The following is a 143785-nucleotide window of genomic DNA, read 5'->3' as shown; positions in this document are numbered from 1 at the left end:
GCACACACCCAGGAGGGCCGGGGGTGGGTCAGGAGCCGCGAGAGAGCCCAGAGAGAGCGCCTGTGCCTGCAGGCTGGGGTGCTGCCCGGGAGCCTTTGGGGCAGCAGATCTTCGGCCTTGCAGGAAGGCACACGCTGTCTCCCTCCACTGGTGCTGGTGCCCTGCCCGTATATTTTGAAAGAAATCAAATGGTGCGGTGGAAATAACGTCTGCAGTGCCGTCCCCTCCAGGGGAAGCCGGGCCAGGAAGCTGCCCTTGGGAGGTGCCACCATGTCAGGCCTGGGCTTGCACTGGTTGCCTGGACTCGGGACCTTCTTTGGGACATCATGTTGCTGTTGTTGTGCTTCAGTCCTGTGCCTTCATCATCATGGAAGTCTGGCCACATACCTTCATTTTAAAAAATAAATTAACACGGCACTTCTGGGAATAATGGAAGGAGTTTGCACTTACCACAGGTGTGTGTTCAGTGATGGTGGCACCAGGAAAATATTCACGGGACAAAGGAAGTGTAAAGATGTCCCTGAGAGGGGAAATCTCTGGCCTGCATGCACAAGTTGTGAGGGAAGTGGCAAAATGGCCGGCGCAGGGTGAGGCACAGAGCACAGGAGGGCCAGGAATTAGTTGGTGGTGTTACCATGAAAGCAAAGATGTCAAGTCCCTGCCCTGAGAGGCTTACAGTGTGTTGGGACCATGGAGGAGCTCTTGACCTGTCCCGTCACCCACTGGCGGTGCCACTTGCACAGAGGGCAAATGTGGCTCATGTTACCCCCCACGGCACACCCCACCCCGGCCCCTGTTTTTGCTCCCAAAGGAAGGCAGCATCCAGGGGGGAGACTGGAAACCTCCAGGCAGATGAGTGGAGCGGCTCCTGCAGGCCACTCCAAGGGAGCTCTTCTCTGGGACGCAGCATGTGCACAAAGCAATCGCATGCACATGCATGGCGCGGGGGGGGGAGGGGCTGGCTTGGCGGTGGCTCTGTCCTGTCAGGGGTGTTTTACGGCTCCATATAAAGCCATGTGGATGTAACTAAGAGCAGCAGCAGCAGCAGCAGCAGCAGCAAGGCATGTGGCTTGTAAGTGAGACCACGCTTCCTCCCCTCACCGTCTCTCCCCCCCCCCCCCCCCGCCAGCCCCGGTTGAGCTTAATACCGTTAATGGATCACGCAGCATTTTCACAGCAGCAAACACTCTCTGCTTTTCTTGAAGCCATGGATGAAGCTGCCCTCCTCCAGCCCAGCCCTCCTGCAGGGCCGGCTCTGGTGAGGTTCAGTTTCACAACTGGGAAAAAGGCAGCCCAGGCAAAGAGAGAGGAAATTGGGGGATGCTGTGGGTGGCCAGGAGGCTGCAAGCAGCAATCTGTGGATTTATCACCCGGCAAGGGAGGTGGTGGGAAGGCGGCTGCTCATTGGCTGGAATGCCAGGAAGGAGGAGAGCAGCAGCAGCAGCAGCAGCAGCAGTTGGGTCCTTTGCTCTGCTGATTGCAGGGCCCTCCACAAGGAAGCAAAAGAGGCAGGTCTCTTTGCCCCCAAGGATGTCCCAGGCTAAGCTGGAGGAGGCACCCGGGAAAGGAGAGGAGACGCCTGGGAAGGGCAAATGGGAGAGCTGTGCCGGGCTTCGTGGGCTGGGAATGAGGGCAAAGGGGCTAATCCAACCGCTTCACAGAAAAGGGGGGCTTGGGGGCAACAGGAGAGCTGCTCGTGGCCAGACAAGCCCTTGCGGATGGACTATGGACACCACTGAGCCTTACGGCTTGTCCAGCTGCTGCGTTGCACGTGGTCCCTCCAGCCCCCCCCCCCCGGTTGGGGTGGCACCACAGCCCCATTGCCAGGCCTGCTGCGAAGGGCCTGCACGGTGGCCCCCTCCTCCTCCTCTCTGCCTCTTGCCAGCCAGCCTCCCTTTCCCCGAGGGGCAGCGGAGCCCTCTGCCGTTGCAATGGAGCTGACCACTCTCAGTGGAAGAGTTCTGGCTTGGATTTGGGAGGGGGCCACTGGAGGGCCCCAAGCAGGCCACAGACTCTCTTTCTGGCTGCACTTGGGCCAGCTTGACGGGATGGGCAGCAGCCACCATCGGACCTCCTGTTTGGAGCAAGAGTTCGTCCCGGGGGGCAGGCTGAAGAGGCGAGAGGGGGAGTGCAGTCCCCATAGCTCAGCCCCACGCAAGGGGCCACCCCCATTTTCTGAGTCAAACTGCTGGACGAGGGTAAGGATGCGTCTCTCAAGCGCCCCATTGTGCCCTTCTCCCCAGCCTCTGGCTTCGCTCTTCGTATGCAGGGCCGGTCTCCTCAGAAGCTGGCGGATCTGATTTATGCCATGCCAACCCTTCCACGGCTGAAAATCGGCACTGAAGCCCCCCGTACCTGCCTTGCCAACGCTGGTTTCAAAAGGCCTGAATCAAAGGAGACTTTTTGCTTACCTCCCCATTCCCTAGAACGAATTGCAAACTGTTTCCATTTGTCCGTAGCCAGCACGCTGTTCCTCTTAATGCGCTAAGCTTCCCGACATGATGTTTAGCACATGTTCTTTTGCACTCGCCCCCTCCTTGGCTCAAAGGCAGCCTTATAGTTTGCAAATGGGATGAAACCACGGTGCGTCCTCCTGGTGCCTTGGCTGCAGTCCTGCTCCACTCCAGCCGCTGCCAGAACCTCGGCGGCGGCTGCACCTTCCAAGTCCTTATGTCTGTTCAGAGCCACGCCAGGAAAGCTGGGAGGATAAAAGTGAGCCGAGAACTAAAGCACACAAAGGAGGAACGCCTGGAACTGAGGCATATCCTCGGCAGGAGAGTGTGATCTGCCGGGCCCTCGCCTCCTGCCTGTGGCGCACGGTGACGCAGCCCTCTTCAGGTGGGTCTCCTCCTTGTCGAGCTCCCCTGCTGAACAAAAGGCAGGCAGCTTTGACGGGCTTTGTCTGGGACCGATGCGTGTGGAGGAGAGCCTGGAACTGAGCCGCGGGGAGGAACCTAGGCAGGGGGAGGCTGGTCCTCTTTTCGGGCAGAGGAGCGTGGAATGTGGCCTCTGCCGTGGAGACAAGCCAGCACTGCTGGGCCCAGACTGCCTGTGAAAGGCCGTGAGAACCCGTCTTGCACGGCAGGGCCATGCCAGCAGGAGCCCCGTGGAAACGCCAGCGCTGGCGCCTAGAGGCCAGCACGTGTGGGGCCAAGCTAGCCGCCGAGAGGGAGTTTCCTGACTCCCAATGGCGGTTTGCTTTTTGAACAGCAGCCCCAGAGGGCCCAACTTGGAGGGAGGTCATCATGGTGCAAGTCAAGAGGCTTAGCTCTTCTTCACCCCCAGCCCATGCCGCCTCTTGCATTCTCTCCAACGAGTCCTCTCCCATGGAAGGAGACTTCCCCACCCCCATCCTCACAGCCCCAAACCAACCATTCCTCTGTGGCTGGTTTTTGGAAGAAGGCACAGACGCCCCCACCTCTAGACTAGCTTGGTCCGGAGAGCTCCCAGGGCTAACGGATGCCTAAGGAGGCATCCTTCTCACTCAAAGCCCTCCGTCCGGCCCTAATGGCAAAAGTCCGAACAAGTGCAGCTGTCTTCTGGCGGGTCAGGCCACGGATCCCTCTAGCCCAGCATCCTCCACAGCGCTGGCTGACTGCAGCAGCCCCAAACAGCCATAGGAAGCAGACGGCTCTTTCCCAGCTGAGATGCTTTGATCCAAAGATGGCAGGGGGTGCATTTAGGGGTGAGGAAAAGGCACACACGGGGCTTGCGCAAACTGGCCTCCGGCAGGGCTGCAGGTCCTAGCCCTTGACAACAGCTTCCTGATGGAGCTCTGGCTAGTACTGAACCCCAGCCCAACCACCGGCAAAAGGGCATCCAGGCTTCCTGCCAGCAGCTGGCATAATCAGGCAACTGCGGGGGGCCCTACCCAGCAAGGAGCCCCCACCAACCCCAGACCTGACTGCATCAGGGAAGACTCGACTGTGAGAATGCACAAGCGCTGAGAAGCACCTACTGGTTCGGGGAGTGCAATTAAGGCAATGGTGGATAGTAAGGTGTGCCGGCAAGTCGATTCCAACTCCTGGCGCCCACAGAGCCCTGTGGTAGTCTTGGGTAGAATACAGGAGGGGTTGGCCATTGCCTCCTCCCGCGCAGTCTGAGATGATGCCTTTCAGCATCTTCCTCTATGGCTGCTGCCCAATATAGTACCAGTGGAGATTTGAACCAGCAACCTTCTGCTTGTTAATCAATCATTTTCCCGCTGCGCCACTTAAGGAGACCATGGTGGATAGTAACACTCATGAAATGTGCACCAGCAGTGTCCCTGGCCCGCTCCTCCCTCCCCTGGGAAAGCCAACTGGGCACCATTAGGGGAGGAGGCACCATGAACCCTGGACGGGGTGTGTATGTGTGCAGTGCACCATCGAGGGGGCCAGCAGAATGCCTGGCTTGAAGCCCACTTCTCCATGGGGGCCCCAAGCCTGTGTAGATGCACAAGATGGATCAGGATTGCTCCCTCTTCTTAAATTGCTTCTGTATCTCTAAATGCTTGTTTTTTAGTTGGCTCACGTGTCAATGCCCCTCAGCTCATTCTGCAAGGCAAGGAGTCCCGCCAGCCCTAATTCTGCAGTCAGTGGCTCGCTGTGATGGGAGAGTCTGCCTCTGCCAGATGTCTTTATGCCCTGCCAGTCGGAGTCTGTCTGGGCCGCAGGTAGATGAGCTGGGGGGTGGGGATGGCGGAGGAAGCCCTGCCACTGGACGGGCCATAGCTGGATGGAGCCCTGGGGCAGATCCACACAATGGCCCACCTGAGTGCAGCAGGAGGGGAGCTGGGAAGACCCGCAGGAGGGGAGCTGGAATGACGCTGAAGGCAGCAGTGCCCCGGCTCACCAGGCCAAGAGGCCCCTTTCCAAGTGGGGATCCTCTTGTATGTGGCAGGGGGAGAGCCACTGGGCCAGCTCAGCCCCTGCACAGCATCCCTCCAGTGGCTGTTGCTGGGGTCTCTCTGGTGCTTCTTCAGAGACTGGGAGCCTTTTGGAGGACAGGGAGCCACTTGCTCATGATGGTCCTTCTTCTTCTATGTAAACTGCTTTGAGAACTTTTCCCATCAGACAGTAGAAGTAGCAGCAGTAGTCGGAGAAGGAGGTCCAGCAGGTGTGTGAGGAAGCGGAAGCCTAAGTGGGGAGCAGGAAATCTGGAGTCGGGGGAGTTGCTGGTGAGCAGAGCACACTGCAGGAGGGAGGGAGGGAGGCAGAGGAGAGGTGGTCTCCTCCTCATAGAGAAGCTCCCACAGGATGGAAGTGAGGCCTAGAAGAGGAAGGAAGGAACATAGGAACACAGGAAGCTGCCGTATATGGAGTCAGACCCTTGGTCCATCTAGCTCAGTATTGTCTTCACAGACTGGCAGCGGCTTCTCCAAGGTTGCAGGCAGGAATCTCTCTCAGCCCTATCTTGGAGATGCAGCCAGGGAGGGAACTGGGAACCTTCTGTTCTTCCCAGAGTGGCTCCATCCCCATAAGGGGAAGAGAAGATCTTACAGGGGAATGCAGGCTAGCATGGCAGATGCTGCATCTTTGTTCAATAAAGTTGTGTTGGGGTTTGAAACACCGGACTGTCTGAAAAGCCCTTCATAAGCACCAATATAAATTGGTTTTATATTGTTTTTAGCACTGTGTTTTGAATTGTGTGTTTTTATGTCTTTTTAAAAGTTGTTGTGCACCGCCCAGAGCCCCTGGATGGGGCGGTTTATAAATGTAAGAAATAATAATAACAATAACTGGGGGAGACGACCCCAGCCTGCAATGCAGGAGAATTCCGCTGCCCCTTCTTCTCCGCTTTGTGGCACATGGGGCTCTCCCGAATGAGCACTCGGGCACTGCACAGGCCAGGAGAACCCCAGCGAATAGTCACAGCTCCTGAGAGGTCTGCCCTTCCGATGGCCCTGAGATCTCCTCTGGAGCAGGACTTGGCAGCGTAAAGTATCCAGTAGCCTTTGGATGGGAACCTCTTCTGGCCAGTCTCGGCTGATGTTATAGCCCATGACTAGAGCCCTGGGGTTGGTTTGCACGATGGTGGGTCCAGAGCAAAAGCCTGGTGCCAACAGAGCAGCTGTTTTAAGGTTTCATGATGCTTTTGTGAGGAGTTTCATTGTTCTGGATAAGCCTCTCCTCACCGTAAGCACCCATCATAATACCTCCCCCCCCCCCTCAATATAACATAACTTTATTAGCTTTAAAGAATTATTAGCTTTAAAGCTCTAAAGATTTTATGATAATTTTCAACAGATGTTTGAAGACAGCTTCAGTCTTCTGTCTGCTTAGCTTTAGCCCATCTTGGAGCCGCTCCCGATGTAACATATTGAGCTCAGGGGTTGGCTTTCTAAAAGGATCGTCCGAGTGCCTACACATGGATTGGACCAATATTTCCATTTTCCAGAGATGAGCCCATAAATAGGGGCCAGCAGAAATCTGGCATCGTCTTTGATCATCTCTTTGTGCTCTGCTGGATATTTGTCCACTTTCAGTCTTGAGGGCAATATACTAGCAAGCTTCAGCAGGCTGAAATTTCTCCCAATAATCCTTTTCACCTGTGTGAATCTTGACCTTTACACAATCTTGCCCATGCTACTGTTTTCCCTGGCTGCTCCTTACAACATCATTTCCTTCCCTCCGCCCTGCTGCTGCTTCTTCCTGGATTAGTCCTGTGGATGATCCCACCCAATCAGAGATCATGTAGTGAATGGATGGGATGCCGACGTCACAGTGCTATGTAACCAAGCATGTAATGTGGCTGCCTGATGCCATCACAGGAGCGGGGGGTGGGGGCTGAAATAAAAAAATAAATATATTTTCTCTACGGAATTCTAAACAATAATTGAAATGAGGACATGCTTGCAGGGAGGCAGCGGGGAGGAGACTGTGAATTGCTTTGGCTCATCCAGGAAATGTTAGAGGCCACACTTAACTTTTCCACATGGTGCTATACATGTGACTCCTTCAAAAGCCAATGAGCGTGCACAGAAGGTTACTGCAGAAGCAGCTTTTTGAATCTTACCCAAAATATCTTCCCTACTTCCTTGTGTCAGCAGAAACTTCCCCAACCAGATCCTCTCCAATTTGCAATGGCTAACTTTATGGGTAGCCAGCTTTCTCATAATGCACAATAAATGTTGTTTTGTTTTTCACTCTTCAAAACATGCAACCAATCATTCTGATCTAGACTATGAATAAATGATCTGAGCAGACTCCCCACCCTGCCATTTAAAGCAGCGTTAACTGTGTTTGGAAGTCTTGGCTCCCAGAGTAACTAATCCAACATAACGTTAATAATCCTCTCTGTCCTCAACCCTTCAGGCAAAGCTCCAGTGTGGAGCTGTGCTATCGGTCTGAAAAGTCAATAAAGTCTTGGATTCTGCTATACGAATAGGGATATTAACTCTGCCATCATGTTAGGTTTAGGAAGCCACCCTCTCTCAACTGTTAAACATAAGGGGGTACAACTACATTGTTCAATAATAAACCAGCCCCCGCCCCGAATCCCTGGGAATTATAGTTGGGCAGAGGGTCATCCCAAAAATGCTCTCTTGGAAGTCATCCTTAGGCTCTGATTTCTGACATCCTTTATGATGCCAACTTCCCCAAGGAATTAGGCTCATTTTATGCTCATCAGTTGGAGCGGAGGACCATTGGAGTAATCTGTGCTGCAGCTTTGCTTAGCCTGGGGATGGCCGCATGCAGCTATGAAGAAGCAGTCCAGGCGTAGCACTTCAGAGGGGGCATAACCCAGGTTGGAGGACGTACAGGGAGAGCACAGCCCGGGCCAAAGGAAAGACCTTGCTCCCAGCGAGAAGAAGTGAGTCCCCCTCCGCCCTGCATACCATGTCCTCCAAAGTGAACTCATACACACATGCTCAGCCCACTTAGGAGCCACCAAGGGCTGTCCCCAAGGTTGTGAACCTGTTCAGCCCGCTGACCCCATCCACTCAGCATCACTTGACAAACAGACCTCAAGATTTTTAATCAAAGCTAATCCCTCCACCCTAAGACTTTCTGTGACAGGAAAGTAGCTGATCGAATCACAGGATGGAGCACTCCAGCTCCAGCTCTCTTATGAGCCTTGTCAAAGCCCAGTGTGCTAGCAGAGGGTCTGCTGGAGGCCCTAGAGATCACCGGCCAGAGCTCAGGCCCCCCACACCACCAGGCTGTCTCCATCACAAGGCAGAAGCCTTAGACTGTTTCTCCAGCAATCCTCTGGAGCCAGCTGAGAGCTTAAAGTAGTCCTTCCTTGCAATTAGGTGGGCGGCATCCCAAATTTCACCCCATCTGGGCTTAAAGGACCATGAAAGTTCCTCTAGGATTGGCTTCTGCAGAGCTGGGAAGCCCCTCCTGCCCCTGGACATGTAGCAGATTCTGGGGACAGGTTCCTTGAGTCCAAGAAGCAGGGAGAGAGGATGGGGAATACTGGGGGCTGGTGTGGGAGACACCCCAGGAGAGAGCCTCTGAAGCAACCCCCCTGGCAAGGACTCACACTAGATGGGAGGGGAGCTCCAGGGGCTACCACCCCTGGACCTCCACCCTCTCTGCCATCCTGAGGAGGTAGCCCTGTGCTCTCCTCTGATTTGGAGGCTCCTCTCCAGAACCAGCATCTGTTGCATGGGAGGGCACCCTTCCACTTCCACACCATGCCCAGGAAAACAGGTGGCTCCCTAGCTCAGCCAGAGCTGATGCCTAGGAAGTAAGGCACTAACCACCCTTGTAAGACCCAGCAGATCCCCTCTGAGTGTGTGGAGCTTGAGACATGGTCATGATCCACCTAGGTTTCTCTGATGGAGACTCAGGATCAGAGCTGGATGTAGACGCAGCTCCATCTGAGGATCCCCCCAATGAGGAAGGTCCTCATTACCCACAGGAAGACATCCCACTGGAGGTATGCCCTAGCCCAGAGTTGCTGCCATGTCCCAGAAGCTAAGCGAGGACTCAGGGGACTCCTGGGTGCAGGCCCTCAAACAGAAGTCCAGGGAGACGTCTCAGAGGCAGAGGCAAGGCCCTTCAGCCCCCACCAGTGACTCAGATCCTGAGGAAGGTCCCAGCTGGCATACTTGCCACACCACAAGATTTGGAGGGGGCTCCAAGAACAACAGAGGAGGGCACACTTGGCAGCCCAGCCAAAGTTCTCACAGAAAAGCCTCCTTGAGAGTAGGGAGCCTCCTCAGGAGTAAAGTGGAGGCCAGGCACAGCTGCTGCCGGTAATGATGAAACAGCACTCTGCTTCATAGCCGGAACCTGTTTCCCAGAGGCAGCTGTGTTGCAGAGTCATTACCTATCCTTTCTAAGTAACTTACTGAACCAGAAGCCAACTTTAACTGGGAAACAAGAGTTCAAGGCAAGATATTAAGCAAAAGTCCAATTTTTGTAGCTTCAGGCATATTTATCCCCTGTAGTTCTAACTCTCCGTATTGCCCAAAATGAGCATATGTGCTCTGGCAAACCCTCTTCCTCTTTGAATCTTTTATTACACAACAGTAGCATAAGAGAAACTTGACTCTTCATGGCTCTTTGTTGAAAACCCTCCTTCGGTCTTTCCTACATCTCTCTCGCTGTCTTTCTGTCTGATAGACTCACTGATCACTTACAATCAGAGCTATGTGTCCCCTGGCTGGCTGGCTGGCAGAATCACATTCTCACTTTCTCTTCATTCTCTGTTGGTCTTTGTTCCTCCAGAACATAAGATCGTCCAAGAGTAATCAGCAACATCTTCACTCTGAAGGACCATCTTCTGTAGTTGGTTCCATTGAGCAGTTCAACAGTGGGATGCCTCCCCACAGATGCAAAAGTAGTCCTCTTGTCCAGCTTTCTTGCCTACAAACTCTGTTATCTCACAATTAATTGCTTCACAACTGGGCTCATGACCCCACGTTGGAGAGTCATTATTTATCCGCTCAGTGCCAGGATGCCTCTGAGTACCAGTTGCAGGGGAGTAGCAGCAGGAGAGAGGGCATGCCTTCGTCTCTTGCCTGTGGGCTTCCAGCAGCATCTGGTGGGCCATTGTGTGAAACAGGACGCTGGACTAGATGGGCTTTTTGGGGCCTGGGCTGTTCTTATCCTCCATAAGTAACTGAACAAGAAGCTGATTTTGATATTGATTAGTAACTAAACATAGGCTAAGAAAACAATAAACAGACTAACAGTCTCTTATGCTGCAGAGAGAGGGAGAACCTCTCAGTTTGAATTCAAGGCAACAAGTGAAGAGGAAACAAACAAACACACAGTGACTCCACCCACAAGCCAGTACAAACATATTCAAACATAGACAAGCATGCCCCATTCAAAGAACTGAGACAATGTCTGTGGACAAAGCCCAACAAGCTCCTCCCTGCTGTAATAACAGCTCCACTTGCTGCTATTTCCGGTTCCCAGGGCTTGTTCTTGTTCTTCAGTCCTCAACCTTGTGTGCACCTTGCTACAGATCTCCTGACTTGCCTCCAGAGTTCTTCCAGTACCTGCTGGACTCCTGTCACTCTGCTCCAAGGGTGGTTACCAACGCCAGTCTGGGGAGTTAAAGGCCTGCAACCAGACCCTGCTCCTAGTAAGAAGCAGAACAGACACCCACCTTACTACAGGACTACTTAAGCTCTCTGCCATTGCTGGGGCACCATTCCAGGATTTCTGCACCTTAGCTTGCCTTGTGACCAACCTGCCAATGGCTTGTCTTTTTGCTTCTGACTACCTGTAGTCTGGATTTGGGCTGTTCTTGGCTAGTACTGCTTGGCCCAAGCCTGGGATAAGACATTAGGGGCCATGAGATTGGTTTGGCATTGGGTTTTGACTGATGAGTCCTTATTGACTTTTGGAGCACCTAGAAGTAAATAAAGGAAAGTAGTGTAGCTTCTTCAGAGACCATTAACAGCTTAAGGCGGCTCCTAGCCTGCTTAGACACTCTAGATCAACTCTCATAGTAGAGGAGTGATGGATTGAACACCTTGGAAGAAAGCTGCCCCATGCACACAAGGTCCCCAATGCATGCTAGTTGAAGTGTTGTGTGGCTCATTCTTTTTTTAATGAACTGAGATTCCATCAGCAACTGGGCCCTGTTCACCAGGGGACAGAACCATTTTTCTCGTGCCTGGCAAATCATAGCTCCTGTTTTGGCCTATGGGGGAAATGTTGTGTGCACTTGTTAATTCTGTCTATCTATCTATCTATCTATCTATCTATCTATCTATCTATCTATCTATCTATCACATTTGTACACCACCCCAAACTTTAGTCTCTGGGTGATTAACAATAGCATAAAACAAGTTTAAAATATATACAAAAACGTAAAACAGTTTAACATTTTAAAAACCACCCACAAATTAAAATCTTAAAGATTTTAAAGAACGGAAAAAGCTTGGGTGAAGAGGTGGGTTTTCAAATGCTTTATAAAAATTGTCAGAGATGGGGAGGATCGTATCTCAGTAGGGAGCACATTCCACAGTCTCGGGGCAGCAACCGAGAAAGCCCGTCCCCGTATGGCCACCAGCCGAGCTGGCAGCAACTGGAGACAGATTTCTCCAGGCGATCTCAGTGGGCAATGGGGCTCATAATGAAGAAGACATTCTCTTAAATACCCAGGGCCCAAGCTGTTTAGGGCTTTATAAGTTATGACTAGCACTTTGTATTTTGCCCAGAAACCTATTGGCAGCCAGTTATTATCAGCCAGTAAATAATAGGGGAGGAAAGGGTTCTCCCCTCCCAGTATGGATCTGGGCCCCTCATGGCTGCTTTTGGAAAGAAATGGGTCAGGCACAGGATTCAGCCACATGATTGAACTCATTCCACTTTCATCTGTGATTTGTTGGAAGGAATGAGACCATCGGCCATTCCCATTCTGTGTGGAATCCTGTCCACGGCTCTGCATCCGAGCAATCATGGAAGACAAATGGTCTTGTGAGCTTTGCACTGAGCCCCATAAAGCCTGCCTGAATGAAACAAATCCTCCATTTCAAAACCAGTCAGGCAGCTGTTGCTGAGGCCTCCCCTATACCTAGAAGCAGTGAGCTGTGCTTGGGTTATGGAGGGAGCCTGTAGGCTGCAGCATCAGCAAGCTGTTCCCACAGCCTCCATCTGCTCCTCTTCTCCTGACTTCCACGTGGTGTGAAGGAGGCGCATGGTAGCTGGGTATCTATTCCAGCATGCATCCCTCATTACCACGCCCCAAATACATTTGGCTGCATTGTGATGGAAGTGCCATTGTCAAGAGGCTCAGTGTGAAAGGGCAAGGAGATGCTGAATCATCGGAGTTCCCATCAGGACAGTTTGCTCTTCCTGGGCAGTCCTCTCCCTTTCCTCACTGCCTAGTGCATCTCCCTGTATGTTCTCTGTGTTTAAGCCTGCTGTGGGCAAGTAGTTGGTTGGTGGGGGGAACGGAGAAGGTGTTTCTTTGGTGACATTGTTAAGACACTCTGGAGAGTCCAGTGGATGTTCTTAAAAATCAGCCAGGAATGAATGCCCTCAGGAGGCCACCAAGGAGCAAATCCCATCAGTGTCAGGCATAAAACCAGAGAGGAAAAGAGAGACAGGTGCAGCCTGAATGGGCAAGATCTGTATCGGTAGCATCAGGGATGCTGAAACGTGTCTGTTATATGAAATTCCATTGCCAGAATGATTTTACATTGTAGTCTAGCTGATGTCTATGAGCGAGTGAGTACATCTGTTTCCTGCCACCGCCGCCTCCTCCTCCTCCCCACCCCACCAAATACTCGGCACTGAACAGCAGGAAGGAACAGGGCCATGCGGGGCTGGGGCTCTCCATTCACTCACTGGCCGCCCAACTCTGCAGGCAGCATTTCACGCAGAGGACCATCTTTTGGAAGGCGCCTGACTCCTCCTCATAATGGGATCATCATACCTGCTGGTACCAAACTTTGCCAAAAATCACATCTAAGTAATTGTGGAGAGTCCGGCTCAGAGGAACCATCTGTAGGATTTTTTATTTTTAAATTTCTTTTTATTATAAACCACCACAAAAATACATACAGCATCTGTCAATATTAAAACAATTAACTAATGTTACACAAAATATCACTGAGAATAAATTATAAGGATACACACAATCTTGTACCATTCCATTCCAATATTGAATAAATGGAATCCAATTAGGTAGAAATCTATCTATGGTATCAGTCTCATTTGAATTTTTGTAATTGGTCAGTTTAACCATAAAAACTATTTCCCAGACACTGAGGCTATTCTCTCAACTAGCCGAAACTGGGCTAAGGGAGCCCGGCCGGAGCAGCTCCTGGCAGCAAGCCCGCTTAAATGCCCCCCCCCCAAAAAACGAGGTGAGTGGAGCATGCAATCCGCTAACCCTGCTCTTCTGACTGTGCGTCTTCCTCTGTTGTATTTTGAACAACTTCTCAATATGTAGCAATCTTGGGACACAAACAAAAGATATTTGTTTATTCGATAAATCTGCCCACACTGCTTGAGATCTCCTACAAAAGGTCATCTTTTAAATGACAGATATGTATTAACTGATGAGGTGTCGGATTCCATCTGTATTGGAGTTTATATAAACTTTCCATTCGGGAGAACATTTAAAATTCATGTTAGATTATTCTCCGAAATTCATTTCTATATGTCCTCCTCCAATGGTCAGTTCCCTTCCCCATTTAATCATGCAACCAGGACTACTTCAGTCCCACTGAGCCACCATTCCTTTTCTTCTCCTTTAATTAATATATTTTCAGCTGCTGTTTTCTCCCTGATCTCAACATACTTTCAGATTAAAGTTACTACTATGTCTAGAGGTGTGTTCAAAATCAGATCAGAAAAATCAGAAATGGTCCCAATTTTATCTAGATTGGAGGGATTTGGAGCGAGGGGTGGCGAGAATCTGCTCTCTCTCTCTCTTAAGTGATTGTGACTGGGAAAAATAAATCCATTTTCTGCCCTCTGTCTACATGTCTGGCCATGCATATCTCCTCTTTAAAAGGTTTTATGAACTTTTCAAGCCGATTTTTTACTCACAAGCGGCAGATTTCCAGGTTTCTTCTGAGATTCTTTGATGTTGCATTACTTCCTCTGTGATTCTTTGCTGTTAGGTTACTTTTCCTCTGGGTTAACAGTGAGTATCTTGGTTACTTTTAAGAATTGTTTTAGGGTTGGTCTGATTCTGACTCCAAGATTCAGAAGGGTCCAAAGGACCCCAAACTGAAATTTGCGGTGACGAATTAGATCGGAGCATACCTGATTCCGACATTTGCCTTTGTGCACAGCCCTAATTATGTCACGAAATTGTAAATGTTGATAAAAATACATTTTCTTCTCCTGCAGTGCTCTTATTTCTTGATATGACAACATTCTCGTTTCCGTCCATAACTGCAATTGTTGATAAACCTGATGCTTAACCTACTTAACATCTGTAGCAATTTTGAGAAATGTTAAAACATTCTCTATAGGAGACATGGAAAATCTCAGTTTTGCTCATCTTTTGTTTGTTTTTAAAAATCTCTGGTTGCCACCAAATGCCAGATACAGTGGAATATGAGTCCACTCAAGAAGATGTTGCTTGTGGGCTCCCCAGAGGCATCTGGTGGGCCACTGTGTGAAACAGGCTGCTGGGCTAGATAGACCTTGGGCCTGATCCAGCAGCAAGGCTGTCCTTATAGCCTTATGAGCCTGCCCAGGCTAAAATGGCTTCAGCAAGATTAGCATAAACATCCCATGTGGATCTTTTAAAATACAGGTTGAAACTTTCTCCAAGTTTGACCCATTTGTGCCCTTAACCTGCTGCCTTGTTTTGCTTCTGCTCAGCTAGGAGATGGTTGGCGTCCCTGGCAGCCCTTCACTGGAATCTCTCCATTCCGTCTCCATTCAGAACAGCCTGTGAATCATTTGACACATGGTGTGTGTGTGTGTGTGTGTGTGTGTGTGTGTGTGTGTGTGTAGGAGGGGGAAAGGGAGAGAACAGAGAAATAGCCACATGATGAGAGATGGGGGGAAAGACGCCCAAGTCAAGAAATCCTCTCTCTCTCTCTCTCTCTCTCTCTCTCTCTCTCTCTCTCCTTAAATTTAAAAAAGATCTGAGTGGCAGCCAGCCTAAAAAGTCCCAAACTGCAGATTTCAGGGAGATCATTCTCTGTAATGCAAAAAGGAGGGAGGCAGGAAGGGAGGGAGGGAGGGAGGGGGGGTTATGTACAGAGAATGCATGGAAATCCCTCCCCCTCCTCTGACAAAGAACATTCCCCATAACCTCAGATTCCAGGCTTCATTCCTTCCCCTTCTGTTCCCGCCTCTTGTGGCGATTTGTGCGGGAGAGGAGGTGGCGGGGGTGGGGGGAGCTTGGAGCAAGCTAGCTACTGAAGTCCTTTCCAACACCACCACAAACTTTTGTGGCTTTTGAAAAATGCTCAAATTGAATTTCATGGATTTGCCTGCCCTGGATCCAGGGGGAGCAGAGGAAGATCCCTCGCTCAAATGCGCAGCACATGGCAGAACCGGAGCGTCGGGCTTTGTGGCAGAAAGAACCACTCAGCATCTGGGTGCTGCCAGGAGCCACTTGGGACTGACTGTTCCATCCTTCATGTGCAAATTCCCCCCATGCAGGGTGGGGAGTCATTTCTTGCCTTCAAGAATATCCCTGGAATCCTTATTATCCATCTATGCTTCACGAGAGCCTTGCCTCAGTTCAAGGTGACTACCTTTTCAGAGAGACGCACGACATACCTGCTTCCTTCAATGAGGCTGTAGCCGGGGATCAGCATCTCCATCCACAACATCCATTGAATCCAGGGGGGTCGTGTGAGCATCTCAATGCACATGCACTTCAACCATGAGCATGTGGGTCTCCCTTGCTGGATGGCGACCGCCCGGCAGGCCTCTGCAGATCTCTCTGGGTAAATGTCCAAAACTGTGTGAACGTTGAGATTTACTGGTCATTCCGAGGATGCGAGAGGATCCCAGTAGAAAATATCCAAAATGCCTGCCCCATGACTCTGCTCCTAATTGGTATAATGAATTGCATCTGGTAGATGATGGTAATAGAGACATTTGGATGTGTATTCACATTACTTAGATGGCTTTGGTATTTACCAAGAAATGTCAGACTTTTCTCACATTTCTCTTAACGTTTCAAAAATCACTGGTAAACATTCAGAAAATGTCTGACATTTACCATACTGTATCCATAGCTAATATTAACCTCATTAATTGCAACTATTAGTATTGGCAAGCAATAAGAACAACAATTATCTGCATTATCATCAGCAAGATGCAGCTCTCCCTTGGTGCAAGCTGCCAAGGTAAGTTCCCCTCTCTGGGGGGAGCTGGGTTCACTATGGGGTTCCTCTGGAGTCTTACGTGGCATTCATTTTCCTACATCAAATTGCCTTGATCTCCTCACATCCAGTTGTATTTGCTGTAAGAGGCCAAACTAGATGACCCGTTGATCCGATTCTCTGTGGCTCATGCTGAAAATTTCCCCAGCCATTCTCCATACCACTAGATAGATACTTGTTCTAATTTTATTCCCCAACATTTGCAGCTTCTAGGGCAAGGTGGAGGCTTGTAAAGCAGACATGTTTATTGCTATGCAAAAACAATTCTGCAGTTACTTTGGAATGGGGTGTATCAGACAACATAACCCTCTAGGGACTTCGACCCTGCTAAAGTCTTCCTTAGTGCTTTGGAATATCTTCTAGTGAAGTTGGATGTTAACTCTGTGTTGTCAAGGTGTGCACTCACTTGTAAGAACTGTCAAGCATAAAGAAGAGTGATTATATGCTGTCTGGCTGCTGGGTCTCCTTTTCCTCACCCAGTTGTGCATGGATCCTTCTCCAGTTATTTCCAATCAAGGGCACTTTTCTCAGATCTCAGCTTTTTATCACTGCTGTGTTCGCACACACACTCACACATGTCTCTCCCCTTGCTGCTAAGAAAGGCAGAGGAGAGCACACCTAACTACCTGTGTGAGTTTCCCATGAGGCCTCTTCTCCAAGACTCACTGCAGTGGAGGAATGGCGAAGGATGCTCAGCCCAGAGGGCACCATCCTGCTGGGGCATTAATTAGGTGGAGGTCTCAAGAATGCCTTATTTTGCCTGTGGGAGGGAGGACAGGGCTGGGGAGAAACTCCTCTCCATGTGGCTCTTACTCACTGCTGCAACAATACCATCCCTACAATCTGCTAGCACTTTATTAACATACCAGGAATAGCTCATTTAGCTGGTCATTAATTTCTAAAAGTGCATTCTGTTTGCACTGGCTGAGATGGGCACTGGGATAATGATCAGTGATGGTGCTGAGGAACTGCTGTCTCTCTCAGCATGCATCAAAGCAGCTCCTACAGACAGGCGCGCCCCACAGGCATAGGGAAGGCCCAGCTCTCTGGTTGGAATTGCTTGTGTTCCACATCCTGCATCTGGCTGGCTTCCTGCCATCTCCACCCCATGCTCCTGTCATGAAGCTGGAGAGAAACACCTAGGCAGCATTTGGGTAAAGGGAGCATATCCTAAATAAGTTGAAGGTGACATCTTCCTTTTTCTCAGAAATGCTTCTTCACTTGATTAACATTAATCTTGTGCCTACAATTGCTACCTTCAAATATGGTGTTTTAAAATATTCAGTGACCTTTGAAGCATTTAAAGATGTGTGAATCTTCCTGAGAAATGCCTCCAGTCTCACTGAAAGACTCTTCTTCTTGCTTCTCATAAAATTCCTCAGTTTGTTTGCAGTAAGGTGTGTTGTCAGGTCGACTTCGACTCTGCAAACTTGGGATTGTCTTAATGAAAGGCAGGGTATAAATTTAACAACAAATAAATAAAAATTAAAAATAAAAACTTTTGTTAGCAGAGAACCCTCTGAAAGATGCTTTCATTTGTTTGGAAACTGGCAGTGATTGACAATAAATATAATAAAACTTTGTTAGCCGCCCCATAGCAAATTGTTCTCTGGGCAGCTCACAACAACCCAACTGCCAAAGGTTGTGCCACCAAGTAGACTCCATGCGACCACAGAGCCCTGTGGTTTTCTTTGGTAGAATACAGGAGGGGTTTATCATTGCCATCTCCTATGCAGTATGAGATGAGGCCTTTCAGCATCTTCCCATATCGCTGCTGCCCGATACAGGTGTTTCCCGTAGTCTGGGAAACATACCAAAGGGGATTCGAACCAGCAACCTCTTGCTGCCTTGGCAAGTTACTTCCCCGCTGTGCCATTAGGTGGCTCCTGCTTGCATAACCACTCAACAAAAGTGTTGCAGCCCCCATGACTGTTGGTTAGAAAAGGCTAACAATACAACACATAAAATGCATCAAACTACCACACACACACACCCAAAATACAGTACAAAACAGTTTTAAAAAAATTAAAGTCAATTAAAAAAAATAAAATTTAAATAGCCCAAATGAACAGAAAAGTCTTTACCAGGCATCTAAAAGAACGAAGTGATGGTGCCAGGTGAACCTCACTGGGGAGGCTGTTCCATAAATGTGGTGCAACCACAAAAGGCCCTCTTTTTTAGACCTTTTTTTTTTTAAAAAGACACCCACCTCATTTGAGAGAAGTGCAAGGCCTGCCAAAGAAATGTTGCTAGCCTCATAGACATGAAGAGCTGCGTTCATGGTCTGGGAGCAGGTCAAGGGGGCAGCAGCAAGATCTGCCTGCAGCAAACTGTTGCTACCAGTAATGGCCCTGGGGCAGGATGGAAGGAGCATATATTGGCCACAGGTGGACCATGCCACCATGGCATGGTGGACCATGCACCACATCAATAGATTCTCTCCAGGATTATCTGTCTTCCACTTGGCCTTTCAGGTCTCTCCGTGGTGCATTCATTGCTGTTGTCATTGAGTCATTGACGACCTTGCTGCTGGTCGTCCTCTTCTTCTCTTGCCTTCAACTTCCCCCAGCATTATGGAAGTGTGGAAGCACACTTCCAAGATTCGTCCTGCCCCATTGTAGGGTCTAGTCTGGAAAGCGCCCTGAATATCCTTTCCAAGGCTTTCATAACATTGCAACATATAAATATGCTTAATGGTTACTATGCATATTTACCATCTAGAAGCACCTATAGTCTTTCAGTATGAGGCAATTTCACATGTCCCAAAGCCCCGAAAGCACCTTGGAAAACATGCAGGGAAACAGAGAGGTACACACACGACTTGTCTCTGGAGCTGCTGCACGCACTTCCAACAGGGGTGGGAGGGTCGCATAATGTTTGCATTTGTGTAATGAATGCTACGACACGATGGCATGTGGGCCCACATGTTGTTTTTGGCACACTGGAGAGGCTGACAAGTCCCCCTGGAGTCTTTTTGCCATCTTGGGTAAATAAGAACCAGAAGTTTGCACAATGCTTACGGGAAAACAATGGCAAGATATAAAGCATGATGGATTCACAAGCTGAACATTCCCTCAGTATCAGCCTGGTACAGTGGACAGACAGAATCCTGTACAAGGAGAGGGGAGTCGTGGAGTCAAATTGCTGCTGAGCCTCAACAACACTCCCTGGGTGGTTTGGGGGCTCTCCTCCCCCCTCTCTCGTGTGGGACTGGATGGAGAACCAGTGCCTGAATTGCTTTCCTTTCCTCTTCTCTCCCCTTCTCCATTGGTACTTGGTCTATTAGATGGTCAACCAGTGGGCAGGTACTGTTTCATTTCTTAATCGATGGACAGCAGCTGGAAATGTTGTTTAGACACTTGACACATCATAATGGTGCTGAAAATCTGAAATCAGAATTAGCCAGAGTTGAAAGCCAAAAAAAAAGCATCAGGATTCAAATGTATGTGAAAAATGTACCTGCATCTTAAAAGTAATGCCACTCTTGCTATACAATAAGCAGCACCCCCCCCAGCTGCCGGCTGTCCTTCCCACTTTTCATGTGTCTGTCTCACTGAGATGTATCTCTTGGGAAAACACAACAGATCAAATGCCTGATGTGATGGGGTAACAGCAGCGTGAGTATGAACGGGCAGGTCACGGCACGGGGAGATGTGATGTGATTATCAACCCAAACAACAGAAACTTAATTGACCATGAACAGAATTGCCTCCTGCAAACATGAGTTACATCTGATGGGCCACAACTGATGGGTAATGTTTAAATCATAGGAGGCAACCGTCAGAGACAGAATTAGAAACCGAGCAAGCAACTGGCAGGCTGGCCTGCTCCCCTGATATATTCCTAGCACACCCTCCTCCTCCTCCTCTTCCTCCTCCCCCCACTAATGTTCTGCGGCATTCTTCGAGGCCCAGAGCTGTGCAAATTAACACAGGAGACAATGCCCCCCTCTGCAAACTGCTGCCCTGATTAACAGCCCTGCGATGCTGAGAGATGGGTTCATTTTAATAACTCAGTGCTAAATGGATTACAGCAACGAGAGCAGCTCCCAAAGGGAGGCAACTTCACACATTTGTATGCACTGATAGAGTCATCAAAAAAGAAAGTAGTACATTTTGGGTTATAACAAACTCACCCGCACACAGAAACCGACTCCTCTCATCCTGCTTCAGCTATAGATGGAAGTTAATGAGACCCCAGGAAGGAAGAGAGGGGGTATTTAATCCATATTTAAACGGACCGGATTTCAGAATTCCCCTCCAACCAGCAAACACACACATAGTTAATAATTTCTGTTAACACTTTTTCAGAGTCCAAATGCGATCTCATTCTGATCTCTTTCAGCCTCACAATGATCCTGTGAAAAGAGAGTGACAGGCAGGGCTGGATTAATCATCCTTCCAAGTACCAGGGGTGTCGGTGATGAGCGGATGGGTTCAAACTAGAACCTGGGCCCCCCAGCTCCACCCCTCCCTATTTTCTTCATGATCTCCTCCACTCCAACATGGGCACTCTCTCCCCTTGCGATGCCCTTGCCAAGTACCCTGCAAGAGAGAGACCATCAACAGAGGGCCCTCTTGGAGGTTTTCCATTATGAGAAATGCACTCATTTTCTTTGCTAATCTGTTTTTACAACCCTTCAAAATTACCTGCTGCATTTTTTTTAAGGGTGAGGCATACTCTAGAATGAGGTCCGCAGGGTGCTTTCCAGATGAGACCCTACAACGGGTCACGGCGTACCTGCTTGTACTTCCAGTGTTGTGACACCACAGTCCCTAGGCTGTCAGTGGGGTGCCGCTCACATTTTGGATGCCTTGTTTGGGATGTAATTGCTGCAGTTTAGTGCTATAATGTTGTAATGGCATTGCCAAAAGGTTGCTGTATTTCCCCGTTGTAGGATTTTTTTGATTCTGGGGATGGCTGTGAATGCGATCCTGCTGAGCCGAAGCATTTTACCGCAGCTGTCGCGAGTAATCTGGAAAGTGCCCAGGTGCATGTGGGGAGATCTAGCAGAGCCATGGAACTGATCTAATGTGAGGACTGATCCACTTAATTATTAGTCAGATGATGCCTGTAAACCACGTTGGGGTTGGACACTTCAGATTCTCAGCTTATTATGGATATTTGTTTGATAGCTGCTTGCCTCATCCATACATACAGCGTGATCTTATGTCTGTATAAGTAAGACTTTATTCCAGGAACCAGCCCATCCCCTCCTCCTCCTTTCCCTCCCCTTTTCTTTCTGACTCCACCTGCCAGACTCTCTACAGGATCGCCACAGGGACAAACTTCTAATCAATAACCCATGAAGGATTACTAGGCAGAATACAACGATAGTGTTATTAATGTGCAGAGCAGAAGGAGGCGAAATAAACTCTTCGTCCCTGCACTGATTTCCCGACTTTAATTGCCTCCTGTCCTGAAGTTTCTGTCAGCTACAGACCAGAAGTTTCTCTGGATAAAGAAAAGCACAGAGAGTTCCAAGCATGGGACCTTCTCATAAACTGCTGTAAAGCAGGGAGGGAAGGTTCTGCCCTAAAGCATGACTGCTGCAAAAGACCTTCTTGCCATCTTGCATCCAGGTGCAGAAAAAGCTCTTGTCTGTCAATGACCGCCAAGAGCGGGTGTCCGTTTGCCCTGAAGTCCTACAGGTTACGCAGGCTCAAAGGACACCTGGAGTGGAGTTTCACAATGCTCTCCTCGGTGTTTCGTTTCTGTTTCTTTAACCCTGAGCAGTGCCCAGGCATCATTTTTTCTCTGCACTTGGAACAAACTTGCCAGGAAGCCTCCCCACCCTTGATCCTTGCTCTTTTTGAAAGAATGATTGAGTGGTATCCTTGCACTTCTTTAACTCCTGCCGTGGTCTCATCTGGCTGTCTGCTTTGGCAACCGGACATGTCTGCAGATTTATGACACGTCAGTGATGGTGCCCTTGGAGCCCCCTCCCCTGGCCCTGGGGGGGTCACCTGACGTCAGGCCATACAGGCCACCCCCAAGCTCAGGCAAAGCGTCCCTGGCTGCTGCCTGAAGACTGGGTGGGGAGAGGCTGCTTCCCTCTTTCCCCTCTGTGGCTCTTCAGGGCAATTTCTACCCTCCCCAAGAGAGAGAGAGAAGCTGCAAAGGGACAGGCAGGAGTCAGGCAGCCTCTCCACAGGCATGCTGCCTTGGGCAGGTCTTAAAGCAGGCAAAGGAAAGGGGGAGGATGGAACTCCTGCTGGGACCTGTGGGTGGAGCTCCCCTGCTTCGGAGGTTGCCTGTGTGGAAAGGTACTTGGCCCACCCTCCTCCTCATCAGCATGGCAGTAGTCAAGAGGAGCCCGACTGGCTGGGATGCAAGCCAGTGCAGATTATATGGGTGTTTGTAAGAAACGGGGAAGAGATGCTCTGCTGTGCCCCGGCCCCCCTGCTTTGGAGGGGGTGGGTGGCTGCTGATGCCACGGGGTGGAGCCCTCGATTGGGTCTCCTGCTCCATCCGTGTTGCCTGGACCATTCTGCTTGCCCCCTCAGCGCTTTCCAGATTAGACCCTGCAATGGGGTCAGGACATATCTTGGAAGTGTCCTTCCACACTTCCCGTGTTGTGACACTGCAGTCCCTACGTGGACAGCAGGGTACCGTTCACATTTCAAGTGCCTTGTTTTGCATTTAATCGCTGCAATATAGTGTTATGAGGTCGTGTATCCAGTGTAAAAAGGTTGCTCCCCCCGCCGCCCAGGTTGTTAGTTTCCGCGAGATGGCTCCCCCTGCTGCTTACATTTCAAATGTGACTTGCCTGACTGGAGGCATTTTGCTGCTGTTGAGCAGCTAGTCTGGAAAGCGCCCAGCTGTTCGGGTTCGAGAGCAAGCCCGTGGGGGGCAGGTGCTGCCACCTGTGGGGGCCCCCCACTCCTCCCCGCCCTCCACTACATCTCCAGATGGCTTCTGGGAAGGGCTGGCCTGCTGGATGTTCCCCAAAGGCGAGGGGCAAAGCGAGTGTCAAGGCTGCTCCTCCCCTTTGGAGAAACCTCAGGAAACCCCCCAGAGAGGCAAGTTTGGGGTGGGTGATCTACACATTGGATGCATGAAGGTTCAAGAGGAGAAGCAGCTGTGTGAGTTTTCGTGTGCCAGAAGGGCCATTTCTCAGGGGCAGCGGTGGGGGGCGGCTGTCCTAACAAGCTGGGGGTGCCAAAGGAGTCAGCTCGAGACTCGAGTTCTTCCTCCTCTCTCTCTTCCTGCTGCCCCTCCTGAGAGTTGCTGCCTGCACCAGGCCATTCATCAGGTAGAGCTCTGCAGTCACTGAATTTACCAGAATCCAAGACTAGGGGTTTTCCAGGTTCTTTGAAGTTAGAAATGGAGGCTCGTCTTAAATGCAGGGTCTTCTTTTGGGGTAAATAGTATAACCTATATTTAACCCTTCTTTTTAAAGGTCATCCTAAATTCCAGATCATCTTCTATTCGGGTAAATATGGGTAACTGTGCAGCTCTACCTGACAAATGGCTTTTAATTAATATATTAAATAATATTAAAATATTAAATAATATGAATGAAAAGCCCAGGCTTTTAATTAATATTGTTTTAATGGTTTTAATGCTGTTTTAAAATAGTCTTTTAAAATTTTTAAATTGTTGTAATGTTTTAAATTTTTCATGTTTGTTTTAACTAATGTTTTACTTTCTCTTTTTGTTTTGTTGTAAACCGCCCAGAGACATAAGATTTGGGCGGTATAAAATTATGTTTTTGTTGTTTGTTTTTGAAAAGAAAAGAACTAAAAAGGGTCATATAAAAATATGTTAATAAATAAATAAATAAATAAATAAGAACTGCTGGGGGGGGGGAGAGAGAGGATAACCACCTGAGCAGCCTCCTTTGGTGCCCCCTCCCGCTTGCTGGGATGAAGAGCTGCTGCTCATGTGGGGAGGGGGACTTCTGCACCTCCTTCCTAGCATTGCAAGCATGAGACCCCCCCACCCTTCCTCTCTCCCCTCCACTCATTTGCCATGGCAGATCCTTCAAGAGATCTCAAATATGCTGAGCATGTGTAGGAACTTCTGGAGAAATGTTGCTAATCACTCTGAAGCCTCTTTGGAGATTCCTCCAATCCATCACCTCTGACTTTGTCTCACCCTTTCACGGGTGGTGGTGGGTCTCACACTGACAAAGCCAGCTGCAGAGCTCAGGCTCCTGGACCGGTGTCTCTTCTGCACTCTAGAAGCAATGAAAGAGTGTATTCTGTGATATCAATCAATCATCGAGGGTTTCCAATCTGGGCAGAAACATACTTGGCGGCAACCACATACGCTGTTACCAGCAAATTAAAAGGACATATTTTTAAACAGCTCACTTGAGTGACCTCATTAACACACCATGTAGGGTTCTTCCACATGGGTCAATAAAATGTCTGACTGTCACCCAAGGCTCTAATTCCAGCTCTTCAACTGGTGAAACGGCTTTGGGGCTTATATCTTGTCTATTCTGACATTTTCCAGTGAGTTTTTCAGTAATAAAACAAGAGAAAATTCAGTAAATGCTTGGCATGTTTCCCCTCCAGAGTATAAAACCGTCAGAAAGCAGATATTGACTGAAATATATTTTTTGCTGGATTGACCCAACCGTTTAGGATCTGAAATATCTGCCAGATGGCTTTCTCAGCCGGGCAGCTGTTTTCTTCTTGAATTCACAACCTGGCCATGACCCTAGATAACCTGAAACAAATCAGCCAAAGGCGAGAGAGAGTGAGAGAGAGAGAGATGCAGACCGGCAGATTATAAGGTGTTTATGCTTTCTCAAAATTAAAGTCTTGGAAGTCAGACAGGTTTACACTGGCAAAATAAATTAATGGGTACCCCCTTTGCAGAGGGGGCATGAAGAAGCCCCATCTATCAGCACACACAGCAATGGCACAAAGGAGGGAGATGACAGATGAGGCCATCAGTCAGGAGGGTGGAGGGGAGCAAGCAGAATAAACGGCACAGAAGAGCTGGTCACTGGCTAAAAAGCCACGCTGGCCAGGAAAATGTGGCCTGTGGATTCTGAGCCTGGACACGCCACAAAGCAAATCTGCCGGGTAGAAGCCGCTGCCTTTGCACCTAGAGCCCTGCTTCTGCCAAAGTAGCTCCCCCCCCGCCGCCGCCCCGCCCCTGGGGTTGTCAAGCCCAGGCTCCTGGGAGGAAGGGCACCCACTTGGGGACCATTCCTGATGTTGCCTGCAGTGGTGCAGGAATTGCTGCATCATGGCTCTTTCCAAACTCTCAGCATGGCTGGAGGTCATGTGGGAGGAGGACTCCGTTTCATGGCTGTTTCTCATGCCACTGTCATCCATTGGAGAACGGAAACTGCATTGGCAAGGGAAGGACTCCTCCCAAGCGATTCTGGACTTGCGGTGTTACCAAGCACCGTGAAAGATCCCTGCAGGATGGACCTCCTCCTCCTCCTCCTCCTCCTCCTCCTCTTCCTTGAATCTCCCTGGCTCATAAGATCTTTTGGGGAGCCCAGTTTGCATTCCCCCTCCCTAGAGGCAAGGCTGTCATCAGTGTGAGAAAGTAGCCTTCTCGGTAGCCTCCTCCGGTACTGGGCAAGTCCCTTCCTTCTGCCTATGTGCAGATGGAAATGGAAAGTCTTCCTCTTGACCTATCCTTCCAAAAATATGGGCTGCTTGTGACTAGGGCTGTTGGGCTGCTTTTCCCTCCATGGTTTTGCAATGAGTGTTGATTGCCTTGATTTAGGAACATAGGAAACTGCCATACACTGAGTCAGACGATTGGTCTATCTAGCTCAGTATTGTCTTCACAGACTGGCAGCAGCTTCTCCAAGGTTGCAGGCTAGAATCTCTTTCAGCCCTTTCTTGGAGATGCTGCCTGGGAGGGAACTGGGCACCTTCTGCTCTCCCCAGAGCAGCTCCATTCCCTGAAGGGAATATCTTGCAGTGCTCACACTTCTGGTCTCCCATTCATATGCAACTGGGGCAGACCCTGCTTAGCTATGGGGACAAGTCATGCCTGCTACCACAAGACCAGCTCTCCTTTCCTGTGTTTATTGTTTTCAACTTGCTGCTAGCCACTTTGAATTCCTTTTGGAACATACAATAGGATGGTTGTGATTTTCAAAATGAACAAATGTAGATTCAAAGGAGGCCCTAAGAGCAGCAGATGGGGAAATGCCATCAGGAGTAGGGGGTGGTGGTGGGGTGTATGTGGAATGAGAGACCTTCTCTTTCCAGGCAACTCTCAACAGAAGCCTTCTCAGGGTCTGGAACTGTCACTCCCATCTGTAGTGAGTCTCTTAACACAAACGGTGCTTCCTCACCCACTCCAAAGCAGGATGTCTTGTTTGTGACCAGACAGTAGCCATATTCACAGGTTATGCTGTGCACTCCTACAACCAGTGTGGTTTTGCTGCAGGCAGGCACGGCAGTGCACCTCCGATCTGCACTGCACACTGGAAGGGCCCATACAAGGTTCACCTTAAAACAAACACAGGTACAATCATTCACACAAAAACTGTGCAGACATCCGAACACAGGTACAACTTAGTGTCTGAACAGGGTTAGTGTGCAAGTAGACTTTTCACTTCAGAGACAAGCAGCCCAAAATGCTTTTCAGTCACCCTTTGGACAGAGCATGGCTCCTGACTCCCTGGAGGACCATCTCCTCCTCCTCCTCCTCCAGTCACCAGTGGTCCTTTTGCCTTTGGGATGTGTGTGTGGGGGTGACAGTTGGGCCTTCTATTCAGCGGCCCCCCACTTATGGGACTCTGTATGCCAAGAGCCTCTTGGCACATTCTGGCAGATGATAAGGACTCATTGGTTTCAACACACTTTTTAAAATAATGCGTTGTGTGTGCGATGCTACATTCCTGCTGTGCTGAGTTTGATTCCATCCCTCTGTTGCTGCTGCTGCTGTGAGAGTTTTGCTTGTTTTTCAACTTCCTTTGTTGTGTGCATTTTGCAGGGCTTCTGGCCACTCTGGGGACTCCTGGTGGGGGAAGGTGCCAGACAGAAATGGCAAAGGAAATGATGGATTCTTTTGCCTGGGTCAACAAAGACAGTGGCCACCCGGGAGGAGGGGACTCCCTGCAGTGGCCCTTTGCCTGAGGGCCCGCACGGAGCTGGCTCTGGCCGTGTGCCCACAGCAGCTGTGCCTGAGCCCTCCAGCTCACGGGCCTATCCAGCCCATGGCGCCTTGCACTGTGGCTCTGTCCTTCCACCGGAAATGAGACTTAACAGATTTAATTGTAGCCAATTTCCTCCATGTAGTCAGGTTAGCAGGAGGGATTAGCAGGAGCCGTGCCCCCGTCCTCAGGAGACAGGCCAGCATTTCAACACGTTCAGCTGCCTGGAGTTGATGCAGAGGAGGATCAGTGGCGAGGGGAGGACAGACCAGCAGCCTCTCGGGAACATCTATTTCCCCGAAACCACCAAGGGCTGCTGTCCCCCTCTTCCTTCGACTCTGCTTTCCAGTGAAATGTGAAGTAATTGAATTTCCTTTCATCAAAGCTTCTACTTCCTGCCTCGTTTCTCTTCCATGGCCAGTGATCTCAGAAGGAGACAGAAAGAAGAGCTGGGCGCAGGGTGGGATCTCTGGCAGAGTTGGACTGGGGTGTTGGACTGGGGTCTGCAGCAAATAAAGGCCCTGGCCTGGCCTGGGAAATGGCTGGCCCTTGACGGCAGGGCTGCTGCTCCCCAAATCCACATGCTCTGAATTGGTCCCTGGATTTTGGACCTTTGGGATGTGTGTTGTGCCCACAGGACACTCTTGTTGTGCCCACAGGACACTCTTTCCCCTTACCACTTTTATCTGCACCACAACCCAGTGAGGGAGGTTGGAGCGAACGAGAGCACAGCTGCCCCGGGCTCTCCCAGTGGGCATTATCACTGAGCAACCATTTGAATTTGGGTCTGACTCTGGCCCACTCCCCTTTGCATATAGCGGTGCTTTCAAAACTGTCCTCATCCACATTTCTAGAAGTTTGGCCAGCTGTTCTGGTGCATTGGGAATCTTGTAGGGTTTCCCCCCTTTTCTTTCCATTCCCAGACATCACATCAAATCCTGTTCATGGAGTGTGTTTGCTTTTGGTATGTGCATATTGATACAACACCACACAAAAGCATCCCGTATGTCACAGCACAAGCCGCTGTCAAAGCTCCCCTCATATCAAGAGCAGTTGCCATGTTGCAAGGGAAGGGGGGGGGCGCTGATGGAGTAGGGAAAATCCAAAGCCGTCCCCCGGGGCCCCCCACATCCTGGGTACACAGAATTAGTTGCAGGCGTCTTGTACTTTGCCCGCCTTGATGAGGGAAAGATGCCGTTCTGCTAGCATCACCCTCCTCCTGCAAATCTCACTGTGAGGTTATAATGCGTCCTGACCATCTCCTTTTATCTCGCAACAAGCTCTTGAGGTCCTTAGGTGGAGTGATGGGACTGGGCCAAGCCCCCCACCCCACCCCACCCCCTGGCCCCACAGAGAAGGAGCTGTGCTGCTCTTCAGTTGTTGTCCAGATGCTCAACCACAGCCTTGTCAACATCGCCCCTCTTGCTCTTTGACAATGATGAGCATCGCCTCCCCCCCGATCGGCAGGAGGGCTGAATTAGCACCCTGCAGCTGGTGGGGCCCCTTCTGCACTCCCTTGAAAGCAGACTTCGTGACAAACTGCAACCATTTTTGAGGCAGAAGCATCGGCAATATTTTGCCCCCAGGTTCATTTGCTTAAGTCTTCTTGCAAAGGGGCACCCGCCTTGAGTAGGTTAGCCTTGTTTTAGTGGGTCGTGGCAGCTTATGTGTCCCTTTGAGCATTTTGGAGCCCCATGGACAGTTGAGACAGATTTGTTTGGCAGCAGAACAAAAGGCAAGTTCCTGTCAACCCCGACTGGGGGGTCCAAGAGGAGGCTCTGTTTCCCCTGGTCTCCTCCCTGCTCAGGAGGTTTCTGGGCTGGAATCCTCTTCGGGACTCCACTTCACTCCACCATTCGAAGGGTCAATTTATTTATTTAACCTATTTGGATACCTACCCAAAACTTGCATCTCTTGGCAATTCACACAACCATTCTGGGCGGTGGTGAAACAGACACTAGGGGGCAGTTTTCTCCTTCAGTAACCACAGGGTGATGCAGGCATGTGGTATTGTACTGTTGCAGGGCAGGGGTGGCCCATTCTGTAAATCTTTTGTCTCCTGCAAAATGAGCATCCCATTTCCAGTGGGGGTTTCCACCCTCTTTGCAAGGTGTGGGTGTCAGGGAAGTAGGGTTGCCATGCCCCCCGGAAATCTGGGTATAACCCGGTTTTCAGGCATCTCACTCAGATTGCTTAGGCTGCCTGGATTCACCCGGATTTCAGCTTCCTTCCTTCCTTCCTTTTTAAAAAACCTTACCTCTAGCCCTTGTAGAAGTGGAGTTATGGAGCAAAACGTGCAGTCACTCTTCTGCTCAACTGCTGGACATGGATTAAGAGGGGAAGAGCACAGGAGGCTAGCTGGGAGGGTTTGGTTTCACTTTCACAAGTACAGTAATCGCCTGAGGAATGTTGCCTTGGTTGTTATCAGACAACAAGCCCTCTCTCTTTTGGGCAGGAAATTGGGATCTCTTTCGGGCAGTTGAAAGGATAGCTTGCTTTTGATGTGAATCACTGCCTGCCTACCAAACCGTGTATTGTACTGTTTAAGGACTTGCTTGGCTTTACGTTCAATGCATGCCTACTTAGAAGTAAGCACCTATGGTGTCAATCAGATCTTCTCTCAAATAAGTGTGTGCAGAATTGCAGCCTTAATTAAAAAGCTGTGGTGGTGGTTTTTTTTGGTTGTTCTATTGCTACTGTTAATATGTCGAGGAAAGTGGTCAGGCAAAGATATCTTCCCAAACTGTGTGGGTAGATATCCAGAGCAAATACAAGTCAACTGGAAAGTGCAGGTTCTAATTTGCATATCCAAATTATTTGCTAGACAATTTACATAATATGCAAATTAGGCACCCGGATTTGGAGAGCCAGAATCTGGCAGCCCTACAGGGAAGAGGCAATTGAGCTGACATACTCCCTTACTTTGATTTATGCAGAGCTGCTGAAGTGGTAGTGGTGGTGGTGGTGGTGGTGGTGGTGTGGAAACAGGCATGGGAATGAAAACTTTTGAGTGAGTTTCCAAACACCCATTTCCTCATAGGATCAGATCTGGTTCTGCTTAATCACACAGCTGCTTTTATTTATTTATTTATCAGTAGATTTTTATACCACCTTTCATTTAAACACTCTCAAGGCAGTTTATGGAATATTAAAAACAATATAAGACTATAAAGCAATTACACAATACAAATATTAAATTCGAATAGAAAAATAGACAGCTAATTAGAAGTTTAAAAAAACATACGCAGTAGGACCACAAAATATCAGCAGCAACAGAAGCACTCATAGAAAAGCCTGGGTTAAAAGCCAAGATTTCACTGGCTTTCTAGAAACTGTGATGGAGACTGAGGAGCAGATGCCCACCAGGGCGCTTTCCAGACTACAACGGGGTCACCTCGTATCGCGGAAGGGTGCTTCCACACTTCCTGTGTCGTGACACCGCAGTCCCTACCTGGACAGCAGGGGGCCGTTCACATTGCCAATGCCTGGTTGTGAATTTAACCACTGCAATATAGAGCTAGGACGTCGTATATCCAGCGTAAGGAAGTTGCTGTTTTGGGGGGTTGTTAGTTTCCGCGAGACTCTGCTCCCCCTGCTGTTTATGTTCCAAATGCGACCTGCCCAAACGGAGGCATTTTGCTGCTGCTGACCAGCTAGTCTGGAAAGCACCCAGGAGAGCATTCCCAAGCCTGGGGGGCAATGACCGAGAAGGCCCTGTCCCACGTGCACGGCAGCTGAGCCCACAGCAGTTCTCCCAAGTACATGTGACTGGCACACAGTCGGAAGCTCTTCTCCGGGCTAGTCAATAAGATGGTCCCTCCCATCCGATCTTCTCAGCTTCCCACCCCACCAACTGTAACTGTTGGTTATGTTTATTACAGTTGATATCTGATCCTTCTTTATTCATATTTAATCAAAGACACGTCTCGCTCCTATGATGTGACAGAAAATGTATGCGGGAGACAAGAGAATAAACTTTGCAGTGGAGTGGAGTTTTGTGCTGCTGGGGGTAGCTGTGTGTCCCACTTTGGGGCTTCTCTCTTTCTGCTTTTGTTGTTGACTATCCTCCCAGGACAGACACTCAAGGACATCCGTTGCTTGTCCTTCATGCAAAGCCCAAATTTTCTGCGATGAACCCTCCCTCTTGGATTCTGGACCGACGTTTGCATTTAAAATGTTGATTGCTCGATCATTAGAATGAAGCTAGTCCCCCACCCCACCCCTACTCCACTTATGACAAGAAAGTAATTTGAAAAGATATTTTAAAAACCATTCAGGGAAAACACGGGATATGAAAATTTAATTGCCACCCTCCAAAATGAGGTCCTCCCAAAGTTAGTGAAGTGAGAGTTTTCGGCTGGAAAAAACAAGGTTGTTTGCCCTTCCTCTGCACGTAGCATTGGCTCTGTTTAGTGGAGGGCTGAGTGGAAATGTTTCTGTGCTGCATTTCTCAGTCTCTAAGCATCAGTGCAAACTGCCCCACCATGGTCAGAAGCACAAAATGCTGGGGGGATGTGGGGCTGAGCATCCTGGGTTGCAGTGAGTGATTAGACTTTGGAACGAAAGGAAGGTTTTGGGGGGGGGGGCCTTATTGGCATCTTTGATGGTTAGGAAGGATTGCTCTCCTTCACTGGGCCTTCTTTGGGGATGATTAGGTAGTTTCTCCCCTCCCTCCTCGTGGCCCGACTCAGTTGTCATGAGTCAGGGTATGTTGCACATGGGTGGATATGTTGCAGCCGGGTTTCCTCATGTGCAGCATGGTGTGTCTGCAGAGGCATGGTCCCGGGGAGAGCAGGTGCATGGCCACAGAAAGCATCCTGATGCAGAGGAGCGTGCTGGCCAGTGCGCCCCTGTCTCCCCTCCACCCAGAGGCTCCACCCAGGATGAGAGTGACTGGAAGGGGACCCCCCCATGGGCCGATATGATGCAGCAGCTCCCCCTTTAGGGGGCAAGATCCAAGGAGGGGGCTTTGCCTGACCGGAGTTGTGGCCACTTGGTGTGAGAGGGGAGACAGCTGAGCTCCCTTTCCCGCCTCCCCCTTCTGAACACTCTCGCCTCCATCTCTAGAAACAGCCACTCAGGGGGCTGCTATCTTCTTCCTCTTTCCTCAGGGCTCTGGCGGAATGTCCTCACGACTCATCACAAGTAAAGAGGTGGCTTTTCGGACCTTGCTGCTCCAATTCCATCTTGGCTTGGTCAGGCCTCCCCCCCCCCGCATCTCCCTCCCCCCACAAGGCTCAGTTCCTGCTCAACCATCACTTGTACATGAGACAAGCCAAACTCTCCTGGTGGAGCTCCTTCCCTTCCCCCCTTTGCTCCTCTTCGAATGATCACGCTGGGTCACGGGGTGTGTGTGTGTGTGGGTGGGGGGCTTGTTCATCTGTCAAGTAGAATTCTGCCAGCGTTTTTTGCCTGCAACCAGAGGGAGACACGGGCCGTTCCTTCTTTGCTGCCGCCGCTCAGAGTCTGGCTTTAATTCTTGCCTGGTCTTTCCTTGGCTGAGCGAGTCACTATAACTCTGCCTCGGGTGCCTGGGGCTATGAGGAAACTGTGCCCTGGTCTGCAAGGGGGTTGTGAAGATGACTTTTGTAAGCTGGTTCACCATCTAAAAACGCTGCAAACCCTCTGAGGATAGCCACAGGGACAAGATGTATTGAGCCAAGGAAAAAAGGAGATGCAGCAAAATTCTTGGAAGACTCGGAAAGCAAGAGGCAACAAGAGATGGGCAAACCTGCAGCAGGGGGGAGATGCCACTTCCAGAACTGCTGGCTGAAGCTCCAAGCTCTGGAGGCCCCCAGCAGACCCGCTGCCTCCCCCCCTCCCCAAGTTTCAGCCAGCTCCATTCCTGCAGCCAGGGTGACTGGCATTCCAGGTGGCATTGCCTGTACAAGTAGGCAACGTAGAGAGAAGCCTGGATGATACCCCTGCTGTCCCTCCACTTCCTTGCCCCTGAATTGCGGCTGGCTGTAGGGTAGCAGCCATATGTCATCTGGTGGCAAGGGGTTCCTGATGCCAATGTGCCAGCAGCCAAGGCACTGGGATGGCTGTTGCATGCTGATCAGGGCTGTCCAGCCATTCCTTAGGCAGTCTGCTGCTGCCTGCTGTGCATCCTGCCCCCACAGGTGGCACTGCAGGAGCCCAGGGGCATCAGCTCCATGACCCTGTGACCATCTAAGGCTATGATCCACCCAAGGAAGGAGCTCCGTTTGTAAGGGGCTGGGGGCTGAAGCCCAGTGACAGAGCACATGCTGCTTTGTGTGGCGATGATCCGGGTTCCATCCTGGTGGTGCAGGATCTGTATGGGACCCACCCTGGAGAGATGCTGCCAGCCAGAGCAGACAGTGGTGGGCTAGTTGGACCAAAGATCGGGCACAATCTAAGACAGACAGCTCCGTATGCTTTAAAAATGTGCTGCTGCTGCCGCCACCACCACCGGCGTCTTCTTACAGGTGATCAGCTGCGTTTGCCATCCCCAGAGTTCAACAGGAAGAGAACTGGGGCGCTCGGGTGGGTCCCTTGATGAACTCTGTGCTCCATTTCTCTGGCTTTGCTAATGAGTGTGTGGATATCAGAGCTTGCCTGTAGCAGCAATAAAAGCTCTACTGGGATTATTTCCAGTTCAGCTTGCTCTGGCCTTTCTTCCTCTCTCTCAACCTGCTAGGATTCCTAATGGCTTCATCTCCTCCGCAGGATGGAGGGCCTTGAGGCCTCGGGGCAGCAGAACGCAGTCCAGTGTGCCACTGCTTGGCGCGCACACACACACACACAGAGATATTTTTTGCTCTGCCTTCGAGCAAAGGGGAAGACCAGCCCCAGCCATCTCCATCTTTGCCTGCTGGCTCCCTGAACACACACAATCAAGAGGAGGAAGCCGTTGCAAATGTGCCTCCTCCCTGCAGCAGCCGGCTGCCTTTTCTTCCCTATAAACAAAAGCACACCACGGCTTCCAAAGGTCGGGAGCAGCATAAGACGAGGAGCCCATTAGAAGGTCCCCGACGGTGAATAAAGCAGCAGCCCTTCCAGGGGCAAAAATCCATTAGCGCCTCCTTGGCAATGAAGAGCCCCTCCGGTGGTCTAGGCAAGCAGCAGCCTCCTCTCTCTTGGTTTTCTGGGTATTTATATCATGCTCATCGGAGAAACAGTGTGGCACGGAAGACGGAGCGGCCATTTAACCCTGAAAAGCCACCAAACTGTCTAAATACTCTGGACAGAGAGAGTGAGCACAACTCCAGTCTCCTACATCAAGCAAGAACTCCGTGTCCCTTTCTCCATCCCCCCCACTCCCCCCCCACCTTCTGGATGACATTCTGTAGTGCACACCTTTGCAGGGAACACAATGTCCTGTGAAACTCGCTTATCTATAGGTGGCACCGGCTATTGACCAAAGAGAAGTAATGCTTGCTCCGATACATGGCGTAGAGAACTATGGAGTCCCGCACTTTGCTGTCCATGTTAGGAATGGCTCCTTTTATCTGCTTTCAGCACTCACAGCTGTCAGTGAGTGAAGGGCCAACTTTTCCACACCACCATTTCAGCATGCAACCAGCTTCACGACTGGTGTCTCCAGCAGCGCATCTGGGAAGGAAGATCTCTGGCTGAGACTTTGGAGAGAGGCTGCCAGGGAGAGGAGATGGTGCTGGGCTGAACAGACCACTGGCTGGGCTCCGTAGAAAGCCAGCCCTTGTGTCTTAAAATGGTGGGCTAGAAGCTCTTTCCAGGGAACGCTGCAGTCCACCAGAAGCTTTTCTGAGGTTCCTCAAGGAGATCAGTGATGACAAGACAAGCTTCTGCGACACCAACCAAAGCAAAGCCTCTCCAGCAAAGTGTAGCCGCAAAGGAGCACTGGGTATGTTTGGTGCATGTGGAGGAAGAGTGAAGTCCAGAGTGGTCTGTTATGGGCTGGGAATCCATGGCAGAAGGACTCATGTTGGAAAAGGGAGTACTTCTTGACACAATGTGGAATTAAGCGATGGAATTCGCTGCCGCCGGATGTGGGGAGGGCTACCAAAGCAGATGGGTTTAAAATTCATGAAGGAGGACAGGGCTATCAAGGGCTACTCTCTGGGTAGCTATTATGATCGCCTTCCCTCAGGATCAGAGGGGGCAGGATGCCCTTGAACACCAGATGCTAGGGAGGGAGCCCCGGGGGGTGGGGGTGGCTGCGGTTCTCCTCTCCCCCCGCCACTTGCTTGTGCACCTGGCGGTGGCTGGAGGAGGCACTTTGATGGACTAGATGGGCCCCGGCCTGATCCAGCAGAGCTTTTCTTAATGGATGGGCTGATTTGGAAGGAGGTCCTCAAAGATTTTTTTTTTTTTTAAGTCTGATAATCAGTACCTTAAAGCTCAACGACAAGAGGTCAAGTTTGAGTTTTGAAGTCCATTTTGAAGTCCTTTTTTCTAAAAATATATATTAACAAGAATTCAATAGATTGGATCTGAATTCTGAAATTTGAATATCTGAATATTTGAAAGCCGTCCATTGTACTCCAACCTCAAGTGGAGTACACCAGCTGGTCTGGTGGCGACTCAGAGGCGGGCCTTCTCTGTAGCTGCTCCGCGGCCGTGGAATGCACTCCCTGCGGAAATCCGTAATTTGAATTCTCTATTAGCCTTCAGGAGAGCCCTTAAAACGTATCTGTTTGGCCTGGCTTTCCAGGGTTTTTTAATCGGTTTTAATATTTTAACCTGGTTTCAGGGTTTTTAATTACTGCGACTGTTTAATTGTTGTTTAAAATGTTTTAAAATTGTTAATTGCTGTTATATTGTTTTTTAATTTTTGTTTTAGCTCTTTACTGTTTTAATGGTTTGTTTGAATTGTATCCATTTTGGAAGGGCGGTATAAAAATCAAATAAATAAATAAATAAATAAATAAATAAATAAATAAATAAATAAATGTCTCATCTTTATGGTTTCTCCTGTGGGGCAAGCAGCAATGTGGAAGGCTTTGGATGAGGCAAAGTGGCCAGGGAGAAAGGGTCACCTCCTCCCTGACATGGCACCCAGCCCTGACCCAACTCAGGCCCTGGTGCTTGCTGGAAGAAACTACAGCCCTTTCCTCGTTTTGTCCAGGTTGCCCCCCTCCCCCCGCGAGGATCGGGAAGAGAGCCATTACCTCGCTGACCTACCGGCAAGGATTTGCTTTCCTCCTGTCTCCACCGCTGTTTCATTTCAGCTCTGTTATCCCCTTTTGAAGATGCAACCACTTCATCTTCTTGGCATTTATTGTAGAACCAGGACAACTAAACCAATTTTCCAAGGTAGTGAAGAGTATCACCATTAATTCAAATGTGTCTGCAAGTTGGGTGATGTGTTGGGTTGCTGTTGACAAGAATTAATATGCTACACCATGTTAAATGCAAAACTCAGCTTTATTGAACTCTGATTGATCAGATAAAGGACTCTTTGGAAAATTAAACTATAATGCAGTAAATTGCTGAAAGACTCAAACTCAGTATAAAATCTAGGATGTGTTAACAAGAATGTAGTTGAATGTGAGGAATTTCTGCTCCACGACTAGGGACATTTTCTATTTAAGAGTCTCAATGTAGAAACTTTCCTTCTCCCTTATAGCCCACGTTCCTGAGCATTTTTGAAACGTGGGCTGAATACGGATGACCAACTTGCAACATGCGGAGAAGTTTGCCCGTTTCTTAAATGTGTGCTAAAGTAAAGCAACCCAGAGGCCTGTGGCCGCCAGTTTTGAATGATTCCGTGATGACTGTCATGCTCCACTTTTAGTCATTGGCGCATTCTGTTGCTTAGTTTGTAGTGAAGAACGTGCTTTACTGTGAGGGAAGAACTTCCAGCTGCTTTGCTGATGGCCAGCCTTGGACCCGAGTCCCTGAGAGGCATAGCAAAGGGGTGGTGAAAGCAGCAGCCACTGGGCTTGAAGGAGATAGGAGGGCCCCGTGGTAGTTGGAGGACTCCTGCTGTGCTTGCTCAAGATGGGCGGCACCAGCGACAGCATCTTGTTCAGGCCTCTTAAGCTGCAGCGGGGGAGAGGGACCCTCCTCAGCACCAGCACCAATGAATCCATTGCTCCAATGTTGTGCAAAAAAATCTTTAAGCAGTTGGGTGCTGAAGCAGACCCCCAGGCCTAGCAAAGACTCTCTCCTAAACCTTATACTTCTTGCGAGAGAGAATCTGTGGATTGAGGCCTTGAGCATGAGAATAAAAAGCTGCATTAATGAGCAGCAAACCTTGACATGATAATGCCCACACATTACCCGCCAGCCACTGGTCATCATCCGTATAACACATTCCCACCTCCCTGTGAGCCACGAGAGCACACCACTTCATCTCCTCCACTAGCTGGAGACTAGTTGTCCCAAAGAGTTGGTTTTCAAGCCAACGTATCAGTTAAATTACTGTTTATATCTGTAGCATGTGCAAGTGTGTGCACGGGCCGGTTTCATGGTACACATGCACCTGCATTGATCCGGAGCCCCTCCGATTCGTACCGTTCTTTGCCCTTGGATCAGGTGTCCTAGCCCGCAGAACAGGATCATCCAGCATCTGATGATGGATCAATAGCTTTCATAAGTCAGACTGAAAAATAGGGTCGAGTAATAATGGGTGAAGGAGGTGTCAGGCTACACTTTCCAGAAGAAAAACAATTTCACAACAACTGACTAGAAACATTGATCACACAGCATTACCCCCAGCTTTTATTCATCCGCTCTTTCTTTCAAAATAGCCAGCACTCTCAGGACAATAGAAATCTTTATTTAAACTGAAGTGCAATTGAGGAACAAATGCACAATTAAGACTAGAGTATTGTGTTGCTGCTCTGTCTGTGTGAGAGGATTCTAGTGGGTCCCTGGAGATCACACTCACATCAGCATTATCTGCCTTGTTCAGGCATTCAGAACGGGAGTGGTGAATGTGCATGTGTCGGGGGCGGGGGGGGAGGGCTGCATCTTGGTGCAAGACCCCAGCCCCTGTCTACAAATGTTCATCTGCACACTGTCAGTGTGCTTGTGTCACATGTTCTCTTGAATGTGCCCAGTTGGAGAGCAGTGGGGCACTGCTGTTGGTCCAGTGCATTGCCAGGGGCGGCTGGCACAAAATCGCGATGGCCACCACCGGCAGCCGCCATCCCCCCCTACGCCATTCCCTCTGACGCTTGCCACATTCTTGGCACGGTGGGTGGAAACCTAAGAGGAGCTCTTTCTGGGAGGAGTCTTAAGAAGCCACTCTGCCCAGATTTGTCTCAGAGAAATCCCCTGCTCAGACATGTGCACAAGGGCTCCATCACCAGTCTGGGGAGCTCCATACCGGCGGACAGTTTTAAAAAACACCACCAGCACACAAATCACCCACTCCCATCTGTTTCAAGTTTGCTTTGTAATTTTTTTTAAAGAGCAAAAGAGGAAGAAGCAGCCCATTTGCTTGGGCAACATCTCCCAGTACTTGTTACTCATCCTCTGAGCCTTTGTAGCCTTGGCATGAAGAATAGCTTAATAATTATCCCCCCCCCCCCGCCGAAAACTGGAATCCTTTGGAGAAAGAGCCCAGTTTACAATTAGCTTTTGGTGACATAGGTAATTTTAAGTGGGATTAGCTGATCCTGTCCCATAATTGAAGCCAGGATGTCTGCGATTGCAGCATCATTATCATCCCCATATGCGACTGGGGCACCAGACAATGGGTGATGGTCGAAGGTTACCACTGGATTTCAAAACCCCTCCTTCTCTCTTCCCCAGGTATGGGGGGAAAAGAGGGCCTGACAGAAAGGAAGCAGGAGAAGAATGTTCAGGAAGGAGAGCGGAAAGGAGAAAGATCGATCGAGTCAGATAAAACAAGAACTTGGAGGAGACAGGAAGAGGCACCACTGGTGATGAAGAATGGATATGATTTTAAGTCTGAACACCTGTGAAAAATCTGCTGTTCTGTCACAAATCTGCTTTGTCAAGCAGACCTCATCTGTTAGGTTAGGTTAGAATGCTTCAGAAGCCAGGTACCTTTTGCTCTGAGCCCAGGTGATGGATATTGTGGTGCCCACACCTGATCCCTCTCCTCCTGGCTGACTTCCTTTCTTTGAAACATCCAACATTTAGCAGGTCTGCGGCTTGTCACGAGTTATGGCCATCTGGGATCTTGACCCAGCCCCATTGTTTCTGCTTCAGCGTCATGATGAAGCCGAAAGGTTTCCTCTCAAATCTCCTGCGGCATTCTCCCATATCTCCTACGGTGAACCTGCCCAACTATCAAACGCTTCCCTGGATGCCCTTTTCCAAGTGAGGCAGGTGGTGACCAGAGAACGGGTCAGCCTGGAGAGAATCTATCTGTGTGGTTGCTAAGAGTCGACACCGACTGGATGGCACTTCATCGATCAATCAATTTTTCAAGATCCACTTGTTGCGACAGTTTTTTGTGGCAACTTCAAACTCGCAGAAAACCTGCAGTAAAGCCAGCTGTCTGGCACAGTTCCACCAGGGGCATCTTGCCTCTCCTGATATGCACACCACCACTGTATTTTGAACAGCTGATGACAAATTACAGAAAATTGTTCCTTTGGTTAAATCAAATATACCAAACAATAAAGACCACACTGGGTTTTTGCTGGCAGCATGAACGGAAACGGACTCTGAAGCAGAATCTCCAGCCCTGTGTCTAAATGGGATGAGCTGGGCATGGGCAGTGATCTTTGCTATGTGATGAGAGAAGTCCACCGTGTCCAGGTTTTCCTCCCGGAGGCTTTGGTGGAGGAGCAACAAACCAGACATTATTTAAAGATAAGCAAACCCCCCCGCAAGCAACCTGTCCCTGGAAAATAGGACCACAGTTGAAGAGCACGGCTATTTCCTACATGGCTTTTAAGGGACACTTCCTTCCTAAGGCGCGATCCCTACATCTGCAGGGACCTCGCCAGCAGGATTCCTCCTCATTCAGAGCCTCAGGTGCGGAGCGAGCGATGGCTCGCTTCTTGGGGCGCCCTCTGCTGGAGCAAAAGCCCCCAGTGCAGCCCAAGGACAGCCCATGTGTGACAGGCAGGCACCTCTTGCAAAAAATCAGGATATATTAGATTTAACTTTCTTTCAAAGAAAACAAGATGTCTGACAACACAGAGTGGTGGAATTAAGGCAATTATATGTTTCAAATCTGGGGGACATTCCCCAGTAATCAGATTAGAGCAATTTGCTGGGAGCTTCGATTCGGGGCCTAAACTACATGTCAAGATCCCTTTAGCATTACAGTCAAACACAAAACAAAGCAGAATGTAAGGATAATAAAAATATGGAGGGGTGTTTTTTTTTTTTTTGCTGGAATTATAAACAGCAGCGGTTGCAGTGATTTTGCTGTAATCAAGGCCAGGCCAGGCCCGTCTGCTGTCATTTTTCTGGGCTGTTAATCCCAATGTGTTTTCTATTTATGCTGTTCTCAGTTTCCACCCCGAGTGGTGGAGAGCTTTCGGTGAATCTATCAGAGGATCTGCTGGGCAGGACCCCCTCCTTCCGCCCCTGCTGCAGCCCAAGCAAAGGCAAACAAATACTGCTAGAGGGCAAGGGGGCCTTTGGGGACTCACGTTTCCCCCAGCAGTAAACAAACGTGCTTTCCATTTAAGCGTGAGGGACGTTGACCACCCCACCCCTCTATGAGCGCTCTCTCTCTCTCTCTCTCTCTGGGCTGTGCTGGCTGTTCTCTCATTTCAGTATTCACTTTGGACGTAGCACATTCGACACAGCTAAAGAAATGTCCAGAAACACCAACGTTACCACAAGCCCTTTGTGATATTTGGATGCCACTCAGCTCCCTTCCCTTCCTCTGTCTGCAGCTCCTTTTTTTTGCTGTCTCTTTGCCCTCACTGCCCATGCCCTCACTCTCACAGTCTTCCATCTTATCCAATTGACTGTGGCAATTAATATGATTATGTTCCTGAGTGTCGGCAATGTCATCACATGAGACACAACACCACAATGCCATCCGACAAAATCGTGTGAAATGCCAGCTACTCACATTAAAGACCAAACGGGCAAGTGAAACCAAGCACAGTGAGGGTAACGAAGGAAACATCCAACGAACACAACTGTGTGAGCAACAGGTGTGAAAAAAGGGTGGATATGGCAATGGCTTTTCAGCGCAGCCTGACTTTCTCTTGACTAGACGGACACGGGCCATGACCCACCAAGCTGAACTCTTCTCATCAGCCCCTATTGGGCCCCCCTGGGGGCTCAGTCAACCTCCTTTTGTTGCTGCCTTAAAGTTGCCCTCTAGATAAACACAAGTTTTACAGTTTATGGAAAGATTATACAAATTATATAACTCTAATTTTTAGAACAATTTGGTGTTTAAATTTATGAGCCAGCCTTTTTAAAAAGGGGGGGGAGTCATGGGGGCCAGCTGCCTCCCTGCAGGTGTTGTGATGACAGGTGTAAATCTGGAGGTTCCTGGTAGCAGCTCCATAAAGCACAAATCTGGTAGGAGGCCGTGGAGCAGACAGGAGAGCCGTGGCGAATCCTGCGGGCGAAACAGCAAGGACAGAGTGTCTAAGTCAGGGAGGAGACAGATGTACACTTGAGAAGCTCTGCCAAGGGCAGTTCCAAGGAAGCTGTGTGAGCAACCAGGCCAGGGGAGGGAGGAGGAGGAAGCCACGCTGGCAAAGCGGAGGATCAGGGCCAAGGGGCAAGGCAGGAACGAAGCTCGGGCCTGAGCCTACTGCGGGGCACCAGGGGAGGAGATTTGCCAGCAGGGAGGGAAGGGGAGCAAGCAGAGGCAGCGCCTGCCTGGCGGCCAGGTAGGCACCAAGGCAGAGGACAGCACCCAAGCAGTATAGTCAGGGGGCTGCTGACGTGGCTGGGGCTCCTCATGAGGTCTGCTTCCGTATATGTCATTTATGGTGCATGGAAAGGTTATAACATGGTAGCCCACATTATTAGACAAAGTTGGTGTTTAGATTTATGAACTGTTCTTTTTTTAAAATAATAATAATAATAAAAGACATCAGAAGGGAAGGTTTTTTAAAAGGCAAGATTTATGGAGACTCCGTTTTCATTGTCAGAACAAGTAATAACTTGACTCCCTCTTTTAAATCTTGTCAGTGAATTCTGTCCGTGTGTGTCATGGCTCATGCCCCTCCCTGGCTGCGTGCGGAACCTGAAGAAGATACCCCTGGAGATTTATGGTGCCTTTGTGAGGAATGAGGAGGAGGAGGAGTCATTAGGGGGGACATCCCAAAGCGGCACCTGACCTTTCCCCAAATTGCACAGCAGTTCATGCCCAGCCAAACCTGAGCTGCCGCTGCTTGCAGGAATTTCATCAGACAGAAGAAGGTTTAGTGCTCACCTTAGCAGACAGGTCTGGCACGCACTCCAGAGTGACATTTGGCCCAGATGACTTGTACTCATTGTCCACAATCTGTGGTGATGGAGAGCCATATCCCTGTTTCACATAACAGATTAAGATGGCTTTTAAATAAATTTTAAATAAATAAAATTGAAATAAAATAAAATGGCTCCCTGATCCCAAAGGGCTCACAATCTAAAAAAGAAACACAAAAACACCACAGCCACTGGTGGGATGCTGGTCTGTGATTGATTCTCTCATCCATCCATCCATCCAAGCTGTAATAAGAAGAGAAAGAAGGAGGAGGAGGAGATGGAGGAGACATACATAGAGATCTGGGTATGTTTATCTTGTGCTTAGCTTTCTTTAGGCTGAGGCAGAATGGAGTTGCCACTGAATATCACCTCAAGTCAAATGTGGAAATGGGCGTGGAGGCTCCTCTTCTGTGCCTCCCCTTTCCTGCCTACATAGGAGGCTACCATATACCTAACCAGACCATTGGTCCATCTAGCTCAGTGCTGTCTACCCAGACTGGCAGCGGCTTCACCCCAGAGGCAGCTGCCTTTTGGCTGAGACGGACAATAATCCAGCAGCACGAAGCTTTTCAAACTGACTTCTCCAGGATGATGACTTCATTTTTGTACAACTCTGCACAGCACATTTGATTGATTTCCAGGGACTGGGAGAAGAAAAACCACTGAAGAACAGTATGAGTTGCCACATTTAAATATTTCTTTGCTCTGATCTGTATCCATGCACATTTTATGTCCCTGACTATTTATGCACTGCAGAAGCAGAACTGGTTGGGCTGGGGATGGAGCATTGGCCTAAAGCTTTGCATGGGAGGGGAATTCAGTCATGCCTATTTGCTGGGACACTGACCCAGTGCCAACCTCATTGCTGACACCCAGACGAAGGCTGCACTGGTGCTGCACAAGCAGACCGAAAGCACAAGGCTGAGCGACTCTGAGCATCGGTTCAGCAATGTGACCTTCTTGTGCACTTTTGTTTATTGCACCCGTGCAGCATTCATCTGGGTGTCAGTCGATGATTTCTCTTCCTCCCGAGGAAACTGTCAGCAGAAGAAGCCCGTGGATCTCAAAGGGAGCCCGTCTGTTCCTATAAAGGGGCTGGCCTGCGATCTGACTCAGCAGAGAGGCCAGGAAAATGGGCTGCGAAGGCCTCAGCACGTGCCTCTGCCAGCATCCCCGTGGGTAGCCTAAGGCAAGAGGCTCTTCTCTCTGCCTGCAATATATTATTATTATTGTTGTTGTTGTTGTTATTTCACACAGTCAGACAGGTGTTATTGACTGGTTTGTTTGATCCAGACATCGAGTCCTTCCCAAGGACCTGGGATGCCAGAATTTTATTGTCAATTGTTATAGATATCGTCGCAGAATATAGCCTGTTCCCAGTAAAGCTGCTTTTTGGAATTGGCTGATGGTGATTTCTGTGGCCCTGATGGTGTTGAGGTGCTCTTCAAGGTCTTTTGGGACTGCACCCAGGGCGCCAATGACCACTGGGATTATTTTGGTCTTTTTCTGCCACAGCCTTTCAATTTCCATTTGTAGATCTTTGTATTTGGTGATTTTTTTCTATTTCTTTTTCTTCTATTCTGCTATCCCCTGGTATTATTATTATTACATTTATATCCCGCTCTTCCTCCAAGGAGCCCAGAGTACTACAAGTACTACATACTTGAGTTTCTCTTTCACAACCACCCTGTGAAGTAGGTTTAGGCGGTGGGAGAAATGACTGGCCCAGAGTCACCCAGCTAGTTTCATGGCTGAATGGGGATTTGAACTCGGGTCTCCCCGGTCCTAGTCCAGCACTCTAACCACTACACCACGCTGGCTGATTGCAGATCTTCACAGCAACCTACCTCGCAAGGTTGTGGCAGGAATTATTAAGAGTATTTATCGATAAACATATTTATTTCCAGCCTGTTTCTATTTCAAATTGGCACCCTGAAGGCAATCATGTCCACTGCAGAAACATAAACAAGAAGGAAAAGAAACCAGCATAGCAGTATCTTAGTATGTATGGCCTGGAAAACTGGTTTGACCAGAGATGGTCGCCCTGCTCACACATGATGTTGAATGCATGTCCAATGGGTGTCCAGTGCGTGGCACGTACCGTTATTCATAGAGGACATTCAAGGCACATATAGAAGTACACCTCCTATCTCCTGCATTTCAGGGGCCGGTTCAAAATGAACATACCCACAGTCGTGCACACAAAAACAGGCACGCGTGTGTACTGAGACCTGTCTGAAAGTCCCGCGGAAGTGTGCAAGCTGGGCTTCCGGGTGACCCAAAGCAAGGCGCACATGAACTGCTGCTGGATGGCCTCCACTCTCCAAGCCCTTCTCCCTGTTTCTCAGCACACCCTTCCCATCCTAGAAGAGAATGGTGACTCTTCCCATTAGTCATTGTTTAGTCAAGCTCCTCCTATGTAGTGCTTTTAATCTTTCCCTGCAAGCCAATCTCTCCAGCTCCTTAATCATCTGTGTTGCTGTTCTCTGAATGTGCTCCAATTTGTCTCCATGTTTCTTGTTTATGATGTTATGATCTCATTTAGCATTTGATTTCCAAGCTAAAGGGAAAATCAGAGCCTGATTGTTTTCACTGACGACCGAAGGCAACATGAATTGCTGCTCAGAGAACAGTCCTTGAGACACCGATGGATGGATGAAAGGAAGGCAGGAAGGCGAGGAGCCTCCGTCAGGCAGACAAACACACAGATAATATCACACAACCAGCCCCAGCTAGATTGAATCTCAGAAGTATGGCTGGTACGTGATGACAGTAATAGCTGCGGCGATTAGAGTGTTTAGCTTTTAAACAGAAATGTGAGATATAAGCGAATCCTCTGTATAAATCAAAAGGCCACAGAATGCCTTTGCAGGCACACACAGTCAACAAGCCAATATGCGATCTCTTTGTCCTGGGCCAAAGCAATGCAATTGCAACTTCCTTTGTGGGAAAATGAAAACATGTTTGAGTCAGATATGGCAATTTCTGGTCTTAGCTCTGGAGGCTTTTGAGAAGGTTATAATCTTCCCTTAATAGGAGCACCGGAATTGGGGTGCTGGAGGCTGAAAGGGTAACGCGCCAGAGCAGAGACGAGCCGTTCCCGGAGTCTCTGCTGGCTGAGTGTGCTAAGCGGGGCTTGGTGTGCAGCAAGAGCCCCACGCGGGCTTGTGGCTCTGGGCCTTCCTGACTGGGGCAACTGGCACTTCAGGCCTGCTCAACGTGTAGCCAAAGGCAGGTTTTGAAGAGGCAAGCAAAACACAGTGCTGGAGAAGATCCATGGCCAGCTTCTTCCCTCTTGGTTTAAAACCAGCCATGGAGGAGGTCAATGTGGATTAGGGGCTGGGCACTGGGGACGAGAGATTTCAGCCTTCTTCCCCCACCCCCACACACCGCCCCTTGTGCTTTCCCTTGGTGTAAATTCCCTCTTGAAGCTTCTGTTAGCCGTGGGTTCAAGGGGCTGTGAAGGGAATCCGGTGGGGATTACTCTTTGCTTCAGAAGCAACGAGTGAGAGGGACCTTTAGCAGTCGCTTCCTGGCAGGCCCGCAGTGCTCTCCCCCCGCCCCCAGCCTTGCAGCGGCAGCAATATCTGGCCTTTGCGCATGCATGGAGGCCATTTGCGTGGTTAGCAGGTTGCTGTTGCTGACCAAGCCGCAAATGGCCTCCGCACATGTGCAGAGGCCAGATATTGCTGCTGCCGCCGCTGCTGCTGCTGCAAGGATTGGGGGGGGGAGCACTGCAGGCCTGCCGGGAAGTGCCTTCCATTTGACTTTTAAAGGCCCCTGTCACTTTAAGTGGTGCAGCGGGAAAATGCTTGACTAACAAGCAGAAGGTTGTCGGTTCGAATCCCCACTGGTGTGTTTACCAGAATATGGGAAACACCTTTATCAAGCAGCAGCCATACAGGAAGGTGCTGAAAGGCATCATCTCATATTGTGTGGGAGGAGGCAAAGGGAAACCCCTCCTGTCTTCTCCCAAAGAAAACCACAGGGCTCTGTGGGCACCAGGAGTCGAAATCGACTTGACGGCACACTTTAGCTTTCCCTCACTTGTTGCTCCCTCGCCACCCTTTACAAAACCTTTTTTTACTTCAGAAGCAAAGGACAATCCCCGTTGGATTCTCCTCTACAACCACTCAAACCCATGAGCTGGTTCGAGTGGGTTCGGTCAGATGGACACAGACCGGAGAAACCAGTTGATATGACCAAACCAGTTCACAGACCGTGGTCCAGTCCGAATTCAATTTGAATTTGAATTTGGACTGAACCATGAAAATCGGTTCCATGCACACCCCTAGTGACTTTGCCATGAAATATGAGTTGGGGATGGGGGCAGGGTTGAAAACACTGACCCACGGCTCCAATATGAAGCAAAATGGGAGCAAGGCATACAACCCCGGAATTCCTCAGCAGCACAGCTGTCAAGCTGACTGCCAAGGAGGTAGTCCTGGCAAAACTACATTTTCCTGCTAACTTGGCAAAGAGGCACCTTTTAAGGTGGTGATTCTCTTGATTGAGCAGGGGGAGAGCAACTGGCTCTCTCCACCCCCAGCACAGCATCCCTCCAGTGACTGTTGCTGGGGTCTGTCATATTTCTTTTTAGACTGTGAGCCCTTTGGGGACAGGGAGCCATCTTATGTATTTATTATTTCTCTGTGTAAACTGCCCTGAGCCATTTTTGTAAGGGCAGTATAGAAGTCGAATATATTGTTATTGTTGTTGTTGTTGTTGTTGTTGTATTACTGTGGCAGAAGAAGACCAAAATAATCCCAGTAGTAATTGGCCCCCTGGGTGCAATTCTAAAACACATTGAAGAGCACCTCAATACCATCGGGGCCACAGAAATCACCATCAGCCAATACAAAAAGCAACTTTACTGGGAACAAACTATATTATGCGATGATATCTATAATAATAACAGCAACAACATTGATAATAAAATTCAGTCCATCCCATCCTTGGATAAAACAAACCAGTCAGTAACGCCTGTCTGACTATGTACACAAAAATAATAATATATGCAGCCAAGCCACCTAACAGTGCAGTGGGGAAGTAAATCCCCACTGGTCTGTTTCCCAGAGTATGGGAAACACCTATATTGGGCAGCAGCGAAATAGGAGGATGCTGAAAGGCATAATCTCATACTGCACAGGAGGAGGCAATGGTCAACCCCTCCTGCATTCTACCAAAGAAAACCACAGGGTTCTGTGGGCACCAGGAGTCAACAGTGACTTGACAGCACAACTTTTTACCTTTACATATGCTGCCTGCCTGAAACAAAGGCTCTCTCTCTAGTAGCCACCCATGTCATTTCATTTGGCAGAGGTCCTCAGAGCAGGGCCTCTGAAGAAGATCTCAAGGTTCAGGTCTGGACTTATGGGGCAAGGCACTCTCTTGGATAACCTGGTTCCAAGCCATTTAGGGCTTTAAAGATTAAAACTAGCACTTTGAATTGTGCCTGGAAATGGACTAGGAGCCATCTGGAAAATAAATAACCCAAATATCCCTTTCATATGTATATTAGGCTCATTTCACCAGATCCTCACCGTGGTTTGCATGATCTGACATGATTTCCGAACCTTCAACTCCTCCCTCCTCCTCCACCTCCTCCTCCCCCCAATTTTAAAGCAATGCCGTGACATGGGCACAGAGAGGCAAGTGTCATGGCAGGCTTTTTTAAACATGCACTCTGTGTGTGGTGCAAAGGATGATGTGATGGAGAGGTCAGGTCAGCCCAGACCTTTCACCCAGAGCAAGGATCAAAGCCATGTTGGAGGGGTCTCTGCAGGCAGACCATCGGAAGGATGTCCCAACAAGCTGAAGTGCTTGGACTGGACTGGCATGGGACCATTTCTCAGGACTGCCCCCAACACACCCCACCTCCAAGCTTCCTTTTGCATTCACAAAGGAGGTGGCTGTCTGGGCTGCAGAGCGGTTCCTCTGGAGACAGGCTGTCAGTCATGAATGCTGGCCCTGTGTTGTTGGTTCTGCACAATGCTTGTTCCAATCTTGAGGTCTAAGTCAGCCTATGCATTCGACAGAGAAATTATCTACGTTTTTTCCCCTGGGAAGAACCCACCAACCCATCAGCCATTGCAGAGAGAAAATACTATCTGAGGGGTTTTCCTATTAAAGCTCACTGGCAAGCTGCCTTTAGAAAACTGAGGCTTCCTCATGAGAAGCTTTGGAGAGGAGCATGCTAATTAATGAGAAACAATGCGAAGAGGTCTCTGCTGGCCTTGCTCTCAGGAGAGGCATTTGCATGTGAACAGGGATCTCGGTCCCCCAGGGTGTCCTCTGATGCTTCTGCCTAGGCCTCCACCTGAAATCCAAGTCCTTTGTCTGGGGCATCATCACCCTCATCGCCATGGTAACACCTCGGCCTCCAAGCCCGGAGTGGAGAGGAGGCCAGCCTCAGGGTCCGCAGACAATGTCTAGACAAGAGGCAGCTGAGATGATTGGCGGAGAGGCTGGCAGGACGGTGGGTGGCCCTCCTCGGGCTGAGAAAACAAATGCATGATGGGAGGGGCGTGTCCTGGGAAGCCACCCTCCATCCTCCCTGGGGTGTGGGCACCCTCTGTGGCTGCTCAGGGGCAAGGGAGAAGCACTCTGCACATGCCCAGAGACCAGGATCATGATTTCTTCACATGTTCCAGGACCTGACCCTGCTGTTAAGAACAGGTCCTGCTGAATGGTGATCCAAATGCCCACACGGATGACCCCTGGATGCCAAGACTGGCTTCCAGGAAGGGGACGCCAGTCACCGACGGAGCAGAAAGTGGGGGCGTAGCCTGCGCTTTGAGTCTGTGTGTTCTCTACGGCCACTCGCAAAATCCCATGCTCCTGCTGGGCTTGTCTGAAAGCATGTGATGCCCACAGCCCTGAATATGCTAAGGTGCATTTGGCGTTTCTCTGGAATTGCAGCTGATCTGAGAAGGTCCAAGTGAGTCTGCCTTTCCTTGGGAGGGCAACAGGACTAAACCCGGCCTCTGCTGGGCCCTGGCCTGCAACATCAGGAGAACAGACCCCGCACTCGAGACAAGGGTGCACCATTTCACAGTTCCCCCTACTTCCCTCTGCAAAACCCCAACCCCAACCCTCTTGGGCTTGTTGTCATAGAAACGGGCTTGAAAGGAAAGAGATGTGAGGGAAGTGGAGAGGGTCACCACTGGAGGCTTTGCCCTTCTCATTGCAAACTGCAAGCATGTCATCCACTGCCTCTCCTCGTGGTGAATTTCGTCACAGGTGCCGAGGAGGCAACAAACCCGGCAAAGGAAATGGGAAATGGGAAACGTGCCGGCAAAATGGGGCATGCAAACCTCGGGGCGGCTGTTCCACAGGGATGCGTCTCAGCTGTTAATTCTGGATGGGCCCACCAGCTGTTTGTGGCATGTTAAAAGATAGGCAGGGATCGGAAGGGGGCTGGGGGCCACCCTGGGACTCCGTGCACTTGGCTATGGGTTGCATCGGAATCTGGCTCCTGCAGGCCCGCGGGGTCTGGGGGGGTGGGGGGTCTCCCTCCATCACAGACGCAGGGAGCAGCAGCCGGTCAGTGCTGACCCTGCCAACCGAGAACTGTTGGGGGGCCCAAGCAGTAGCAGCTCATCTTAGCAAGCCGGGGGTGGGGGGGGGCAAAGGGGGGGCAGCTGCCTCTGCCTCCGCCACCTGGCAGCAGCGCCTCTCCCTTCCCCTGCCCAAGGGCTGCACTGCCTGCAGGCTGGCCATTCATCAGGGAGAGCTGTGCACTTAATCACACACACACACACACATGCTTTCAGGTATCTAGCCATTGATAGGCACATACAGCCCAGATTTCTAAAGCCAGCTCAGCTGGTGGCTGCCCCAGCACCCTAGGGGGGCCATGAATTCCAGAGGGTAATGATGTGCTAAATGAAGACCCATTTCCCCCTTTTCTGCTGCTCCCTGGATGGCCTTGGCCTCATGCATTGTGAGAGAGGGGGAGAGAATAATTTCCTCCATGTTCACTTTCTGCTCATAATTCTTGTTTCAGGTTTCTCCAATGCTGGAGGGGGAAGAAGGAAGTCTGAGTTGATCCCCTGAGTCCCCTTGAGAATAAAAGGAGCTCCCCTCTTCCACTCCACTAACTTCTTCCAAATGGAATGGGCACAAGGGCTCTGAAGGAGGGAGAATGTAGTAGTAGTAGTAGTAGTAATTTTTATGACAATATCTATAATAATAACAATGATATAATAATAAATGATGATATCTATAATAATAACAACGACGATACTGATAATAAAATTCTGGCATCCCAGGTCCTTGGGAAGGACTCGATGTCTGGATAAAACAAACCAGTCAATAACACCTGTCTTGACTGTGTAAACATATAACAATAACAACAACAACAACAACAACCCCCAGTGAGGCACTACCTTGGTGTGGTTGTGGGGCTTGCGTGCTCTGAGGAAGGTGAGAGCTATGCCAGAGGTCCAACCATACTGGACAGGTCTCACCAGAGGAGCCAGACAAAGAGTGCCTCTCCCATCAACAATACGGTGAGACGTAACTTTAATAAATCTATACCGGATCAGTCATCGCCCGGGTCAACAAGGACCGTGCCAGGTGCTGGAGTCCCTGGACATCTGGTGGCAAGTGGGCAACAGGACTCAGGATCTTCAGTAGAGCAACCAGGGCTGAAGACAGCAAAGTTACTGGAAGAAACGTCGCTTAACCAGAAAAAAATATGAAAAACGCCAACAAGGAAATAATGACTTGCTATTACAAGTCTAGTCCAACTAGAAGAGGTTATTTAAAAAGAATGTACCAGATTTGGAAAGAGAAGCATCCAGATACAGAAAGAACAGAACAAAGGCTAGCAGACCAGAAAAGATTCATAATAAGAAACAACGTATTCACAGGAGTTGAGCTGGAAGAACTGCAAAGAGCAACACAGGCTCAAGACATGGAAGAAGAATTACCACCAACTGAAGCAGTTGCTCAGGCGCAGGTGGAGGAGGTGTTGAAAATAGAGGATGCCACTGTTGCTGAACTGTTTCAAAATCAAAACCAGGCAACCTCCCCTTTGCCTTAACCTCAAAAACCCAAATGCCGTTTAACAGAAAAGCAACAAGAACTAAAGCAAAAAATAACTGAGCACATGAACCAAACAACCACCAGGGTTCGACTTCCAGCTCTAAAAACAGTTGCCAAAAAACAACTTGCTCAGGTATTAAAAGAATTTTAGACCAATAATTTGCAAGAAACAAACCAACTCATGTACAGTGCGGCAACAATAACAACACAAGAGCTCAGATATAACATCAATGGACCTGTAAAAAAAGAAAGTAGTACATCACTTAAATGGAAGATTAGATTAGAAAATAAAATCTCCAGGCTTAGATCAGATGCTAGTAAATTGAAAGATATGAAAGACAAGAAGCTGAAGAATGAAAACACCAAACAGTATCTGATCCAAAAATACCACCTAGATTCAAGGAGAATTAGAGAAGTCCTGGAAATAATAAAGCAGCAAATAACAGCAGTGTCAAAGAAGATTAGCAGATATGAAGCCAGAACTACACAACACAGGCAGAATCTCCAATTCCAGTCGAATCAGAGACGTTTCTACCAAAGCATAGAAGGAGAAACTTCAAGAAACCTAGAAACACCAAATAAAGAAGAAACAGTGCAATTCTGGGGGAAATTATGGGACAGTCCAATAGATTATAATAAAAAAGCAGGCTGGATGAAAGAGGTCAAAAAATGTAACCAACAAATGCAAGATCTAATAATAACACCAGAATTAATAAGTGAAAGAGCAAAGAAAATTAAAAATTGGACTGCTCCAGGCAACGATGAACTGCATGGCTTTTGGCTTAAACACCTAACAAGCCTTCATAAACAATTATCAAAACAGTTCAATCACATTTTGCAAGGAGGTGATATTGAACAATGGCTAACAACTGGGAAAACTCATCTCATCATGAAAGACCCAGCAAAAGGTGCAGTTCCAAGTAATTATAGACCGATAACCTGCCTGCCAACCATGTTTAAATTATTAACTGGAATAATAGCAGATGAAGTGATGCAACACTTTTTAACTAACAAACAGCTTCCAGTTGAACAGAAAGGAAATTGCCCGAACACCAGAGGCACAAAAGACCAGCTGCTGACTGACAAAATGATTTTAGAAAATTGCAAGAGAAGAAAAACAAATCTAAGTGTTGCATGGATTGACTACAAGAAAGCCTTCAATTCATTGCCTCACACATGGATACTAAAATGTTTAGAAACAACTGGTGTCAGCAAAAACATTCAGATATTTATTTATTTTTAAAGCAATGAGCATGTGGAGTACACAGTTAACAATCAATGGCGAGACACTTGGAGAGGTTAGCATTAGAAGAGGCATTTTCCAAGGGGACTCACTATCCCCTCTGTTGTTTGTAATCACCATGAACCCACTTTCACAAATACTAAACAAAACAGGCCTCGGATACCAAACATCTAAAACATCAAGTAAAATCAACCATCTGCTGTACATGGACGATCTGAAGTTGTATGGAAAGTCCCAGTCAGAAATCGAATCACTGCTAAACACTGTCCATATATTCAGTAGTGATATAGCAATGGATTTTGGACTAGACAAGTGTGCTGAATTAATAATGAACAGAGGGAAAATAAGAAAAACAGAAGGAATAGAACTGCCCAATGGAAGCAAGATCAAGAACCTGGAAGAGAAAGAACCTTACAAATACTTGGGCATTCTCCAGGCTGATAACATCGCACACACTGAAGTTAAAAGAAAAATTGGAAGTGAATACATCAGGAGAGTTAGAAAAATCCTCAAGTCCAAACTCAATGGCGGGAACACCATACAAGCCATAAACACCTGGGCTACGCCTGTTATCAGATACACTGCAGAAATAATAGACTGGACCCAGGCAGAGCTAGAGACACTAGATCGTAAGACCAGGAAAATCATGACCATCAATCATGCTCTGCACCCCCGCAGTGATGTTGATAGGCTATACCTCCCTCGCAGCTCAGGTGGAAGAGGAATGCTGCAAGTCCATCAAACCGTAGAGGAGGAGAAAAGAGGCCTTGAAGAATATATCAAGGACAGTGAAGAAGATGCACTTCAAATGGTCAATAATGCGAAACTATTCAACACCAATGAAACAAAGCAGGCCTACAAGAAAGAACAAGTCAAGAACCGAGCAGAAAAACAGAGAAATAAGCCCCTGCATGGTCAATATTTGCACAATATAAGTGGAAAATCAGACATCACCAAGACCTGGAAATGGCTTAAGAATGGCAACTTAAAGAAAGAAATAGAGGGTTTAATACTGGCTGCACAAGAACAGGCACTAAGAACAAATGCAATAAGAGCAAAAGTCAAAAAATCCACAACAAACAGCAAGTGCCGCCTTTGTAAAGAAGCAGATGAAACAGTGGACCACCTAATCAGCTGTTGTAAAAAGATCGCACAGACTGCCTACAAGCAAAGGCATGGCAAAGTAGCAGGGATGATATACTGGAACATCTGCAAAAAATACAAGCTACCTGTACCCAAAGATTGGTGGGACCATAAAACTGAAAAAGTTATAGAGAATGAAGATGCAAAAATATTATGGGACTTCCGACTACAAACAAACATCTGCCACACAATACAGCAAATATAACTGTAGTCGAGAAGAAAGAAAAACAAGTTAAAATAATCGACATAGCAATACCAGGGGATAGCAGAATAGAAGAAAAATAAATATATTAAAAAATCACAAAATACAAAGATCTACAAATGGAAATTGAAAGGCTGTGGCAGAAAAAGACCAAGATAATCCCAGTGGTAATTGGCGCCCTGAGTGCAGTCCCAAAACAACTTGAAGAGCACCTCAACAGCATAGGGGCCACAGAAATCACCATCAGCCAGTTACAAAAGGCAACTTTATTGGGAACAACCTATATTCTGCAATGATATCTATAATAACAACAGCAGCAACATTGATAATAAAATTCAGCCATCCCAGGTCCTTGGGAAGGACTCGATGTTTGGATAAAACAAACCAGTCAATAACACCTGTCTGACTGTGTAAATAAATAATATTATTGTTATTATTGGCTGATATCCAGACTAAATTATTCAATGGAAGTACCACTGAAATTAAGTAGTCCTTTAGAGTAACTGCTGAGTAGTACTATTGAATAACTTAGTCTGGATGTCAGCTGATGAGGATGAGGATGATAATAATAAATAATGTGTAGTTCAGAAAACTGTGGTGCTCCTGAACGATCATGCAATATAACGTATCATTTCACACTCAGATGGGCTGGTGGTGGTATATGACTCATTGGTGAATGGGATCGATCAAACCTATCCCTTTTCTTTATGATGTTCTGCGCCTGGCCAGCACAAGTGCTGGGGCCGTGGGAAGCTTCTCCTGGAGTCCTGGCGGGAGAGGAGCCAGGGTCTCCTGCTTGTGCCGACCAGGAATCCCGGTTCCCCTGGAGCAGATGAACAAGTCTTGCCCCTGAAGGCTGCTTGCCAGGAGCCTGTTGAAGAGGCGATGCAATCACATCCAATGCACACACCAAACCCAAGACCTGGCACTATCATTCTGATTCATCTCACCCCTGGTGGTGCAGTGGTGCCCCTGGTGGTGCAGTGGTAAAACTGCCGCCCTGTAACCAGAAGGTTACAAGTTTGATTCTGACCAGGGGCTCAAGGTTGACTCAGCCTTCCATCCTTCTGAGGTCGGTAAAATGAGTACCCAGAATGTTGGGGGCAATATGCTAAAAATCATTGTAAACCGCTTAGAGAGCTCTGGCTATAGAGCGGTATATAAATGTAAGTGCTAAGTGCTAAGTGCTCACCTGTTGCTTTAGGGAAAATGCAGTGGCGACTCTAGACTATCTGTCCAATATCCCTTGTCTTGTCCCTTAGCACGATCAGCCCTAAGTTGAGTTTCTTTCGGTTTGCATCAAAATGAGGGACTAATGTGATGGTAACCCAGCCCATGCCAGGAAGCTCCCTGCAAGTGTGCCTGCCTGCCTCTCTCTGCCTCCAAACACCTAGCAGGCTACTTGCTGCAGAAAAAACACAACCCCAATTCAAGGATCGAGCTGTGGAGGCATTTAGAAGGAGCTATATGCGGGGTGGGGGGATTTCCATAACAATCACCAGCTACAGCATTAATCTCTGGTCAAATCAACCTAGGATGACAAGGACAACGTCTGTCTGTTTTCCCTCATGTGATCCACCATTATGCTTGGACTCCATTGAAGTCTGCCGTTGTGGTGTGCGCTTGTCTAGGATGGCTAATCTCTTTGGCTCTAAGCATTGCTTAGAGAACAGCGGAGGGGAAGGAGACTGAGAAGGAATGAGTTTTTAATAGCATTCATGTGTGCAGGAGTGCGATTACGATCTGTCCACATGGGCATGTCAATTTGTGGTTAATGCCTGTGTTGTCATCTACGTCTGGATGCCATGCTGGATATTAACAGGCGCATGATGTGCATGTGTTCACATTTACTGTTGAGAAATATCCCACAGTGTTCCAAAATGCTTAAGACATGCTTGTATCATTTGGGGGTCTGGACATTTCATAGACACAAAACTGGGAGTTTGGTGCAGCAGAGAGGCCAACGAATGAGCTGTGGACAAGGTTCAGGCCGTCTGCCAGGAATTCCCTGGATGACCTTGGGGCAAGGTGCTGTGCCTTCACATCTCCTCTCTGGAATTTGGGGGTCACCGTTCTGTCCTACCCGGCATGGTTGTGCTGGAGGCTGCTGGGATACTGCATATGATGCAGCGCTTTGAACGCTGTATAAATGCAAATCATTATTGTGACGCACATACTGTACTTTTCCTACCCAGAAAGAAGCTCCTTGAGGGAAAGAAATAGTCATGGGATGGATCGGCATTCCAGCATCTCATGGCATCAGATGCTAGAAGCCCCTCAGTCTGCTGCCTTCTGGGGTGTCGTTCCCAGACTGGCAAAGTGTCCTCCTCTTCCTCCCTCCCTCTTGATGGAGCAAGGGACTTTGATTTTCTTTCCCACATTCTGCTCTTCTCCTCCTTACTGAGGACTCCGTAGGTGTGACAGATGCCCTGAGGGAAGCACCTTGGATCTTATTCTTCAGATGCACAATGAAAGGAATCCTGGCACCAAATCACCTAGACTGAATTTCCAGCTTCCCTCCCAGTTTCAGTTTTGTTGATGGGGTGGGGTGCACCATGATTCCAGCCTCCCTCCCCCCCGCCCCGCCCTGCCCTTCTCAGAGATCCCCCCAGGCAAGGATTCTCGTCTAAGATGCATAGCATCAGTCTTCTACATGTGCTGCACGGAAGCAACCGTGAGAGAGGGAAGAGTGCTGGTGGAGTCTGCTGCCGGTGTTTCCTTTTAGGGAGAGGTGAGATGCGTTGCACAGCAGCAGCCTCGCCCTGAAGGTCGTCACCAGGATCCTCCCTCCCCCAGCTGCCCTGCACCCCTCCTACCAAGGCTGGAGCTGAGGGCTCCAGGGCGGCCTCTGAGTCAGAACTGCCTGGCTGGGATCTCAGGAGCCTCCTGTGTTTTTTGGAGATGCATTAGAAACAAGGCCAGGAGACTGGGGGCAGGGGAACCCATAATCCCATCTTGAAAACTGCACAGGAAAGATAGCAGAGCTCTGTTCTGCTGGGGGGCAGCTACGTTCTCTCCTCCCAAGTAACCCAAAGTCTGCGCCAAGACAAGCCGAAGAGTGAAACATGGAAATTAAGCTCATTTGCATATATCTGCTTATGCTGCATACTCCTGCTGTTGTGAGTCGTGGGTAGGGGAACTGAGGCCCTCTCCCTTGGGATCACTGGAGACCTTCCTAAGCGCCTGCTCTGGATTCTGACCACTTTAGGAATGTTGAGCTCCTTGCTGGCAATTGCCCGGAGTCGTCTCCAGCCTCTGTTTCCTTTGCTTGGCACTGAATGTTTTGAACAAAGCCTGGGCGGGGGTGGGTGGGTGGGCGCGTTCCAGTACTCCAGTACTGCTTGGGGCAGCTCACAACATTAATCAAATATATATAATGCAAAATAGAAGACTAATAAAGTCAAACAAGTTCAAAGACCAGGCTAAAACCACATTTGAAATGTCATATATATATTTTTAAAGTTTCAAATTAAACATTGTTAATCAAAAGCTAAAAACTGAGAATTATAAAAACTAAAGAACCTACCAGGTAGGAACATAGGAAACTGCCATATACTGAGTCAGACCATTGGTCTATCTAGCTCAGTATTGAAAGTATAACTTCCACATTCACCCTGAAAAGACCTTGTTGCTGATACTTGGTGTCAACTTCAGGACCTGTTTCTGGAGAAAGGTTGCTGGTCGTGTGTGTGTGTGTGTGTGTGTGCGTGTGTCCCAATGTTTTGCCTGAGGAGCAAAAACCTCCACATTCAGGCTGACAGTACTTCACCTCCAAGGAACTTCATTCCAGTTCCAGTTTTCATCTTCACAACCTCCAAGGGCTAGAAATTTGATTTTCAAAAAGAGAAAAGCTGAAGTTTCCGCGAGGCCAAATTCTGGCTCCAACCCCATAGCATGTATTTGCTTGACGTGGTTGTGTCCAGTTCTGGGATACCCCATTTCAAGGAGGACATGAATGAACTGGAACAGGGTCGAAAAGAGGGCAGTAAAGATGATGAAGGGTCTGCAAGCCAAACCCAGTCTGAGAAGGCGCTGCGTATGTTCAGCCTGCCCTGGAGGAGGCGAGGAGGAGCCTGAGGGGAGAAAGGAGAGCTGTCTTCAAAGACTTGAAGGGCTGGCACGTAAAAAAAAGAGGGGGTGGACTGGTCCTCTTTTGCTCCTGAGGGCAAGGAAGCCGATTTAGACTAGGTCTTAGAATGAAGAGCCTGACTGCAAGAGTTGTTTGACAGTGGAACCGTCTGGCTTGGGTGGTGGTGGTGGTGGTGGTGGTGGTGGTAGACTCTTCTTTGCTGGAGAGTTTCAGGCAGAGGCTGGACGGGCATCTGTCAGGGATGCCAGATCTCCAGAGGGCCCCCACAACCAACATGCAGTGATTCTCCCTTTCTGGGCCTGCCCTGATGCTCCCTCCCTCCCTGGTGCAGCAAGCAGATGAGTGGCAACCACGGCCCCAAAGCCCAGTGGCCAGAGGGGCTGCATCTCTATCCTTGCGTGCCCATTGCTTTCATCCCTGCCTTTGGGCAGATGCCATCCTTGTGGGAAAAGCTTGGTTGCTCTTGACATAAGGGACTTGGGTGAGGCACACAAGCCTGTCCCTGTGAAAAGCCCTGGAAGAGCACAGGAGGGAGGGCGTCCCTCCAACGCAGGTAGGCACTCAAGCAGCAAAGTAGTCGGCCTGCTAGGACTGGTGGCCACTCCTCCCCCTCCTCCCCATGAGTCATCCTCCAGGCTCCCCCACCCCCAGCTGCCTGGACTCCATTGTTGTCATCCCCTCCGCCCTTCATGTCCGTGTGCCAATGATTTCCTCGCAGCATATGTGGCATTCAATGGATCGACCAGCTGTGAAGCAGACAGAGATGCATCAGCCTTTCCGGGAAGCCTGTTGCAATGTTTTCCCAACCCTAACCCTTTTGTGAGCTCCAGTTTTCCACTGCTGCACTCTCTGTTACTTTCCGCTGTTCAAGGGCACCAAATGCTGAAAGAGGAAGGTGGGATTTGGGCACCCTCTGTCCTCACACTTCTTCAGCAGCCCACAGTTTGCAATGCCTCCTTCCCCAGCCAGCCATGGGTCTCCAGGAGTTGCAGAAAGCTTGCCTGGCCTCTCTCGCCCCTCTGCCATCAGCCACAACTGGATCCATTTCTTTCCTCTGGGGCACCAGATCTCACAGACAGGGACCGGCATCCCAAGGGCACTCCTCACATGGGCAGAATTACTCCCCACTGAGGCCCAGCTGCCACCTCTGGGGCTAGAAATGAAAAGCAGCCAGCCAGAAGAAAGGGCTCAGGGACACCAACCAACCCCCAATATGTCCAAACGAACAAGGCCTGTTGTGGAGGGGAGGGGAAAGGCCAGTTTGTGCCAGGCAGGCTCCAAGACATCTTGCTTGGGAAGCATCACACACACACACAGACCCACACACGTGGCTTTGCAGACTCCTCGCAGCTTATGGTGGACTTGCCTGCACCACTGCTCATCTCTATGTCCCTCCCTCTTCTTCCCATTCACTCTCACCACGGCTCTGGCCCTATTCCTGCCCCTTACTGGCTCGAATGTACCCAAATCCAGCCACGATGGACTACCTGTGGATCTCTGCCTTGTTGTGCAGTGGAAGTGGGTGAGGCTGACTGCTAGGCATGCCATTCCAGTTAGGAGAGGTGTGACATGGTCCGTGCAGCCCGAAAGGTGGATGTTTTAGCAGCACAGTGCTGGATGGAGGTGAGGGGTCTGAAGGGAGCTGGTGGGAAACCAGCAAGGAGGAGGAGGAGGAGGAGGAGGAGGCTGCCGTAAGAAGACCAGGCGTTTTGTTGGAGATGAGCCCGCCTAACTGGCTCCAAATGTCACTCCAAATGGCAACGTTTGGGGGCAAGGTCCTCCCCCCTCCTTTACATCCATAGGGCCGAGGAGTTAATGATTGTGCAAGTAGCCCTCTGCTGGAGGGGGGGGTGCTGTTTGATGTTGGTGGGGGCAAGGAGTTGCTATAGTAGAAGAAGAAAAAGTGGGAGAGAGGGAATTCTGAGGAGAGACTGAAAGAAGGAGACCTTGGAAAGGAACCGGATTGTTGAGGAAGAAGTATGGGAGAGAAGGAAATCAGGGGGCAAAGACTGAGCACGCACCCAGCCACCAAGCCGGGGGGCCGGCGGGGCCTCAGAGCAGCAGAGAACCTGCAGGCGCCACGGCTTCACCCATCCAGGGGGTCACACCATCTGGTCGGCTCCTCCCTCTCCTACCCCTGCAAATTTTGAGGGAAGTGGGGCCCAGTGCCTTGATAGGACGTGTGCACAGTATGTGTGCAATCTGTATGGATTTGACTTGACTGATGAATATTCGTGCTTTCTTCCGTTTATGATTTTCTTTCCGTTTGCCTCTAAACCCGTTTCAGTGGCCGTCTCTGGAGTCTGGACTCTGGATACTTAGCGGGAGGTTACAATCACCTCAGGCCCGAACACACAGAAGGGAATGCCGAGACGTGGCCGGGGAGTGTTGCTGGCTCTGGCTGGGACCCTCTTTCCGCGGATGGCCCTGCTGCTCTCATCATGAACGAGGCAAGAAGCATTTCCTCCCAGCCTTGCTTCCCGCCTCAGCCCTGCCTCTAAGCCAGGTGCACACATGATTTATTGCACCATTTTACTCATTATTCTCAGTTACCCAATTATACTCTTCTTTTTTTAGAAAAAGTTCAGAATGCAAGAACTTTGTTGTGGCAGCATCTGGGAATTCAGAGGCATCTGGAAAGGAGTAAGGAGCACAAGGAACGGATCACAACAGGGCGGCCGGCTCCTTGCATCCGCCTACCTTCCTGTGTCTCTTAAGTATTAAGTAGGGGCATAGCAAGGGGGGGGGTGTTCACCCCTCTCTCTGGTGTCCCCCGAGAGTAAAGGAGATCCTGAAGAAAATAGAGCCAGAGTGCCCTCAGGAGCTGGGGGCTCGGGTTCTTTGAACCCTTTCGCTTAATTATATAGCTACAGCCCTGGTACTAAGTTGGATAAAGGAAGCCACTCCTCATGCTGCTCATTTTCAGTTGCAAGGGCCCATGAACTGGGCTACCTGTGCCTCACTCTGTGTGTGTGTGTGTCTGTCTGTCTGTCTGTCGGTGTGGGGGTGAGCACTGTGGGTGAGGCTGCACATCAATGGTTTTCAGACATTCTATTTTCAGGGAACCACATCCACACCAACACACCTGCCAAGAAACCCTTTTGAACTGCCGAGGGGTTCCTTGACAGGTGTGTCGGCACAGGTGCTATAGACACAGATCACTGGCCAGGCCTTGGGGGTCTCAAGGTCACCCTGTGCAAATCGAAAGGATGCCCCACAAAGCACCACCCAAGACATGTCTCTCTGGCACAACACTGCTGGTCAAAAGGGTGCCAGGGTGCCAACTGTCTTGAAGGGAAGTTTGTCCATCATCACTGATAATCTCACTGTGGGGACCCTCTGTGAAGATGCAAAGGGACCCCAGGGCTCCTGAGGACACAATGGAGAAGCCTTAAATATTGGTCCAGCCCATTTGCTTACCTGCTACTCTGCAGCCATCCTCCTGTGGTGCATTCCCCCCTGAGGGGCCATCCAGAGATCCCGTCTGTGCTGGGCAAGTCACACCCTTCACAGCGACCTCTGACCTCCAGTGTGAGCCATTGGTGCATGGGACCCAAATTGGACCCGAAATGTTTTTTGGGCAGAGCCCAGAAGCAGTCACATCTGGGAAATGGGTTGGAGAAGCCGGTCCCATTTTACACAGAGTACCAAAGAGGAACTTTGTCATACGGTTTGCCTATCCTCTTCCAACATTTCAGAGGCAATCATGTGGATGCATTCAGACAAGAGGTGATTCATCTCCTCCCCACATCGAGATTTAACTTCTAGAGATTCTGGGAAGCTAGATGAATACTGAAAAGGGATTTTAGTAAGTCACACTAAACATTTTAAAAGAAGCTCTTCCCAAAAGGCAAAACAATCTAGGGAAAATGGGAAATTGGGGCTGAGCATGTGGAGCAGAAGGACATTTCAGGGGGTCTTTGCCACCATGAAGAGTCGCTCCAGTGATGCATCAAGTAGAATCTAGCTTGTCCGCCCTCTTGGCTTCTCCTCCTCTCTCCGTGCCTGTCTCGTGCCGAGTCACCCTTGATGGCTTCCTCAGTCTGCTCCTTCTGTCTGCATCACTGCATCGTTCTTCTTCCCTTTGCTTTCTGAACTCGCCTAGTTCAGTTTGGTATGAAAGAAACAGGAAGTTTTTCACACGAAGCCCTTTAACTCACATCTCCTTCAGACTGGAGGGGGTACATTCACCACATATTGGCCAGATTTACCCTGAAGTCCCTGCGAGTTATCGGGGAGCAGTTCACACACAATTTGGGTTTTTCACAGCACTTTAGTGTGTTGCCCAATTTATATCCGGGGTAAAAAAATCCACTTTTTCTTGTTTTTTAGGGGACAACTTTGTAATATGTTCACAGTAAAGCCTCCCAGTAAACTCATGGTCAAGCCTTCTGTGTGTAATAGTCGGAAGTCCCAGATGGCAGGGTTTTTTTTACTACTACTCTGCCTCAAACATCAGTGAAGGTTAATAGATAGAGTGATGGCCCAATTCCCTTATAAGAGGTCGCAACATAAGTGGCCAAATGTCATTGAGAATCTCATTGCCAATTTGTGACTATATCAAGCTGCCTCACCGAGTCAGGCCCTTGACCCACCAGACCAACCCTGTATTCTCTACTGGCTGCAGGTTTGTAAGGTTTCCAGGCAAGTGTCCGTGGGTCAGTTCTGGACAGGCCTATTGACCTTTATTCTGCTATCCCAATTCAAGGCAGATGTGCCATTCAAGGATATTTCGTGCTGCCTTCTCCTCACAACTGGATGTGGGGCTGTGCTGGTGTTTGACTGTGCACCGCAGAATTGTTTCCTGGACATTTCTACCAAATTTAATTCTTCTGTCCTAATGTTCAAGGAAGATACCATGTTACAGACATACAGAGAATGTCCAACAGGCAAGTTAAACCAAAGGCTTCACTTCTCTTGGCCCTAAACTCCAACTGGAGCAGGAGGTATATTGCTCATTATGAGTTTTCTTTGCATGAATATGCACTTCCCCACCCTACATTAAATGCATACCAGTGCCATTGTTCTTTTTAAAAATGGATGTTGTTGTTGTTGTTGTTGTTGTTATGCATGGTCAGTGTAAGCAGAAGTGAAGTAGAGAGAGGGAAGAGAATCCTGACTTGGAGTGCTGGTGAGAGAGATCTTGCGGGTCTGGAGGCCCCACCACCGACCCAAAACTCCTGCATGGCTGCCAAATGTGCCTTTCCTGGAGTTCACAGACTTCCACTCTCCCCCCCCCCCCGCCACCACTCTAAAATGGTGAATTCTACACCACACCATTTGCAAAGCCAACGGCTGAGAGAGCACGCATGCGGAGTGGACTCTTCCCGCTTGCAACGAAGGAGCCAAGCTAATCAAAGACACACTGGAAACATTAAATGAGGCTGGAGGGGGAAATGGGAACCAATTTGTTATGTGGATACTTATGCCTCGCATCTTCTCACTGGGTGCATTTTCCCTCCTCTGCTTCAGCGTCCTTGGCCGCCGTTCTGTTTTTGTGACTCAGCCGATGAGATACCCAAGCAGAGTGAGTGGGCTCTTGAACCCTCCTCCTTCCCATCGGCCCATTCCTCCTGCTGCTGCTGCATTGTTGCCCCCTTTCCCCCTTTTCCTGTCCGCTTGAGGGCAACCACTCGCCAGGCATCACTCCCCGCTGGGAGTCCTGCGTCTCCTGCTCTTTGCATTGCCTTTGTGGCCTCCTCTGGCAGCCCCAGGTTCACTCATGTCCAGACTCCCAGTCCCTTTCCATCTTAATACGCCGCTCAAGCAGGGGCAGCTTGATCGAGGGCCTTGGGATGCAGCTCCCTGCGGGTGCAAGCCATCTGCTGGGGAGGCTTCTCCGAGGAGCCCATCTCTGCTTATGGAAACGGCCCTCTCTGGTGCCACCTTTGCTCTCCGCCCCTCCAGTTCTCTCCCTCTGAATCTCACCACTGCCCTTACGAATTGGAGACGTCACCTCCCCTATCAGAGAGATGTGTGTGCTGGCAATTGCAGAGCAAAGGACCTAATTAGAGAGAAAAGATGGCCGCTCTCTCCCTACCTGAGCCTCTTTCCTCCTAGAAGTGGGTAATTGATTCTTGGCTTGGAGCCTCTTTGCTGTGGTGAATGGACTTAAGTGGAACAAAAGCTCCCTCAATCATCCAAATTAAAGCTCTGAGGGCAGCTCTGGTATCTCTTGCTTACAGCACAGAAGCATCACAACAACAGCCGCTGCCTTCAGGTGGGCCTGATGCAGACTTCACTTGTGTGCTCCAGCCTTCCTCAGAAACAGACACAACTCGGTGTTGTTGGGCTGCTGTGCGCAAAGGAGGTGCAGATTTCTGGGCACTGGAACTCACTTCCTATCGCCTTAACTGGCTGGGACGAGCGCCAGTGGCACCCTCCTCCACATCCCCCCCCCCGGATGGGAGCTGCTCCCTGCCCCAGGACAATCCCACACGGTTGCAGTGGGCAGGAGGAAGGCAGGCGGGGACCCATGTGTGATCCTCTCTCTTTCTCTCTCTCTCTCTCTCTCACACACACACACACCCCACACACAGGCTAGAGCCATGGGAGAGGCAGCCCAGAGAATGCAGCTAGTGGCTGCTGGAGGTGGTCTGCCCTGCCCTTTGGGCACTACCAGGCAGGGGGAGGCCACAGCCAGCCCCATCCAACCCCTTGGTGGCTGCTGACTGGAGAAGAGCCACAGCTGTTGAGTCCAGTCGCCTGTGCCCACTGCCGCCTTGGGCCTCTCCGGGACACTCCAGGCTCTGCCACCCGCTGCCACCTCTCAGTTCTGAATGGGAAGGGCAGGATTCCCCTGCCTGCCTGCCTGCCTGCCTGCCTGCCTGCCTGGGTCCGCTTTGCCTGCTACCAGCTGCCCTTCAGTGCCATGCTGCTGATGTGAGCGGGGGTAGGGGGCCAGGAGCCCCGTCTCTCTCTCTCTGGGCTGCTCGAAGCTCTGGTCGGCCGAGAGCAGGAGATGTGTTGTCGTGACCCGCGTGTCCCTCTTCTGCCCCTCCCTCCTTGCTCCAGCCTCAGGTGCATCCTTTATCCCCACCCCACCCCGAATAGGACAGGAGAGGTAATTTTGGCAGGTGCACAGCTGGCGTGCACCACTGGTGGAGTCCGAGGCACAGCTAGTAACACTAAAGCAATCCCTGTTTCCAGCGGGTGTGTGTGTGTGTGTGTGTGTGTGTGTGTGTGTGTGTGAGGGGAAGTCTAGGGAAATGTTGTTTTCCTTCCCCCACCCCGCTCCTTCTCCAGGGCATAATCTGTATCCATTTTTGTATTTCATGCGGTTTTCATGAAGGGGGAAGGAGGAACTGCAGCCAGCAGGCCAGAACTGAGCTGGAATGAATCCTGAGCGCCTCGCCCATGACTCCCGTGAAGAGTCACTGCTCACCTTCTCTTCCCTCGTTCCATAATTACCTGATTACGCCAGCAAGAGCAGGAAAATCTATACTCCAGGAAGGTCCGCCAAGCTCCCGTCTAAGAAAAAAGTCCTCGGTGGGATTTTTAGGACGTGGCGCTTTCACTCCATTTGTCAGTCCTCAGCGGAAGGGCAATGCTTTGGGGTGCCCTTTTGCAGAGGTGGGGGGGGGGAGCAAGGAGCTTATCACATGGATTGTAGAGATAAGAGAACGAAGAGCTCTTACCAAGCAAACAGACAGATTCCGATGATGGGGGAGACCTTCAAGCTGGAGTGGCTCGTTGTTGTAGTGAGTGGGGGAACCTCACAGCAATGCCTGACGCAAGGGCGTAGAAAGGTTGGAGTGGGCCCAGACACAAGATTTTAAAATGGGCCCCTCACTGATATACACACACAAACACACTTCACAGTATATAGTGCACTCACACTCACATCCCCATTATGAATACAGTGAATATCTAGTTCACATTGAATCTAGGTTTTTTTTAGTCTCTGCTACTGCCGATCTCCAAGAGACTCAACATAATTCATAGGGGGTGCAACACGGGTGGGCGGGGAGTCATGTGACGTGCCTCTGGGGGGCCCCTCGAGGCAGTGGGGCCCCAAGACGGCAGTCTCCCCTTGCCTAATGGTAGTTACGCCCCTGGCCTGACGGATGACCAGCCTGCAGGCAGTGCAGGAGAGAGTGGAGCCAGCTGAGCTGGTGCCGGGAAGCAGAAGCAGCTGAGCCTCCTTTGCCGCCACGCACACACACACCCGCCCGCTTGCTAGGATGAGCTTCTGCTACTGCCACCAAGCACATTTCAATCTGATGAGAAGCAAGAATTCAGACAGAAACACAAGCACTGCAGAACCCCCAGGACAAAACTATTTCCCCATCTACAGAAAATATAGATCACTATTTATGAAATATCCTTAAAATATAACCATATGGCCAATTTTTGCAATATTCAAAACACATTGGACAGCGTTGGAGAGAGGATATTTCTGCCACAGACACGACACATTTCTTTGCCTGCTTAAGAACAGCTAATCTCTCTCTCTCTCTCTCTCTCTCTCTGACATAGAAATTAATTCTAAACGGGAAAGGAAGCAGGCACGGTGCTAACTTCCTACAGCCTGCTTGAGACACACGGAACCCAGAGAAGACAATATAGAGCCACACAGATGAGATCTTTAAAATTAGACATGTTGAAGAGTAAAAGCTATGGGGGAAACTCTTGTGGGCATGCGGGTAGCCCGCACCAGGTCCCACAGCCTCCTTCCCTGGGAGCCATTGATAGACGTGTCCAGATGTGCAGGGAACACCAGGCTTGCCACTGAAGAGTCGCACCAAGTGGCGCTGGAAATGAATTTCAGGGTTACCCCCCAGGTGAAATATGGGAGTATATTTAAGGGGACAGGGAGGTGGGAGGCTGCCTTATATCAAGTCAGATGGGCCACCACTGGTCCATCTCCCTCAGTATCGTCCACTCTGACTAGCAGTGGCCCTCTAAGGTTTCAGGCAAGGGTCCTTCCCAGCCGGGAGTGAACCTGGGACCTTGTGCATGCCAAGCAGGAACTCTGCCACAGTGTTCCTACGGGTCCCCTCCCCTAGCAGACCAAGAAGCAGAGAGTCCTCAGGTTTCTGCCCCTAGGAAACCTTCAGATGTTTTCTTTGATGCCTAGTTCTGCTTACATAGACTGCTTTGAGGACTTTTCATTGACATATAAATAGCCTAATAACTGAAAAGGGGAGGGGGGGAATGAAATGACTTGTGTGCTTGCTTTTTTGGAGTGGGTAGAGAATGAAAGCGAATCCATGGTAGCAATGAGTTATTTCTACCCCTGTAGTTCCAGTGCCAGGGAAGGAAAGGCAGGCTGGATATTCACGGTTAGAATTGCCGGCTCCTGGCCAGGCTCACGTGGATTCCTCTCCGTCAGGCATTTGCAGGTACCACCAGTGGATGGTGCTGGCACCAGCCTCCTGTCCCTCTGCCGAGAAAGACAGTGTGCACACAAAAATTAACCATGATTTATTTTTCTTTAAGGATGCCAAAGTGCAAAGAGTAATTGTATTTCATTGTGCAAATAGCAGAACAAACCAAATCTCCAACTTGATAGGGAGTCTGGGTTGTTGTAGCTGGGGAAGAAAAATGATCAAAAACATGTCTCACAGGAAAAAGGGTTTCCATTCACAAAGAAATCGTTAGGGTTAATTTAATTCATTGTAGCGTTTAATATAGAAAAGCTTTTCTACAGAGACTGGGAAAAAAGCCAACATTTATATATAAATGGATTTTATTTTAAAAGCTAATGTAGTGGGCAGGATGCTTCGGGGTTATTTTATCTCTCTCTCTTTCTGTCTTTCTTTCAACATATATGCAAAGCTGGCATTGTATCCACAACAAAAGTGGGCGGGGGGGGAATGGAATTTGCTGCTATCTGAAGTTTACAAATTGCTTTTTTTTAAAAAAAAAGCACGATATCATATTCCTTAGAAATGTAAATGCTGTGTTAAAAAAAAAATCTCTGCCTCCTCTCTGCACCTCTCTTTTTCAGAAGTTATTGTATTAGCATCCCAGGCAGACGCTGATTTGCTGAGACTTTCAGGGTACATCTGCCCTACGGACTTAAATTGGTTTAACATCCATTTTCTCTGCAGCCAGGGAACTTGCAAATCATCGTTCTAGAAAGAGAGGAGAAGGGTGTCTAAAAGTGATGGTCACCACACCCTGGACAAACTACATTTCCCAGGATTCTTTAGGAGGAGCTATTGGTGTGCACAGCCCACTTTCTACAGTGATCAGAAGTTCTAGGGACAGTGTGAGCTGGATTTGGTGTCTTTTGAAGAAGAAAGTACTGGACACGTATGACTTTCCTGGATAATATTTGCTTTTATTTACATGGACACAAGAAGAACATAAAAGGAGGCAAGCAGCATCTGTTCCTATCAGATAGCAGATCAACACCCTACCACATTTCCGGAGAGATTCTCTGCACCCAAAGGTGCCTTCAGCTAACTCTCAGCTCTCCCTCTCTGCTTTCCTCTCTGTCTCTTCCCTCTCTGACTCTCTTTTTTTTGAAATTTAATTTTTATTAATTTTTAACAATAATCATAACATCCATAATAAACACAATTGGACTTCCCGCGCACCTCTTTTTATGAAATAAAAACTATAAAGTTTACCTTATTATAATATTAATTTTAAAAACATAAATTTAAAGCTTAAAGAAAAAAGAAAAAACCATTAGTCTACCCAACCTGCATTTCAAACTTCAAATCCAGCTGTAAGATCCATATTAGGAAAATAATTCTTTAAGTACAACAAAAAAGGTTTCCAATCTTCCCTGAAACGTTCTAAGCTTTGATCTTTTATCAGTTTTGTAAGTTTTGCCATCTCTGCATATTCCAAAGTTTTTATCAGCCAATCTTCTTTTGAAGGCAATTCATTGGTCTTCCATTTCTGTGCATATATTATTCTAGCCGCCGTAGAAGCATACAGGAAAAAAGTTAAGTTATTTGTAGAAATTTCTCCTTGTGTTATTCCTAGCAGGAAGGATTCTGGCTTCTTAGGAAATGTCACTTTAAATATTTTCTTTAATTCATTATATATCATGTCCCAATAGGCCTTAGCCTTCCCACAAGTCCACCACATGTGAAAAAAAGTACCTTCAGAATCCCCACACTTCCAACATTTGTTTGAAACATTTTTATACATTAATGCCAGTTTTTTTTTGGTGTCAAATACCATCTGTACATCATTTTATAATAATTTTCCTTCAAAGTATAACAAGCAGTGAATTTTAAATCATTCTTCCATAACTTTTCCCATGCTGCCATTTCTATATTATGTCCAACATCTTGAGCCCACTTTATCATAGTTGTTTTAACCAATTCCTCTCTTGTCTTCTCTAAAAGTAACAATTTATACATTTTAGAAATTAATTTTTCATCATCTTGACATAGTTCCTTCTCAAAATTTGAAATCTGATCCTCAAATCCAACTTTAAGGTCTTTCTTATAAGTCTCATTTAACTGATAGTACTGAAACCAATCTCTTACCACATTTTGTTTTTCATTTAAAGTTTTTAACTTACAATCCTTTCCATGAAAATGCAACAGATCTCTATAAATACCCCCAGACACCTGCTTAATTCCCTCTCTGACTCTCAACTAATGTTTCTTTGCACTCATTCAGCACACACCTTACACCACTTCTTCCCTCCTCTTATTCATTCATTCATTCATTCAATTTCTACACCGCCCTTCCAAAAATGGCTCAGGGTGGTTTACACAAAGATATAACAAACAAATAAGATAGAACCCTGTCCCCGAAGGGCTCACAATCTAGGGAGGAGATCACTCCCCGTAACCTCAAGACTGTCTTCTATCAGACTATCTCCCAGCTAGCAGCTTCCCTTGAAGAACCAGCATACCATCATCTTGGTTATGGACAAGCAATTTCCCTAATGAAAGGAAATGGGCGTTGAGCAGCCGCAGGGCCAGCCCTGGAAGAAAGGGAGCCTCTGTTTGTTCAACTTTTGAATCCCTTCTTTTGTACACGTATTATGCAGCCCCTTGGATCATCTGGATTAAGCTGCATACAGGATCTATCCTTGACATATAGGAAGTAGGGGTGTGCAGAACTGGTTCGAATTGAACCGGGTTCAATTCGAACTGGCCCCAGTTCAACCAGTTCAAACTTGAAACTTTTTTTTTAAGGGCAGCCAGTCCGTGTTTGAATTGAACTGGACCCGGCCCATTACGGACTGGTTTGACCCAGTTTGACAGTTTGAGGGGTGATGCTTGTAAAGGGGAAGCTGGTGAGGATTCTCCTTTACAAGCAAAGGGGAATATATTGACTCAGTCTATAGCAACTTCCTATGTTCCTAGGAATCCTGCCGTTCAAAGGTTTCTAAGGTTGGTGGGGGGGGGGGCGGGAGGCAGCAAGAAGGCACCTTACTGCTGGTGGTGCCAGCGGCAGTCGCTCCTCGAAGCCCCAGAGCTCCCCCCAGCAGCCCAGCCCCCCACCCCAAGGTCATGCAAATGGCCTTTGTGCATCCGTGGAGGCCGGAACGGCACCGCTGCTGTGTGGGCTGCACTGCTGCGGCAAGCACTGGGGGTTAGAGGAGCGACTGGTGCTGCCGCCACCCATAAGATGCCCTCCTGCTGCCCCCCCCGGCTGCCCTTTTCAAGGCAGGATTCCCCTTTACAAGCACCTCAAACTGGGTTGAACCGGGTCGAACCCCTTCGACCCAGTTCGAACCCCTTCGACCCAGTTCGATTGAACGGATTGGACTGCTGGCCAGTTCAACCAAACCGTTTTGCAGATTGGTGGTTCAGTTCAAATTCGGTTTGAATTCAAACAGAACCGCCCAAACCAATTCTGTGCACATCCCTAATAAGAAGATAAATGCATACACACTGCGAATCGAATGCTGTTTCAGTTCTCCTGAGCCAGGCTTGGAGAAGGACCCTGAGCCTTCCCAATACCTGCCTTAAATGAGAAGCAAGCTTCGAAAGCCCTTAAATTCTTTCCCAGCTCAGACCAGAATCTGGGTTTGGCATGGTGGGCACAGACTGGCTGCTGGTGCCCTTCATGCCTGCCCAGTGAGGCCTAGACAGCGCAAGGCATGTCCTCCTCAGCCGGGGTGAGCGCAGGCAAGTGGGAGCAACAGGGCTGAGCCTGAAACATCCCCACCCAAACATTCCAGCAAGTCCCTTGGAAGAGGGCTGAAGCCACACTCTGCCTCCCATGCCATGATTTATGTTTGATCTGTGAGCCTTACCTGCAACTGTCTTGCAGTCGGAAGTGACAAAATCCTTTGCCTTCTACAGGTTTGCCAAAGCCTCCCTCTTTGGGCTCAGCCCTCTCCGTTGACGGTTGGAATGGATGGGTTGGAAGTGTTGGGAAACATTCCCAAATAACCAGCCAAGCTGCCGAAATGATGGCTAGGCATGATAAGTGAAGAGCTGCAAAGGCCTGATTTGGGCCGGCTGAGGCGGGGCGTGTGGCTGAACGTGCCAGTGGCCATCCGTGCCTGGCTGGCCATGTTCTGCCAGAGGATGGCCCTGAAGACAGACCGAGCTTGCCGTCCAGCCCAGCACGTGCCCTGAGGGACACTCTCTGTGCAGGCCTCTACAGCAGCCGCAGGGAATGGCCTTCCAGGGGATGCTGGAGTTCTTTGGAAGCCTCCCAGGAGTCCCTCCATGAGAAGATCAGCCAGGGCGAGTAGCGCCTGCAGGGGGTCTTGCAGCATGAACGGCCCCCTGTGCTAAGCAGGGTTCTCCTTGATTTGCATCTGGAAGGGTGGCTGCATGTGAGCTTGGTCTGCTATAAGAGATCCCCCCCCCCGGAGGGGATGGGCCCGAGCTCAGTGGAAGAGCATCTGCTTGGCACGCAGCAGAGGGTCCCAGGCCCACTCCCTGGTGGCAGCAACAGCCTCCCCAAGGTGGGGCTGGGAGAGACTCCTGCCTGGGACCCAGGAGAGCCATGGCTAGTCAGCGCGCCGACCTGTGGCACTCCAAAGGTGGCTAAACTGCAACTTGTAGCTGGGGATGATGGGAGTTGTCGTTCATCGACATCTGGTTGGGAACCCCTGGCAGAGACAGGACTGAGCTAGACGGACCAGCTGTCTGACTCGGTAGAAGGCAGCAGCATTCTATGCATAAGGTGCCAGGCTCCCCGAACCTAACCCTAACCCTGCCAGGCTCCCTCCCAGGGACCATTGCCAGGTAAAGGTCAAGTGTGCCGTTGAGTTGGTGTCAACTCCGAGGCCCCCAGACTAGCCCTGTGGTTGTCTTTGGTAGAATACAGGAGGGGCTGACCATGGCCTCCTCCTGCACAGGATGAGATGATGATGCCTTTCAGCATCTTCCTCTATCACTGCTGCCCGATATAGATGTTTCCTGTAGTCTGGGGAACAGACCAGCGGGGATTCGAACTGGCAGCCTCTGGCTTGGTAGTCAAGTCATTTCCCCCCTGCACCATGAGGTGGCCGGGTAGAAGTACATAAACCCCTGGGCCTGAAACCCTGGAGAGCCGCTGCCAGCCAGAGCAGACCATCCTGAGCTGGATGGGCTCACGGTCTGACTCCGCAGAAGGCAGCTGCCTCAGCTCCTTCCACACCTCCATTGCCTGCCAGTCCCCAGAGAGAGCTTGCTGCGTTCCAGCTCCCTTGGTGACTCTGTGCAGGGCAACAGCAAGCCGGGCCCTCCGAGGTGCCCCCGACCCGCCTTCCACATGCTGAGGCTCCTTTGCAGACAGGCCGCTGTGCAAAGTGGCACCTGAAGGCAGAAAGCGGAAGCACGACGGGAGCAGCGGGTGTTTCCATCGGGGCCTGAGGCCTTCCCCAATTCTTCTTCTGAAGAACCCTGCCTGGAGCTCCTCAGTCCGTGAGCTCGCCCTGGCTGCCTCTGCCACCGTGCTTGTCTGCTGGTGCTTTGGTGCCTGCCGTGTGCTGTCTTGTACAAGTCGGGTGGCCTCAGGGGGCCTGCGGCGTATGGGTGGGTTCCTCCCATGCACACGAATAGGGGAACATTCTTGGCAGGCCATGCTGTGCTTGGCTGTGGCCAGTAGCTGCCCTCGATGCTGGGGAGAGTGTCCCTCCAGGTGGCCAGGCGGCTCTCTGATGGCCCTTGGCGGTCATGGTTGCTTATAGGAATGCCTAGGATTTCGACTGTGCCATGGTGACAGGAGCCCCCGGACATTAGGGGACTGCAGAAGCCGCCTGCTACCAAGCGGACAGTTTGAGCAAGTCATCTTGGAGTACAGAAGCAAGCACACAGCAGGCTGTGCCAGTCCCCAAGCCCAAATCCACAAATTGCTGCTACTCTGCTCTCCTGGCACAGTCATCAAGCATGACGCTTCCCTTGATGCAGGATCTGGATTGCCTTGATTCACATTTTTGTTGTGTGTGTGCAGGGTACACACAGGTGCATAACAAAACAAAGCCACACAGACCCTTTGGCAGCCACTCTTCGGCACTGGATCTTTGCTGTGCGCTGCTGCCTTAAACACCCGGAGATTTGTGTTTGCCAATAACTTGGCTGCCTACCAAATTGCTGGTCAGTACATCTCATGCTTAAAATGTAGCTGTGATTTGTTTAGCAGAACCTGTCAGTGTCTGGCAGTTTTCCTGCAGCTGATGAAAGGCGTTAAGGATGTCTGCAAGTTTGTAGAAGGTGATACAGCTGTTGAAGCAGCAAGGAGAGACTCACTGTCAGCGAAAGATGCTGAAACCACACGGAGATTGGCAGCTCCTGTGTGGAACTAAATGACAACCTGCCAGAGACATTCTTCAAAAGGGTGTTTATCTGTGTGTGTGCATTTGTATGAACACACACACACACCCCTGTGTTCTTGGAAGCCCTTCTCCCTTTGGCTGGCACCTCCAAGAAGTAAGATGTAAGCAGAGAGGAGGGCACACCTGTGCTTGCAGCCCAGCTCATTAATGATCAGAGGCCATTTGACACAAGCACACTTGATCAAGTGCACTTGGTGAGAGACGGGGTGAGAACCAGAACCCGAAGCCGCCTCTGGGGGCCCCAGTTCTTGGGCAGGCCAGGTAAAGCTGGCAGGGCCTTTTTGGTTTCCTTCCTGCAAGCAAAGTTCCCTCGTGGGGAGTGGTGGATTTGTGCTGTGCCAAGACTCACCTGGACTCAGCCCTACAACAGTTCTGGGATGTGGATGCAAACAGAGCAGTCCTCCTTCACCAAGCAAGAACTGACTGGTGTGTGTTGGAAATTCTCTGTGGTGAGAGAATCCCTTTCTCATCATAGCAGAGTGCACAGAGGCACAACACAGCGGAAATTTAGTTAGGCATGCGTGTGTGCTGAGAGTAAAGTAACTTGGAGCCAATTCATAGTTTCAAGTCAATATAAAAGGCATTTATTAAGGAACTCCATTCTAGGCAGGAAAGTGAGGATTTAGGATCTCTAATCTATCTATCTAGCTGGATGCAGATGGATTCTGCATCCTCTCTGCACATATGGTGCAGGGAGAGAGGCTTGCCATGTTGCAAGGTAGGAGGGCAGGTAGGAAGAGGAGAGAGGAAGGAGGGAAGTCCCTGAGATTAGCAATCTACACATCAGAGGGATAGCATCAGAGCAGTGGAGAAGGGATGACCAATGTCTTGACTCTCTAGCCCTCTGACTTACTAGTCTGTCCTCCACTGTCTGAGGCAAAGAGACAGCGCAAAATCCTTTAACTTCCAACAGTGTGTGCATATCAATATTTGCTAGGCTGGGTGTCTGGGCCCATTCCTCTGGGCCATCATCTGTAGCATTCTCAGTGTGGTATCCTGATCAGGTCGAAAAGAGCACTGCTTGACCCAACCCCTAGCATGCGAGTGTTCACACATACGCCTCAGGGGTGTGGGACACAGATTTTCTGATGCCTTCTTGGAGCAACTTGCAAGTGGAACTTAGCTGGCTGAAGCACCAGACTCCAGCGGAGAGGGAAAGGAATATTCCCCAAGGCTGCCGTCCTGTTGCTTTTCCCTCCCACCCTTCCAGGAGCTCATCATTAATAAAAGCCGAGGAAATGGAACAATGATGAATTAAAAACAAACAAAAGCATCCTCGAAGCGTGGGATGTGATGGAGAGGGGAGAGGGGAGGGATGCCAGTAGCGCAGAGAGCACAGGAGGCCATGGCAGGCGCAGAGCAAGCGGCTAAAACAGCATGAAATGAATCCGTTTAGCTGATATTAAATTTGGAGGCCGAAGGCGACAGGATTCATTTTGGGTTTATTTGCATTAATCAGGTCAAGGGAGCAATCATGAGGGGTTTGGAGAGGGGTGTGTGTGTGTGTGTGTGTGTGTGTGTGTGTGTGTGCATATGAGTACAGAGAGATGTTATTTGATTCTCATGTGAAAATCTGACACTGGATGAACAGAGCCCAGTACCGGATCCATGCCCATTCAGGAAGTCACAGTCACTGGTAGCACCAGTGGAAAGAAAACACTGGCAGGTAGACACCGGACGGGCCACGTGTGCTTCCTAGGTGTGTGCACGGGTTCCCTGCAGGCTGGTTTTCTGAAAGCGACATAGTTCACATTCCTGATCCCATCTTAAACCCATTTCCTCTGAAGCAAGTCCTATTGATCTGGTCTTCTCTTCCTGACCATGGTTCCATCACTGACAGATGGAAGTGAGCACATGGAGGACTGCTCTTCAGATTTTTTTTTTTTTAAACACTCCAAGTAGGAAAAAAGTGAATTGTTTTCAAGAAACCAGCAGGGCTGAGCAATGGAGGAATGAGGAGTACTTGACGGTGGGGGGCACTAGCCCCTACTCAGCCCTTTGTACGATACGAGAGAGAGAGAGAGAGAGAGAGAGAGAGAGAGAGAGAGAGAGAGAGAGAGAGAGAATTGACCTCAGTGGGACTTGTAGCCTTGTGAGCTGGATGGGGGCCTGGGCATCCCTGGACCTGGCAGCCCCCTTTAGGCTGGCCCAGGGTCTTTCTGCATGCAACTCCCTCTGCAGGCTGGTGGGTTTTCTGTCCCTCCTAGCAGACTTCCAAGGCCAGGTACACCTTCACCTCTTCGTTGGCCTTCACCTCCTGCCGCTCAGGGCACTTTCTAAGCTGGGAGCCCCTTCGGGTGGGGGCACAGCTCAGCGCAGTCTCCAGATTCCACCTCACCGATCCCCCTCTAGGCACTTGGCTGACATCTGCCAGAGCCAAGCATGTGGTTGTTGCCATCAGTCATGCTAGGAATCATTAGGAAGGGGATTGAAAAGAAAAATGCTCATATTATAATGCCCTTATAAAAATCGATGGTGCATCCAGCTTTGGTCACCCTATCTTAAGAAGGATATTGTAGAACTGGAAAAGGTGCAGAAGAGGGCAGCCAAGTTGATCAGGGGCCTGGAGCAACTTCCTTACGAGGCTAGGCTACAGCATCTGGGGCGCTTTACCTTGGAAAAGAGGCGACTATGGGGAGACTATGGGGAGAAGTGTATAAAATTATGCAAGGAGTGGAGAGGGTGGACAGAGAGAAATCTTTCTCTTTCTCTCACAACACTAGGACCAGGGGTTCTCGAACCCCATGGAACTGAAAGATGGGAAATTTAGGACCAAAAAGAGGAAGTACTTTTTCACACACTGCATAATTAATCTATGGAATTCTCTGCCATGGTATGTGGTGATGGCCACCAGCTTGGATGGCTTTAAAAGGGGCTTGGGCAAATTCATGATGGACAGGCCTGTCAATGGCTACTAGTCCTAATGGCGGTGGGCCACCTCCAGCCTCAGAGGCACGATAGCTCTCAATGCCAGCTGCAGGGGAGCAACAGCAAGAGAGGTCCTGCCCTCCCCTCTTGCCTGTGGGCTTCTCAGAGGCGTCTGGTGGGCCACTGTGTGAAATAGGTTGCTGGACTAAATAGGCCTCCTTGGGCCTGATCCAGCAGGGCTGTTCTTATGTTCTTATCAGCTCCAGTACCGTCATGGCTGTTGTGCCTTTTAAGGGCGGCATAAATGTCAGGAACCAGGAAGTGAGATGGCCGCTGACTGATGCACTGGAATGAAGACCTAAGAAAGACCCCAAGATGGGACTGAGTGGATGCAGTTCTCCACTGTGCTTGGCTGATCAGCAGCTGTCCAGCTACCAGCTGCTTGCTCTCCCATGCAGTGGGGGGATCTGCCCTACCAAGATGATGAGAGCTCGGAAACAGCCACTCCTGCCACCCCCCACCCCCGATTGACCCACCCCCACCCCGGGCTCCAGCCAGGAGCTCCTCACTGCTGGTGGCTGGTGGCGGCATCCCCAGGAGGCCCTGTCAGCATCAGGGTTGAAGGTGTTGGGATCCATGCGACGGCTGGGACCCAAAAGCACTCCCTTTCCCAGACCTCTCCAAGCAGCAAGCCTCAAGCGGTTCCTTTAGGCAAGCCTCCCTTCATGCCCTTGGATGCCGGAGGGTTCCCTCCACCTTCTGCCTTGGCTAAGCAACTCCGTCCTCCAGGTTCCTCCTTAGCAGTTGCAATGTGGCTGTTTCCAGGGAGGCCTTGTGTGGGGCAGCCAGAGCCGGAGCTGAGCTGCTGGGCCCAACTCTCAGACTCTGGCTGGTGAAAACCCCATCATCACCCAGGCCCAGGCTGAGCTGCCTCCAGACCACTTGGCCCCACTTACCAGTGGGGGTAAGCACTGCCTGCCTGCTTGGTGACTGGTGTTGAGGGGTCCTCCTGCTGACCTCCAGATCAGCCACCCAATTCCTCCCATGTACTAGCTGTGCCTCCTGGCCTGCTCACAGAATGGCATCGTGCTCTTTATTAGGGAATAAAGAGCACGAGACCTGGATGGTGCCAGCCAAAAATGCAAATGGACCGTGTCCTGTCCATTGGAAGAGGATGCCTTTCGCCCAGAGAAGGACACCAGCCAGCCATCTCACACTTTCCAGGTGGCTGGCTGGGAGGGATCCTGGGTGGTTATGCTTCTGTGGCTTCTGCCCTTGCTTGCTTCACTTGCTTGTATCAAATTGATATCCACCCTCCCGGTGACTAGGAAATAAGAATATCATTTTGTGAGCGGTGTGGATTTGAGAATCCTCAAGTGGAACTGAGTGGTCTGGCATTTGTGCCAGAATCAAAAGGGCACTCTCACGCACTCAGATGTAACCTGCCTCTGATGGCAGGAACAGATTAATCTGCTTATGGATCCTGTAAAAAGTCTCCAGCAATGCCATGTCCCGAAGTCGCTTTATGCGGTGCTGCCAACCTTTGGACCCAGGAGGCTGAATTCATGAAAGTTGCATTTTGGACTCAAACAACAGACATAAGTGACCCTGCATCGCATGGCCACTTGCACAGTAAACCTGCAAGTCACGGCAATCCAGTACAGGCATTCCTAGATTTGTTTTGGTGGGGGTTCTTTCCATCGCGGAGAGCAAATCTGAGCAAACCCAAGGCACTGTGGTTTAGTTTTGGGTCAGGATCGGTGAAACCCTCTCAGGCTGGAACTAGGCAAAGCAAGCGAAGCCATCCCCTCACCAAAGCTGGAAAACAGCTTGATTGTTTCCGTAACAGAATTTTTGTGCCATCAGAGATATACCAAAGTGCTGCAAATGTGCTTATTATAAAGCCAGTGATGGTTAGGATCGTACAGGGGGAGTTGGGGGTGGCAGCCAAATCCCCCAGATGTCTCCCAAGCAGAGACCCCGGCATCCACCTCCAAAGCCCCACTAAGAGTTAGTGGCAACTCTGGTTTCTTTTGCCCACGGTGTCATCTCCAGACTAGCGAGAGGCAGATGCCCCCACCACACACACACCACAGCAACCCCCCTGAATTCAATTCATGCTCATACTTTATGCCGGACTTTTCCTTTGCAGAGTCCCTCATAGCAACGGCATGAGATGGCACTTGCTATGGCCGGTTTGCAGATGCAGACTAGGTTCGCAGACTGGCCCAAAGCTCCACAGTAAACAGAAGGATTTAACTGAGTCTGCTGCAGAGGTAAAGATGACCTGAACCCAGTCTTGTGGGGTCCGACTCCTCATTGGACTCTGCCCACTGGTTTATGCTGGTTCTTGCATTAGCTCTACTAGTAAACTGTAGCTAGAGTGGAGGAATCCTGAGCTGACCCCAGGGCATTTGCCACGTGGCTCACGAAGAAACACCACGACTGCCTCGATAAGGAAAGGTGCCATCTTCAAGGCATGCTGGGTAGAATCTCATCACGCTGGCCTGACAGATTACAGAGCAGCGAGCCCGACAAGAAACTGTCTTTTGATCAGTGATTTAGCATACCGAAGGAGCAGATTAATGCCTGCAAACTTCTCAGTGGAAGCTTTCAAAGACTAATTGGTAGTTGCAAGTAATTAAAGTAATTTACTCAGATTATAAAGAAATTTCTTAACAGTGATTAAGCAACTCTGGGACGTGTGTAGTTGTTTGTAATCACTACGCCTGGGGGATTAAAGCTCTTGGCTGGATGTAATAGATCTTGTAACACCCTATGGGTCCTTTTGGTAGCAATGAGCAGCTTGTTGGAAGAGATATACATCAGGCCTGTAATGCCATGTAGGGGGATGCCACATGGAGGCCAAGGCGCCCTTCAGCTGGGCCAAGTCCCAAAGTGCAAACTCCAAAGGAAAGCTGGAGCTTGGTGCTCCGTGGGGCAGAACCCCACAGCAGCCCTCCCTCCCCCCATGGCCGTCATGGACTCCCTGAGAAAGAGACAACCCCCCTGCAAGTCCAGGCCAGACCCTGAGACCCAAGAACCCCATGTCTGGATCTGGCCAGTACCCAGACTTATGGCTACCCAAGAACCCCCTGTGGGCCATTCAGTGAAAGGCCTTGAAAGCAGAATGCAATACAGGAACACGCTACAAAACAAGGCATTTCTATTTTGAGAAAGGATAACGTGAAGCATTTTTTGAACTGTTGTAAGTGGTCAGTCAGGTGACGTCTTGCCACTTTGAGCAATGATCATGTGTGAAAAAACACGGCATCTGCCCGTGTTGGGAATTATTAGCCACGAGGAGGAGATTCAAGCACTGAGTAGAAGGGTGGACCAGTTCCCAGGTCCCTGCCATCTCTAAATTTCTCTCACACTAGATGTGGACACTTTTTCACTGGTCCCTGTATGGGGACTGCAAAGGCTCCAGCAGTCTCTGTTTTCTGGGCTCAGCTTTCTGACAGCACTTCTTCACTTCAACATAGGAACATAGGAAGCTGCCATGTATCGAGTCAGACCATTGGTCCATCTAGCTCAGTATTGTCTTCACAGACTGGCAGCGGCTTCTCCAAGGTTGCAGGCAAGAATCTCCCTCAACCCGATCTTGGAGATGCTGCCAGGGAGGGAACTTGAAACCTTCTGCTCTTCCCAGAGCGGCTCCATCCCCTGAGGGGAATACCTTGCAATGCTCACACATCGAGTCTCCCATTCAGATGCAACCAGGGCAGACCCTGCTTAGCTAAGGGGACAAGTCATGCCTGCTACCACAAGACCAGCTCTCCTCTCCTACACCACACTTCAAGCCCAACACATTTGCTCCAGGTGCCTCTGCTAGTCAATTGCAAGAGTTTGGAACTGGCCTGTGGAGTTGTGCACCGGCGCCTGTGGGAAAATCGTGGGATTGCTTGCTGTATCAATATGTACAGGGATTTATCTAATAAGATTTTTCCGTGTCGGGCAGATCAGATCTGTGGTGGCAGGTTCTGCCAGACCTCCCCTGTGAACATTTACGAGGCTTTCCAGCCCGAAATGTAAATAGTTTGCTCTGCATCTGGCATGCAGAAATCTTGAATTTTCTCGAATGGTCTTTTATAAATAGTTCCACCCACCCTCTGCTTTAAAGTGTTTCTGACTCACATTGGAAATGAGATTCTTCCTTGCAGTGGAGGACAATTACGGGCCTTTTGTTCAAAGGGAATTAAGAAGCAGGAGGGCTGAATCCATCCAGAGGAAAACTGTCACTCGCTTTTGTTTTCCGCTTGCAGTAATTACCCTGCCAGCCGCCTGCTCTGACATCCTCAGACCTGCTCCAACCTCCTCCGAAATGTTTCCTCCAGCTCCAGTTGGGGAGTTTACTTTATGCTGATTAGCTACTTACTCACAGTTTGTCTGTCTTCATCAATCAAGTCTGGTTTCTTTTTCCTTCTGCCTTTGTTTTGCTGGCCATGTGGGAGTTTTATTGTCCTCTGGAAAAACTAGGACATCTCATGGCATTGCCGCTTCAAAAGGAGTTTCCATGATGGGGGCCCGGGGTGACATTTGGGGGTCTCGCACAACGAAGAGGAGAGCAGAGGAGGTGGGTGAATCTCAACAGAGTGCAATTATTTAATGTATTTGGTGGCGGGGGGGGGGAGGAAAAAAATAATATCTCATTTTTCCACATTCCTAAGAAACTCACTTCACACAAATCTCGTAAACCTGACAGCCAACGATAATGATGAAGAAACAGCAGCATGGACCCAGTCCCCAACCAAGAAACAACCAAAAGCAGCAGAAATTACCTAGGCGCACCGCTAAGTGTGGCACGCGTTGTGTACCTCTCTCTCTCTCCCCGTGGATTGAGTGATCATTCAAGACCTGGTTCTCCAAAACTATACAGGACTGAATGAAGGTGGCTCCACCAATCTTTCTTCTCTAGATGTAGACACAGATCCAATTTTTCATGTGAACAAGGAGTGGAACAGTAATGATAAAGTACAAAAAGGAAGGTGGGAAGGAATATTTTCAGAAGACCTTTTCTATTTGGAAGAGGCTCTTTGGATGCTATTTTTAAAAGATCCCAAATGATGAAGTATTCACCTTACCATTTCCCCCGCTTTACATTTTTCCTTCCATCTCATGGTGAGCAGCAAGTAAGAGAGGTAAAGAACAGGCAACTTGCTGGAGAGAACCAACATTTCCCGGGAGCTACAGTCACTGAGGGGAGGGACATTATAAATTATATCTCCTTGGGCCAACATGCTTTTATACTGATCAGAAACCAAAATTGCCCCACAATTCCAGTTGATTGTCTCTGCTGCAGGTTCATCTAAAGCAGGCCTGCTCAACTTAGGCCCCCCAGCTGTTTTTGAACTACAACTCCCATAATCCCCAGCCACAGTGGCCAATAGCTAGGGATTATGGGAACTGTAGGCCAACATCTGCGGGAGGGCCGAAGTTGAGCAGCCCTGATCTAAAGGCATTTAACCAGAAACGCCCCCACCTCACCCCACCCCGTGCCATTATCATGCTGAGAAGAGTATATGTGTACAGGTGGCCCTTGTTATCCAAGGAGTGGGGGGTGGGGGGTCTGTTCTCAGCTACAACAGCAGAGAACAGAACTGTGGACAACGAGACCTTGAGGCAATAGGAATTGGGTGGTTAGGTTCCTGGAGGTGAAAACGGCTCAAAATTACAGAAATAAGAACTAAAGTGTCGTACCATGCCCTGCAGGTTTCCAGCCATCCAGCAATGCCCCCCAACCCCCAATTTTGGTGACTGTCCACACAAAAAAATCTTGGGGATTTTTTTTTTTTTTTTTTTGGAGACACAAAATGGATCCTTTCAGCACAATGGTGGCTAGAAATGATCTTAGAGGTAATTTCTGGCCATTAGGAACCCGCGGATAGGCGAAACTCTTACTATTTTTAAAAGTGTGTATACCGAGGTCGGTTCTCCAAACCATTGGTGTCGGGACTGCAGGTAACGAGGGCCACCTGTACACCATGCCACTGGTCCCAATAACAGTTATTTTAGGCATGTCAGGAGCCTTTGAACTTTAACAGCCTTGCCCAGAAAAGGAGTGGAGATGTTGATAAGGTGGGTGGCCATTGGTTTGGGCATACAAAATTGCAGGCTCTCTTTGCAGCTGGGACAGACGAGGGATCTTTCTATCAAACCGCAAGGAACACGGAGTTCATTTATTCAGTTGCACAGTCCATTACCCTCTTCTCAAAACCAGTCTCTAAACAAGCATAAATTGCTTCACATGTCTTCATTTTTTTAAATAAAAAAAATCCATTAGAGTTTTCAGAGAACAAAAACAAGACCTTTTGATCTCATTGTTTGTTTGTTTCCTAACGAAGGCTTCAGGTATTTGGAGGACTTCATATTTTGCATTTTAGTTCCCTAAATTAAGCAAAGCTACACATTGTGCCTGTTGATAAAATGGTGGTATCTTATGTCATGGAGGCTCTAGGCCTAACAGAGAGCATTCACAAGAAAGGTATTTATTTCATTTTATTACATTTATATTCTGATCTTCCTTCAAGGAGGGAGGAGATTCTGTTTTAGGCTTTCAATACTTCTGCAGTATCAATGATTAGAAATCCACCAAGTAGTGGCTGCTGGCAACCTGTTTTGCCCTTTCAAGCAACTCAGTTAAGCCAGCTTATAAATGGCTGGAATGGTTTGCTCAGCACTGCCGAGAAATGGATGGAGCAGCCGGAGGCCACCAGGGAGATGGCTGACTCAGTGAAGACCATGGCGGACACGGCACGTAGCAACTGAGAAGGCCGGAGGATCTTCTAGGGTGGGCTCGAAGCGGGAGGAGTAGAGGCAGGGGATGAGGCCCTGGTGGCCACAGGCTGAAGAAGAGTGGTCCTTGCTGGTGCCGCTCCAGGCCTGGGCCAACGAGCCAGGCGGCAGCAGGACATTTGATCCCGTCTCCACTGCTTTTGCAGAAGCCTTCTCTGGATTAGGCTTAACAGTTTATTTGTTAGCCACCTCATTACAAATTATTCTCTGGGCAGCTCACAATAAACAAAATAATAAAATATACAATTAAACATTTCAATAATATAAAACATTTCAATAAAATACAAAATGCAATGCACAAACATTTTAAAAACCTATTTTACAAGGTGTGAGTGAAAAGAAAGGTCTAAAAGAACAAAGTGACGATGCCAGACGAGCCTCATTGGGGAGGCTATTCCATAAACGAGGTGCCACCACTGAAAAGGCCCTCTCCCTTCTAGCCCCCTGCCTTGCCTCACTTGGTGGGGTGCAGAGCGGGGCCTCTGAAGAAGAAGATCTCAGAGTCTGGGTCAGGACATATGGGGCAAGGGGCTCTCCCAGGTAACCTGGCCCCAAGACATGTCGGGCTTTAAAGGTTAAAACCAGCACTTTGAATTTGGCCTGGAAATGGGCTAGGAGCTAGTGCAGTTGAAGCAGCACTGGAATGATTTGAACAATTGCTGAGCCCCAAATAATCATTATGTGGCCCTGGTTTGGACCAACTGCCGTTTACAGACTGTTTTCAAAAGTAGCCCCACACAGAACATGCATTGCAGTAATCCAAGCAGGAGGTTACCAGAGCATGGATAACTGGAATCAAGCAGTCTCTGTCCAGGTAAGGTCACAGTTGGCCTATCAGCTGAAGCTGATAAAAGGCACTCCAAGCCACAGAGGACACTTGAGCCTCTAGCAACTATGTTGGATCAATGAGCCCCCACAAGCTGCGAGCCTGGTCCTTCAGTGGAGTGCAACCCCACCTAGAACAGGCTGAACATCATTCATTCGGGCAGAGGAAACACCAATCAGCAGTACTTCTGTCTGGATTACATCTCAGCTTGTTCATCCTCATCCAGTCTATTACTGCATCCAAGCACTGATTCAGGACAGTCACCGCCTCACCTGTGCCTGATGAAAAAGAGAGATACAGCTGAGTGTCATCTGCATATTGATGACACCTCAAGCCAAATCTCTGGATGACCTCTCCCAGCAGTTTGATGCAGATGTTAAACATCATGGGGGAAAGAATGGAACTCTGCAGGACCACAAAGCATAACCATCAAGGGGCTGAGCAGTAATGCCCTAGCACCACCTTTGGGAAATGGCCATCCAGGTAGGAGTGAAACCACCACCTGGGAGTTATTGGCACACGGCTTCTCATGCTGCAGGGTAAATGTTGAGTAAAGCCACTTCGAATCACACTCGTGGCATGGAGGGAAGCAGCCCCTCCCTTCTGTTCTCGGTTTTTGTTTTTACAAGTTCACACCACATGCCTCCATGTTTTCCTTCTAGCCAGTGGGGGGGGGGGGGGAGGAAGAGAGAGAGATTACTAAAGAGCTACATCTGCATTTGTAGAGAGAGTATCCTTTTTATCATGCTAATTATTCTATGTCAGTGCCTCTCCCTATTTGCTAAATGCATGGTGGCCCAGCATTTTCAGAAAAAGTAGCTTAAAACCAGCATTTGAAAAACCTGTAAATATCTTGGGATAAGCTAGAATTTGCAAGACAAAGCCTTGTGGAGTGTGGAGTGGGTCCAAGGATCTCAAAGGGACATTGGGGTAAGTTTGGCTAGTATGTGATTCGGGGTAGATGCCCTGTCTGTAAAGCCCCCAAGCAGTGCCTTCCACATCCACCCTGGTCAGTGTATCCAAAAGGATACCCTGATCAATGTCATCAAAAAGTGTGGAGAGTTTCAAGAGAATTAACCAGTTCACCCTCCCCTGCCCCTCTCTTGGCATAGGTCATCCCACAGAGCGACCAAGGCAGTTTCTGTTCCAAAACCAAGCCTGAAGCCTGACTGCAATGGATCTAGATGGTCCGTTTCCTCCAAGAGCGCCTGGAGCTGGTCAGCCACCACACACTCAGGCACCTTGCCCAAGAAGCGGATATTGCCACAGGCCTATCGTGATGCACACCTTCCAGTTCCAGACTAGGTTTCTTTAGGAGTGGTCAAATGAGAGCTTCCTTCAGCAAATCTGGGACCACACTCGCTCTCAATGAGGCATTTACAATCTGCTGGACCCAGCCAAAGACTCCCTGTCTGATAGATTTAAGAAGCCACGAAGGGCAAGGGTCAATTAAAGGGACTCCGCCAGTGTATTGTCTGAAGCATCCCATAATTTGTTGGAAGTTAATAAATACCATCAGCCAGCAAGGCTGTGGAATGAGCTGGAACCTGCCTCTAGAAAGGATGAAACACTCCTCTTTTGGAAGCTGATCAAGGAGGGAACCCAAGACCAAAGAAGCCTCTGATTGTTTTACCATGGTGGCCCAGGGAAAGTATGTCCCAGTTCATCCTGTTGCCCTTCGCCACTGGCTGCCCCCACCCCAACAAAAAAGGATAACTGAAACTGAGGTGGAAGGGCTCATCTGTGCTTGGGCAAACAGAAAGGACCCTATCGAGGGTGGCTGTGCCGGGTGACCTTTTCAGACCTAAATGGGGTGTGGCAGACGCCATTCTTTGCCAAAGCCTTGACAATGTCCAGCTCTCAGGCCAAACCCCACATGGCTGCAGTATCTGTCTTCTTCATGTCTCCACTGGTAAGGGAGGGGACAGAAGTCAGTCAAATAACCACAAGCCCTGTGTGCTTAATAGAGAACAGTCTGGCACAACGGGTACATGAAATCAACACTCACTTGCCAAATTAGAGAATTAGGCCATGGCGAATAACGGTAGCTTCAAGGAGTGAGCAGATGGAGAGCTATTTTAGGGATATGGAATGGGATACAGAATGGGATACTTGGTGGCACCTCACTACCTGTTGAACATCTGCCTTTCAGAGAGCAAAACAAATAGATGGCAACCCTCCAGGGGAACAGGAGCTGCGATGATGCAGGTGGAGGAGATGAGGTGGGAGAAAGACTGTCAATAAAGGGGGATCTCTGATATTGTATCACTCCACAATCTCTCTCCTTTGTGGCTAGGAAAGTCATTGTCTGAATATGCCAGCAAAACAGATGAAATGGCTTCCAGCGGGCCAGGCCACCTCCGGGACACACTGATGGGCAGGTATTCAGATGCTGGGAGATGGGACGGGGTGAGCATGTTAAGCAACACCAGACCATAACAAAGACGGGGAGGGGGTTACACTGCCCTGAAGCCTCCGTTGAGGCTGCCCCCGCCCCCGCCACAGTCTCTGGCAAGCTGCAGTGACAGCAGCTCCACACTCTGTGAGTTGCTGACAAGCTGGTAGCGATTGACTGGCCAAGAGACAATGCTTGTTGGGATCAGACCGGATGAGTGACACATTAAAAACTTGGCTTGGAAGGAATTTCTGCTCACACCTGCAGCACGTGGGGTTTTTCTTCTGTCAGCCTTTTGGCTGGTTATTACCTAATGGCTGGAGACGGCTTTGCTGTAATTGTTCTTGGCGCAGACCCTGTGAGGAGGCCTGCTTTGGTGGATGGAGCATTGCTGTCAGATCTCCCTTCGGCCGGCATCTCCTCTTTCTTCCCTTCCTCTTCCGTCCTGATGGCTTGCGTTCCCTGGGAATGCTGGCTGTTGGAGGAGCCTTTACCTTTCTAGCTGGGCTCCAACGGTCCTTCCCCAACTGCACAGCAGGCAGAAATTGAGCAGGTTCTGCCTTTCCTGGCATGGACTGATGGAGAAGCCAGTTGAATTCCCACCTGTCGTGTAGTTATCCAAGGCACAATACCCTGCTGGGGGAAGAAGAGAACACAGAGAAATCGGCAGCCATGCTGTTATCTCGCTTCACACAATGGGTCAGACAGGCTGTCTTTGTCTCGCTGCTTCTGGGCTGTGTTTATCTGAGCTTTACCCCACCACATACAGACTGAATGGATGAAGTCCTGTCTGCACAGAGTCCTGTGTTAACAAGACCCTCACTGACCTCCGGATTCCACTCGGTGTGCTTCAAGAAGCTGCCTGCAGCCAGCCCGCCCGCCAGCCCAAGAACATTGCCTTGTATGAACTTGAAATTGCAAGCTGGCTTTTGGAAGGGAATGCACGCTTCATCGTCTCAGCCCCAGAAGATGGCAGAGGAGCTGCTGCCTCTTCCCTCTGCCTCTCCCACCCCCTTTCAGCCAAGGGGCTGCCCCTTTTGGGACGATTCTCTATGCATCTGGCTGCTGAGGCCCGAGGCCCCGGCCTCCACCCCTGTGTCGCCAACTTGGTCCACCTCCACCCATCCAAGGGGCCTTTCTCCTGATGCACGGGGTTCAGAGGCTCCCCACCCCCACCCCATTAACCAAACTCGGCAAAGTCCAGACCTGAAGGAGCTTGGAGGAGGACGCAGCCGGGATCTCTCCGGGGACTTCTACACACAGCAGGCTTGACCGCAGGTTTACGGGGAGTCCCCCAAACGTCCACAAATAGAGGGTTTTTAAAATCCTGGATATGAATCAGGCTAAACTCTAACACGCAGTGAAAAAACCCGAATTGTGTGTGAATTGAGCTGCTCCCAGATAAATCGCAGGGACTTGGGGGTAAATCTAGCCGATATGTGAATGCACCCTCTCTATCCTGGAGGAGAGCGAATGAAAGGGCTCCAAACGCCCTGTGGGGGAAGCTTCCTGGGGCATTTCCAGACTGCAGGCTTCACTTGCGAGGCTTTACTGTGAGTTTGAAGTTGCCCCCCAAACTGACACAAAAAGTGGATTTTTTAACCCCGGATATAAATCAGGCTACACTCTTAACACAGTGAAAAACCCGGATTGTGTGTGAACTGCTCCCCGGTAGCTCGCAGGGACACTTGGGGGCAAATCGGGCTGATCTGTGAACTCAGCCCCTCCATGCCGGAGGAGATGCGAATGAAAAGCCGGGTGTGGAAAACCTGCAGCTCAGCTCCTCTCCTGGTCTCTTCAGCCATCCTCCCTGTGGGGCAGACTGCGTCTTCCTGGCTGGCTCTACCAAGGAGCAGGAAACTGTGACGCAGAGCAACTTTGACGCAGAGAAAAGACCCGATCTAAAGCAATCCGGGAGGTGAATTCAGGGGAGTTGGGAATAGGAAGCTGCTGCCAGATATCGAGTCAGACCCTTGGTCCATCTAGCTCATATTGTCTACACAGAATGGCAGCAGCTCTCTGGGGTTTCAGGCAGAAGCAATGTTTCCTACCCCTATCTGGAGAGGGCAGGGGTTGAAACGAGGACCTTCTCCATAGAAAGCAGATGCCTTTTCAGTGCGCTACACTCATTGGAACCTAGGGACATAGGAAGCTGCCATAGACTGAGTCAGAGCACTGGTCCATCTAGCTCAGTATTGTCCACACAGACTGGCAGCGGCTTCTCCAAGGTCGCAGGCAGGAATCTCCCTCAGCCTTATCTCGGCGATGCAGCCAGGGAGGGAACTTGGAACCTTCTGCTCTTCCCAGAGCGGCTCCATCCCCTGAAGGGGAATATCTTCCAGTGCTCACACTTTTGGTGTCCCATTCATATGCAAACCAGGGAAGACTCTGCTTAGCTAAGGGGACCAGTCATGCTTGCTGCCACCAGACCAGCTCTCCTCCCAGTCCTTCCCCTGCAAAGCAGATGAAACGTTTGAGGAATCCCCAAGGAAGCCAAAGGGTTTCCACAGGACTAGAGCCAGAGGAAGGAGTTCCACACCTCTTGGCACTCCAGTCAGTGCCGATCTCAGCAGGGCAGCCCTTCAGGAGGTGTTGCTGGTGCTGGAGCCAGCAGTGCCCAGAAGGTCCACTCGGGCAGCAGGGTGTGTGTGGATGCTGAGCCCCTGGTTGTGCTGCTGCTCCAGGCCGTCTCCCTGCCCTCCTCCTTCCCGTCTCCTTATCCTCTCCCAAACAGAAGGTGATATTCCAAAGGCCAGGAATGTTTTCTCATTCAGCAGATGTCGCTTAAACTCAACGAGAGACATAATGAAGTGACTGTGCTCTTGATACCTCCCAGGGCTGTGACATGTTCAATACCATCACAAATTACTGCTCGGGTAATGCATGATTAATCCTAGCACAAAGTGCCCGCCAGTCGACAGAGCTCTTCTGCAAAGTGTTGCCAGCAGTTAATCGGGGACGTTAACAAGGACAGCCAGGCACGGGGTCCCGTCAGCCGGAAGGAGGTGGGTGGGAACCTAGCCCACCCCGGCACAGCCCTTCCTCTGGCCATGGTGCACAAAGCACCCCCCCCATTTGCCTCCTCCCTGGGAAACTGTGGGCCATACATGACAAGAGGCTATATCCTTGGGGTGGGTATTTCCCCTTCAGAGGTTCTTGCTGCACATCCGTAAGGGAAAGCGTTTTTCAGACATACATGTACAAATTATGGTTTCCATCAGACTGCTCAAAGCGGAATGTGGTTCAATTAATAATAATAATAATAATAATAATAATAATAATAATAATAATAATAATAATAATAATTCGGTTTCTATACTTTCTAATAAGTGGGGTCCTGCTGACGCAGAGGAGTTTTCTGAAACAGCCGGCAGGCTGCTTGAAACAGCCACTCCTTTCCGGAAAGAAGAGGTCTTCTTCTACATCCTCAGTATCCGTGTCTCCTGAAAGGGGTTTGCCTCTTGCCTTTGCGTCCCACAATCTCAACCAGTCCCAGGATGGGATGTTTCCACCCAGACCTCTTTAAAGCACCACAGTCCACGGCCGTTCCAGGGGTCCTGCCGTCAACTCTGAGCACCAATCAGCCCTCAGTCATGGCTTGAATTTGAGCCAAGGTGAAAAAGTCTCCATGTCTAATTTCCAGTCCAAGACATCCAGGCCCCTCGTCTTTATTTGTGCAGAAACAGAAGCAAAACATTTCCAAAGGCAGAGGGCCTGCAAGAAGAATGAAAGAAGAAAGACAAAAGAATAAGAATTAAAAAGTGGGCTGGGGGAGAACAGAAAGAAACACAAACACATTGTAGGTACATGGGTTGTTGTTACATTAAGTTTAACTAAAGCCTCGTCTCTCTCTCTCTCCAGAGCACCAGCAAACACAGTGGGAAATAAGAGCAAAATTACAGCTGCAAAGCCTATAATTGCAATTCAAAACTTACAGACATTAATTCCCACAAGCACAAGGATCAGAGCAAGCAAATAAAGAGGAGGGTGGTGTGCTCTGAATCCTGGGTGAAAGGGCCAGAAGTCTTTCCCCCCCTCCCCTCTTTCAACTTGTTTGCTAAAACCCAAATAAAGTGATTTGATTTTAAAATAAACACACACACGGTTTACAGCAGCAGATTTAAACCTGGACTCTTGGAGTGAACGTTGGCCAGGCATCGAAGAGAGGGGGCCCCAAGGTGGACCCAGACTGACCCCCAACCCCAGCCCCACCTGGAAATCCTACTGAAGCACAGCAGTTGAGCCTACCCTGGACAGGGAGAAAGGCCTGTGTTGGTCCCCAGCACCTTCCATTAAAAGGGTCAGGTAGCACGTGATGGGGAAGGCTCCAGACAGCTGCTGCTGCCAGCCAGAGCAAGCAGTAGCGGGCTAGGCAGATCAATGGTCTGACTCGGTATACAGCAGTGGCAGGTGAAGTGCATAATGTACTTGTGGGGCTAGCACAGGAGAACTTCCACGTCATATGCCCAGACCCTAGTTTGATTCAGACATGTAAATACCTCTCTCCCCCATGGCACTGCCACCATCCCCTGCCCAGGACAATGCAATCTTCTGTGTCATCTCAGAAGTCAAGCAGGTCTGTAGCTACTACTACAGTAGCTAATAATACATACATAAGATGGTCCCTGTCCACAAAGGGTTCACAATCTAAGAAGAAATATAGGGCAGACACCAGCAACAGCCAGTGGAGCTCAGCCACAGAGTACCCACGCTGTATTCAGAAGGGCCCCGGTTCGCTCCCTGGAGCTTTCTTAGACACCAGGCTTTACCGTGGGTTTTCTACAAGCCTTTGCTGCAAGTTCCAAGTTGCCCCCCCAAAACAATACAAAAAGTGGATTTTTTTACCTTGGATATAAATTGGGCTACACTCTAGCATGCAATGAAAAACCCGAATTGTGTGTGAACTGCTTCTCGATAACTCACAGCGATTTCGGGGTAAATCTGGCAGATATGTAAACACACACCCTCCATTCTGGAGGAGATGCAAACTCTAAGTGGGGTGTGAAAAACTCCCTGGCAGCATCTCCAGGGCACTTTCCAGGTTAGCAGCAAAATGCTGCAAAATGCTTCCGTTCAGGCAAATTGTGTTCAAAATGTATATAGCAAAGCGCCCCACAGGGGGAGCCATCCCCTGAAAACGAACAACCCGAAAAACCAGCAACTTCTTTACACCGGATATACAGAATTATAGCACTACATCATGGTGATTCAAAACGAATTTGAAAGAAGGCATTGGAAATATGAACGGCACCCTGCTGTCTGTGCCGGGACTGCGGTGTCAGAATGCAGGAAGTGTGGAAGCTCCCTTCAGAGATATGTCCTGACCCTGTTGCAGGCTCTAATCTGGAAAGCACCCAGGTGGGGCTGGGAAAGACTCCTGCCTGGAACCCTGGCAAACCGCTGCCAGTCAGTGCTGAGGCAGTGCTGAGCTTGTTGGGCCTGTGGCCTGGCTCAGTACAAGGCAGTTCCCTAAGCTCCCGTGATGTTCGGGCAGCGGGGATGACTGTGCTGCACACCAGGTGAAGAGAGGACAGTCCCTCCCTCTGCCCTTTGCATTGCTTGCTGGACGGCCTTGACGGCCAGACTGGAGGCTGTGCCTGAGCTGCTGGGATCTGCAGGGAATGTCGGCCAGCCAGGAGACTGGGCGGGTCCTCTGAGTGGGGCAGTGGGGAGGCAGAAGAGGGAGGGGGGAGGTCCTTTGGAAGGGGGTAGCACAAGAAGTCCATTTCTATCTGTGGCAGGCAAGAGGTTCTTTTGGCGGGGAGGCATGTACTGGCTTTGCAGGAGAAGGGACGCTGGTGCTCAATAAGCTAGCACAGCACTCCACGATCTCAGGCCGAGGTCCCCCCCAGCCCGCATGCCTCCCACCTCCTGATTTCCCCTTCCACTGAAGGTGCTTGCGCTTGGGACCTTGGGCATATGAAGTATGTGATCTGCCACTGCACGACATCCCCCCCCCTGCACCCAGCCAGGCTCTCGCCCAGCATTTGAGAGGCTACGCTCTCCAGTTCTTTCCAGGTCTCCACTTCAGCAGCGAACAAGCCGCCACCCTCAGCTCCATCGGCTCCTGCCTGGCCTCCAGACCCCGATCCATTTGTGTGGCATGTAATGCCCAGCCCAGCAGCTATTAATGTCGAGAGCACTTTATATCCCTACCTGAGCTCCAGAATTTCCTCCTTGCATTTCACCTTTACTGATCCACCTTGAATGACACTATCGCAAACAACAAGGGAAAGGGCCTATGACCTCACCAACCCAACTTTCTCAAATGCCTTAATTAAAGTAACAATATTCCTCCCTAGTAAATTGCTCTTAGACTCAGCCTTTGAAGACACATAATTAAGGCTGCGTTTGGCCCTGGGTAGCACAATCCTTTAAGAATAAATAGCATGCAAGGAAAATTGCATCTGTCCTCCAGTTGGAACCAATTATGAGCTGTAGATACTGCACGCCTCTTGGCCAGCCAGCCAGGTAGAGGGTAGGCAGAGTTCAAACAAACTTTCCCATCCTTGTTCAAGCAAAGGAAAGCCCGGGACGTTCTCCTGGAGAGGCAGCTGTGCAGGTCAACTCTGAGTGGTTCCCTCCAAGTCCTTCTTGGTTTTCTAAGGGCATGGAGTGGCTTGTTGCTGCCCTGAATTAATTGAGTTGCTATCCAGTTTGCCAATGTTGACATGAACGGAAGTGAGCCCATGGCAGGGAGTGAGTGACCACAAGGGCCCAGCAACAGGAATAAGCAATTTGTCGGAGGGGGCTCGCCCCTCACAAGCCCTCCTCTGGCACCACTGTGCCTGAAATGGATATTAGTCACAAGGGGAAAACCTGGGGGAGAGTTGTAGCTCAGAGGTAGTGCCCCTGCGTTGCACCCAGAAGGCCCCAGGTTCTACCCCCGGCAGCATCTCCAGGGTGGCTTCCAGACAGGGAGCCTTGCAATGCAAAAAGTGGTGTAAACTGCAGTGTTTTGTGTGCCCAATTCAAACCGCAGTTGAAATCTGTTGTAAGCTACAACGGGGAAATACAGCTCTTTATCTGAGATGATTATGCGACGTTATAGGGCTATGACGCAGCAACAAAATCCGAAATAAGGCATCAGAAATGTGAACAACATCTTGCTTACAGCGCAGGGACCATCGTGCAGGCAGTTTGGAAGCAAGGATATGTTGTGTCACTGTGGTAGAGTGCAATCTGGAAAGCGCCCAGGTAGGGCTGGGAGAGATTCCTGTCTGAAACCTTGGAGAGCTGCTGCCAGTCAGTGTAAACAATACTAAGCTAGATGGACCAAGGGTCTGACTCGGTAGACGGCAGCTTCCGAACTTACAAGCACAAAAATGTGGGTGTAATTTTTCTGTTCTGCTGAAAATAGCAGCTTTTGAATAAATGCTTTAAAGTGGGGACTCAATGTAGAAGCTTAACCCTGCCCTCCCTGTAAACTAGGAACTCAATCCCAAATAATTCAACATGCGAATCCCAGGCAAGATGAAAATAGTTGAGCCACACCACTTGTCCCAAAAGAGTGTGCCTGGAGCTCCCCACAAAGAGCCAGTTGCTCCAGCCAGAAGCCCCTTAGCCGCCTTTTCTCTCAGGCTGCAGATCTAGAGTCCCTCTGGCCAAATTCATAGGAACAGAAATGAGCCAAGGTGGTTTCCCAAGATGGCGGCTCCCCTTTCCTTGCGGGCAGGGAGAGCTCAGCGGCTCCGGCCTTCCCTGCATTCTGCGGAGAGAACATTCCTTCTGGGCAAGGCAGAGTCGAGCTCCACCAGCTCCATACCTGCTGATTTGCTTGTCCCTCATGCATATTAATCCCCGGCATTCTTTACATCATGCTGATTAGTGTGTGCCGTTTCAGCGGTGGTCGCCATGGCAAACGCTTGCATCCTCAGCTACGATCAGCAGGAGCAAGCCCTTTAGGGAAAGCAAGACCCCAGCAGGTCAGCGCAGCTGTGCCTCCTCCACAATCAGTTCCCCACCGGCTTCACCTAGCAGCTCCCCTCAGCCCTGGCCACCACAACAAGCCTGCTTCTTGCCCCGGCTGTGCTGCAGGGAGAACCCTTTCAAACGGGCTGGCATGCTGGAGCCAGGCTGCCTTCCTGCCTACCTTGCAGCCCTCCTCACACCAAGAGAGGCACTTCCTGGCATGTATGGGGCCTTGGTCGCCCATCAAGTCGCCCATTACCTGTTACCTGTTGTATTGTTTTTATGCCTGTATTTTATATGTTTTTATATTTTTTAGCTTGATGCCTTTTTATTGCCTTTGTATTGTATGTTTTAACTTCTGTAAACCGCCTTGGGGTTGTCTTTTAATGGAAGGCGGTATATAAATGCAACAATAAATAAATAAAAATAAAATCAGCAGCCACCACACGCAAAGCTTAGCCTTGTTTGATGTGGCTTCGTTTCAAATGATACACACCGAAAATCAGCCGAGCCGTATTATCATCATCATCATCAACAACATCATCATCACAACATAGTTCGTTACACTTCTACATTGCCCTTCCCAGTAAGGGCGGAAAAGGGCTGCTATGTTCCCAGAGTCAACCCTCCCCATCTGGAGACAAGGCAGAGGGTCCGGGGGGTGGGGGGAGTCAGAGGGGCAAGCCCCCACAGCCCAGACCGTGGAAGCCCCCATTCTGCCAGAACCCATGCACCCAAAGGGGGCCCAGTTCCAGCACCCCAACTCTGCCCTCACCCTTTGACTCAGAGGAGCCCCCGCTGGGGGACCTGGTGTGTTAAGAGAACACCCCTCAGCATGGGCAGAGTCAGTGCCTACGAACTGGGGAAGGCCCCTTGAAGCCACAGGCACTGCTCCGGTGGGGCCAACCATCCTAACTAGCCAGGAACCCACATAAGCCGGCAGTAAACGCTAGACCTTTCCTCTCCCTCAGAGCTCTCCCAGGTTGGGATCCCTCTGAAGACTCGTGCTTGCACCCAGACTCCTGCCTCAGCAGGACTCCTGGCTCAACCAGTGATCCTGCTGGGAACAGGATCAGAGGCGGTGCTCTTCCCCCTGGGCTTCTGGCCGAAGTCCAGGGCCTCCACACTCCCTGGGGCCCCCCAAATCCGCTTTAGTCTCTCCCGGGTGGTGTGGTGGCTGCACGCTGCTGCTGGCCCATGCAGCACCAGGTGGCTGAGCGTGACTGTGACCTACGCTGCGCAGCCCAGAGACAGAGTAGGGAGTGTGTGTGTGTGTGTGGGGGGGGGAATTAAGGTGCGTGGTGAAATGCTTTTGCTAATGCACATTTGCATCAATAGACCTGTTTTGTATTCTTGCATTCTTGTGAGTTCAGTTGCTGTTTATGCCCTCAAGAACCCACATGTTGACAATACTGTGTCACGGGCGGTGTGTGTGTGTGTGTGTGTGTGTGTGTGTCTAGGGGGATGGTGCTTAACTTGCAGTAGGGGTTGGGGTGGGGTGGGGGCTCCAAAGGCCTTTAAGTCCAGGCTCCAAAATCACCTACTTGCACCTCTAGACAGGATATATGGTGTGGCACAATTTCCAATGGCTCATTGTAGCCACGAGAGATCGAAAACTCAGGGTGCCATGATGATTCACTCTTAAGTGCCATGTTGTAGAAAAGGGGGGAGAGAGAGTCGGGGAGCATGTAGGCAACTCTAATCGAAATGCGGAGGGCTGTGCAGATTGGGAAGAGCAGCTCTTGGGGTTTATCCAAAGCGGTTGCAAACCGTGAGAAATGTGTGTGCGTTCACAGGCCTGAAAAGATGCCAGGAGCAGAGCTGCTTCCGGTGGCCGCTCCCTTCTGAAACCCATCCAGACTGGAGCCCAGCCCTCAGAGCAGAATTCTTCACTGATTGCAAATTATAAGCCCCAAATTAGTTCAGTGACACCACTGAAATCTTCGTGGCCCGATCCTCAGGGGACAGCCGTGATCACCCTCGCAATGACATGGTCCACTCTCAAAGAGGACGTTTCCCCAGAGCGGGATGGCTGAGGGAAGCCGTTAGCTCAAATTTTCCCAAGGCCGGGAGTCATTAATCCGATGCTTAGACAGTTTGAATGTCAAAAAGAGCCTCCTGTGCTCCTTGGAGGGCCAAGTGACATGGTCAGTGCGTCTTGAGAGTGCGTCCCCCCCCACATGGGTCTCTCTCTCTCTCAAGAAACACACACCTGCAGGAGGCTGCTGGAGTCAAGCAAGGGAGTGCGGAGTGGATTGAGGCATCATGAAGAAGGAGAAGGGGAAGAAGGAGGGGGAGAGGGGGGAGGAGGCGGCAACCTTCCCTGCTGCTTCTGGAATATGCTGAGATGGCAAAGCTTACAGCACTTATAAGGGATGAAAATCTGGAATGTTTCAAAGAAGATTGGGAACCATTTTTACTTTACTTAAAGAACTATTTTTCTAATACGGACTTTTCAGCAGGGTTTGAAATATAGCAATAACAGCAGGTTGGGTTGGATAAAATCGAGTAGCAATGTGGAGTATGTATGTTTTGAATTATTATAGCAATGGTTTCTATGTATAGTTAGCGTGAACCGTGCAGATAGGTAAGCGGGAAGCCAATATTCACTTAATTATAAATGAATGTAATTTGAATGTAAAGTTATTGTAAAAGCCAATGAAATTTAAAATGCAAAAAGAAAGAAAGAAAAAGAAACCTTCCCTGCCGCTTCTGCACATTTCTGCTCAAAACAAAAAGGGAAATATTCTCACCTCACCCTTCCCACTACTGAGATCTCTGGGGCAGTCCTGATCCTGAAAAGGAAGTGAAGGAGAAGAAGAGCCATGCCAGGATGCCGAGTGTGCCATTTGGGCTGGAGGAGGAAAGAAGAAGGCATCATCATCATTATCATCATTAGAGAGAGAATAACAGCTTTCTTGGTTACTAGCCGCCCAATAACACCCAACTCTGGGAGGCATTTGCAGCCATTTCACAGAGGAAAACAACAAGGACGCGCTTCTGTCACCCCAGCCCCCACACCAAGGTCCAGGGCCGGCCTGCTCCCACCACCCTCGTCCACTGCTGAAGAGTCTGCTCCCTCGGCTGTGGGGTGAGAGGCATCTGGGCTTCTGGACCCGCTTTCAGCTCTGTCACCATGTGCCAGGGCTTTATTTTAAACCTCCGGATAGGGCTAGAGTTGTCCATCAAAACGCCATGGCCAGTTGCTGCTGCACCTCTGCCTCAGCAGCTTCTCTGCAAAATGGTGAGAGGCTCCTGCCTTCGTGCACATGAGCATGGATTCACACACATGTGCACCTGAGGGCAAAGTGTATGGCACCCACACGTCCCCCGCCCCACGAGCTAGAACTGGCGGAGACCCTGGGGTGGGACCGAGCCCTGGGGAACGACATCTCGAGCCACTCAGGTGATGGAAATCCACCAAGCAGCCCCAAGAGGTAAAACAGAGGAAGCAGGTGGAGGGTTCTTGGCAATCAACACGGAACTGGGGGGTTGGGGGGGGCACACTGGCAGTTTGCTTTGCTGCTGAAAATAAAACAGAGCTCTGGGGGGGAGGCGCAGTTTAAATCTACCTCATGTTGTCAGGCTGAAGAAGCTTCCTCAGCTGTTGCCAAATGCACACCTGTTGTGTGAAAAAAGAAGAAACCCGTCTATTTCCCTGCCTGTCATCTGGGTACTAAACTCACATCAAATAAATATTTCCCAGACTCCGTTTTAAAGGCAAAGCTTCTCATGGAGCTGATTACCTTCATTGTACCAGACAAGAAAGCAGCCAGATTTCCCCTCTCTGCACAGGCAGGCTTGAGCTACTGTTGGGTGGGGGGGCGGGGGGGGGTGAAGCCATGGAATGAATACACACACACACACACACACACACACACACACACACACACACCTCCCCTCCTCCCCCTGGAAAGTAGATTTAAGGAAATAAGGATTGTAGGAAAGGGGGGGGGAGGCAACCACATAATAAAACAGCAACAGAAGAGAGATTTTTAAAAAACGAAAGGCAAGGAAATGCAACCTGTCAGAGATGGAGCTGTTACGGGAATGAAAAGGCTGTGACAAGCCTGTGCTGACGCCATGAGGCACAACAGAGAAGGGGGTGGCGTGCACAGAAGGGTTCTGTTTTTTAACATTTACCCTGCTACAAACACTTGCTCTACACTGTGTGTTGCCTTTGAAATGGAGGTTAATTGAAAGAAATGGCAGCAGGGCTGCAGAAAGCGCCATCTCAAAATACCACCGAAAGAGCAAACATTACGGAAGGAGAAATAGCAGAAGTGAGAGGGGGCAGGGAGGGGGCGGTCAGGAGGGAGCTGGGCGCCTTGTGTCAGGCGTCTGCTCTTTGGCCTGATCCCAGAACAAGGCAAAGCAGCAGGGGCCGCAGAGAAGGGAGCCAGCGCCTGCGGCAGCTCTGGAGCACCTTCTGGGGCCAGAGTGTTTGCAGGATCTCACAGGAGCCCAGCGGAGGGGGGCACAGGCACAGCCATGCCGGACAAGGCCTCTGCAAAGCTGGGCTCCAGAGCTTGCCCTCCTCTGTCCCCAGCACCTGGCTGATGAACTGGGTGCCTGAAATGCTAACCCTCACCCCAAGAAGAGGGGGCTGGAAAGGCTGCTGGGCTGGAAGAAGGGTCGGTCCGCCTGGGCTGAGGCCAGCCATTGTCCACGGTGTCTTCATCCTAACCCGACTCCTTCACACAGGGCAGTTGGCCTCCCACAGCCTCTGTGATGGAGGGGGGCCAACCATGGGACCCCTCCCTCCCTCCCTCCCTTCAAGGAGCTCCATGGACCTTTTTTATCCCCAGTCAACTCCAGGGCTGAGTGGGCTTGGAACCTGGCTTTCCCCAGGCCAAGTCCACACAGGCTGCAAGCGGAGATGGGGCCAAGGATTGCTTCCCAGACAGAGGGCAAGCAATCATCCGGCCATCTTGGATCCTGACCTCAGCCCTCATCAGACTGCTGATGGAATTTGAAAAGTCCTCTCTGCCTGCAAAACGCATCAGCTTTTGAAATGGGATGGCAGCAGTAAAACATCGCAGCCAGTTTGAAATATAAAAAAGAAGGTGCCCAAATGGGGAGAAAGTGAAGTCGTCTGTTCTATGTTTAAACGCTGCACTCTTTTGGTTTCCCTACCCCACTCCACAACCCATTACCAGGGAACATTTTTGAAGGATTGATAACCAAATGCCCAGCATTTTTCTTTCATGACAGAAGACATGCAGCTGTGAGTCTTTTGTTCACCCGCTCTTCTTTAAATGGACCCAAAAAGAAAAAATCTGTATCGCTGCAGTTCTGCTAACATATCTGATTTCCGTCTCTTCCCCTTCTTCTTCCCCACTGAAAGGATCTGCATGAATAGTGGGGTGGGCATTTATGAAGCCCTTTGTCTGGTTTCTCAAACACGGCTTACGGTGAGGCCACAGTCTTTTGCATGACGTCAGAGTCAATGGCGTGGCCACTGGTCATACTTGACGCACATCTGCATGGAGGATTGTGCCACTGATAAGGCCAAGCCAGACACAACAATGAGAGGTCTGCTGTCAGGAACTCTCAACATTTCCTTCCTTTCCCAAAAAAGCAGCTACCCGGGCATGGTCTGATTTGGACCAGGCCCACAGCATGGAGGAAGAGTGGGTGGGTGTGCCGGAGGAGCCCAACTTTCATATTCCGCTTTTCTTATCAATAACTCTAAGGGGCTAACACCTTCTGCTTGTTAGTCAAGCATCTCCCTGCTGCGCCACTTAACATGCAGAAGGTTGCTGGTTTGAATCTCCACTGATACTATATTGAGCAGCAGCGATATAGGGAGATGCTGAAAGGCATCATCTCAGACTGCGTGGGAGATGGCAATGGTCAACCCCTCTTATATTCTACCAAAGAAAACCACAGGGCTCTGTGGGCACCAGGAGTTGAAATTGACTGGATGACACACTTTACCTTTACTTTAAGGGGCTAACAACAAAATAATTAAAGCAAAAAACAACAACCCACATACACACCATAAAATGTTATGATAAACAAAACAAGAAAAAGATACTCAGCAGCAGCAAGAAAGGGCCTAAACAAGTCCATTGACTTACCAAAGAAAAATTCAGCCGCAGCTGGTAACTGAACAAAGCCAACCAGCCCCGATGGCCTTCGCCAAGGGCAAAGTGCTGACCTGGCTCTCAAGGGTGAGGATCATTTTAATCTGAGACGATTTGGTTTGCTGCTGATTTGCTGCAAAGATGCTCCATGTTGCAGTGAGGTAGGCCTTCCTGAGGTGGGCAAGCCAGGAGGTTAGCACCATTGCTTCCAAGACATGATCAATGGTGTGTTGTTGGCTTTTGTTAATACTGAGTCCTTGCAACGTCCTTCCTTGTGTACCAAAAGGATCTCGGCTGGCATTGGAACCAACAGGCCCCCAAAGTTGAAAAATAAGGTCAGGGTTCCTCCATGGAGAAGCATCAAAGAATTCTCAGACTGTTTTTTCACATTTCACCATCACCTGAGAATGTCTTCCAGATTATCATTCCTGTCTGTCAAGTTGACAAGGATGGGAAGGCAGGGAGAGACGTTTCCGTGACCATCCATTCAAACCCAAGCCCCTGAGCACCTTTGGGAGGCATAGCATGGCCTCCTGGTTTATTTCTGCATTGGTCTGATTAAATCTTCAGCCTACCACATGACTCCACAGAACCCTCAGAATGGCTCATATGTGACAATTTTTTTAAACAAACATGTATATCTCACTTCCCCCCCGCCCCCCGCACATGGTAGTCCAAAATGGCTTGCCATTCTTAAAGATGTAAAGCAATATAAAATAGCCGATAGTGACATCAAAGTTCCTGATTAAAATCAAAATCCCTAAGCCACAGAGAGCGCAAAGGCAGGAAATCAGCAGCAAACCAAATCATCTCAGATTAAAATGATCCTCACCCTTCAGACGCCTCCTAGAACACAGCAGCCTTTGCCAGCTCATGCGGCCAGAGCTGAGAGGCTGCACACTTCATCCCCGGAATCAGGCTTTGGACAGAGAAGCGGCTGAGCCCCTAGACCCAATATTTTATTGCAGGGGCTGAGTTATGGGATGTATGAAAGAGGGTGATCCCTCACATAGTCACAGGTGGCTTTGGCGAGCCTGGTGGCATCGGAGGAGGGAGGGTTGTCCCTTGGGGCCAGTTTCATGGGGACTTGGACAAAGCAAGTTCATACTACCTCCAGTTACTCTCCCGCAGCTGACCAGACCCTTGGGGACAAGATGGGATGTGGGTCCTGTTTCATGTGGATTGTTGAATAATTGTTGGAAAAGCAAAGCACAAATGCTGAAAGTAAATAAATCTGAATGCAGAAAGAATCAGCAAGTTGCACAGTTTCTATCAAGGTCTTTCTTTCTTTCTTTCTTTCTTTCTTTCTTTCTTTCTTTCTTTCTCTCTCTCTCTCTCTCTCTCTCTCTCTCTCTCTCTCTCTCTCTCTCTCTCTCTCTCTTTCTTTCTTTCTTTCTTTTGCATTGCTGGAGACCCACAGGATAAAACCCGCCACAGGAAATCAATGAGCAATTGGCATTCGCGGCAACCATACAGTGCCAGGAAAAGGAAACCACCCTCAAAGCCAAATATTTGCTTCCTGAAGAAAGCTAAATGGATAGGGTACAACAGGAGGAACTATTGAACTCAGGTGTGAAGTGTTTCCATTGTCTGAGGTATAACATTTCATACTCCCTGCCACCCTCAGTAGCAATGCAAAGTATTAAGTCTCCCAAAGGCCTCTTTGACAAATCTCAATACGGTGGTTTTGTGAGAGAGAAGGAAGGAGATGACAGCTGCCAGGTGTGTCTCCCTCTGTCCTCCAACCCCGCTCTCCGCCCCACCCCAAGTTTCTCATTAAATAACACAGCAGGTGGGTGGTGTATATAGTTGCCACCCATAGAGAAGTCTGGAGGGCGAATGGGAGGTTCCTGAGTACTGTAGGCAGAATGTCTGAGGGATTCTGAGGGGAGCAGGCAGGGGGAGTTTCCAGGAGGCCAGAGATAAGGATTCCACAGGGGCATCATCTCACCCATCCTCCTGCGTGCAGAACAGGCGCTCTGCCAGCGAGAGACCCTGGGGCTGGGATGCTGCCACGTGGACCTCGATATTCTTTGCCAGTTCAGAGCGTGGGGCTCAGATGCACCACGAGGCTTCCCTGTGCATTTCGGCTGGAGGACTCCAGACAGCTTTGCACAGCTACACACAAACGTGCCTCCTCCGGCTGCCTCCCTAGTTTCACTGAGACTTCGGGGCATCCTTAGGGGTGGCCAGGGGCGTAGCTAGGGGAGAGGGGGCCCGTGTTCATCCCTCTCTCTGGTGGCCCCCCAGAGGGAGGGAGATAATGAAGAAAATAGGGAGGGGTGGAGCTGGAGGGCCCTTAGGAGCTGGGGGCCCGTGTTCTTTGAACCCTTTCGCTCAATTATAGCAACGCCCCTGGGGGTGGCCCATGGGGCACGGGCCCCCAGTGAATGGCTCAGAGCCCCGAATCTGATCAGCCACCTTTATCTGCTTCCAGCAAGGAAGCGTAGTCACCCACGGAGGCACCAGGAGAGAGCAGAGCTCCTCCTCACCTCACCTAGGCTCTCTGCTGCTCCTCGCTTCAGGGGTGCTGTATTATAATATTACAGACTTTTTTAAAAATGCAATTATTCTTGGAGTGGGGGTATGATGGGATTTAATTATCAAAAGTGAGGCTGCGGGGCGGGAGGGGCAGGTGCCCAGGAGGAGGCCCAGGAGTGGGCCCCAGATGGAGCTCTAGAGCTGGGTGTATCTCCGCTGTTGAGACAACAATGCCCGCGAGAGAGGGACGGAGCAAAGATGAAGTGAGCCCAAGAGAAAGGAAGCGAGCCATGATGGAAGAAATGGAGAACAGGAAAGCAAGAGAAACTAGGCCATGAGATGCTTTTAGGGGAAGGGAGCGTTGTTCAAATGTGATTGTATTTCCCTGGCATCTGTCCCAGAGTGCTGAATGTTTTCTGTGTGTATTTGTTTCGGGGCAGGGGGGAGGGAGGGAGGTGATGGCAGAATGTTGTTGCCGAGGGAAATTGAGTCAATTTGCTACTCGCAGTTACTGCTGGGCATGTAACTAGGTTAATGGGGCATGTATTTTGAGAGCTGTCTGGCCAAGCCTGGGCAGGAGCAGCAGCTGCTGCCGACCAAGGAGCCTGGAAAGTGGGAAGCGCCGTGCTGGGCTCAGCAAAGCGCCACCCACAGCCACCCGGGTCTTGCCTGCATGGCCCAGCAGTTTCCCCAGGAGACATGCCAAGCCCTTTAGGTCAGCACCGCAGTGAACCGGCAGAGGGCACTGCTGGGCAGTTCCTTCTGTGGCCTGAGAGCAGAGCAGGGGAAGCTGGCCGGGCTGTTCTTGGGACTCCTTGGGGCCTGGCTTTGGGGTAAGTCTGCTTCCCCAGCCAGGCTGCCGTTGCTGCTAATGTGGGAGAGAGCATCTGCCTGCTCTAAGAAGAAGCCCCTGGAGGGGATGAGGGGCTGTGGGCACCTCCCTATCTTTCTGTCCTCCAGTCCCAGCCACACAAGTTGCTGTTCCACACACAGTCAGCAAAACCACATGGGAGAGTTCTTCCTTCCTGGAATGTGCTATGATTGCAGGGGGCATGAAGTTCGCATGTTTCAACCTTCTCGTGGAAAAATGGTGAGGGAATAATGACAACAGCAACGCCAAGAGGATCTTTGACAGTGTACCCCTTAAAAACATAAATGAGTCCTGCTGGATCTGGCCCAAGGAAGCCTCTCCAGTCCCGCATCCTGTTTGCCTCTGAGAAGCCCACAGGCAAGAAGTGAGGGCAGGCCCCCTCTCCTGCTGTGGCTCCCCTGCAACTGCGATTTGGAAGCATCTTGCCTCTGAGACTGGAGGTGGCCTAGATCCCTTCTGACTAGTACCCACTGACAGACCTGTCCACCATGAATTTGTCTAAGCCCCTTTTAAAGCCATCCAAGCTGGTGGTCATCACCACATCCCATGGCAAAGAATTCCATAGATCAATTATGTGCTGTGTGAAAAAGTCCTTCCTCTTTTCAGTCCTAAATTGCCTGGCAACCGGTTTCATGGAATGGCCCCTGGTTCTAGGGTTGTGAGAGAGGGAGAAACATTTCTCTCTCTCTCTGCTGCATGCATAATTTTGTACACCTCTATCATGTCTCCCTGTAGTTGTCTCTTTTCCAAACTAAACAGCCCCAGATGCTATAGCCTTGCATCCTAAGGAAGGAAGGCAAGGAACCCTTGTTTGCTGTATAATGTTATCAATGAATAAGACCGCAGAAGGCGATGGGTGGCCTCTTCCAGAAGCACTTGTGGGTTACTGCTGGCATATTTTTTAAAACCTCCCACTCTCAAATAACTTTTAACTCTGGATGGTGAAACAGTTCCTGGAAGGGTTTCTCAAGCATTTTCTCACAGTACAATTAGAGAGTTCATAAGCTAGTGCAAGTATAAGACACTGTGCATAAGTTCACCGTAGTGATATATTTATTCCCATCTCCAGCACACTGCAGAGTTTGTAAATAATGCTAGCAGAGCATATACATTCAGGATATGCAGATTCCCTACCCCCACCCCCCTGTGTAAGAAACTGCACTGGTTGTATGAACATCCATTTTTGATCCCCCCCAAACATTCCCCAAATATTCTCCCAGGGAAGGAACTTCCAAACAGACCTCAAAAGTTTGTGTTCAAAAGAATGTGACGACCATTTTACATCTAAGGACTGACAGATCCATTTCTATCCTGGATGTTATTGCCTTTTTTAAAAAAGGAGTCAATTTATTTTCTATGTCTATTAGGTGCCTCCTGTTTCCCTGATGCCATGAGCTGGATGTGCTGTTTAAAGCTGCATATTTTCCCCACTTATGCCATGGGGGTGAACAACAACATTGGGGCTCTTGGCTCTAGAACAGTAGACAGTGGGGAAGAGACCTGGAGAGGTCAGTATATGAAGCCCCGAATAGCAAGTGCTGCTAAGATCTGGTGTTCTCTTAGGGGAACAAAACTGATGAATACGTATTGCTTTATTACCAATGGTGGATTAATGGAGAGGCAGTACAGGCATTTGCCTATGGCGGCAAAATCTGAGCAGCAGTAAAAATTGCCCCTCCTCAAATTTGGCCACCCCTCTCTGTGGGCAGCGTCTGCTGCAGCAAGGGTGGAGTGGGCGAGCAGAACGTCCCCCCTTTAACCTTATATAGAAAAGGCAAACCATTTTGGTTTAAGGTAAAAGGGCGGCAAAAGCCTTTTTGCCTATGGGCGGCAAAAGTTTGTTTTTTATTACACACACACACACACACACACACACACACACACACACACACTGCAGTGTTTTCCAGGATGATGGACACATGCAAAGTTAAAATGCAATCAATAAAATATATTAATTTAAACCAATGCAATGAAAAACACCATCTGAAGCAGCATAGTAACATTAAGCAGGGACAAAGATCACAGCAAAAAGAACTTTATGCTGAGCAAGCAAGTGCTGGATCCGAGAGAAACGGAGGCAGGCAGATGAGCCCAGCAGCAGCACCCTGGATGGAGGTCCCTGTCAGTGGTTGTCTAGGACTCCAGTGAAGTGGGCCTGGAATACCTCCAGGGGGCCAAAGAAGCTGGGCCAGTCCTGCTGCTGTCCCTGCTTACGGGGGTCTCTGGTCAGGAATGACTCGTCTGGCCACAAGCCAGGCCAGGAATCCATCTCGCCCAGGCAGTGACTCTCTGACACCTCCAGCAGAGATCTTCTCCCTGAGATGCCAGGAGGTGGGGCTGCTGGCACCAGCTTCTGCCTCTGAACAGGCTCTTGGCCCCTGGACGAGGCTGGTCCTTCTCTGAGACCAGAGTTATCCACCAGCCCGGACACCCAAAATGTGCTTTGGGGTCCCTCGGTTGGTTTTCTTTTTTTGCATTGTACCTTTTCTCTCCCCCTCTTCTTAGGAATGTATATGTAGATGCTGCTTTTCAACCAAAGTTCCCAAAGCGCTTTACATAGAGAAATAAAAAATAAATAAAGATGATAGAAATGTCCGTGGTATATAAATATTTGTCGTTGTTTCTTTTTATAATCTGGCTGTTCCTGAGAAACCTGGCATTATTGCTTGTAAGATAATGCAAATAATACATGCTCAGTCAAAGCTTGTTTACTCAGCAACCACTTTTGTCTATTTAGCAAATGCAGTTTGACTGCAAAAATAGGGTTTGTCTTGCATGCATCCCCCACGCCACCCCCTGCAGGATGATAATATCTTCCATACCTAAAAGGGGCCTCTTGCCATCTTTGACTCTTATTCTTACTTTGCACGCTCAGATTCACTTCTGTTCTTATTTTGAAGAGAGTGGCAGATGTCACATTTGTTATGTGGTGATCCAGATTTTACATACATTTGACAGGGGAGGATGCATTGGATAAACTGGGACTTGCCTTGCGTCCTAAATGGAAGGAAGAGGCAGAAATTCCTCAACAGCTGCCTGGGGAACATTTGTGTTGCAAGAGGATAAGAGAGGAGAGCTGGTCTGGTGGTAGCAAGCATGACTTGTCCCCTTAGCTAAGCAGGGTGCCCGGTTGCATTTGAAAGGGAGACTAGAAGTGTGAGCAGCCCTGTAAGATATTGCCCCCCTCAGGGGATGGAGCCACTCTGGGAAGAGCAGAAGGTTCCCAGTCCCCTCCCTGGCAGCATCTCCAAGATCGGGCCGAGAGAGATTCCTGCCTGCAACCTTGGAGAAGCCGCGGCTAGGGGTGTGCATGTTCCGGAGTCACCCCCCCCCCCGGTCCGGCAGGGGGGGACTGTGACTTTAAGCGGGGTGGTGGTAGTACTTACCCCCCCGCCGCTCTTCCCCAGCGCTTGTCCGTTGAAAAATCTTCTTGGGGCGGCAGAGTTCCCCCTGCCCCCCCTGCCCCCGTCGTCGTTTGTATTAGGCAGAAAAGAGACGAGCCCTCACGCCGCATACGTCACTGGGAAGGGGGAAGAGCAGCGGAGGGGGTAAGTACTACCACCCCCCTGCTTAAAGTCACAGTGTCCCCCCCTGCCGGACCGCCGGACCTCCGGACCGGTCCGGCGGTCTTTCCAATGGGGCCGTACCAAAACCAAGCACACCACTAGCTGCGGCCAGTCTGTGAAGACAATATTGAGCTAGATGGACCAAGGGTCTGACTCAGTATATGGCAACTTCCTCTGTTCCTATGAAGGCTCTTGTGAGTCCAAAGCACCCACCCTCAGAAGAGGCAGGCTGCCTGCCAGTCGTGTGCCTGAGGTGGGGTGCAAAATGTCACTCACCCTTGTGTGGGGACCCCCCCCCATTTTAAAGCAGGGGGCAGAAAGGCATCATCTTGCTGGTGCCTTGTTCTGGATCTAGTATGGGGGAGGAAGCAGCCTCTCTCACACAGGCGTTTCCTGTAGGCTTGCTAACCTCTAGATTTGTCTTTGCAAGCATCTTTGTGGGTGCAGCAGCTCCCCCGTCTTCTTTAGGTTTTATTTAATTATCATTTTTACTGCCAACTCTGTTGGAAATCACTGTGATGCATATGAAATCACTTTGCATGTCCGAGTGGTAATCTATAGATGTTTAAATGCAGCACTCTAATTAGAACCCACTTTCCCCCTTGTTGTCTTCCATTGTCCAACTTCATCTTGATTTCTGTGGCCTGTGGACTGGCAGGCACTGGAGGGGTTGCAGTGGGTGGGGGTGGGGGGGGTGAGTCAGTCCGTCAGAGGGTATGTGTGAAGGAGGAGACCTTCACCAAGGCTGGGGAAAGAAGCCATTGGCCTGCTGAGCTTGTTGGGATCTGTGTCCGCTTCCTCTTTATTGGTAACGTTAATGCAGGCAGGTTTGGAAGGAGTCAGGTCGAGCAATGGACGCTAATTTGCTCCAGGTTTTCAAATCCATTGTTGATTATCAGGAAGATAAATCTATGTTTGGATGGAGGAGGCTTCTGGGAAGGGAAGGAGAGACAGTGATCAGAGCCGGGATCTCTTGTACATTCAGAACGGCTTCCTCTCTCTGGGGCAAGGTCCCCCTCTGCCTCCAAGCTGGACACCCTGTGAGGCTCTGATGGCACACAGCCTCTTTGCTAGGGAGAGAGGACATCCCGTGAAGACAGCCCGCTTCTCTCTTCTCCAGCTTCCCACCCACCAGCGGCACAGTGGAGGATTTCTCGGTGTGTCTGAGCTCTCTCACGTTTGCTGCATGAAGCACCTGGTTTGCTTCTACTTGACTCTTTCAGGGTGTATCATCAGGATCTTTTCTAAGGATGCATTAAAACAGCCTCTGGCATTTTAGTTCCATTTCGGCTGTTTCTGCAAACAGTGGCCATTTTTTTCTGGCTGTTTTCTGAAATTTTGAGACATGTTAATCTACCAACAGACTATGTACCACTCAGTGCCAGCTGACGGTGCGTTATTAACTTGCTTTAGCTTCTGCTTTTGGAAGAGGCAGTAAGAAGGGAAAGGCGTGGAGGCAGCGGAAGCAGCAGCAGCCCCGTCCTTGGGCAAAATGGCAGCCGCTGGGGACTGAGGCAACTTGAAGAAGAAGAAGGAGGAGGAGGAGGAGGAGGAGGAGGTCAGATGTGCACCTTCTGGCTCCCAGGCCATGTGCTTGCTTGAGCATGATGCAACAGTAATGCACAGCAAACAGATAAGAGGCTGGAGGGATGTGGGTAGGACAAGATGATGGGGGGGGGCAGAGGGATAGGTACTGGGCAGGGCATGTAGCAAGCTCAGCATGTCTGCTTCCATTCTTTAAAAAAAGGCCAAAGCCCCATGTCCTTATGGTAGGTATGCTGGGAATACTATACTATATTGGGCAGCAGTGATCCAGGAAGATGCTGAAAGGCATCACCTCATACTGCGCGGGAGACGGCAATGGTCAACCCCTCCTGTATTCTACTCAAGGCAACCACAGGGCTCTGTGGGCACCAGGAGTCAACACCGTCTTGACGGCACGCTTTACCTTTTACCCCAATGACTAGAGGAAGTAGACGCAATTCTGCAAGAGAAGATAAATCTTGCAAGTCTACTCAGCATAACTGATTCACATCACAGGACTCGGTTTACCGTGTGCTACAGAAAGCGAATGGCTGCAGCTCACAATGTCTTATTTTTTTAACAGCTCGGGCACTAAGCACTGGCACGGCCCCTCTCTGTCCCTCCTGTGGCATCTGACTCCAGCTTCGGAGCTGGCTTCGGAGTCATCGTGCTGTGCTCTTTCACAGGGGATCATCCCAAGGCCACAGCTGCTGCTGCTGCTGCTGCTCCTGCGGCTTGTATTTGAAACAACTCATTACATTTCGGAAAGGCCTAAAAATGAGGAATTCTCTAAATGAGGGAGTCTATAATAACCCTCTAATGAGCTATAATAGGAGACTTGTGTGCTTCGAACCCTGCACCTTCCCCACAAGGAGCCCCCCCCCACCACCACCAGCCCTGAGATGTGCAGGCCAGACAGAGGATCCGCTTCATCTGGGGGAGGATGTGGGGGGCTCCTCCAGGGCAAGCTTGGCGAGGAACTCTGAAAGGCACGACCAGGAAATGGACATGGCTGCAGCAGCTGCAGCAAATGGATTTCAAGGTTGTTTTAGCAAGCGAGGCCTCCAGGAAACGCTGGTCGTGTGCATGGAGAAGCATTTCCCTCCCCAGCAGCAGGCCTGGGCGGAGCAGGCGACTGAGGAGGCCCACCGGCTACAGATGCTTTTACAGTGCACAAGGGCCCCACCATGGCGCTGCTGGGAAGCAAGGCACTCAGCAAGAGTGCTGGGGTGCAGTGGGGCATTCCTGGCGTCTAGGGTGAGGAGAAGTTAGCCAGAGAGCAGAGTGTTGCTGCTGCTGCTGCTGCTGCTGCTGCTGCCTTTGTTGCAGACTGAGTGGGCCAACTTCCTTCAATCTAGTCTGGGCTTAATCAGGAAACGCTGGATTCAGTCTGGAGGGGGCTCCGGGCTTTGCGGTCTCAAGGGAGGCTGCCTCCCTCTCAACCTGGTCCAGACCATCATTGCCCCTGCCTCAGGCATTTCAGGGTTAGGGTCCAGCCAAGCCAGGAAAGCTGCCGCATACTCTGCGGAGGTGCCCATACAACCCATGCCTGCCCAGTGGCATCCCAGGGTCCCCACCAGTGCACCCAGGCCTCCAGGAAAGCCGACTCTGTGGGGAAAGCAAGCTGGTGATTTGGGAGTGCGTCTAAGACCTCAGCAGTCGCAAAGAACCAGAATACAACTAAGAGCAACCACCCAAAGGCCTCCCACCCTGATCTGTTGCTTGGCCCGTCCACATGCCACTTGAATTGCATGTGCGCTGTGGAGGCAACAGACCCCCCATGGGGGTTTGTCTGGCCAAGTCAGGGGTTTAGTCCATCTGGCTCAACCTGGTCTCCACAGAGTGGCAGCCTTTCTCCAGGGTGCCAGGGAGGGGCCTTTCCAAGTCCGCCCTGGAGCTGCCTGCTTCGGGACCCGGGACCTAGGGTGAGTTGGGCACGCCTTGTGTCTCGGGTGGGGAGAAGCAAGCGGCAGAGCAGGGGGCTCTGGCATTGCACGGCCAACTTTGGTTCTCAGAAGTGCCTCTGTGGGGAGTTCCTCTCCCCTGAGAAGAACCACACTTTGCTTTTTGTTTGCTTTTCTTAAGAAGAGGGACCTGGAATGCTCAGCCACTCGGCTGTGGCAGTCCTCCAAAGACGTCACATGTGTGAGCACTGTCAGGTACTCCTCTCAGGGCATGATGGGGCCACTCTGGGAAGAGCAGCTGCCTGCTTGCCTGCAGAAGGTTCCACATTCCCTCTCTGGCAGCATCTCCAAGATAGGGCTGAGAGAGACTCCTGCCTGCAACCTGGGAGAAGCCACTGCCAGTCTGGATAGACAGTCCTGAGCTAGATGGGCCAGTGGTCTGACAGCATCCTATGTGTGTATGTCGCCCCTCCTTATGTTCCCTAAGGCAGTGTCCTATGCTCCTGTGGTGCCCCTCCTTCCATCCTTTGGACAAGAGCCCATGTCCAGCCTCAGTGGCAGGATGCCTCTGGATACCAGTTGCAGGGGAGCAGCAGCAGGAGAGAGGGCACACCCTCAGCTCTTGCCTGTGGGCTCCCCAGAGGCATCTGGTGGGCCACTGTCTGAACAAGGCCGCTGGACTAGATGGGCCTTCTCGGGCCTGATGCAGCAGCAAGGCTGTTCTTATGACCTGGAAGGCAGAGAGGTGAGGAGAGGGAAGGAAAGGTGTGTGGCAGCACCACGGACAGCTCCTCCGGCCATGTTGATCCAACAGCAGCAGCCAGAAGTAGGCGGAGCTCTTTAGAAGCTCAGAGCCTAGGCTGCTCCTGTAGGGGTCTGCCAGCCTCCCTGCCTTGAGCGAACTGCCTCCTCCGGACTTGGCATCTGGCAGCCTCCCTCCTCTCTCTCTCTCGCTAGTGCTGAGGTGGAGAAATCAGGGAGTGAGACGGTGTGGGAGGGGCCAGCTCCGAGGGGGGCCCTTAAGCTCTGAGGATGCTGTTTTGTGGGGCTCCAACCCTGTGGTCCTCTCAGGCTCTGGCTGGTGTCAGGGCCTAGGACTGGGTCCATGATGAGCCTGCCTCCACAAAGTCACTGGCCAGGGTGGCAGTCAGGACACCCAGTGCATGGGTTTGCCTGGGAACTCCACCCACGAGCAAGAATCATGCCCCCAAACTCACTGGTTTCCTGGGGAAGTGAACAAGGTTCTGTACCTCTAGAAGGAGCCCACTTGATAAGGCAGCGTCTGGTTTCCCCATGACTCATTCCAAGCTGCTCATGGCGCACCACAAGCTGCACCTGTGATGGTGAAGAAGCTAGGCCTCCGCAACGAGGCGCTTCTCTTTGCTGCCGGTGGGATCTGTGCTGAACAGCTGACACGGGATGGTTTGTGTTCACCGGCACCTTGGCCCTAATGGCTGCCACCTGGTGGACGTGGGCTCCATGTCACAGGAAGTGTGGCCATGAGAGGAAGTAGGCCAGAGAGAGATGGACGAGTGGCGCCAGAAGGAATTCTCCCTGCTAGGCACTGGATCAGGTTTCGTCCATTTTTATTATGGTTAAGGAAAAGCTCGCCACTTAATGCGAAAACAGCTTCCTGCATCTGCTAGAATGCTAAGAGAGTGGGTTGGGTTGAACTAGCCCGCTTCCTCCACCCAAGGTCTCCGAAGTCAGGATGGGAAATGAAGAGAATATGTTGTTATTTGGCAAATCTATGAGAGGTTTAATCTGTGGGTTACATATATACGGACTGACATATCCAATTCCTGAATGTTTGCTTGCACACTGAGAGCAGAGGGAGTGTGTGTGTGTGTGTGTGTGTGTGTGTGTGTGTGTGTGTGTGTGAGACCTCTCACTGGCAAGTCCCTTGTGAGATTCCAGCAATGGTCCTGCTGAATGCAACTGCCTTGTGTGGAGATCTGTGCGTCCTAATCCACACGGAGGGGTGTGTGTGTGTGTGTGTGTGTGTGTGTGTGTTGCCTTCCCAGGGGTCTTGGTCAAAGAGAGGAGTCCTACATTTTGCCTCTGTCGATGCAGCCTCCATTCGCATATGGGCATGTTTTGCACATGGTGATCATGCCTGTATTGTCACTGTTACAATTATCATCATTAACTAAACTTGTATACTACCTTTCATTTCAAAAGATATCCAAGAAAAATATAATAAAACAATTAAGAACAGTTGAAATACAATGCAGGGCAACAACAAATGCAACATTTTAAAAAAGAAACTCAATCGGCAGAAGCAGTGGGATATCAAACAGAGCCGAGAGCACATGGAAACAAGCCATCTGCTGGCTGCCAGAAGGGAAGGAGACAAATGCCTGGCCAGTGCAAGAAGGGCCTTCCACCCCTCCGGGATGACCACCAAGGAGAAGGCCCTGCTCCTCATGCAGGCCATTCCGGACTCCCAGTATGAGGGGACCTGAAGCACCGTCAGCTGAGCTGATCTCAGGGCACAGGGAGGTTTACATGGGAGCGGGCAGTCCCTGAGACATCCAGGACCCCAAGCATTGGGGTTGGCCCTGTGCCAAGAATTCAGATTAACCATTCATCCTCCCCGCCCCCCCGGCACAACTGGGCCATCATGGGCTACAGCATTGGAGCTAGGAGCTCCTTCCCTGTGCACTGCATTTGAAAGGGCATCTCCAAACTGACCCATTATAACAATGAACCTCTTTGTGGTCTCTTCCTCCCAGCCACCTTGGAATGAGAGTGGGTGCCTGAGCAAAGCAGAAGGGAGCCCAGGGCATGCTGGTGAGGTGGTGGCCAGGTCTCTGTGTCCCTGGCATGAATCAGGAGGACAGCCTGAATGCCAGGGGGAGAAGGCGGGGGGGAGGGGAGGGGGGCTGCTTTGGGTTTCCAGGGCAGAATGAGCTCATGTTTTGTCTCATTGAAATTCTGTCAAGCCAGCAAAATATGAGAGAGAGAGAGAGAGAGAGAGAGAGAGAGAGAGAGAGAGAGAGAGAGAGAGAGAGAGAGAGAGAGAGAGGTTACACAGTGACTAAAAATCTGCCAGCCACATGTTCTCTTTGCTCCAAGACAAGGCTGTGGCGGCAGGGGGCGGGGGGTGGAACCACCGTTCTTGCTGCAAGACAGAATGGAGCTGTGTTTCTGGCTCCTTGAGCTTCCTTTTCATTCTACCCAAGGAGAATCTCACCTCACCCTGAACTGCCCGGGGTCTTCTCTGGGCAAAACTGAAAGCTCCATGGGAGATTGCCTGTATCTTTCAGCTGCGTGAGCAGAAGCCTAGACGAAGTGTGTCCATCTTGGGCCTTTTTGGCCAAGTGTCAGGCGTTGCAGGAGTTCTGCTGGATCGCTGACAAAAGCCAAGACTGGGCAAGAATCTGGAATCCACCTGGGAGGATTAAAGGACTCGATGGCACCAGCATTCTGGATCACCACCAAAATCCGTCTGTAGTTTTGGAATCTCAAAAAATACATTTTTGGCTATTGGGTACTGAGGAGAAAAGATCATAAATCATAACTGATTGTAACCTTGTTGCTGTTCATAAATGGGACAATCATAAGTAACAAGCTGGAACCAAACTCCCTTAAATGCCTCTGCCTTACACTTGCCTGAGCTCACTAACCTTGGATGGGTCATTTTTTTTCCAGACTTCAGCTGACCACTGAGGAAGGAATGTCATTAACACTCCACATACCGATCAGGACATCCTTTGAAGCAGTTAGCAATCAACAGCAAGTTCTCTTGTGTCACAGAAAGGGGGACATTTTCAAAATTCCACAACAAAAGTATCATTCAGTCCTCTGAGATGAGAGCATGAGAAGAGCACTGCTGGACCAGGCTGAAGGCCTTTGTAGCCCCACCCACCAGGTGTTGCCTCTGGGAAGCCCACAGGCAAGAGGAGGTGAGGGCAGGCCCCCTCTCCTGCCCATGCTCCCCTGCTACTCTTTCAGAGGCGTCCTGTCTAGGAGCCTAGAGGCAGTCCGCAGCCATCAAGACAAGCAGCCATTGATAGTACTGGAGGAGAACCTGCAATTTAATGAATTAAATTGGGGGGAGAGATGTGCACACACACACACACACACACACACACACACACACACACACACCCTGTTTCATTGTTCTGATGAAACCGCCTCTCCTTTGATGTCACCGATTAGCTCTTTGGACTTCCCAGCAGGGGCATAACTACAATTAGGCAAGGGGAGGTGGTTGCCTGGGGGCCCCACTGCCTTGGGGGGACCCCAGAGACACATCACATGACTCCCCATTGCCCCCTGCCCAGCCCCAGGTCCCCTCAGCCACTTCCCCTGTTCGCCCTCCCTCCTGCTTGCCCTCTTGGCCAGCAATCGAAGCAGCAGGCCAGCTGCAAAGAGCTCCTTTTCTCCCCACCTCTCAGCTGACCGGCGGGTGGGCGGGGCTTCCAGGGAGGCCTCCGTGTAGGCCCCAGTGAAGCCTGGACTGGAGTAGGCTTGCAGGGAGGCCGCAAGCAAGGAAGGAAGGAGGCAGGCAGGCAGGCAGGCAGAATGGCCCCCATAGCTCTCTGCAGCAGACCCTCCGCCCAGCCCAGCATTTGCCAGGTAGAACCTGAACTCCTTTTGTGGTCACACACACCCCACCCATATATAGGGATCTGCTTGCCATAGGGCTTTGATATGGAGATGGGGAGAGACTGAGAAGTCTCTGAATATTTAATTTAAAACAGCTTGGGAAATTTGCTGGCTTAAAAAAAAACTATCTAAAAAATCCTATAAGTGGCTTGTTTCATGGCAGAAAATTATAAAAACTTCTGGAACAAACAATATTATATTTATTTATTCATTCATTCATTCATTCACAAATGCAGTTTTGTTCAAGTTGTTTTGCAACCCAGAAGGTCTGAGTGAGAACTGTGAAGCATGTGTGGTGCTTTTATTTTATTTTATTTTTCTTGTGTGTGAACTGCTCCCCAATAACTTGCAGGGACTTCAGGGTCAATCTGGCCAACATGGGAATGCAGCACCTTCATTCCAGAGGAGATGTGTGTTAAAGGGCTTTAAAAGCCTCCTGTGAAAAACCTCCTGCAATCAAACTTTACTGAATTTGTTCAAAATTCTGAGAAAACATACATAGGCTCACACTGCATGGTTGAAAGTCTCCTTTGCTAATCTGCAGTGAGGGTCCCATTTTAATAATTAGTGTTTCTAGTGTGTTCTAGGCATTAAAAGTAGCACATATATATAGTACTCAATGTATATCACTATATATTGTGAAGAGTGTGTGTGTGTATTCAGTGAAATGTATTTCTAGGCAGCATACTTATTTTGAAATATCAGACTCAAATCCTTGGGGGCCTGGGGTGTGCGGAGGCCCTGGACTTTGGGGGGGGCGCATTTTAAAATCTGGTCTCTGGGCCCACTCCAACCTTGCTATGCCCCTGCATTGAACCATTGTACCTTTGAACCACTGAACCTTTGAACCATTGAACCTTTGAACCATTGAACCTTTGAACCATTGAGCCTTTGAACCCTTGAACCCTCCAACCCTCGAACCTTCGAACCTTCGAACCTTCGAACCGTTGAACCATTCAACCTTTCAATCTTTGAATCTTCGAACCTTCGAACCATTGAACCATCAAACCTTTGAACCACTGAACCTTAGAACCTTAGAACCTTCGAACCTTTGAACTTTTGAACCTTTGAACCTATGAACCATGGAACCATTGGATCTTCGAACTTTTGAACCTTGGAACTTTTGAACCGCTGAACCTTTGATATTTTGAACCTTGTAATCTTCAAACCTTTGAACCTTCGATCCTTTGATCCTTTAATATATATAAATGTGATTGTGGATCTGCAGAGCTGTGTACAGAGTGCCTGAGTGCTATGGATATGTGTGTGTGTGTGTGTGTTTCAGCCAATATCAAGCTAATCTTGGTCTGTGTGCCCTGCTGAACTGCGAAGGATGTGTGGTGCTTTTATTTTATTTTATTTTTCTTGTGTGTGAACTGCTCCCCAATAACTCGCAGAGACTTCAGGGTCAATCTGGCCAACATGGGAATGCAGCACCTGCATTCCAGAGGAGATGTGTGTTAAAGGGCTTTAAAAGCCTCCTGTGAAAAACCTCCTGCAATCAAACTTTACCGAATTTGTTCAAAATTCTGAGAAAACATACATAGGCTCACACTGCATGGTTGACAGTCTCCTTTGCTAATCTGCAGCGAGGGGGCCATTTTAATAATTAGTGTTTCTAGTGTGTTCTAGGCATTAAAAGTAGCACAAATATATAGTTCTCAATGTATATCACTATATATTGTGAAGAGTGTGTGTGTGTGTATTCAGTGAAATGTATTTCTAGGCAGCATACTTATTTTGAAATATCAGACTTAAATCCTTGGGGGCCTGGGGTGTGCGGAGGCCCTGGACTTTGGGGGGGGCATTTTAAAATCTGGTCTCTGGGCCCACTCCAACCGTGCTACGCCCCTGCTTCCCAGTGCACAAAGCTCATGGTTGTCTCCTTATGTGGCTTTACACTGAGTCCCTGGACATAATGTGGTTGTTCCCAAGGGTCAGAAATTCACAGCAGAACTTCTTAGAGATTAGGGGACAACCAGGAAAGGCCCCGATGTTTAGGAAGCCCATGCCTGGCAGCTTTGTTCCTGGCTCGGTGGCCTCAGTCCTCCCCCATCGACTCCAGAGGGATGCTGCCTGTCTTCTAGGGATTCTGCCACCAGCCAGGCAGCGGAGCTGGGATGCTTTGCTGGCTAAGCGAATGTACAGGATTTGCTAGCCAGTAGTCAGCATGGCGGCCAGAGCTGCTTTCTGGTGCCAGCCATTCCTCACCTTTCCCCCTCGGAAGTGCTCCTTTCCCAGCAAATGCCTTTGCTTCCTGCTCTAACATGAGCCCTCAGTCACATGGCGGATTGTGCCTTTGCACCCAAACTGGAGCCCCTTTTCCTCTGTAAGGCTCTCCAAGCAACCAACTGATCAGCACCCAGAAGGTGTTTTTGGAGACCTCTTGGCACTTCTGTGGTTCAGTTTAACACAAGTCGCTCCTTAACCTTGGGATGGAAATTATAGCACTCCATTGCCTGAGTTGCAGTAGGTGGCTACGCCCTCTGTGACATCACAGCAACTAAACCAATGCCAGTGAGAGGAGCTGTGGCACCTTCTTCTTGTCCAGGGCCCTCTGTGGAATAAGAGTAGACCATGGGCTATGCACACCACATCTAGAAGAGATCAAACTGAGTAGTTTCCCTGCATGTCATCCCCCCCCCCCCCCGCTTAAAAGAGACCATGTACGGCGGCATTAAAAGCTATGTTGTCCCAAAGGAGTAAAGTGTCCACAGTGATCAGAGGATAAAGGCAGGCGAAATGGTGCCCACTGCAGAAGTGTCTGTGTGTGGGGGCAGAGGAAAGGGAACATTGCAAGTGGCAAGAGGAATGACCATCAAGCCATCTGCCATTCCTGTTTGGAGAGCTGGACCCTCCCGACTGAGGATTATGAAGCATGTGGCCTTTTCACAGAAACCACAGTGGAAATCTCCCCTGCATTCAGTGCTGGCAGGGCAGGAGAGAAGGCTCTCGAGAGAAGTGAAGCATTGTAAATGGAGACAGCAGGGCCTCTTGGTACCCATTAGCAAAACAAACAAACAGCCCCCGCCTGGGAGTCAGAGTAGCGAGGGAGTAACCTCCTCCTCCATTTCCCAGTGAGGAAGAGGAAACCAGGGTGCGGCTTTCGCGCTCCCTCCCCATGCCCTGCTTACCGCTGGAAATCTTGCTCACACTTCCCACTTCTGAGACTTCCCCACACATTGCTACCGGCCCACACATATCTATGAGTGTCTTTGCAGCCTCACAACAGGGCTACAAACTAGGCATATGTGAAAGCTTTCCATTTCTCTCCTGGATTATTTCTGTCTTCCTGAACCCTTATATTGTTTGTTCAGAAGAATCTTCAGTATCATCATCATCATCATCATCATCTTCATCTTCATCTTCATCTACAGAATACCCCTGAGAAATGTGACTCTCCTCTAGAAAATCATCTGGCTTCTCTTGAAAATTCTCAGATGTTTTGCCTTGAGCAGAACACGAAAATTTGCTTTGCATTTTCACTTTTTGTGAAATTTCGCTGCCAGTTCCACTCAGTTTTCTGTTATATTTAAAAAAAAAAACCCATGCCAAATGACTTATAACACTTAAAAGCATATACCGTAAGATCACAACACCATAAAAAAACAAAACAGCACCAGTAAAATCACAGAGCTCAACAAACAAACAAAACAGCAGATCACACGTCTGAAAATACATAAATAATTCTCTGTCTTGTTTTGCTGTTTTAATTTTGCCTTCTGTGATGTGTTGCTTGTTAAAAATGACTGTGAGCAGCCTTCGGGCCATTGTGGCAAAAGGTGAAGCATGAACGGAGCACAGACCCAAGCAAGGAGCTAAACACTTGCTGAAAGAGAAATGTCTTCTCAAGGCGCCTGGAAGCAAATGGAGACGGAGGTGCTGGAGGGCGGGACTTTGTGCAGGGGGATGCGGTTCCACAGCATCATGGCTGAAAAGGTTTGTCTGGTACAGCCACCCATTTGAGGGCGCACAAGGGCGGGGCAGAGATGCTGATCCGACGTACCTGTCAGGTGGATCTGGTGGGTCCTGCGCCATCCAGCTCCCCAGCCACCCCTGGTGTACAAGGCGGATACCACCAGCGCTCTGGACTGAGCCCAGAAATGAACAGGCCACTCATGGAGATGGTACAAGACTAGAACGACATGCTCTGATTGTGGGACACCAGGCAACTGCATTTGGGACCAAACGAAGATTCTGGCTGCCTTTAATGGCATCTTCATGAAGGGGGCATTGAAGTGGTCCAGCCTGGAAGTCAGAAAGGCATGGCTGAAGTCAAACAGGTCAACCTTCTCTAGGGGAGGCCGCAGCTGAAAGACCAGCTGAAGCTGCCAGTGGTCGTGGATGGTCTTGGAGATAAGTTGGGCCACTTCCCCCCCCAGGTTGGGCAAGAGAGCCATTGACCCACACCCTGCCCCCACTCCCAAACCATCGTCTGAGCTGGGAATAATGATCGATGCTTTGAAGGGGCCACAATCCCCATCTGCAAATGGCAACACCGAGTTGGGGAGAGGAACACAACCGGAACACAACCTTGCTGAAGACCCTTGGAACAAGAGTCTCCAGGCAGGAGAGCTGGTCTTGTGGAAGCAAGCAGGAATGGCACCCCCCTTGGCTAAGCAGGGTCCACCCTGGTTTGCATTAGAATGGGAGAATACGTGTGAGCCCTGTAAGATGTTCCCCTTGGGGGATGGGGCTGCTCTGGGAAGAGCATCTGCTTACTTGCATACAGAAGGTTCCGGGTTCCCTCCCTGGCAGCATCTCCAAGACAGGACTGAGAGAGACTCCTGCCTGCAACCTGGGAGAAGCCACTGCCAGGCTGTGTGGACAATACTGAGCTGGATGGACCAAGGGCCTGACTCAGTAGAAGGCAGCTTCCAATATTCCTATCCCTCCAGTGGCTGTTGCTGGCGTTTCCTCTTAGACTGTGAGCCCTTTGGGGACAGGGAAGCTTCTTCTTTAATATGTATTTCCCTGTGTAGAAGATGGCTTCTTTTGTTCCCTAACTTCCTAGGAGGGGCCGCCGCTGCTGGCTCCCTGCACTGTTCTCAGGGCTTCAGCCATTTCCTGTCTTCTGACTACCTGCAGCAAACTGAGTCCCTGTGTGTCTCTGCTGGGAGATGGTATCTGAGCTGGAGAAGCATTTGGGGACTTCTAGGGCCTGCCTCTCTGTGGCGCCTCTGACATTTGGTTCTAGGCCTGAGCCCAGCGATCTCTAGTTTCCAGAGACATGAAATGTGGGGTCTTGCTTCTTATCAGACCCCCTTTCTAAGTGTGTGCCTGGATCGCTGATGTGCAACATGCTGGGGCCATTTGATTTTTGGGGGGCAGGTTCTCAAATCATACCTGTGCAAGCCTGTTGCTACTTCTGTGGGACACTGAACTACAACTGTGAACATGCAGCCTTAACGTCAGGAGCAAAAACATCACCGCTAGTGACCGAAAGCCTCCTGCAAGCTTGCATTTCTCCCAATGCGCAGGGTGAGCTTCTCCACATGCTGCATGCAGCCTCCCCTACGGCTGGTGATTCTCCTGGATGGAACAGAATTGCAGAAGGCTCCTCGTCCTGGCTCTAGGAGGGCAAGGAGGGCACAGGAGACTGGCAAGGGTGCTGATGTCTGAGCTCCACACCTCACCTTGGATGTGGGCTGTTGCTTTCCCTGCTAGTGGAACCCTCCTGGCCTTTTTGGCCACCTTTCTACATCTGGCATGGGGAGATGGCTGGTGGTGCATATATAGGGCACCCCATAAGTGGCCCCTGCGAGAGCTCTTCCCTTTATTGTCAGCTTGGTGGGCAATTTGGAGAACTCGGTCAAATTCAATCGCAGGCGTCCTCCACACCCACCCACACGTACAAGCATTCAAGCACAAGCCTCCCAACTTCTCTGCCATGGTTATGATAACACAAAGGAGTTGCAGAGGAAGCTCAGTGAACTCAGGTCTGTAATGAAAGCCGTCTGGGATCCGATCGCTCCTTTATCTCCTCAGCTCTGTGTTCTTGGGGACCATATTTTTTAATTTGTGTTGGATAAACAATATGGGATTGTGTACGCAAAGAAGCTCTAATTATCCCCCCGGGTTCTGTTTCCTTCAAGGAAATGAACCGGGCATGGCATTCCCATTTGAGAAACGCACCAGGGCAATCGCTTCCAGATTTCGCTTCATGCCACTAAACGGCCGAGACGATCTTCTCGTTAAGGCCCCAGCCTGGCGGAAACCGAGGGCTGGCTGCAGCTAAGAGCACATCCCGCAGGCTGGGGTGCCGAAGGACACTGCTGAAGGGGGCGGAGGCCGCTGCCCAAGAATCGCAAAGGCCGCCTGTGGTGTTGGGAAAGGGACCCCGGCAGCCCCAACGCTCTTCCAACTGGGCTGGAAAGCGGAGAAGGGCAGCAGCAGGCGGGGGGGGGGGGGGGGGCGGGCGGTGGAGAGGAGAGATTTCTGCTACTGTAATTTGTAACAGACTAAAGACTTCTCCCCCGAGGAGCCCACTTAATCCTAGTTGGGGGACAGAGATGAAAGGAGCCAGGCCAAGTGGACAGAGAAGAGAGGTTCTCTCCATCTCCTTATCCGAGAATTGATGGTCAGCAGTTTAAGGACAGACAGAAGGGTCGGCTTTTCACACATCATGGCTGTAAACCACCGAGAAACTGACATTGGGCAGGACAGGAGTGGAACGAATGGATGAATGAGCCAATGTAATGGTTGGGATTTGCTGCCACAAGAGGAAGCAATGGCCCCTAGCACAGAAGGCAAGAAAGCTGGGTTAGACAAACTCCTGAGGTCTATCTATTTCCATCCATCATGGTGGAGCCTCCATGTTCTGAGGAAGTCTGCCCCTGAATACCAGCTGCTGGGAGGTAGCAACAGGGAAAGGCATCTTAGTGCCTTGTGAACGGACTTTTCCGTTTGGCATCTGTGTGGTCAGTCACGGCAGTCCGCAGCATCCTGGCCTAGCTGGACTTTTGTCCTGATCCAGCAGCCATGTTGCCACGTTCTGTAGCAGCCCACCCCTCCCGATAAATCCAATCCTTTGTGGGATTTACACGGGAGCTTCCCACCCACTTCTGACACAAAGCAGCTTTGCCATATTGTTAGTCAACCGCAAGCAAGCAAGCAAGCAAGCAAGCAAGCAAAGGTTTCCTGCTTCACCTCGAAGGTGCTGTGTGTCAGAATCTGGCCAGCTTCTACAATTCTGACATAGCCACCAAGAATGCCTCCCCACTGCTCATGTGATGTCATGAACTTTTGCATCTGTGTATAAAACCAGGAATGGGGGTTTCATCTTAAAAGCTATTCTCACCATGTAAACTTTGCCCAACCATCAAGGTTTTACTAAAGAAGAAACCCTGCTGGCTCAGACTGCAGGTCCACCTAATCCGGCAACCCTGTCTCCAGCGGCAGTCAGCCTGGGAAGGTCACAGCAAGCAAGACACGAAGGGGATGGACATCTCCCTTTGCTGTCCCCAGTAACTGTTTTCCACAGGTACACTGCCTATGTAGAAGGAAGTTCTGCTTAGCTGTAGCAGCCAACGAGCAACCTATTTCCTCCCTCCCCACATTTATACAGTGATATAAACTGGTATATATTGGTACAAATTGGTATGCCTGCCACCCTACAGAATGTATTAGTCTGCATAATCACTCCCCCCCCCCAGGACATCCCTTCTAAGCTAGTGCCTTTCACCATAACAAGTGTTTGTTCTGGGGTGTCTGTTTGGCTTGTTAAATGTCAAAATATGGCACACTTGTACGCATCCTTGTACGCGGCAACCTCACCCACCTGGTTGAGGTCTCAAGGGAGCAATTAGGCATTTTAATCATCCCTGGCTGAAGATTTAATTGAAACAGCCTCCTCTTCTATTTCAGGAGAGAACGGAGAGAGGGACCCCCCCCTCCCCGGCCATCTCCGAAAAAAGCCTTTTTCTAGAAATGTGTATTCCAGACAATAAACCGAGTCCCAACTTAGAGCACAGAAATGCACACCTAGTTCAAAGCCAACCTTTCAAACAGACTGGTCCAGCGGGATGCTCTGTGGACACCTTTAGCACAGGCATTTATTTTATCGTTTTCATTTGAAAGACTGATTATTAAATTGCAGAGCACCATCCAATGAGACAAAACACCCACTCTGTGCCGCTGTTCTCTGCTGCTTTCTCCTGAGGTTTGCTTTTCACTGGGAGAGTTGCCATTTGAGGTGGGGGTGGGGAAAAATACACGGCTGGCGAAACCCTTTGCCCATCTTGTGCATCCTCATATCCCCGGCTCCTAGTCTGGTGGCTGTGGGCCACCTCCATCCTCAGAGGCACAATGCCTCTCACTCCCAGTTGCGGGGGAGCAACGGGAGGAGGAGAGAGGCCAGGCACAGACCTCTTGCCTGTGGGCTCCTCAGAGACATCTGCTGGGGGCCCACCGTGGGAAGCAAGACGCTGGACAAGTTAGGCCTTTGGCCTGATCCAGCCGTGCTGCTCTTATGTTATGTTCAGTGTACGTGGTTGTGTTTATGCTCCCAGCCACTCTGTGAGGTAGGGAGGCTGAGAGAGAAGTGACTCAGCGTTACCCCCTGAGTTTCGTGGGTGAACAGGGAATCAAACTCGGGTCTCCCCCGTCCTAGTCCAGCACTCTCACCACGACAGACAACCGTCCTTCATGGGTTAGCATTTCACACGCAGGGAGCTTTTATTGTGAGTGCGCTTTGTCAGGAACATCACATTCCAATGGACTTTTCAGACTCCTGCAGGAAAGAGCAGCAAGTCCGGGAAGGAGATCAGCCATGTGAACTGCCGGCGATGAGCCTTCTCTGGCCGGATGCTCAGGACCCATTCTTTACGCTGCTGACAGTGGCTTTGGGCTGTTGGTGGCCCCTTGATTGCTGATTGTCGCTTCAATGATATGGGTAGTTAACTTGGCAATAGCGGAGTCAACGCGGCTGCCTCTCGCCTCTCTGGGGGCCTCAAAGCCGCTTGCATGCGAGATGCGAGATGATGATGTGAGAAGAAGCTCGCTGGCTCCTGCATCCCACCCCTTGATTTGCGAGGGTCCTGCAGCCGCGAGATGAGCCATAGAGGGGATCCTTCACGGGGGGGGGTCATTTTGATGCTTGGGGTGCTTGCAGCAGGCATGGGGAGTTGGCCGCCAGCCCCCTCAGCTGTGGGTCCTCTGGCCAGCAAATGGGGCCACATGGCCTTCCTCTCTGCCACAGCCATAGGGCGCTCTCTCGACTGGTGCGGCCTGCTTCTTCCAAAGAGCGAGGCCTCCCTGCCCATATCAGTCTGAGGAGGAGGAGCAGCTGCCTTCTGAAGGCCCAGGTTTAATAGACTTTGAGCCCCTTGGGGACAAGGCTCTTAAAAATGCTGCAAGTTGCTCTGAGGCTATGAGAGAGAGCGGGACAGAAACCATCCCTAGGGCAGCAGAGCAAACCAGAGTGAGTGGGGCTGCCCAGTGTGTGTCCGGAAGCAGCTCTGACGATGCCCCCTGCCCATGGCCGCTGCCACCTCCTCCTGTTCTGGCGACTCCCTCCTTCTGATGAGGTCGTCAGCTCTGCTCCTGCTCTCTTGGCAATCTGCACCTCAGTGTAACATTAGCCCTCCACTCCCCACACTTACTCACTGGGAAGCCGGCTTTTGCAATGGCCTTCGGTTCCTCTTCTCTGCCCGCCCAGCGATGCAACCAATGCCCCCCTCCCTGCTTCCGCCCCACCCCACCCCCCAGCCCTGACAAGATCCCACCGTCTGGATGACCCCTTCCGATTCTGCCTTCCCTTCCAGGCCCTTCAATGCTCCTGGAGGGAGGGGTTCCTGAGCTGTGTGAATGCGAGGGGCTTCCTTGATGCGCTTGGTTGATGGAACAAGTGGCCAAGTGGCATTGCCAGCGTCCCCCCAGCAGCTCTGCCTCCGCTTCTGTCTCAGGCCCCACCAGGGCTCCCCTTTGCACGTCAGCATAAGCACCCCGGTCATCAGGCAGGTGGGAGGCGAGTGCAGCATGCGGCTTAGTGGTTCCGGCAATGCCTCTTAACGCCACCAAGCTGGAGGAGTGGATTGACTTCTCCTTCACACCCATGTGGCCACACAGTCTCTCCCCACACATTCCTGCACCCCCTCATGCCTCCCATCTTGCATTTGCAGGTCTTGGGCTCCTGAGACCCCAGTTAGAGAAGAAGAGCTCTGAGGTGGGCTGGATTAGCCACAGGGCTCTGTGCGACACAGAGTCAGCTCCCAGCCGCCATAACACGGCCTCCTTTTGTGATGTTTGGATCTCAGCTTTCAGAACTGAACTCGGAGGCCGGGGGGGGGGGGCATTGTATGAAACAGGATGCTGGACTAGATGGGCCTCCTTGGGCCTGATCCAGCCGGGCTGTTTTCATGTCGTTAGCGGGGAGCACGGCGTGGTTCTTCCTGGAGTCACAAGATGGGCCAGATACTCCAGGAGAAGAGTTCCTCCTATGGCTGCATCACGCGTACGGATGGGAAGTCGCCACTCCGGCTCTCTTTGGGTGGAGGGGCCTTCCGGGCACAATACAGCGCCGAGGCAGCCTGACTCACTTGCTTAAGTCACCTAGGAGGCCTTTGCCCTCCCGGGCTCTTTCTGGAGTGCCTGGACTGGTCTTCCTCTGTGGGGCGGGGGTGATGATGGGCTGGCGGCCCTGCAGACTGGGCCTTGCTCTTGCTCCTTTCCAGGGCTGCCATTCTCATGCTGGCCATCTCCCACATGACACAGAGGCGGACCCAGGAATGGATTGCCACGGGCTGCAGCCAGTCCTGGCTCTCTACGAATGTCACGGTGTGATCCGTCTGCTTGCAATGGCAGCATCCTCCAGAGTTTCCCTGGAGAGAGGAGTGCAAGAGCCCGGAGAGAGTGGTGTCAGGATTCCTCCCCAGGTCCTCCTCCAGACCATGCCCAGTCGTGCCGCTTAGCAAGAGAAGGAGGGAGGGAGGCCGAGGCAGTGCCTCCCCACCGGGGCAGAGTCCGTCTCTCCTGGAGGAGGGCTTGCCATGCGATGGCTGCCAGCGACTGATCTGGCTCTGGGCTTCCTCCCCAGCCCCAGTGCTGGGGGTGGTGGGATGATGTGCTCATTCCCCATGGGGAGAAGAAGAAAAGAGCCTCCCTCCGACGCTGGGCTCCTCCGTGATTTATTGTGCCGCTCGGTAGAACCCGCCACTTCCGCTGGAGAGTCACTACATTGTAACAGCAGGAACAATTATGTTTTCATTAGGGAAGCAAATTAGGAGGCTGCCTAATCGACTTTATTAAATACCAGTGAAAAGTCCCTGGGTGAGAGCAAGCAGAAGAGGAGGCGGGCAGGGGGAGGCAGAGGCTGCTACTTGGGTGCCGCTGCCAGAAGGAAGATATCGGCGCAGCGGGCGGGGCGGGGCGGGGGCCTCCAGCTGGCTCCGCCAGGTCTGCAGCAAGACACTGTCTCGGAGCAGGAGTGCCACTTTGGTGGCAGCAGGACAGGGCCAGCTCCGATGCCAGGCAAGGTGGGCAGCCTCTCCAAGGCATGGTGGGGAACCAGCTGCCGCTGCTGCTGGATGCACAGATCTCCTGCTCCTCTGGAATGAGTGTGGTTCAAGCATTTCCACAGGTCACCCCTGGCCCTCCCCACCTTCGGCCGGCCAGAGTCCTTGCACATACGAAGCAAGACCTAGCCTGGCCCAGGAAAGGTCTCTGAGCAGCAGCACCCGGCCTCCCCCGGCCTCTGCTACTGGGCGTCCGGCACAACAACGGCCTGTGGGCATCCCCCTCCTGCCCTTGGGATGGGAAAAGCCACAAGCGTGGAGCAGAGGCCGGATCCCTTCTGGATGCTCCTGGCCATTCTGGAAGCTGGAGGGAGGGAGCCAAATGCATGCATCCTGCTCTGTGCCCTGAACATTTCTGTCTGGATCCTAAAGGTCCCTTCCTTGCATCCCCAGAGGAGTACAAAGCTGCTTTCTTCTTTATGATTATTTATTATTTTCTACATTTACATCCCGCTCTTCCTCTGAGGAGCTGAGAGTGGTGTGCATGGTTATTTTTATCCTGTGAGGCAGGCTAGGCTGAGAGAGACATGACTGGCTCAGAGTCACCCAGGGAGTTTCATGGTTGGATGGGGATGCGAACCCGGGTCTTCACAGTCCTAGTCCAACACTCTAGCCACGACGCTATGCTGGCTCTCTTTCTACGGAGCAAGGCCCTTGGTGTAGCCACCCACCACAGCAGCCGCAGCTCACGGGGCGGGGGGAGCAGGGTCTCAAGCCGGGAAGCAAGTCCTATCCGGCTTCCTGGCCCTTCTCCACAGAAAAGGCCAGGCACTCTCCAAGGTAGCCAGCTAGGATGGGAGGACAGGCCCAAACAGAGGGATGAGCTGCTGGCCATCCATAAGGGGCAGCTGGGAGCCTCACGAGCAGGAACGCCTTCCTGCCCCAGGGCTGCATTCCAAGTGGTCATGGGATGGGGGGCAGGGGCTGCTGGTGCAGAAATGGCTCCCCATTCCGACATATTCGCCTGCCTCCACTTCAAGAAGAGTCAAAAATCACTCGGAAGGATCACTCCCGATGCCCTCTATCATGAGTCAAAGCTGGGGGGATGTTCTGGCAGACTCCCCCCACCCCGGAAGCAGGCCAATCTGCGTTTGTCAGCCCCCGTGTGTGCCATGCACAGCAAAGGCTGTCTGGAGGCACTCCAGTTCCCTTGCATTCCCCCTTTCGCCTTCCCTCCTTCCCTTAGACAACATCTCAGTATTGCTTTTTCTTCAGTTCTGTGCAGTGTCCATGTTTTCCCCAGGCTAGTTTTCTATCACATTTCATCCTTTTAAAATGTTTCTGTTTATTTTGCTGAACTCTGCCTTCCAGGCATTGGCTTTCTTTCCTACAGATGGGCCTTTCCCTCAGATTATTTGTTCATGCTTAATGCCCCCCCTTCTCCCCCCCCAACCACCCAAATATTCTTTCTCCCCCAATCCTGTTTTCTGAGTCAGCTCCCACTCAGGCCCTGAGTCAGGAGACATCAGAGGCCGCTGGGAACGGAGAGCCACTCCTGGTGGTGCAAGAAGTGCTGAGAGCGACAAGTCAGCAAAAGGGGGCCTGAGGGGTCGTGAGGATCATCTGAGCCCCAAGCAGGCTCAGACTGGCCCACAGGGCAACAGGGCATATCCCCGGGGCAGCCCACCCACAGGACAGCCCTGCGCCCTGCCGCACTCGGCAGCAGTGAATACCTCCACCCTTCATGACCCATTGTTCTGCTCAAAACCCGGCACCCTCCCCACATACATTCCACCACACCTCAGTACCGCCAGTCTGTCCCTGCCCCACAGGGCAGTCTGCAGGGTGCAGTTTGAGGGGGCACCACTCGGGGGTCTCACTGGTGGACCTTTGGCTGCAGCAGACTTGTGCAAATGACGGGGTGTGCCTGAGGCCTTCCTAACACAAGTCCACAAAGTCAGGCAACCCGCCTGGACTGGCTGGTGCCCCCTTCTTTGTCTTGTGAGATGTGGCAGCGTGAGGACCACCTCCTCCACCCCACCCCCCTCGTGCTCCCTCCATGACGAACAAGCCAGGGCCAGGCACGGAGGAGGCACGGTGGGCTGGGGAGCAGCTCCCTTGCCGTCAAATGTTGGTTTTCCTTGAAATTGGTTGTGACACTTGCGATGAACAGATTTTAATGAACAAACCTGGCCTATTAAAAGAACTTTGCAGAAGTGTCAGGCCTAATTTGAAAGGGAGAGCAGGGCTGGGGAAATAACATGACTGTTTCCTATTGAAATGCCCCGAGGGTCGGCCTTTTCCACCACACTCCCCTTCTCCATGTTTCCATGTTCACACTCCCCGCCCCACACTCAGCCTGCCCCCCACCCTGCCCCAGACCCCAAGGCCAGCAGCCACTGCTGCTCCTTTCCCTGGCCCAGCAAATGTCTCCATTCTCCCCCTGTTTCAATCCAGTCCCATAGACCAAGCGCCCCTTCCAACATAGGGTGGGGGTGGGGAGCAAATGCGAGAGTCCTTTGGAGACTGTGCCATTTGAGAATAGGGGCAGGGTTGTCTGGACGCTTGGAAACGGTTAAAAATAGCACGCCAAGAACACGGCTCCCTGACACAGCAGTGTACTGTGTGTCGGGAGCTGTTTCCCTTTTTTGTGGGGAAGCATTCAAAGTTGCAACCCCCTCAGCGCCAGCCGCTTGAAAAGCTATACCACTTTTCTGATGGTATCAACTGGCCCTAAAGTCGCTTGCAGCAAGGTGCAAATTACATGTTTCCAAGGGGCTTCCTAAACATGGAGTCAAGTGATCTCTTCCTTCTGTTGAGAAATGGAACCAGCTTCAGGTTGGTCCACAACAGGGCCTCTTCTCTGGGCTGCTTCCTACGCTACCTCCCCTGCCCCCCTCTAAATTGTCTTTCCTGAAAAATCGCTCTGGTGTTTGGTCTGAACTCTGGAATATTAATAATAGAACAGAGGGACTTGACAGGTGCTGTGTTATGCAACCTAATGCCACAGCCCAGGATATGACAGCAAAGAGATTGCAATAAAAATGCCAGGCATGTGGAGGCGGGGGTGAGTTGTCGCTCTGAATGCTCACCTCTGGGGACTGAGGCTCAACCACTGGACATTGATTTTGATGGTGTCTGCTTCACACGCTCAGTCGGAATAGAGTGGATGTTTCAATTGCCTCTTTGCAGAAAAGAGAGCAAAAGCCTGGATTTAGACAGAGGAAACCGCCCAAGGGGAGAATGCAGAATGCACTGGAGGTCCCAAGGGGGCCGTCCCTCCCTTCTGGGAACAGCATTGACGGGAGACGCCAGTGGTAGGAACAAACTCCTTCCTCATGGGGGGGGCAGACACACAGAACCTGCTGCTGGCAGAACCCCAACAGAGCCCTGAACATGGGTTGAGCATTGGTTACGGAGTGCACAACACGGAAATAACCAACTACAAAACTTTCGAGGGAGCCGTCCCTTTCTCCCATGCAGCCCCTGTGCTCGGAACATCCTCCCAGGATGGCTATTCCTTTCTTTGACTGATTGTCTGTTCAGGACAATAGATATACAAGCCTTCAACAATGTTTCCCAGGTGGTTTCCAGAACACAGCAAGGCAAACAAACAATTCCACACCATGCAAGAAAAGGGCGCCAACCCTCTGGCCCTCTGTGCTGACGCCCCAGCTAAAGAGGAGCCCTGTTCTCAAGAACACGTCTAGCCAAGAAGGGGAAGATGGGGCAGAACATTGAGGCTTTCTGGCCACACCCTGGATGCCCATGTGCCCGCTTGACCATACCCTTGGCACCTGCCTGCAACAAGGGGCAGAACCGCAATGGAAGGCGTGGTGAGAACTGGGCCTTCTTGGCCAGAGTCAGTGCAAATGCATTTATGGACCTCTGTCCTTGGCTGACACACACACACACACACACACACACACACACACACACACACACCCCACCGCGGTCTCAGTTTAGACTGCAAGCACCTCAGGGCAGGGACTTGCCTTCTGCTAATGTCACTCTGGAAAGCAAATGGGCACCACTGATGGCACTGTACAAATGATAATAACCGAGGGCAAGGAGAGTAAGTCTTTGGCCCTGGTGGACAATTTCCATTTGGCCCTGATGGATCTGGCAACGGGACTTCTCCACGGACATATTTCCTGCCCCGCCCCTGCGGGCACCTGCCTGCTTCGTTATTCATTGCCTGCTTGCCGTGTAGGAAGATGGAAGGACCAAGGTCCTTCCACAGGCGGCCAAAGCGAGGGCAGAAGCAGCAGCAGGGAGGGGGGCGAACGGGCGATGGGAGGGACGGCGGTGGGAGCAGCACAAGGACCTGCTGGCTCCCAGCCCACTGCTTGAACCCAGCGGCATCCCAGGGGCTCTGCATCTGCATGGTTGTGGGGGTTGTTTGAGGATGGGGACTGCACTTCCAGCCTTTCCAAAGGGCAGTGATATAAACATAGCAGCATGCCTCTTCCCTGGTCAGGCCAGCAAGGTGCCGCATTCCCTCGTTTGACCACTAGGGGTAGATCTCGTTTAAGGAGTCTCCTGGTTGTCCACAAGTCTGCAGTTTTTTATTACTTAAGGAGGGAGGAGGAGGAGGAGGGGCAGGGGGGGCAGGGAGGAGCTCAGCCACCCCCACCCCACTCCATGGCGGGGCAATGGCAGAGCCTCTCCATTCTCACTGGGGGCCAAATCCCTGAGCCCTGCGGCCTGCACACTGCCCTCCCCGCATCTCCGCTTCTGCGAGAAGCCAGAAAGACACACGGGCGCTCCACAGCCCCCTTGGCCTGCTGCTGCAGCCCTCCCTCTAGGAATCGATCACGACAGCAACAGAAACAGGCCTCTGGAGAGATCAGGCCAGGCCTGCTGGCCGGCAGCCACTGTAGTGGTCCAGGGAGCCACAGGAAGGCGGGTGGTGGCTTCTGCTCCTGCAGAAGTGCAAAGATGGGTGAGGAAACTGAGGAAGGAGCCCTCTTGCCGAGGAGCTGATGCTGAGGCAGGCCTGCCCACTGGGCCTCTAGCAAAGAGTCCTGTTGAGTAGGAACCGGGGGGGGGGGAGCCCGATCCACCCCCTTCCCACAAGCCAAGCAGCCGCCTGCCCCCACTGGACCCTCTTCTCTGCCGTTAACATCAGTCAGGCAGAAAAGATGTGGTTTATTTCATTAAAAATAACAGAAGGTAATTAATAACTGAAACAAAAGAGCAGTAGATCAAAGAAGAAGCCAAAGGGAGGGAGGGAATAAAGCCATCAGGCAAAAGCCTGCCTAAAGCACAATGGAATGACATCAAGGAGAGAACCGAATGAATCAAATGGGGCAGGGAGTTCCAAAGGCTAAGCAGGACAGCCAAGACAGTCTCCCACCAGCTAAGCCTCTGATGGAGGCATGACACGGAAGAGGGCTGCTCCCTCCATGCGTGCTTAGCAGACAGGAAGGGTCACACTCTCCTTCCGGTATCCTGGTCCCCACCCATTCCAAGGTGTGGAAGGCAATCCCTAGCACTTTGGATTGCACCCCATTCGATACTCCAGCGGCTGCATTTGTTCTATCTGCAGTTTCTGGCCGGCTGTCAAAGGCAGCCCCACTTAGCAAGCGAAGCTTTTCCCTCCGTTCTTTATCTCTGTGCCAGGGAAAAGCTTCACTTCCTGCATTTCTGAAAGTCACATTGCTGTTAAAGAAGACGTAATTAAAAGGGGGCTCTCCTATCCTGGGTGTGTGTGCAGAGCCCTCTCCCACCCCCAGTGGGCAAGGAACAGGCAGAACAAGGGTCTACTGGAGGGTGGAGTTTGCTGGTAGGCTGCTTCCCTCATCAACACTTAGGTTGGTTTAACGGAGACTTTATTCAGAAGCAACTCCGTTCTTTCTCCTTCTCCTCCCCACCCCCACCGCCCCCCACACACTCTACAGGATCTCCACAGGGGCAAACTTCTAAAATCACAAAACATAACGGCTCGATGGGGGGTTGTGGGGCTTGACTTGGGCGTGCTGCGGTGCCCCCTCATGCCCGCAGGAGGGTTTTTTCCCACTCATCAAGGCAATGCTGCCACTCCTGGGGCTGAGCTCAGCAACTTGAGAGACCTGAAGGTGAAGGAAACCCTTCAGGCAGGGCTTCCCACCCTGGTTCCCCAAATGTCACTGGACTACAAGTCCCATGATCCACTGGCACCACGGCCCCAAGGGGCAGGAGGTGCCTCCAAGGCTTGTAGCAGGGATGCTGCTGAACCACCCAAACACCAAGAGAATTCCCAAGCAGAAGAGCTCCTGACCCCTCCTGGCTTTGGTTCCTGGGAAGCAGTGAAAAATTGCATTGTAGAATATTGTCAGGCATGCTGAAGCCCTGATTAAAGAGCAGAGCAGACGCCTACAGTCAGTGTGCTCGGGAACAGAGTCTCCCGGTCAGTGGTGGCTTCATCTGGGACCCAGGAGAGTCTTGGCCTTTTGCAAGGCGGGCACCGTGCCAATGAGGGCAGCTTGTCGTGGTCTGACTTGCAGACCAGACAGAGAGGGCTGCTGGCCCTCTGGCCCTCTTCCTCCAGCCCTGCATAATGGAGCCAGGCAGCGGCAGCAGCAGCACAGCAGCAGGGAAGGTGGCAGAACATCAAATGACTCTCCCCTTGAATGTGTTCTTCTGACCCTTCCTTTTTGAAGAGCAGGGCTTCTCCCTCCATCGGTGATCCAACGGGAGGCTTGGATTTCACGCCCACTCCCATTCAAAACACTCTTCCCTCCTCCTGCTGGCTCTCAACTGGCTCTGCGTTTCCAAGGGCCAGAAAAAGGAAAGCCCAGGGGGCCAAGCTCGGGGGGGGGGGGCAGCAGTGGCCAGAGGAGGGGAACGGCTGGCCTGTGGCAATGCTGGAGCCAGCGTCTTCCACCTCCAAGTCCCTGGTTCAAATCCAGCATTCTGAAATAACAACAGGGAAGCCGCCTAGGAGGGGTTTTCATATTTTCAGGCCAGGAAGTGAAAACCACAAAGTGCTGCCGACACCAAGGGCCGACCCAGGGACCGTTGAGACTATGAACAAGAACAACATTCCCATAAATTCCAACGGCTGGGATGATCCAAGCTGTCCAATGTTTCACAAAGGAGGCTGAGACTCTTGCTCAAACCCGTTGAAAGCCAAAGCCAGCAATAGATCCATGGAGTGTCTGCAGCTTGCAAAAGCCCCAAGCTGAGTCAGCAGACCTTGGAGGCCAGCATTGGCCAGCAGAGTTCATGAAGGTCCCAGGCAGGACTGGACATTCTTGTTGCTGGGGGTGCTAGAGCTGAAACACAAGCTTTTAAGCTATTTTTAAAAAGTAACCCCCACCCTTGGTCCTGCACTGAGCGGAGAGGAGGTCAGAGGAGAGAGACCACCAAGTCCCCACCTTCATCTCTGTGGCTCTGTGTGCTGGGGACTCAAAGATGGATCCCAAGACTGGGGCTCTGGGATGACAACTGTGCCCCACCAGGAGATATGCCTGTGACTCAGGATTCCTAAAAGAGGACGGTGGCTGGGAGAGAGGACTATGGGCCGAGGTCCTGTTGAGCATCGGTCTGGGACTTCTGGATTCAAAGCTTGGTGCTCTGCTTCACTCCACCACAAGAACCAAGACTGAGGCTCCTCCCTTATGAGACAGGAGTGCAAAGTAATGGGCAAGCAGACAACAGCCCTTGGCTCCTTGGCTGGTGGCCATCTTTGCTGACACATCTTGCCAAGAAGCAATGTGTTGTGTTTTACGAGAGGAAGATGTTGGTGGTGGTTTAATATCACCATTGCTGCTTTCAACCCTCACATCATTCTTTGTTCTGTCCCAAGGTGAGCTTCAAAGGAAAGAAAGTGGTTTGGGCATGATTCAGGTCGAACAGAGGGAGAATCACAAATGTCCTTTTAAAATGGTTCTGAGGGCTTGGTTGTTGGTAAGATGAAAACCACAAGTACACAGCTTGGGGGTATTGCTGGACTGGCTCTGCTTTTGGAAACTCACGTGGTGGCAGTGGCCAGGGGTGCCTTTGCACAGCTTCAGCTAGTGCACGAGCTGCATCCCATTCTCCAGAAGACAGATCTGGCCACAGTTACCCATGCCTTAGTCATGTCATAGCTGGATTACTGTAATACGCTCTACGTTGGGCTGCCCTTGAAGAATATCCGGAAACTACAGCTAGTGCAAAATGCAGCAGCTAGGGTTTTATCTTTTATTTTATGCCTACTGGGATCTCATTACACTCACTTTGAAAGAGCTGCACTGGCTGCCAGTTCATTTCCGGGTCCAATTCAAGGTGCTGGTTTTGACCTTTAAAGCCCTTAACGGTTTGGGCCCGGGATACCTGAGGGACCGCCTGCTCCCAAGGGTTACTGCCCACTTGACAAGGTCTTCTGAGAGGGCTCTGCTCTGGGTGCTGACAATGAAGGAGGCTCAGTTGTCATGCACGCAGGACAGGGCCTTCTCTGTTGCTGCCCCCAGTCTCAGGAAGGCTCTCCAGTGGCTATTCGCTCCTTGGTCTCCATCACAGTTTTGAGAAAGCATGTGACATTGTGGCTTTTTACCCAGGCTTTTATATGATTGTCTCTACTGCTGCTTCTTTGTATTTCACATGGTTATATTGTGCTTGTATTTTAAATCTTTTTAGTCAGATATATATTTTTTATATTCTAGCTTAATATTTTAATTGTGTACTGTTTATAGTTTTGTTTTAATTTTTCTGTGTGAACCTCCTTGGGATTGTTTTAATGAAAAGCGGTATACAAATTTAACCATAAATAAACAAAACAAAACAAACATGAACATACATATATGTAAGCAGGATACAGGCCTAAAATTGTCCACTTGACACAGAAAGGGGGGATGAAACTGAGACTGGCAGATCTCCTTGCAATGAGAAGCATTTGACCAAGATTTGGATAAAAGGGATCAAATGGCTGCTGGCTGTATCTGTGCATCACACAACTCACACTCACATTTGTCCACAAGAGCAGCGGCTGTGCACGTCTCTCAGGAAGCTTGTGCAGAGGAACAAAGAACAATATAAACCAGCCCTCAGATTAATTGTTCCCGATGGCTGGGCACAGCTCAGTGTGGACCAGAACAAAAAGCACCACCTGACCCTTCGCGTTTTAGCCATGTGGCTTGGAGTCTGCTGTGCCCCTTTCACACCCCTTCTCACCCCGCTGTTCGTTACCCCCTGCCCCCTTTGTCCCACACCCCAACTGCAGGTGCTCCGTCATGCACACACCAGGCAGACACTAGCATGCCGGGGCTCAGGAACAGGCGACTGCTGAGAAGTCCCTGGAAATCATCAAACCTCTTTGGTAATTTGAAAGGGAAATTAAACGGCCGGAGCACGTCCAGGTGTGCCTCCGACATCTCTGGGCTTGGAGTTCACATCTCACCAGTCAGAGTTTAATCGTATTACCAGCATCAGGGAATCTGTGTGTGCGGAGAACAATGGAGAGAGGATGTATGTGAAGGAGGCAGAGGGAAGGCCGAATTGCACAGTGAATCAGTGAAAGGTGGGACTCGGGAGCTTTTTGGTGGCCAGATTTGCTAAGGTTTTAACAAGCAAGCAGCATTTGTGTTCTGCTTTGGGTCTGCATCAGACAGTTGCCACAATGAGGTCATCTGTGGCTATAGGAAATGCCTACCCTAAGAAGTCAGGAGATGCTACCTGATACCTTTCTGGCCTTGCCTTAAGTGCGTATGGTTACCATATGCACTCCCAGCCCCTCCAAGAAAGCTCAGTGGCCCTACTGAAGGCCTTCTGCTTTCCCTCGAAATTCTTCAGATTTTTCATGCGAGGAAGAAGCCATGCAGTGCCTTTGGACTTTGTTTTAGAGGCAACCAGTGTGAGTGGTGATGGCGTCAGTGGCCACCTTGAGAAATCTTGTTCACCTTACTGAAACATCATTGGCTTTCAGGAGAATGGCCATTGCCGTGGCTAAGAGAGCCCGGTTTGTCAGCTAGGACAAATCCCCTGTCCAGGTCTTGTTGCTCGGCCCCTCTGTGGTAGGGTTGCCAGGCTGGAGATAGCCCCAGACCTGAAGAGGTGTGGCCTGGTGATGTCATGTGGTTGCCAACCAATTGGAGGAGGTGATGTAGAATGATTCCAGCAGTGTGCACACAATTCTGAAGCGGCAGGAGATGGGAGAGCCACCAGAAGTGGTGGGTGGCAATGAGGACTACTACAGTGAGGGCCAGTGGTGGGTGGCAATGAGATGTGCACAAAAGGCTGAGGAGATCCTCCTCCCTGGCTGCAAACCTGAGTCTCAGGCTAAGCCCCTGAGATCCAGCAGCCCTAATTGGCTCTAAGGAAGTCTCCCCTCTTTCTCAACCCAACATCAGCAAAAGAAGGAGAACAATGACTTACCTTACAGAACTGTTGTAAGGAACTCTGAGCCAATGGCTGTGAAGTGTCCCACATTATTAGTGGACGTGGAGTACACGTTCCTCTGAACAGGCAGCTCCACTGTTCAGAACGTGGCTTGTGTAATGCTGCCTTTCACTGGCACCAGCAAATTCGACAAGATCTCCCAAGAGCTGGGCACAGAGATTCAGAGAGACAGAGGTGAATCCACGGCTTCAGAAATTAAGCCTCATTTTTTGTTCAGGGTAATGATGAGCCCCCACCCCACCCCAGACTTCCAGGCTTGGATAAAGCATTCCTGTTTCCTCTCCGTTGGCCCCGACCTGCGTGAGCTTTGCCTTTTTCAGTTCTGTCTCCACCATCAAACTTTGGATTGTAAGTTCCTTGAGGCAGGGAGCTGTCTTTTGTGTTTAGGGTATAAAAGGCCATGTATGTTGATGGCATTGTATAACAAATCCATCCTACTCATCCTTGAAGGTTCTCCCTGGGTGCTGAGCCACAGAAGAGGCAGAGTGTTCTTTCCCAGCCTCACTAGGAATTTTGCCTCCTCCTCCCCCTCCCCGCTGCCTGGCTCTGCCTTGCTCAGAGAACAGAACAGGATTCCCTCTGCGTCTGACCAACATGGGTCCCAGCAGCCGTTCTGTTCTCCCCACAGTCATGCATAAAGAGATCTGAAAGTTAGCAAAGCTTTTAAGTCACTTTATTGGAGGAGTTGCAAGCGCCAACATGGGTTTGAGGATGAGAATGTCAAGGGAAAAAGGAGGTGAGGTGATGAGCAGGGTGGAAAAATGGAATTGTAGCAAGTTCGGTCTGTTGGAAATGGAGCAAATTGTAGGAGTGGGCATGGAACTGCTCAGGGCAGTTCAGTTCGAGTTCAAACCCAACTCACTTTGTTAGAACCGGCTGGTGGTCCAGTTTGGGCACTTAAACCAGGTCGAACTGTTTTGGTCCCGTTTGACCTGGTTCTGCGTGCTTGCAAAGTGAAATCTGGTAAGGATTCCCCTTTACAAGTGTGTGTGTGTGTGTGTGTGTGTGTGTGTGTGTGTGTAACTTACAGGGTTGAAAAGGGAGGGTGGGGTGGGCGGGAAGTAACCTTGCTCACCACCACAGCAGTGCAGCTCTTTGGTGGTGGTGGGGGGGGGCTGGCAGTAGCTCACCAAGTCTTGGGACCTTAGTTTTATGGGGGGTTCAGGGCATTTCATTGGAGAAACCTGAGCTGCCTTTCGAAGTTATCATTCCCAGAGTCCCTTGAGGAAAGCCCAGACAATGAAACTTGTTTCAACCCTGTTTAGCTTGGTAGTGCAGACACCTCCTTAATCAGCGAGCCACTTGTGACGTGAGCAGGTGCGGCAACATCCGGATCACTCATCACGCTGTGATGACAGCACTGTCATCAAACAGATAATATGATGTCTGTAATGAGGTGGATGTTCACCGCCAGCAGCTGGGCTGAATTATTTCCTCATGAAGCTATCTGGGATGTTCAGATAGCAGCCCATGTTTCCAAGGCAGAAGTCCTCCGAGGAAGCTGCAGGCGAGGGCAGATGGGTTCGGTGTGAGTGTATCTCCCACGTGCTCCATGGAGTTCAAGGCCAGGCCTGCAGAGGCTTGTTGTTGCTTCAGCCCTAAGAGAGGCCTGATAGGGTTGGCAGTGGGAGCTCGGAAACGGAGCGTGACTCTGGGGTTTCAACATGACCTGTTAGCCAAGTGGACTGAGGGCCACAAACAGCCAGCTCCAGAAAACTCAGCCTGGTGGTGTTAGTGCTCTCCTGTAGAGCCAAGGAGCTTCTGGGCGTGAAGAACTGAGTTCAAGTCCTGCACCTTCCTTCTCATCTCTGGAGGGCAAGACAAGCTGACAAACTAAAGGGCAAGGAACTTCTGCCCCCCTCCAACCCGAATGTGTTCTGCAGAAAATAACCACGAGAACTGGGTGAAAGTACAAGGAACAGCTGAGAAAACACATGAATGTGTCAGAAAGAATTTGCATGGCGTTCCACGGCATTTTATGTGGTTTATTCATTTCAATGGTAGCGGTGGTGTGTCCCTGTCAGCCTCCCCCCACCCTCCCACCCCCACCATACTTCCTTGTCCAGCTTTTCCTGGATGTTGGTAACTGCCCGTAAGGAGGCAGGACTCTTGGATCATCACTCAGAGCCCCTTCGGAGCATGGCACAGGAGGAGGGAAGAGAATCCAAGACGTCATGCTCCAAAGGGGCTCTGAGTGATGAACCAAGAGTCCTGCCTCCTTACGGGCAGTTTTCCAGAATTCCAGCAGACAGCATGTGGGGTGGGGGCAGGCTTGGACAGGCCCACCGAGCAGCAGGGCATTTTCCTGGTGCACCTTCGCCTGGTGCGCCCTGCTGCGCTCGCTGGACTCTCCCCGCGCCAGCTGCCCGGCTCCCCTTCCCCCCTCTCCCTGTCCGGAGAGCCCCACCTCCTCTCCTTCCGATTGGTCGTGAGAAGGAGGCTCAGACTGCCCCATATTCCAGGTGCACCCCACCCCACCCCTGCGCCCTAACTTCCACCCTTAATGACCCATTCTGCTCAAAACCTGGCCCCTCCCCACATACATTCCACCACCACCATCTCAGTGCCCCCAGTCCAGCCCTGGGTGGGGGGCGCCAGATGTTGTCGAGGTCCCCCATATATACAGCCCCCTGCACTTAGCAGGTGAGGGAGTTGCCTAAGCATGCATGCAAGAATGGGGGGGGGGCTTATATGGAAGAGCAGCCAAGCATGTGGCCACACCTGTGCTCTGAAGCTGCACAGGATTCTCTTCCCCTCCCTCAGTCACCTGATCTTAAGACAAGCCTGGAGTTCCCATGCAGCAGCAGGATGAGGTAAGAATAAGGGAAGAGACTCCTGCAGGGGTCGAAGAGATGGTGCCCACCAGCTGGGATGCTTTAAGAGGGGTTTGGTGGACAGAGAGAAATGTTTCTCTCTCCCTCACAACACTAGAACTAGGGGTCATTCCACAAAAGCCAAATGCCAGGGAATTCTGGACCGACAAAAGGCATGGAAGTACTTTTTCACACAACGCCACTGGCAGAGGAAGCCAGTCGGTGGCCTGTGTTCCTCCCGCCACCGCCCCCACCACCACGCCCCCTGCATCTGACGTTAGGCGCAGGGGGTATGGCTGGGGCACCAGGCGTGACCCGATTCCCAGAGGCCCGGGCTCATTGAACCCATCTACTCAATGGTGGCTCCGCCCCTGTGCAGCATGAAATTAATCAATGGAATTCCTTGCCATGGGATGTGGTGATGGTGGTTGCAAGCTTGGATGGCTTTGAAAGGGGCTTAGACAGATTCGTGGAGGACAGGACTGTCAATGGCTGCTAGTCTGGTGGCTGTGGGCCACCTCCAGCCTCAGAGGCACGATGCCTCTCCATCCCAGTTGCAGGGGAGCAACCGCAGGAGGAGAGACAGGGCATGCACATACCTCTTGCTTGTGGGCTCCCCAGAGGCATCTGGTGGGCCATTGTGTGCAACAGGATGCTGGACTAGATGGGCTTCCTTGGGCCTGATCCAGCAGGGCTCCTTATGTTCTTAATGAACTACTACTACTACCACTACCCCTACTACGGATACTTATATATTGCTCTTCAACCAAAGTTCTCAAAGTGGTTTATATAGAAAAATAAACAATACATGAATAAGATGGCTCCCTGTCCCCCAAAGGCTCACAAACTAAAAAGAAACATAAAGGCAGACACCAGCAACAGCCACTGGGGGGATGCTGTGTTGAGGCTGGATAGGGCCAGTTGCTCTCCCACAGCTAAATATAAGAGAATCACCACTTTGAAAGGTAGCAGAGTGAGTGGTCTTTAAAAAAAAAATATTATCTTGCATTTAAAAACAAAACACTTCCTGCAAACAGAAAGCTAACACACAAGGAGTAAGCTTGGCCATAACTCCCCACCCCACCCGCCGATTAGTTGTTTTTGTACTTATGAGGAGTTGTTTCACTCAAGGGGGAGCTTTCAAAAGCATCTCCCCCCCCAACACACACACTTGTTGCCAGAAATGGAACAGCCTACTCTACCAGCTCAGAAACCGGCCAGCACATCCCGCTGCTAGGGCGTGCACATGAGGGTGGCACTAAGGCTTGCTGCTGGGGCCTTCCGGATGGGGAGAACCAACAGGAAGGCCCCCACCATGAATCAGGTGTGGGCTTCCATCTGCACTAGGCTGGGAGGCCCCCTTTCCCTCCTGGGCTGCAGCCCTCTCCTCCCACAGACCTTCCTTGGCCCAGCGAACAAGCTAGGAAGGATCAGACGGAACAGCCCCCCTGTGCTTGCAGCAGCTGCCGCCGTGGGACTGTCCTCCAGAACTGGAGCCCCCACCCAGGAAGGGTGGGGGCTGGGGTGGGGAGGCCACCCCCAGGCCAAACTCCAGCCAGTTCAATCAGGCCAGAGTTCAACCGAGCCCAAGCGAATGCACAGGAGTCAAGAGTCTGCTGCTCAGCCACACGAGATGCATCGGGCCCTGGCACGGAGATGGCCACGGCGAGAGCAGAACCAGCATCTTGTCTGGAATGTCCGGCCTTCTATACATGGAGGGATGCCTTCACTGCAGAGCTGGATTTGGCCGTAATTCCTCGATCATCCAAATATTTAGACTTTGGAAGGAGCTGTGATAGAAACACCCATGAAAATAAACATTGGAGCAGTGCAGTAACGAGAAACCCCAACAGGAACCTGGTGTACACTCTGCTTCTCCTTCTCTGCCCGTGCCCTGTGCTTGCTACCGGATCAGAGAGAGCCGGGTATATATTTCACAGCTGGGTGCCTGACACTTCACTTCCTTACAAAGAGATGTTATGCAGCTACACTAGAACATCAGGCAACTTTTATAAGGTTTGGAGAACAAGGCGGAACTTTTATCTCGGGATGCCTGCTGGAGGCAGCTGGGAGCTCACCCATTGCCTCGCTTCATTCTTTTTAGAGGGGTGAAATGTGATTGGGAGTGACAGTTTGGAAAACACAGCCTCAAATGCCTTGGAGGGTGAATGGTGAGCTTCCAGCTGGCATAGCGTGGGAGGTCCATAGCACAGATCATGCCCGTTGGTGCATGCTGAAGAGCTGAAACAGTGCCTCATCTGGTATGGAAAGGGCATGGCTAGCAGCACCTTCTAGTCCTTTGCCCGGGGAGCTGGGTGAAGTGGCCAGAGCTGAATCTAGAGTGGAAGGATGCTCCCTGGCTAGGTCAGCAAAAGGTCCGGGAGAAGCTGGCTGAGAAGTGCAGCAAACAGAAGGTGTTGCTCTGATGACTCCAGGCAAGGACGGATGGGCAGGGTACTCTCCTGCCCTTTAGTTATTTGTTCTTCTGAGAACAGAACACTTTGATCTCTGACTCTCCATAGAAACTCCAAAGTCAAGTTCAAGACATTCACACATGGACATCTTCTTTCATGAGAGCCTGCACTAGCGTAGCCTAGCCTAGACTTTGTTAAGAGCCAGATAGACAACCTGTTCTTATCCACAACTGTAGCCGCTGAGCAAGTGAGTTCTGTGCACGGAAGTTTTCCAGATGCCTGCCACTCCCACCGCTGTCCAGTTACAACTTGGAGGCTAATGCATCTTGATGCCAGCGCTCAGGCATGTAGGTCTCTAGGCAGTGTGCCAGCGCCAGAGCACTGCTTCTCTTTCACTCTCATATCCCCAAGGAGTTGAACATTCAACTGGTGAAGAAGAGCCTCAGCAATGTGTAATGGAGGCCTTAGGCATTGATTCTTGGTGTTCTGAAGAACCGGGGTTTTGCCCAGTAAATACTGGAGATCGGCTGTCGGCATGGATGGCAGACGGGTGTTATCCAAGATGGCTGCTATTCTGCTATCCTTGAAGGAAGTGGTCTCTGATGCTTCCTGCTCTACAGCCTTCCTACTTCTGCTGCTAACCAGGAAATTGAGGGGAACGAGCCATTGTTAACTTGTCCGGCTCTACATCATTTGAATTGCCTTTTGCAATAATAACAAAGTAACAACGTACATGTCTCTAGTCAAGAAAAGTGCTCATTGAACACAAACAACCCATCCCCTCACATGTAAACCACTCCAGCTC

The sequence above is a fragment of the Hemicordylus capensis genome, chromosome 11, assembly GCF_027244095.1.
Source record: "Hemicordylus capensis ecotype Gifberg chromosome 11, rHemCap1.1.pri, whole genome shotgun sequence".
Classification (NCBI taxonomy): domain Eukaryota; kingdom Metazoa; phylum Chordata; class Lepidosauria; order Squamata; family Cordylidae; genus Hemicordylus; species Hemicordylus capensis.
The sequence above is the reverse complement of the archived record's forward strand: the minus strand, read 5'-3'. Positions refer to the sequence as shown.